The 111186-nt window shown below is 48.4% G+C and overlaps 4 protein-coding genes across 10 annotated transcripts in view; 2 read left to right on the top strand and 2 right to left on the bottom strand.

Moving 5' to 3' along the window:
• Positions 1-19783: 19783 nt before the first annotated feature.
• On the bottom strand, positions 19784-30330 carry MFAP3 (microfibril associated protein 3). 2 transcript variants are annotated; one of them, XM_027718547.2, is made up of 3 exons: positions 30263-30330; positions 25178-25637; positions 19784-23814 (listed from the first exon to the last, which is right to left on the bottom strand). In XM_027718547.2, exons 2-3 carry the CDS (start codon positions 25452-25454, stop codon positions 23069-23071), a joined length of 1023 nt encoding a protein of 340 aa, XP_027574348.2. In that variant the 5' UTR covers positions 25455-25637; positions 30263-30330; the 3' UTR covers positions 19784-23068. The 2 variants fall into 2 exon arrangements, with proteins under 2 accessions (XP_027574348.2, XP_027574349.2); XM_027718548.2 differs by lacking the exon at positions 30263-30330 and adding an exon at positions 30073-30094.
• On the top strand, positions 30311-41230 carry FAM114A2 (family with sequence similarity 114 member A2). Of its 3 annotated transcripts, none has more exons than XM_027718544.2 (14): positions 30311-30411; positions 31567-31778; positions 31987-32083; positions 32524-32619; positions 32903-33000; positions 33958-34092; positions 34251-34409; positions 35039-35162; positions 36165-36244; positions 36936-37064; positions 37284-37423; positions 38170-38242; positions 38803-38856; positions 39593-41230. In XM_027718544.2, the coding sequence occupies exons 2-14, from the start codon at positions 31569-31571 to the stop codon at positions 39689-39691; spliced, it is 1494 nt and encodes a 497-aa protein (XP_027574345.1). In that variant the 5' UTR covers positions 30311-30411; positions 31567-31568; the 3' UTR covers positions 39692-41230. The 3 variants fall into 3 exon arrangements, with proteins under 3 accessions (XP_027574345.1, XP_039241144.1, XP_027574344.1); XM_039385210.1 differs by lacking the exon at positions 30311-30411 and adding an exon at positions 30756-31372; XM_027718543.2 differs by lacking the exon at positions 30311-30411 and having other exon boundaries at positions 31405-31778.
• A 15382-nt stretch (positions 41231-56612) lies between these two features.
• LOC113986751 (LON peptidase N-terminal domain and RING finger protein 1-like) lies at positions 56613-71538 on the top strand. The gene is made up of 12 exons (XM_027718734.2): positions 56613-57169; positions 60739-60857; positions 61286-61408; positions 61636-61767; positions 62463-62583; positions 63364-63457; positions 65042-65156; positions 65889-66010; positions 66396-66554; positions 67704-67866; positions 67952-68098; positions 69187-71538. Exons 1-12 carry the CDS (start codon positions 56815-56817, stop codon positions 69382-69384), a joined length of 1848 nt encoding a protein of 615 aa, XP_027574535.1. The 5' UTR covers positions 56613-56814; the 3' UTR covers positions 69385-71538.
• Positions 71539-100726: 29188 nt separating this feature from the next.
• GRIA1 (glutamate ionotropic receptor AMPA type subunit 1) overlaps positions 100727-111186 on the bottom strand; it is a 119160-nt gene continuing 108700 nt past the window's right edge. For all 4 annotated transcript variants that reach the window (XM_027718467.2, XM_027718464.2, XM_027718466.2 and 1 more), the window contains exons 15-16: positions 106386-106520; positions 100727-104084 (exon numbers count right to left, since the gene is read on the bottom strand). In XM_027718467.2, the coding sequence (XP_027574268.1) occupies positions 103896-104084; positions 106386-106520 (324 nt within the window). In that variant the 3' untranslated portion in view covers positions 100727-103895. The remainder of the gene's footprint in view (positions 104085-106385; positions 106521-111186) is intronic.

Here is a 111186-nt window from a genome sequence, read left to right as displayed (position 1 = left end):
ACTGCTTTCTGCCTCTTTTTTTATTAGTATTTTGACCACTGGCTGCTGAGGACAGACATTGTTCCTCCTGGAGTTGTTATTAGTCTCTTGTGGGATGAAGGGCAGAGTTGCCCAGGTCAGACTGAGTCCTCCAGCAGTTTGGGAAAGATGAATACTGAGCGGTGAAAGTTTCTTTTAGCAACCTCTGCAGCTCTGCTTCTATCCCACACCCTTGCCCCTTTTTTTTTTTGGTTGCTAGTAGCAAGCACCCCTTTGAGATTTCCTCTCTCTACTAACTCCAGCACACTCTCTGCTAAAGCTGGAAGTGTCATTTTCCTGGTATCGTTTCTCCCTGCTTAATGGATTGGATTTGGGTTGCATTGCACCAGCCCAGCCTGGCTCTGGCCCTGCAGCAGCTGTGTCCTGCAGACACCTGGTCTGGGGAGGAGGTGGCCTTGGCTGCACTCCAGCAGCATCAGCTCCTGTCTCACATCGCCCGGCACCGGCAAAGGATGGCTCCCTCCTCCTCTGGCATTTATTGTGGCTCTGCCAAAAAAAGAGCCCTATCTGCTTTGTCCCTTGCTTGGAAACCATACGAGATTTCTCATCTCACTCCCAAATATAATGGGATGTCTTGCTGGCCTGGCTGGTTGCAGTTCCAGGGAGGGAGGCTTCGCAATCTGGTGATAGTGCCTTGCTGACATAGGTTTTGTGTTGCTGGTGAATCTTAGAGAAGTAGTGTTATTTTTATTTTCCACAGGCAGATTTCATAGGAAAGGATTACTAGCAGTCACCCCTCTCAGCTCTGGGGCAGGACCAGCTCTCTCAGTGCCATTGCTGATCAATATTTGTCTCTTCTGTTCTTAATCCCTTCCATTTACCCTGCAGTACCAGCATCCCTTTGTCCTTCGGTGCCCAGTCTGGGATGCTGGCTAAAGGAAATCACAAGACTCAAGTGTTAACTCCCCAAAAATCAAGGGAGTGAAGATTTTTGATGGATCTTCTTCCTCACACTCTGGCTGGGTGGGCGGGCTGGCGGGGTTTTTAATGAGTCAATCTCATTAGCCCACTTAGAGTAAAACACAGCTGAGGCTGTGCATTGAGAGTCCTGCTGCTGAGATGAGGCTGGATCTGGAATCAGCCTGAAAAAGCTGCCTGGTGGGGACTTCCCCAAATTCTCACCATGATCTCAGCTGAAGGATGCTCTTTGCTTCCCTTCATAAGAAAACTGCATGAAAGTTTACCTCCAGTGGCCTCTGGGGATCCCTCAGCCTCCATGGCTGCTGCCCCCAAAATCACAGCCCCAAATTCACATCTGAGTGGAGCCTTTGCTTCCTCAGCCATGAGGCAGCTCCTCCTGGAGCAGCTCAGGTACATATTTGAGCTGGCTCACACCTTTGTCACCTGAGTCCTGAGTTTGGCATCATTAAGAAATAATACTCTGGTCCTTTTTATCCTTTTCCCAACTTATAGCTCCTGGATTTGTGCAGTTCTTGGCTGCTTCCTCAGCCCCCAGCCAGTCATTCAGGACTGCTGTGTTAGCCCTTAGCCCTCCAGCCAAGAATGCTTTTTGCCATTGTCCCCAGTAAGCAGAGCTTTGCTCAGACTGGTGTTAGTGGATGACAGCAGAAATAGCTCAGAAGACTTTTAAAACCTTGCTGCTCTTGAAACTTTTATTTAGCTACAACAGCTCCTGTGTGATCCCTGCTTGTGTTGCTCGAACAAGAGCTGGAGACTAATGTGGGCTGTGACTCTTGGGGACAACCAAAGTCAGAGAGAAAGGCCAGCAAGGGTAGTGGCAAAAATGATGATCTTGCTAAGAAAAGCTGTAACAGAAGACCCAGAGTTGACCATAAATCCCATCATGTCGCTATGCTACTGAGCAAAAACCCAAGCCAAGATAAAAAAAAACCAAACACAAAAAGTACCCTGCTGTAAAACCTGTGTATTGTAAAACTCAGGACATAAAAATAATACTAAAGCTGCAGGAAAATCTGTAGGCACAAGCTCTGACCCATCAATAACTGACCATCCCTGGCATGTTAGGGCAGGGGAAGGCAGCCAGCGAGGTCTCAGCACCAGGCTGTGGGGTCTAACCTGCAAAACTTGGTCTTCTGTGTGTTCAGCTAATTAAAATTCCTTGTACTAAGGAATAATTATGTGCATTATGAAACGTTTCCCCCCTGCTAATATTTTAATTGCCAGCTACTCCTTGCTCAGGGTGGGGAAAGGGGAATAGGAAGTTGAGAAGTCAAAGCGAATCATCCAAAGGAACAGATGGAGTGAGGAGGGGACAGGGGACCAGGCAGGGATTAGCACTCCACAGTCACACACCCCCACACCACAGGGCTTCTCTCTCAGCACAGCAAGAGGAAACCTGTTCAAACAACAGGTCTTGCATTAATATCTCATTCTCTATAAATAAATCAATAAAGGAAGCGCTGTTTGGCTGCTCCTCCTCTGAGTCACTTGGGAGTCCCGTGATGCTTTAGGTCCTGCTTCATCCCTGCACTTTCCCTCCTCAGCTGGAGGTTAGTGGGAAGGGACATCACCATCCCCAGCTCTTGCATGGGCTGGCAGAGGCTGTGAGCACAGAGTTCACAGATGCCCCAGCTCTTTTGGGAGAGCAGCATCACAGCCCCGAGGAGCAGCCTGGCTCCAGAGGGGATCACCCCAAAGGAGGAGCCTCTGCCCAGAGGTTTGAGGCTGTTGCCATTCGTTCACAGCATTGATGCTTTAGAGTAATGGAGCCAAAAAGGAGATTTTTTAAGCCTGCTTCTAAGTTTTTTAGAAATAAATTACTTGTAAAACATACTGGGGGGCTGGGGGGATGTGCTGCTTTGCACTTCCATAAAGGTTATGGGGGGAACTGGAATGGCCCTGTGGGAATAGGGATACTGGGATTCTGCACTCAGGGTGGCCCCATCCCAACATGTAGCCTGGAAAAGTAAAGAGGGTTTGGCAAACGATGAAGTAGCTAATTAAGAGCCTCTAAAGATGAAAACGTTGTGATGAAAGCGTGGGGACGAGAGCAATTCCCGCGGCCCCGCTGCAAAACATCTGGGCTTTGGATGGCTCTGCTTCCAGTCCATTTGGGAATTTAACATTACACTCAAGAGAGCCATGGGAGGGAAACCCAAAACTTGCTTTGCCTTTTCTCCATATGTGCTTGCAGGGTCCCTGTCATTTCTGTGGTGTGTTTGCTCTTTTTTTCCAACAGCTTGTGTCTTATTGAGGAAATATGATCTAAAGCAACAAGGCTCTGAGGGACTGGGGCTTTGCAAAGAGAAATGCTGTGTAACACCTCCCAGGGCAGATGGATGCTGGCAGATATTGCACTAGAACAAGTTCAGGTGGTTTAAGACAAACTGCGTGTGCTGGGTTTTAATGCATATGAGGAGCTGCTCTGGTTTCTGACGAAGGCAAAAGACTGGCACTTCTGAGTCTGCAGCTCATAAAAATTACTTACAACAAAAATTATTAATATTACCTACCGGAAGCTGGTATGTGGCAGCCCTGCCATCAGCATGGTGTCCCACAATGGGGATTTCTGCTTTCTCGGAGGATTTGCTCAGGTGTCCAGACCTGAGGAGCTGCTCAAGGCAAGAGCAGTTTTGCCCCATGATGGAGCAGCCACTGAGCTGGGTGTGAGCTCTGCCAGGAGCAGCATTACAGGGGTGTGCTTGTCCCATAGAGAGCAGAGCCAGCCCTCCTTGTCCTCTCCTTTGTTTCAGCTTACAGCAGGTCATCTGAAGGCATGCCAGCTCTTCTAACAGAAAGAAACCCATCACCCTTCTCCAGCCAATGGGTCTGTGTAGCAAATATTGCAACTCACAATTTTATGCAAGCCCCTTATCTCACAGGGTGTCCTTGTGCTGGCTCTCTGTGTTTGGTGTCCCTTTGCTCCCTGGTGCACACAAAACTGTGTGCCGTCATCCTCAAATACAGGCTTGTGTTGCCATTAGCAGCAGGTGGCAGGGAGGTGGTGTCTTGACGCATTATTTCAAGGTGAGGGCTTTGGGAAGAGTTCCCTGCTCTATGCAGAGAGCCCTTCCATAGGAAAAGCGGCAAGAGGAAAGACAAAGCCAAATAAGAGGTAATTTAATGAGGGAAATGCTGCTGCTCATATCCTGCTTGAGCAACTAGATCTTGTCCTGAGCCTGACCTCGACTCTTTCCTTGCCTGTTCCTGAGAAGGCCACCAGCTCTCTCTCCTTCCCCCAGCACAGGGACCCCATTAGGGGCTGGGGACACCCCGGTGTGCTCTCCTCGGGATGAAGAGCTGGGACACAGGTGACAGCCCCAGGGCTTTTAGTTCATGTGGTTTCCTCCTGCTTCAGCCCCCCACTGTGAAGCTGTGAGCGTGCAGCACCACAGGCATGACCCAGACTGAGTCCTCTCCTTTTGCCTCTGCCGCTGTCATTAGTGCCATGTGTCGGCTCTGCATCCTCCTCAGGGATGCTCAGATTGTTGCCTGCAGTCACAGAGACTGTCAGCCAGGCAGAGATCAATGCTCCCTCCCTCCCAGCGTCTCCAGAGCAGCTGAAGCCACAGCTGCTCTGTCCTTTAATGCACCTAAATTGCACAAAGTGCTGCCGATGGAACACGGCTCCTGCTGCTGCTCACCTCCTGCCCTGGACAGGAGGGGAAAATCCTCTGATATTCCTCCTACCTCCAGGATCCAGAGGAGCTGCTGATGGTTTGTTCCCTGGCCATGGGCACCCACTCACAGAATGTCTGTGGCTCTTGCACCCGAGTCCTGAGTGTGAGCTGAGCCCTTGAGCATCTAATTTTTAATAAATCAAAGCACTGTTTGATTCTGAGAGACCCTCCCTCACTGAGCCTCCCCCCTGCCCTCTTGCTACCTGCATGTTCCATGAGGCAGTGAGTGTGAAGGCTGCTGAGAGTATTGAGGAGACCCTGCAGGGTACCTGTGATTCAGAATAAATCCTGGCTGCTGACCCTAAAATTTGTAAAACCACAAAAACTAATATCCCCTGCCATTCTTCTCCTCTCTGGCTCTCACATACCTTGGGAGTGCATGAATGAAGGACTGTGCTCTACCTATAGCAGAATCCACTATAGTGATTAGCTGTGTGTTAAGCACGTTATGCTTTGTTAGGAGCAAGTAAGTGCTGTCAATGGACATGTTAGGATTTGCCACCTGATGAGCCTTCTCCTCTCCTCTCCTCTCCTCTCCTCTCCTACCATAAGGGGAGGGTGGCTCCTGAGGGCACATCCTTTACCAAGGCCAGATATCGATGGGTTCATAACTCACAGCCAGTGGAGCACAGCACAGTCCCAGCGTGGTACAAGGTGATCAATAATGAGTAGGAATTAATGCACTGGAAATGATGGATTCAGAGTCAGCTCAGAGCATGGCTGTGGGCTGTCAGTGTTGCTTGGCCTCGTGGGGACAGCAGAGCAGGTCGTGGGTCACAGGCAGCTCCCAGGGCATGTCCCTGAGTCTCTCTGGGCTCTGGGATGTGAATATCATCTTGTCTGAGCTGGCTGAAGTTAAACAGCTCAGCAGACCTTCCTGGGAGCCTGGGGGTGCTGGCTCAAGAGTATTAAGGTGAAATAAATCTCAACCTCAAGGCACCTCATACCAGGCTCCCAGGCAGAAAAGCAAAGCTCCTTATGGATTGGAGATAAAATTGAGACCTTCTTAAAGCTTTTTAAAGAGTGACTGGCTGCAGCTCAGCATGGACAGAGCAGCCTTGCTCTGGAAGCAGGACCTTTCCTAACCTTTCCCTGGATCATGCACAGCCTCAGCTGTGGTGGCTGCACTCCACCAGGTCGTGTGAGCCCTCGGGCATGGCTGGATGAGTCCTGGCTCTGCGCTGCACTGGGCAGGGGGGAAAAGCAGCAGCATTTCCTCTCCTGCAGCCACAGGCACTAAATATTGCCCTACTAATCAAAAGGCTTTTCATCCCTGTAAACCATGCCCTGCTAATTCTTCCTGCAGACACAGCCCAGAACCCATCCTCTCCCACCTCTGACTCTGACTCTTTATTGCCTAATAAGTGGTGTCTGATTCAATTCGGTCATCCACTGCCTTGGTGGTGGTCCTGCTCTGGGGCAGGCACTGTCCCCAGCTTGCCCGGGCTACCGCCCCTAGTCCTGCAGGAGCAGCACTGCCAGGCAGATGGGGCCAAGTGGAGGAGCTGGAGCCCCAGCAGAAAGCTCCTGGGTGCTTCCATTGAGGTCTGGGAGAGCCCTTTGACAGCCAGGTCCTTGCTCCAGAGGAGATGTTTTGGAGTGAGCCATGAGCAGGAGATGACCTCTCTCAGTGAAGTATTACTTCATCTCTTTGGCCAAGTGCAGTGTGCATTTCACACATTTTGGCTGTTCATCCAAAAGCAGTGAGCGATGGCACTGAGGGGACAGGGGCCGTAGGAACTGTATGAAAATTCAGGATACCGCAGCACCAGGGCAGGCCAGGGGCTCTCTGGGGTGATTACTGGCTTCAGAGCTCCAGGAAGGGTTGAGGATGGCACCACATGGGCTATGGTACCAGCACACACACAGATGTGTTTCCTGCCTCCGAACTGCTGACTGCTGAGGGCACCTTCCTGGGAGGCACTGACAGAGGCAGCACTTCCAATAGACACATCTGCCCCTCTCCATGCCCAGGGTTTGCCCATGTTACTGTCATCTAAACAGCAGTTCTGGTCTTTTCCCCATCAAAGGGAGATCTCTTCAGCCACATTTGCAGCAAGCAGAGCCAGAGGGTCACATATTTTTGGCAGCTGCTGAGATGAGGGGTCTGCAGGATGCTTCCTGCATCATCTGCTGTGGTGAACCCACTGGTTCCAAAATGTCTTCTGTGAGCTGGAGACAGCAAGTGGCCCTTTGGCAGACTGAACCCATCCTCATGCCCTGAATCGTAATGATATAAACTCGAAATCTCATCAGGGCTGCCAAGGAAAAAGCTCCAAATCACAAATACCTGCCATTATAGCAAGATGGCCAAGCAAACAGCTTCTTGCATCAGCGCTGCCTTTTAAGTATTCTCAGCTGAGAGCTGATGCAGCTTCTTTGGGTTTGTTGTTTAAGAGAGAAAACAAATCCATTTTTATCTTAAACAGCGAAATCTTGGTCACTGCCCAGATTCACTGACTCAGGCCCCTTTGGCATGATGAGTGTTTTAGCCAGGGAGTGAGAAAAGTGCTTATTTTTTGTGGGGATGGTGGGCGGGTGCCTGGTTCCCACCCCTGCTCCCCGCACAGCCCTTCCCGACATGTGCTGTGCACACACCGCTCCCAGCAGCTCGCCGGCGGCACAGCGGCGAGCTCCCCCGAACGCTTTAGTGCATAATAGGAGTGGTTCAATAATCCCATTACAGCCTGTCTTCAGGATGCCAGGACTAATTGGCAGGCGCTGGGACCTTCATCCCCAGCTGGAATTTTATTGCTCATCACAATTAGCCATGATGCTGAAGTCCCTGGGCCACACATGTGCCATTAGCTCAGCCTGGAGCCGTGTCCTCGCCGGGTGCTTTGGGGGCCCCACTGCACCCTGTCCCCAGCCTCCGGCAGGGAAAGTTCACGGTTCTTGATGCAGCTGATCTGCCTTCACTTCATGCCGTTTGCAGCTTAATGGGATTTATTTTGCGCATGTCCAGTTGGAGCTGCTTCTGCACGGAACGCTGGCTGGAAGCCGCTGTGCCAGGAGCGCTGGGGGAGCCAAGGACAGCCCCAGCCTGGTGTTTGGCTGTGGTGATGGGATGGGGAAGAGTGGCCTGAGCTGGCTTTGCCAGTCCAAGGTGCCTCAGGAGGGGCTGTCATTACGGTGAGCCTTTGCTGCTCCGGCCACATCTCTCTATCGCAGCTCTTCCTCACCAAACTTCTCAGCAGTGCACTTGACATGTGCTCCACTTTGAATGTGGGCAGACACTCAGCTCACCCCAGTGCAGTGGGCACGTTTGTTAAAGTGTGGCTTTTGGGGTTTTCCACTGATCTAAAGCTGTTAAACAGCAATTGTGGCTCATCCTGGTGGCTTGTTTTCAGCTGCGCTGGGATGTGCCACTTTTTGGGAGAGAGCAGAGGGCTAAGGACTGACTCTGACAACACAGCTGGTCACAGTTTTATTTCCTTTTAAGCAATTCAGACTTCAGAGACTCTGCTCCCACTGTGTGCACTTTGTAGTGATGAGGAGTAAACTCTTTACCTCTGTGTTTGTGTTTCCCATCGTCAGAGAGGATTTAGATCCCAGCACCCAGACCAAGGCTTTGAAAGCACACAAACCTCCTCCCACAGCGTGTCCTTCAGCTGGAGGCTAATTACCAGAAGATACTGTAAATGCCAAAACTTTACAAGGATTCAGAAAGTGATTAGACAAACACTAGGAAGAAATAAAATCCATCAAGAGCTATTAAGCATCGAGACAAGCTCTGGGACGCAGACGGGTGCATGCCGGGGAAACATCCCTCGAGACTGTTCTCTCCATCGCACTCACTCTTTGCTGGAACCAGCACTGGGGATGCTGGGCTGAAGGGGTTCTTGATCTGGCCCAAATGTGCTGATTTTGGGCTCCACCTCCTCTCCTCTCTCTTCTCTCTTCTCTCCTTTCTCCTCTCCACATTCACCAGGGATTATTGCAGGGTCTCTGTGCTGTGCAGGGCTGTCTTCACCATCAGCTTCAGGAAGTTTTTTTTTTACCAAGAGCTGATATCTATTGGTGCTAGAGCAGGATGTCAGGACTATCTTGAGTGCTGCAAAGAAGCCTTTGGGATGTGGGTCTGTCATGGAGCCAAACAGGGGAAAGCGAAGGGTGGCTCTTCAGACAAAAGCTTGTTGAAAAGAGGTGAAAAGGGAGGCTGGAAGAGATTTCTCTTGGTTTTCACAGCTGAGGCTGGTGTGCAGGACTGACAAAGCCTGAAAGCCCTCTTCACTGCTTTTTAGGTTGGATAAAACCCAGTTTAGTCCATTTCTCCCAGCTGGAACTGTTAGTCTAAATAAAATCCTCAACTGAAGCCACACATTCTGGCTTCAGGTCATGCCCTCTTGGTTTCAAGCCCATCACCCTGCCCTGCCAGCACCTCGCAGCATGGAGAGATGCCATGCCCAAAACCACATCTGGGAGGCTGCCATGCCCCGGGAGAGACAGCATTCCTGAACCATTCAGTACCTGTAGGTGCCCCCTGCCTGTGCCAGGCTGGGGCTGCCCACCAGTGCACATGACTGTGTTGCTTCTTTCCAAATAACTGAGCCACTGCTGTGTCCACCACCTTTTGGAGGATGAGATCCCAGTCACACCAGTGATGTTCTGGTTCAGATGCTGCTGGGTTTGAGCTGCCTGCCCCTGCCTGCATCCCAGGAGGGGACCTGGGCATAAGGGAGAGGCGAGTGCTTGGCTCCTGCCTCCTCAGTTGGTTTTGAGCTCTGATTGCAGCACAGAGCTGTGTGTTGGGGCAGTATTTCATGCTTGCCTGTGTCGGCTGATAAACCTTTGATTTTCACTTCTGGGAATAATAGCACAGTAATGAATTATATTCACAAGAATAACTGTAATAGTCATAAAACTGCAAATAGAAGAAAATTGTAAATCAGTCACCCCCTTGTAATGTGCTTACTTCATTTGAATCACCCTCCCTGGGCAGATTATCAATTTTATTTGGCTTTTCCATCCTAAACTTTTATTAAGTGGGGTGCCTCATGCGTAAAGATACCAAGCACAGGCCATATGTTCCAGGGATTTATCTGTTTACTTTGCCTTCCTTCCCTCCCTCTCCCCTCCCACTCACGACTCTCAGGACCTGCAGGCTGCTGACCTCTGATCATAAAAGACACATCCTCAGTGTCATTTTACCTTTTTATGCAAAAGAAATAAGCTGTCAGTGATGCACAGATCTTCCTCTGTGCCGTGCAGCATTAGCCAGAGCCTGCAGCTTGTTTAGACTTCCATGTAATTAAAATAGAAATCCATTAGCATAGCTCCAGGGTAATCAAGGGGCCACATCCTGAACCCCAGTGAGTCCTGGGCTGTGGTACAAAGATTCTGCTCCTCCCAGTCGATGGGACAATGCATGTCCTGAGTCCTGTGGGTAAATGGGGCAGCCCTCAGGCACAGAGAGGCGTGAGAGGAAGTGGGGCAGCACCAGGGGAAGGATGGTGACAATTTACCACTGTGCTGTTGGGATTGAGCAGACAGAGAACGTGATCCTGAAAGCAGAGCCATGGCACCAACTGCTGTCATGTGTCTCTGCTGTGGGACTCCCCACGCTTTTCCCTGGCCATGGAGGGAGGCAGCAGCAGAGAAGAACTTCTGGGCCCAAGTGTCTTCTCTTGCTGGGTACTGCATTGGTAATTTTTAGCAAGGCCCCTGTCTTCTCTCTTTTTACTGGAAAATCATATTAAAAAAATCCCTTTTTTTTTTCTCTTAAAGCTGCCTGCCCATGCCCTTTTCCATGTTTCCTATCAGAAATCCCTCAGCGGTTCAGGGGTGTAAGGCTGGCATGAGAACAATGCTAAATCAATGGTGATGTGAAAGGGGTGACAGCAGCCCAGTGATCTGGGGGAAAGGTGCAAGTTCCAGTCAGCAAAAGGCAGCTGTTGGGTTCAGTGACCTTTTTGGAGGCAAACTGCAAGCTGGAGTGGAGTTTGCTTCAGCTGGATATGAACTTGCCAGGGCCTGCACAGTATTTCATGGCTTTTGGAAACACTGCCTGCAATTTTCCATCATAACACAGCAGGGGAAAAAGGAAAAACCACAGACCGTGTGATTTACGAGATGCTTCTCTTGGATATTTCCATCTGTGATCTGAAATTACCAAGTAATGCAGAAACCCTGAACTGTTGCTCCAACTGCTCCCATTGTGGGTGCTTTTGCCATGATTTTTCATGCAAGTCCAGCTCCTCCTTCCCTGTGCCCAGCAGCCCCCAGTGCTGGATCTGGCCCCTGCCCAGCAGCAGGGTGGTTTTGTGGCTCATGATGGTCAGTGCATTTGGGGTTGTTACTGATGGCTGCTGGAGCTGAGCCCATCTGCACCCATCAGGGCCTCTTGGCCAGGCTTTTTGCAGCTTAGCAGGACCCGGAACATCTGTTGAGTGAAGGATGTGCTGGAGATCAATGTTTTCTGCTCTGGCAAGCAGCTCCTTGCAAACTCAGGCTCATTTTCCTGAGCAACGGGGGCTTGGCAAGTGCTTGGGCTGTGAGTGTGTGTTGGTTCAGGCACCATCCACGTGGGCTTGTCTTCCTGGCACTCCACACATGGGCATTGCCCAGATTTTCATTAGTGCAAGCTCAGGGGTGACCAGAGAGGGATCTGGGGGGTCTGTCCAGCTCCCCCATTCCTCCTCACATCGCTTCTGCCGAGAGGCTGGGCCAGGGCCAGTCTTGTAATGTGGTTTGCAGGGGATTGCAGTTTGAGCCTGGAGATGTCTCAGCTCACCAGCCCTTCTCCAGCTGCTGCTGGATTCGTTTGGGCTTTTCCAGAGCTCCTGTTTGGCCTCATCTAAGGAAAACCAGAGCCTGCCAGTCGTGCGCTGTCAGGAATGCTCCAGCCCTGCTGTGAAGCTCAAACTGTTCCCAGCTTTGGCAGAGCTGGAAAACAGGCTGAGAACATCTGAAAACATCTGAGCTGCATAGTTGGTTGCATGGAGGGTGGGTGCAGGACAGGCAGAGAGCACAGGGATCGGTTCAGGACAGGCAGAGAGAGATCACTGTGACTCAGGCAGATGTTTCACTCAGTACCCCGTGTACGGCAGCGTCACCAGCATCTATGGGATCAAAGGGGCTTGTTCAGGGGGAATGAACAGTCACTGGAGTAGGGAGAAGGGAGTACTATGAGGCTGGAGTGGGAAGGGCTGGAAATACCACAGCATCTGCTGGAGGTTCAGCTCAAGACGTGATCCCCAGAGAAGGTCTTGCTTGCAGGCTCCAGGTAATGGGTTGGCATGTGCTCCCCAGACCTCTGTTTCCAGAGATTCCAGAGGCTAGAGGAGCCCAAGGTGAATATCATGGGAGAAGAAAAGGCCTTGTGAGATCCCTGCAGGGTGTGTGAACTGCCCTTGCTCCTCCAAGGAGGACTGTGGGAGGAATTTGTTGCTTGTGCTGCTTCACAGATCTGCAAGGGGAGGGGAGAAAAAACCTGCAGGAATTGGATTTTAAAGGCAAGTTCAAAGTTCAAAAGTAGCTGCAACTTGAACAGAAATCTGCTCTTTGCAGCCAATTAGCAAAGCTGTGAAAGCAGCGGGAGCATCTCATGTTTTGACAGTGCTAAAAAGGCACAGAAACTAAACAGTGTGGATTGAACATGGCACCCACATGAGCTGTCTCTCTGGCATCAGCAACCCAGTGTCAGCTTGAACTGGTGGCAGCTCCAGCAGCAGAGCAGGTCCCAGGGATGAGTGAGGCCCCAGCCTGCCCACCAGAACCAGCATCCCTGCCCTGTCCTGCCTGCTGGCGTGCTTCCTAGACAGGAGAAAATGACATATTTTTTGTTAACTCCATCCAGAGCAGTTTTGTATGCCAGGGTCTGTGTTTACACCACATTGTCCTCTTTTTATTCTTCTTGGGTTGAAGGTTTTCTTGGGTGGAAGGGACTGGTATGGATGACAGCATAAGCGGATGCTCTGGCTGTGCTCCCACGAACAGATGAGTTTGCAGCTGTTTCACTGTATCAGCAGAGTGAATCAATGGGTCTTTAATTAATTTATTAATAAAATAATATTAATTTGTGTGAATTAATTAATTTATCAGAGTTGGGGTATCACATAGGACTGGCACAGCATCCAGGGTGCTGCCTAAGGAGGGCAAGAGGGCGAGAGGAACCCTTTGTGAGAGGGCATTCCCCGTGTTTAGGGTGAGGGATACTCCATTGTCCTGAGGATGCAAGAAACAAGTCGGGATGCTTGGGGTGCTGATGCTTCCCAGGCAGCAGTAAGCGACCAAGCCAGTGGCTTTGGGAATGGCACTTCCAGGCATCTCTGGTCCCAGGCAGAGCCGACAGGGAACTCGAAGCCTCCGCACCAGCCCTTGCTCCGGCCGCTGCGATCACATCACGCTCCCGGCACCACAATCGAATTAATGAGGAGCAGCAGTGCAGGCGGATCGGGAGCGAGCGGCGAGGAGGTGGCGGGGAAAGGTGGGCGGGAGGATGCTCTTGGTGACTCACTGACCCGCTCCCTGCTCAGGATTTTCTGTTTTGGAGGTGAAGACTGGAAAGCAGCTCCCTCCTTCCCTCACTCTCTCCCTCCCTCTCCCCTCTAAGCCAAAAAAAGCTGTGACAGCTTGATTTAGGGCTGGATAATGAGGCAATTGTGAGGAGGATGGGTACAGCGGGAGCCTGTGCTTGCCAAATCATTTGGCTTAATTGATCAAATATTTTTATGCATCGTTTATTCCTTTAAGGTGACCATAAGCCTCTTCTCCTGCTGCACTGAAATGAAAAGAGCAATGCTGGAATTCACCCAGGCTGAACCCGGTGAGACAGAGAGAGGTGGGTGGCTGCCAAGGGCCTCGTGGCCACCAAGGACTCGCCTGACTGCCTGAGCCAAGTGGAGGGTGGGTGAGTGGGTCCAGCCTCTCCAGGGCTTCCCAGGGCGCACAGCAGGCAGGAGCACAGGTAGAATCCATCTGGCAGGGCTTGTGCCACCCAAACTGTGATTGCCCTTCCCAGGAGCCGGCTGTGTCCAAGAGTGCCAGGGCACTGTGCCATGACAGGCAGTCGCGGTGCGAAGGGAAACACCCGGCGAGCCAAGGTGGGCACAGAAGTAATGGCTAGGAAATGTTTTCCCCATGCAATTAAGTCGCTGTAATCACTAAATCCCTCAGTCAGAGCTGGATCTGTTAATCTACAAAGAAAGAAGGACAAACCAAATCAGTTCCTTGTTGCCTTTTATCTCCCACCCTCCTGCTGCAGGATGCCAGTGGTGGGAATTGCTCTCGGTGCAGGCAGGACATGGGCACACAGCTCTCATTCCAGCTTCCTCCCTCGGACACCGCTGCTTCCAGGTGCCAACTTCAGCCCCCCCAGCCCCTCATGTCCCCACAACCCCTTCTCCCCTGGGTTCAGACTGGCCTACACGGTGCTGGGGGTCCCTTTGCCCACCCAGGCTCTAACACACTTTATTCGCCATATGGAGCAAATAAAGTATATTTATATGGAGCAAAGCCGCTGCTGAATGGGCCGTGGGAGCCCGAGGAGTTGTGGCGAGGGTCTGTAGGTCCTCAGTGGAGGAAGGGCTGTCTCAGGGCAGGCAGGAGCAGCTCCATCCCTCCTGCCCGCAGCGCGGTCCCTGGGCACGGCGCCCGGCTGCTTCCTCCCTGCTCAAAACAAAACAAGAGCTGCCTCTAGCGGTGCCGGGGCGCTTCGCGGGGCTCCGGGCGAGGAGCTCCTTCCCGGGCCTGCCTTGGGCATTGCTGCCTGGCTGCGATGTGTCCCCACCACCCAACAACCACACGAGAGGGACCCCATGGCTTCCCTCTCCATCCAGCACCAGCATCCCCCTTTGTTGTCTGCATTTCCCTGTTCCCCGGCATGGTACTGCTCCTCCTGCCAGTGCCTCTGTCAGCCCAGATCCTGACTCTGAGCTCACCTGCGTGTTTTTGCTGTTTGGATTCAGCTTGGCACGTAAAACCCTTGACCCAGGCTCCCATTCAGCTAAACGAGCCGAAAGCCTTGGGCTGCTGAGATGAGATTGGCAGCAAAGACACACCTGGCACTTTGCTGCGATGCTCCAAGGACAGTTCTGATTGGAAGCAAAGTGCGGGTGCTCACAGGCACAGAGAGATCAGCAGGGATGGCTGGGAATGGTAAGGCACGTGGAACAACACGTGTGCTTCTTTCCAGGGGTGGCTTCACTGCTACATAGAGAAATGTCAGGGACTGAAGAGAATTGGTCTCCCTCCATTGGCCCCATACCTGCTCAGCCCTCAGCACTGTCCCCCTCACACCCTGACTGTGTCCTGTCCTGCCTCTAAGGTCACCTTTCCAGGTCAGAGGATGCTGGAACATGCTCTGGCTGAGAGCTAAGAGATGGGGCTGCTCATCAGTACAACCTATCCCAAGGTGCTATCTCAGACTCTCCCAAACACCAAATTCTGTTCTCTCTTATACAACCACCCTCCATGACAAACCTTCACCAATTGTCCTCTTACTTCACCTAGAGAACTAGCAGACAGAAAACCTCATGGTCCCTTTGGAGTTCCCCCCAGGTGGCCTCTCCCAGATGCAGCTGATCCTCTGCACTTTCCCCTCTGTTCAGAGCAAGTCAAGTGATAAAAGATTTCCTTGATCACACACCCAGAGATGCTGCTTTATACTCTTATGTTTCAGGGATGAGCAACTAGACCCTAAGGCTTCAGAAGAAGGCTGAAAATCCTGGAAACATCTGAAATGAAATGCAGGGAAGAAGACAATCAGATGGAGGTGAATTGACAGCTGGGGCTGATGCTCCAAACCCAAACTCACAGGAGAAAGATGAATGACCTGTGCTCTCTGCTGCCAGTCAAGGAGGTCACTGTGGCTGAGGCATGTCAAGAGAAATGCCATTCTCTGTGACCACTAATGGTATTTGAAGCTCTGCATTTAAAAATGATGATAAAGGTAATCAAACTGCCAGGAACAAAGACAGATGGGGAGCTTGCTGGAGCCAGTGAGGGGATTCCCTGCTTTCAGTTAACAGCTATGGAGCTGGAGCAAGGAGCAGGGCAATAGTGCTTTGCAAAACACTGTAGGAAGAAGTACACAGACATTGAATTTGTCTCTGCTTGAGCTTCTAGACCTGTTTATGCCATCTTTAGACAACACCATTAAATATTACAGGTGTTATAAAGTTTTCCCAGGAAATACTTTGATGAGCAGAAGTCCCTGATGAGATAACAACCAGTAACTTAACTTTCTCCAGCCAGATGCATCCTGACAGAAACTCCCCTTTCCCTTATTTCTTCTCCCTCACAAGGCTTTGATGAGGTCCTGACAGCGGGCATCACAACCCTTAAGACCTGAGGTATGAAGTTCAGGGTTCTTTCAGAAATACAAGGCTGCAAGAGTCGTGGTGGGGACGAAGGAAGGGGAGGAAGGTGCAAGGACTGCCCTGCTGCAGAGCCACTGACCTTCACCTGCCTGCGAGGTCCACAGCTCAGGTCTCTGATGGCCGTGGATCCCGAGCATATATTCAAAACCTCTCTTGCTGCTCTCCTAGTCCTTGCTTTGTCATGCCTCTGACACCCCTCCTTTCCTCTGTCTTCAGATGTTGTCTCTTTTCTCATCTTACCTTTGTGTAGTGTCACGTTGGCAGCAGGGACAGCCAGCAGCCTTCCTTCCTTTGTAACACAAGAGACATTGAGCACTGAGTCTGTGCTGATACCGTATCCATGCAACCTGTGTTTCAAGGATTGTGTTTGCTTTATTTCTGTGGATTAAAAAAAAAAAACAAACCACCCAAAAAACAAACCCAGTAAGAAAACAGCCTTACTAAAAAGTGTTCTAGCAGTTAATTGGTTTCAACATTGCAAGGGCCTCTGCCCAGCAGCTAAAAATCATGTTTGAATGGTGAATTAAATCAGCCAAGCAATAAATCTGAGCAATAGAACAGTCCCTTTAGCTCAGAGAAGTTCTCTTTCCCAAAAACACTGAGAAATGGCTTTTTCTGAGAGCCCACGAGGTCATCAAATTAATAAAGCATTTCAAGTAGTCTGTGGAAGTGAAGTGACACCCTGCTGCAAGAGATTTGCTGTTAAAGCCAGCTCTCTATAACGGATTGTGATGCATATAGGATTTCCAAAGCAAACCTGTCCTCTAATTTAGGACAGTTGTCCAAACTCCTTCATGTCTGTTCTGGTCTACTGTCTTCCTCCCTAGTCATTATTTAGGAGAGTTAAGCTTGAGAAAACCTCACAGAAGGTGAAAAAAAAAAAACAAAGAAAACTTGGGATTCTCCCATTGATCAGACGAGATACTCTGAGATACTCTGAATATTTCCATGCAGGGAAGTGAAGACACCAAGGAGGGAAAGTAAGTGAAATCCTGAAAATATCTTCAGATAATGGTGAAACAGGCTTGTGTGCTTTGCAGGGTCTGTTTTCTACCACATATAAATACAAAGCAATCACCCAAAATACTGGAGTTACCCATTTGACATGAAGAGGGGCAGGGACTGCTGGCTGCCAGCACTGGTATCAGGGGCATTTCCATGACCCAGCACAGTTAGACAACAAGAAGGTCCAATGCCCAAGAAGCAACATTCAGACATTCAGGCATCAAATAAACAAAATGAATTTGACTTTCAGTTAAATTCTGCAGGCTTTGCCTGAGCACAGAGTGACCTATTCAGGCACAGCAGGCACATAAGGTCAAGTATGGTCCCTGCTTTATGCCACCTTCCAGTTCCTTTCATGCATCTCTGCCAGTGGCTGTTTTTAAGACAGAACAGACATCTATGGCTGAGAGTACGTCCTGGGTGGCTTCTCATGCTTCCTTCATACCCAGAGCTGTTCTCAGTGTCCTGATCTTTAAAGGAAGAGAAAGTAGCACGGGACAAAATTTTCACTTTCAGCTCTTGCAAGATGGTCCATAACAGGCCTTGCAGCAGAGCAGGGAGAAGGGAAGGAAAGACAAGAACTCCAGCTAGCTATCTCCAACTCCTTCACTGGAAGTTTGTGTGATGGCAGCCTGTCCCTTAAACTTAAAGCTGAACACGTCCCCCCACTTTCCACTGAAATGCCTTTCTGCAAGCTTGTGTTACACTTGGAGCCATTTAATATGAAATATATATTTAATAACATGGTAGTACAAAGAGGCACCAAATAGAACAAACATAAAAAAGAGCTGGCAGTAGCCTCTGCAAAATTGTGTCCACTGGGTCCCTTCTTCACAAAATCCCAGCCCAGCTTTCATTTGCCTTTGATTTACTTAGTACAAACCTCTTGAGACAGTCTCCAGTGCATTTATACCCGCCATGATCACGGTGCTGAACCCCAAGGGGCGTGTTCATCCCTCTCCAGCGTCTGACCACGGCTGACATCCAAACCCAGCAGCACACACGACCGTGACTCCAGCCTCTGCAGGCTCATTGACATGCAACAGAGCCCCCAGATCCCATATGGAGCGTGGCTGCAGATGGATGGACATATGTGGATCCGTGTGCATCTCCGCTGATGGAAACGTCCCAGTGCAGCCGTAACGCTCGAGTGTGTGGTTTGCATTTGGGGCGAGAGAGAATTTTTCTCCCATTAAACAAATAAAACACGTTCTGAGCAACTTGGGATAAAGCCATTCTAATCCTTTTATCCTTTCCAAAGGAAAATGATTCCATATTCAGGGCACTGTGCAAACAATTAATTAGCCTAACGAAAATGAAAGGCCTAATTGCTCAGTATTATTACGCTCATTGGCATCCAGGCGTGACCAAAGAATAGGCATTGTCTTACCAGGGATAAAGCACAACTTTCCAGCTTTTGAAGCTTTTTTGATATTTGAACATCTAGCAGAACAATTTTTTTTTGAATGATGGTGTAATTCTCACTTCCACATGCAGAAAAGCTGGCAGTATTTGGAGACATCCAAATGAGCCGCTATACAATAAAAGAAGAGGAGAGGAGAGAGACCCAGCTGGTGTGAAATGACCTGGCTCAGTGAAAAGTCAATAAAGCTGTAACTTGCCTGAGCTGAATGACACCGTGGTGTCTTCACTGTGTCTCCAGCTGGAGACTTGGTGCACAAAAGTGCTGCAACATTAAGAAAAAATGTATTTTTTTTTAAGGAGCGCACCTAAAATTAAAGTACAATCATCCTTAATGCAGCTCCCTTTTCAGTGATCTGTTGTTACCAGATGGAAAAGTGCTTTAAATGGATGCAGATGAATTTGTTCACTGTGGATAGGATCATGAGGGGTCAGGTTACAGGAGCTTTAAAAAATTGAACCTTTATCATTCATGTATCTCTCATAACAAGGAGACAGAAAGCAGATGCTGACTGAATATTGACCTAGCCTGAGGAGTATGGGCCCAATAATTCTTCCTTTAAGCAGCTGATTCTCATGGGAAAATCCCCAAGATTCAGCTTTAATTACATTACCTGCCTTGTGCAGACACTGGCAACCAGAAACTATTCTTTAAAAACAATGTGGGTGAAATCTGCTCTCATTCACACTTGCACAGCCCCACTGACTGTGTTACAGAGGGTTTCTCTGTAACTCAGGGCAAGCTGGATTTTTGGTGTCTGGGGTGGGGGAATGCAGTTAAAACTTAACCAAGGGCACTTTGTGTTTCAGGCTGGCACTGAGCTGCAGGACATGCCCACACAGAAGACACAGAATGCCCACACAGAAGACATGCCCACACAGAAGACAGGCAGTATCAGATGCTCATGTTGGAAATACAGCTTCCCAGTTTAACCAGTGGTGATGGGTGACCCTCGGGATCATCCCCTGGCAGAGTTTAATACTCTGAATTGATTGGAAAGAGATCAGGAACGCAAGCCTGGCCACCAAAATGCAGTGGGATGCCCCTTCCCATGTGAAAAAAGTAAGGGCAATACAGGTTTGTAGCTGAAAGTCACTGCACTTCACAGTGTGAAATCAAGAACACACAGACCTTCCTGAAACCATTTCATGTCTGTAAACTGTTCATTTATGCAGCTGGGAACAATTATTACAGATGTTGTTGGGGACTTGAGACATAAAAAAAATGACAGACACAAAGATGTCATAGCAGGAATGGTCCATCAGATGACTGAATATCCCAGCAACCTTTGTCAGGGATGACTAACAAACATTCTGCTGAGCTCCACACAGCTGCTACTTAGCCTTGGAGAGACAGGCACTCCTTACTTGTAAAACAGAAAATTCCACCCAAACAAGGTTTTTCTTTTTAATTTATTTTGAAAATCTACCAGTTCATTTTATGAAAGTATGAAAGCCTACGTAGTTACATTAAACAGTTACATTACAATCCAGGTAATACAAATAATCACTACACAGTTAGTTTTAGGTACTCTTAGATAACAAGTAGATTTGATGTTATTTAAAATAAAAGTAAGTCACAAAGAAGAGAAAAAATAGCCTTGTGATTGTCAAAGACTTTAGTTTAAAGCAAAGAAACCACAGCAGACTTTCCTCATCCTACAAAAAGTTAAGAGAGAAACACTTTCAACGTTAATGTTAGTTAGATTCATCAAAGAAATTTAAGTGCACATATCTACTCTCAGGATAACAAGAATAGTTCACAAGTTCTTTGGAAACCAGCGTCAAATTTCATTCTCTGGCAATCACTTTTACTGTATAACATCACCATCATCCTTGCTTGAGATGCATAAAAATCCTGTAAAATACACCAGAGCTCCAAATCTGCTCTAATTGAATTCAGTGGGAGTAGGATCAGTTCCTACATGCAGTAAGTACTCCTGATATACTGAAATCCTTACAAAACCTCTTTTCCAGGAATGAAATTAATTTAATGAACAAAATACTGTAATAACTGAGGAAAACTCTTTGCTTTGCTATCCAGCAATTGACACTGCAACTGCATTTCTGAGGACCTTTATGCACCTTTATTCCTCTCCAACAGCAACAGGACACACAAAGACACCAGGCAACTGTGCTTAGTAAGAACTTGAAGGTATGTAAAGTACAAAAATCAAAGAACGGATCAAATTAATCTAGAAACTGCTCTCCTGACACCCATCTGACACACCTCCAGTGTCATTCGGCTGCCACTTCTGATGAGACATCTGTCAGTCATAACTGCTTCTTAGGAAGCAGTTAAATGGACCCCAGATTTTGTAGTGGCATCTCTCATCGTGTGTGTGTAGTTTGGGGCTAAATATGCAACGTGCCACTGCTGCGTATCATGCAACAGTTTCACAGAAGCAAGGAGAGCTGCTTATGGGAAATAAGGCAGGTGCAGGTACAATTCTGACGGCCTGTGGCACAAAGGAGACTGAAACAAGTCATTCTCTTGTAGCCTTCACGTCTTTTGAGTAGGACATCCGAGAGGGTGCAAACCCCCAAATCTCCACCCACAAACAAACCTGCAACAAACCTGCAGAACTCGTTGTAGTACAGAAGTCAAGCCAGTGGCATCTTAGCAGGGCTTCTGAGAGAACTAGGTATTTATCCACAGAGTATTTTTTAACACTGATCACCTCGAAGAACTTAAAGAAACCAGACAGGTTACACAAAACTATACAAACTTTTCACCTGGACATAAAGTGCCATCGAACTATGGAAGCAAAAAAGAAGTTACTGTTGAGGGCAGTAGCTACTCTAAGTGTCTACAGAAGGCTTTATTCCCCTGAAGCAGCTAAAGTTTGCTACAATCTGGGAAATGGCACCAAGCTGGTGGGAATGCTACTATAACCAAGGCTACCAATTTCCTTCCTTCCTGACAAACACCACTCTTACCCGACAGGCCGAAGGCAACTAGGGTGCATTTACTGGTGGCTGACTGCAGGACTTTCCCCAGAAGGTAGTTTAAAATGGTAACAGATGCTGTCATTTCCCCCTCTCTGATATGATATGATAACTATAATTCGTTCAGAGCGTGAATAACCATAGATGGCCCCACCCTGCTATTACCACTCTGCCTGCTTGTTTTCTACCTCTACTCTTGTAAATCTAATGTCAAATCCTCTCAAGAATCCTGAGCAGCCGTCCAGAATCACTTGTTCAACTGACATTTCTGTAATAATAAGGAAAGAAAAAAGAGTTGTGGGAAATTAAATGGTGCTCCTGTTGCCAAGTTGTTAAAATTATATGGCAATACGCTTCCAGTAGTTGTAAGAAATTAATTTGTGGAGTGCTTACAAGCTTTACATCTACTAAATCTCAACAGGATAGAAAATGCTATTTAAGTGATGCAACTTACAAATGTTAAGGAGGAAAAAAAAACAGCACCAAAGAGTGAAAGAAGAAACTAGATTCTTGTGTGCACTCTGATTCCTGGAGGCTGGATCTCTACAGCTGAAGAAGCCACGTGGGAGATCCTCGGTGAAGTACTTGTGTGTGTACGTATGTCAGCACCGGCACCTCTCCCTTCCGCCACCCTCTTCAGTGGATAAGGCTGGGCTACACCCTGTAAACTCCACACCTGTAAACACGGGCTGGCAAACAGCTCAGCCAGTCCCTCCACCACCCCCTCTCTCTGCCACTGTCTTCTGACGGTACTAGCCAGAGCAGAGCAAGTGTCACTACTTTTTACCTGCTTTATGATAATGCTCAGAATTTAAAATGCTCAGAAAGAAGTGCCTGAGACACCTGTCTATAGATGAACTTATTTATTAGTTATGCCACTATGTGATTACTGTCATTCATTTCTCACAACAATGTCAAATACAATATAAAACTTTGGATTTTTCTGTAGTGAGTGAAATCAGCAAAGTCAAAAGCCAGGCAGTGCTGGCAGTGCTGTTACTGCTCCATTCTGTGGGACAGAACCAGGGTAAGGCGCTTTGGCATCAGCACCAAGTTTAAGCAACAAGCTTCTAGAGTATGTACAAGTTTCCTGCAGATGCATGGAAAACTGAGACCCCCTCGTTGTTCTCTAAGCTGCTTTGAAACTACAGCAATTTGTTTAATCCAGCAGCAGACCCTGGTACTTTTCCTAAGTACAGTACATTTTGATAGCAACATAGAAGCACGGGACACAAAACAGATTTGTTCAAGCTCACCATGGTTGTGATGGGCTGCACGCACCAAGAGGCAACTCAAAAAGAGCACACAACTTGAATCACCGGGACAACACTGACTCAAAGGAATTTCGGCTCAACTTTGTGAAGAAAGAAAGAATTCACAAAGGAAAAGACCTTATTGCAAGTTGTACTGCTCAGCTTGGCCAGTTCTAACACAGATCAGAAGTATCAGAAGCTACCAAGGAGCCAAGGACAAAGAACTCCTGTTTTGCAGGAACTGTTTTAAGTATAACAAGCCTGCTTTAAAAAGAAAAGCCCCCGCACAACGTTCCAAGTGGCCTCTTCTAACAGACTGAACTCGTTAGATCAACACTGAAAGGAAATACAGATTTCTGGCATCTTGCAATTTGGAAAACTGTTGTGCACGTGGGACTGAGGCAGCTTGTTTGCAGACCCCTTTCTCACAGTATCCTTGGGTCACCCCAGCTTCCTTCACCCCCTTGGATTGCTGGACTCAGCAGGTGCCTTCCTCAGAAGGCGCAAACTGGCAGCTGTCGTGGGAAACAGTGTCGATGCTCTGCACCTCGGACTGCGGGTGGATGGACACCTGCACGGCGATCTCCTGGCCCTGCTCGCTCATGGAACCGTCGTCGGAATCCCCGGCTGGGGAATCGCTGCGCTTCATCTCCGGGTTGATGGGGAATATCGCAGCCTGGGCACCGCAGCCTTGGGACTCCTTGTCCTCCTTGCCGACTTCATCGGGATCGTCGACTCGCACAGCCTCGAAGATCTCCTCCATGAACGCCCTGCAGTTAAGGATCAGAGGTGGGAGGGGAATGCTTCTGGCAAGCTCTTCGATGTACCGAGCAAACTCCATGGTCTTAAACTGAGTGACTTTGGCCAGCTCCAGTGTTTTGGCAGATGTAATGATAGGGATACGCTTGGCTATTTCAAAAGCCTTCTGAAGCTTCTCAGCCCCTTCTGTCCTGAAGAACTCATTGATCGCCTTCTCTGTCTTGCGGAGGTGGCTGCTCATCATGCACAGACGGGTTATGTTCAAAATGAGGGTGATGGCAAAGGCAACGAGGCACACAATCATGTAGTAGATACTCATGTCTCCTGAGGTGAAGATAACCCTCAGAGTGACTGTGTAATACAAGGTCTCCTGATGGTTAATGCCTGCACACGTGTATCGGCCCCGGTCAGCAAAGCTGACCTTTGTGATGTTAAGGGAATTATCAGCAATCCTCCACCGGTCACCTGGAGATTGGAAAGAAATAAACCAAGCTGATGAAACCAAAATCACTGGGTAAACTACACATGTGCTGCTTGCTTCATCAACTGGAGTCAAAGCTTTGCAGTTAAGCAGCCCACTTCTAGCGTAACACTAACAGTACACCAAGGACTGCAATGTCCTTTTCATGCTTGTGATACAGAAAGCCATAAGCCATTTACCAATCCTACTGCTTAATGGTTAATTATACTGCATGCTCCCTACTTTCTTTTTTACTTTCTTCTCTCATCTGCACTCTCTAGTGTGCTTCTGGACTGCCAGCTCTTTCTGACACGGAATCCAATTCTTAACTTGGGCTTCTTTTAAAAGACTGTCCTCCATAAAGTCTAATTTTCCATACATTCAGAATCAAAAGTCAACCGACCCATGAAAAAGATCAGTCTGTAAATGGCTCTGCTGGCAAAAGAACCCAGGACTTTCCTGAGACATGGTTTTCTGCTGAGCATGCAGTGCTGACACACAAAACCCAAGTAAAAAGAAATCAATACGAGAAGCTTTATACAGCATTTGCTGTGCGTTCATAACTTAGGGGGGAAACTGTTTTCATAACTCATTCTTCTAATTACTCTACTTTGAACTATTTTCATAACTTATTCTTCTAATTACTCTACTTTGAACTAATCTCCAGATGGCATTATAACTACAAAAAGGTTACTGAATACTTAAGGCAGAAAGATGGCCTCCAACAAGTCCTATCAATTAGTTTGATGATCTTCATTAATACTAATAGAGAAAAACACATGCATCTCTAAAACACTTTTCTTAAATTAACAACTACAGGGACAGAACTCTAAGAGCCAATAGCTCAAAAAATATAGTCCTCCCTCAGTACAAAAGGGTTAAATAGCATGTATTGCATTGTTGGCCGTTACACGTTGAGTTACTTTCCACTGTCTCACTGGTGGTTAAACCAGAAAATAAATATACTAAGTTACCATGCTTTAAAATATCTTGTAATGAAATTAAAGCACTGGCTGCCAGCTGGAAAAGGTCACAAGTTGTGGACAACTGTGTTTAATTCATGTGTTTGGAAAAATATAATCTAAACCAGAGCAATAATAAACAAAAACATCAGTTAGCGTCTGGTAAAATGCAAACTCATTTCTTCTGTACTGAATGATTCTGTGGGGCACCAAAGCAGGATGGATGGACTGGGACAGAAGAGCTCAGGTATAATTCACAAGTAAAGAGTTTTGTCTTGCTTTCTCCTTATCGCCCAACTGTAAAAATGGGAGGATAGGAAGAAAAAATTATAATAAAGCCCCAGTGGTTTTCAGATACTGTATAAAAGGGGAATACTTCAAGACAGAAAACAGCAGGAAAACTCACCATCTTGCTGTTCAAGCAGGTGTCCCCTGGAGTTATACCAAAGGATATGTTCATACTGGCTGATGTTCAGTTTACATTCAATTAAAATACTGGTCCCCTCTTTGGCTATGATATCATGGTGTGCTGGAGAACTTATTAAAGCTTGAGACACTGCAGGAAGTGATGCATTGAAAGACCCAAAAGCAACTGTCCTGTTAAAAGCTACATTTTCCACTGTCAATCCAACTGAAAAATCAGCACTAACAGTCAAAATTAACAGGCAGTAGCTGAGCTTCATGGAAAGCTAGTGAAAATTCTTTTTTCATTTAATTTGGAGAAACGAGGTCATACGATATTAAGTTGTCTGTATTGCTCTGAGATAGGAGAGGAGGCTCTTGATTTGTTCTGTGATGGAAAAAGGTCTTGAATCCAAATGCACTTTCAAGACCATCAATATTTGAAGTGGAAACTGGAAGTCCGACTGAAAGAAAAAAAAGCAGTAAGTTTATTAATGACAGCAAGGTTACAGCACATTCAAATTTCATTTCCAGTAAACAGATTTCGATTAGCATAATACAAACTGTCAGCTGAGAGGTTCCAAATCAGAGCTTTGCTCAGAACATAGTAATGAAACGAGGGTAAGAAGGAATTAGCCCAACCTCCAGTCCACTAGATGTTCATCTTCCCAACCAAATAAATAATCTCAGGAACAATAATCATTAAGGGGAAAGAGGTTTTAAAAAAAGAACAAATTGTTCAGACTGCTTGAAATGCATAATTATCTTTAGAAGTGCTTTCTTAATAGAGGAAGAAAAGTGAGAAAGAGGATGTAATTTCTGCCTCCCTCCCCACCAATATCAAAGTGCTTTTAAGCCCTGGTTTTCTAAATCCAGTCTTTCATTTACAATCCAGAAAAAAGCCAGAGCACACACACACATCTGATTTTTAGCATTTATACATCTACTTACTTGATTTTAGAGGCACAATCAGTGTTAGATGTCTAAATACTACATAATATGCTTATAATTTCTTAGGAAAACTCTTGGCAGCTATAACACTACAGAGAGGAAGTCTCTTTCTGCCCGTCAGGATACTGATGTCTCAATATACTTCCTTTTTTGCAATCTCTCTTGCTCCTGCTGCATTTTCTAAGTCTGCTTCTTTTTATTCTTGTTTGTTTTACAATGAGCTCCTGTTGAAAATCTTTTACTTTATGATGCTATATCTCAGCAGTCTTCCTCATCTTCTCTACCCAAACTTCATAGCAAATTGAAAAATTGTTTTGTCTAGGGACAGATTATCTTCAAATTAATGCGCACATAAGATATTTTAAGACATTAGGATACAGCCTTTAATTTTATGTCTTTTGCACACAAGGATTTTCCTCTCTTACAAGACAGAATAAAACCAACTTGTAACAAAATGAGATGACACTGATAAAAGAAAATCTGTAATCAATTTTTCTGGCAGCTTGATTCAAGAAAACTTCGAATTCAATATGTGTTCCCTGAAGCTATAATTCCATCTAGACTGCTCCAGAGCCCTAAAAAAATTATGAAGTACAGAAGCCACAAGCCCAAATGTTATCCTAAAGAATATCTCACTTCATACCATTGACTGTGTGACTTCAAATTTATCAGCCTTTCTTCTACCAATAACAGATGCTGTAGAACTGAATTTCATAAATATCACAACAGAAAGGAACACATTTTCTTAATAAATAATGCAGACACTTCTCATCCTTCCAGAATCACTAGTTATCACTACCTAAACCACTTATAAAAAATAATGAAATATACATAAAGCCAGGTGATTTGTACTAATTGTCTTTTATCAGAGAAAATCCAGGCATATTCAAGAAGGGGAAATTCTGCTGATAAGATGCTATCCAGAGTAGGAATTTTTTTCAGTTAATTTGTCGAAGGTCAAACCAGATTCCAGACTTGACATCTGATGAGAAATGTGTTATCTGACCCATTTCCAATTCTGTTGCAGCTATTGCCAAAACCAGTTTAACAAAGAAGGCAAAGAAGACAGCTGTGTCCAACTCTCCTTCAAGCTTGACTAACCAACTCACCCACTGAATCCCACAAGAGAAACTGGAAAACAGGCTCCCTACTTGTTTCTCTGTAAACAGAAATCCCTTCATCTGCACTCTTATTTTTTTTTTAATCATTGGTTGCACTCTGTTTTCTATCATGCCTCTTGTCCTTTCATTTAAGATGAGACCAGTGCTGAGAACTCAATTATACCATTGTGCTGAAGAAGCTACTTTCCCACAGCTAAACAGTTAAAAACAGTACCAAGGGCTCTTTCATTCCTATTTTTCACCAACTACACTTTGGGGAAAGTGTTTACTGAGTCCTGCTGCCTCTAGAGAAGAGCATCTCATCCACAGCAATGGCACAGGTCTGAAAAGAACCCAATACTAAGGTTGCTCTTGATCAACAACTATTCTTCTGTTTGAAAGAGGGGTTTTAACCTTTCTTTTAGAGCCTTCAGAAGGCTGCTGACAACCGACCTGCATATTTTGGTAACCTTGTGCAGATTGCTTACAGGCAGGCTGTGGTCTGTGAGTGGTTTGTGGACCACTGACATTTGAATTGCTGGAGCTGCTGTTTGAGAGTCTGTCACAGCTTGTGGTGGCAAGTGAGACGCTGCAGTCACAGATCTTGAGCTGACATCATCCCATGACCCAGCTGCCTTCAGCTAAAAATGCCACTGCACTTAATGGCTTCTGCATGCATCAGACCTGACTTCACAGCACCCGATGCAGTTACAACTTTGCAGTAAAGACAAACCCTCCTCTTCAATCTCGAATCATAGGCACACAATAACTCACAGTCTTCTAAAATAATAACCTCCCAACTGATATTTTAGATTTATTAGAGAATAATTCCAGTGCCTCCTGTACTTTGCCTGTGCTATTGAAATTTTAAATTATTAAATTTAAATTGTTAGATTTCCAAGTGTCTGTGACGCTCCTCCTAAAACGACATTAGGAATCTCACTCAATTATTTAACACAAGAAATACTCAGCAACATTTCCCCTCATAAGAATAATTATCTTCAGTAATTGCATATGCTCTCCACTATACTTGCACTGAGCCTGCATAATGTATAAACCATTGGTGATGGGTCATTTAATTTTACTATTAAATTCTTCGAGGTCTGATTTATTAGAAATTGTTTGTCTTTTGGAAAAGCCATTATTGCTAAGCAGACAATGATCTCTCACTGCTGAGTGCTGGGAACAATAAAATGACTTGCAAAATCCATATTCTTCAACCACTGCACTTATGCAAAACAGCTGCTGGAGCTGATAAAGGACCCAAAAAGGATAAAGTGTGATCAGTGCCAACATCAAAATTCCTCAAGAAAGTGTTAAGCTCAAGCAAGATGAAATGTGGAGAATAGAAACTGGCTATTTTACAACTGAACCCGAAGCTGAGCTCAACATATTTAACCTTTATTAAACCATAAGTTGTGACAACAAATAGCAGTGGAAAGATAAAAATCTGTGATGCATGAGCTTGTATGAGTCATCCTTGGCTCTTACCCTGAAGAAGGGTATTAGTGTTTAACTTGGAGCACTCTAAGTAGTCCCACTGAGGTCAGTGGAAGTACTGGTAGTACTTAAAATTACACACATTTATATGGCACTGCAAAATTGGGGCCCAAGAGGTTGCGAGTTATATGGCTTTACATTCACTCCTTATAACATCATTCCATACCTGGAGTAACGTGGAGCAATAAACTGAGACACACCTGACAGAGTACAGGCTGCTCTGACTGACCGACACTTCTGGCACACGATGTGGAAACGAGTTTTGGCACTCACAGCAAGCTAATTGGTAGTAGTGCACGTAGATGGATCCAAATGGATCGCTCCAGCACGGAGCACACCTTTCTGCTTGCAGCGTGATGTCTTGCAGAAATACCATTTGCAAGGCCCCTCTGACCCTCTGTCAAACCAGGGAGATGCATTTGGCAGAGCCCTGCACATAATAACTCCTGGGAAGTTTATGAAAATAGACAGCACGGTCTTGACAAAAGCCATTCCGGGTGCTCCCAGTGCAGGAGAGAGCACAGGGAGGGGTCACCCTCTGCTGGCGCCAGCCAAGGCTCTGCAGGGGAAAAGCAGCACCCACAGCCCAAAATCCAACCTAAGGAGCGAATCCACACGAGACCAGGGCCAGCCTAGCACTTGATGGGATGTGGTGTTTCCCTGTGTGCCTCTTGGCTGCCTGACCCCTGTCACGGGGGTGACTCGCCGTGGACGTGGCACTGGCTGTGCACCCAAATAGGTGTTTTTTTTTGCTCTGTCAACTAAAAACGATCGGGCACCAAATCCTACTGAACAGAAACCCCGCCCCCGCAGCCCAGCCCTGCATGCTCCAAGTTCGCTTGTGGAAAATCCCTGCCCCTGCTGGGCCGCTGGAGGCAGCGGGACACCCACCCAGACTGCGGCCGTGGGCACCGGGACACACCGGCGTGACGTCACAGTGACATCACAGACTGACGTCACCGGGGCACGACGTCACGCCAGAAACACGGAATATCCTGAGCTGGAAGGGACCCTCAAGGACCATCGAGCCCGTCCCTTAGCCCTGCACGGGACACCCCAACAACACCCTGTGCCTGAGCGTGTTGTCCGAACGCTCCCTGAGCTCTGCCAGATGGCAGAGCGGCCGTGACCACTGCCCTGGGCAGCCAGTTCGGTGCCCGACCACCCCCTGGGGGAAGAACCTCTTTCCAGTATCCGCCTGAACCTCCCCTGACACAACTTCAGCCCATTCCCTCGGGTCTTGTCAGGGCTCACACAGCAGAGATCGGTGCTGCCCCTCCTCGTCCCCTCACAAGGAAGTTGTAACTGCCATGAGGTCTCCCCTCAGCCTCCTCCAGGCTGAACTCACCAAGTGCCCTCAGCCGCTCCTCCTGTGCCTTCTCTCAAGGCCCTTCACCACCTTCGTTACTCTCCAAACCCGCCCCTATTCCCACCCCGCCGCTCCATTTCCACGCCAAAACAGCGCGTCGGGACCCGGGCTCGCCACCTCCCCGCCCCCGCCACGGCCCGGGGAGCCCCGGCGGCCCCGCCGCTCTCACCGGGACGAGGTGCCGGGCCCGGCCCGTCCCGCAGCTCCGCCGGCCCCGCCACCGGACGCGCTTCCCCCGCGCCGGAGCCGCTTCCGGGGCAGCGCCGGGGCCGCTCCGCGCCGGCCTCGCTGGTCACGGTCCGCCCGGAGCCGCCGAGGGTGAGGGGGCGGCACGGGGCGATCGAGGGGCTCTCCGTGCGCCTCCACGGGGCGGGGGCGTTCGCGGGCCCCCTGTGGGGCCGGCGGTACCATGGGGGGCTGGAGGCATCTGGGGCAAGAATTCCACGGGGGGACTTGGGGGAACCTGGGTGGGTCAGGGTGACACGTGGGTCAGCCCCGTATGGGGGTCATGGGGCTTTGGGGGTGTCCCGGGGAAGCGGAGGCACAGGGAGACCCCCAGAGATGAGACTGGGGGCGCAGGGGCTTCCCCGGGTGGGGTGACCCTGGTGCCGTGGAACCCGGGCCCCGGGGGTCGCAGCGGGGCCCCGGTGACCGCTGTGGAGGGTCCTGGACAGGTGTGGGGGGTCCCCAGCCCGCACCCGGAGCCGCCCTTCCCGCAGGGCTGTCCCTGCCCTTCGCTTGAAGCCATCGCGCCCCCCGTGTGCCCGGACTGATTCGGGGGGTGACAGCCGGTGTGGTACCGGGGGGCTCGGCCGGGCCCTGCCTGCGGGTCTCCTCCTCCGGAGCTGGTGAGGTGCTGCCGGAGAAGCCCGGAGGAGGGACGGGTCGGCCCGGGAGCAGCGTGGCAGCCCCGCTATCGTGGGCTGCCCATCTCCGATGTGCGATGTCAGGGTGGCACCTGGAGCGCATTTCAGGTTCTGGGGGCGTTAATGCCCTGGCAAAACTCAGACCCAAATACAGAAGTGACCCAGTCACTGCCTCCCTACCTGCTCAGCTCTCTGACAGCTGTCCCCATTTATATCCTACACTCCTCAAAGCAGCCGTCCCAAGCAGTTTGTTTTCGCTTTTATTTTGGTGGAGCAAGTCATGGATTTACATTATCTGAGGACCTTTTGTACCTTCATTTGTTTTTCAGAATTAGCAACCTGTTTTTTTTCCTGCAGAGAGGGCGTGTCAGTCAGATAAAACCACGTGTTCCTGTGGGACTTTAAACTTCCAAGTATGACATTTCTTATAGCCAGATGTAATTTGGTGTACACACTTGCCTAAAAACATAATCTGTGCAAGTGGGTATGTGTAGCAACATTGTGATGTTTAATTATTTAAAACACAAATTCTATGCTGTTGAACTAGTGTCAAAGTGTACAAGGGAGTAATTTTTTAATCTGCTTTGCTTCCTGTGGATGTTCTTAGTCATGTCTGAGAAAGGCAGTGGTGAAAATCTGAAAGAAGAAACCCCTCATGAGGAAGAAAATGAACAGAAAGCAGAGGAACTTGGCTGCTCTGAGAGCAATGAAGAGAGAGAGAAAGAGCTTGAGCCTGTGCCTGTGACTCGGAAAAGACCTGAGCCCAAGCCTCCAAGCCAGCCTGATGCCACAGAAAAGCCCACAGCTGAAACCACCAAGGTATGTTCCTGTGCTTGCTCAGAATAATGTGACTTCATGTCCTTGAGCACGGGAGAATTCTGAGCATAAGCCCCACTCCTCTCTGCAAATTCATATTTGCTGTTTCTCTGAAAAGAAAAAGCTGCACAAAAGTCACACGTCATAGACTGCTTTTGCTCCTCTCCTCACCATGATACCTGCATCACTCTTCTGTTTTTCTTCATTAAAGGTCTCAGATTCTCCTGCAGTTCAGACAGGGTGGGGCTACTGGGGAAGTTGGGGGAAATCTCTCCTGTCAACTGCATCTGCTACTGTAGCTACTGTAGGTAAGGCTCTTGCTGGTGTTTGATAAATATTTTAATCATGTTTTGTGTCTCAAGCTAGTGCTTTAGAGCTTGTTTCCAGAGAAGGGGATTTCAGTTATAGCAGCCATTATTGGAAAAATGTCAAGAGAATTGTTCGAGTAATGGGGAAGGCTTGTACCAAAAGGTACAGTGAGATTAAGGAGATATTCACAGCCAAATTACTTTCAAGTTTTTAAGGCGTTTGTGTAATTTTCACCTGGTATTTTAAACTGGTATTCAGCCAGTATTTACAACCTGATTTAAAAGCTAAGATAAAACCTTGGTTCATTACATTGGTAGGCAAGCTGGATAGGAGGTGGTTTTAGTGCTGAGTAAACTGTTTTGAACAGGAGGAATCCAGAATAATAAAAAAGAATATGCAGCTCTAATCCTGTTTCTGTTCTGAATTCTGTCTTCTCTAGGTCAGGGTATTTCAAATGTCATAGAAAAAGCAGAAACAACCCTTGGGATCCCCAGTCCTAGTGAAATCTCTTCAGAGTCTGGAAATACTACAAGAGGTCAGTTTTTACTGCATAAGAACAACTCTGAAATATTTTTCATAACAGAATCAGCCCCCAAATAACACCACCTTACTTTGCACCTTGCATATTGAGATCAATAATAAGTTAAAATAATAATTTATTGCTTAGTTGTGTTACCTCTGAAAAGTAGTTAGGAAAATAATCCTAATTGTAGACCTGCTCCTGGCTGACAGTTTGTGTCTGTTGATTTTCCCCACTCTACAGCTGACAGGATCTTTTTTTGGAAGTGAGGAAGCTAATTTTCTGCCTTCTAATGCAGGAAGTGAGAATCCTGGTGCAGCTGATGATGGCAGCTCCTTTCCTATTGCTGGGGCTCTTGAAGTTTTATCAACCATCTCTACTGCTGTCCAAAGCACAGTAAGTGAGTTGGGAATGTGGGAGGAAATGGGTTTAAGAGAGCTTTGGGGTTTTGACCTTTCATCTGAACTATTGTGAGAGGAAACTAATTTTGACATTTGTGGGATGAATGGTGAGAAAGTGTTCCAACCTTCAGACAACCTTTATCCTGCACGTTGCTTCTAATTGACACCTAATGTGTAAGACATGTTGAATTTTGATAGTTCTGTATTAAATGTTGATACATAACAACAAAAGCTAATGGTGGACTGTGCAGAGATGCATTTCCATGCGTTTCACCTCTGCACCTCTGGACTCTGTCATCTCTGCTCCCTTTAGAGTATTCAGGTAAATGCAGGGTCAGACTCGTTCCTGGAATAGTTCCACTGATTTCCAGAGAACTGTCTACAGATGAAATCCATTCTCCTCTTCAAAAACCTTTGTGAAACTAGCCCAATTTGCTTGGAAATCAGCTTGCTCCTGTGACCATGAGAAATGCACTTCAAAGGAAGCCATTACCCTTAGAAACTGCTTTTGTGATCTGCTGTCTTGTCAATTTGCCCGTGAATCTGAAAGAGCTGCAGATGGAAAGCTTGTTTCTTCTTTTAAGGCTTGAACAAAAGTTAGCAACCAAAATCCACAGGTCTAGTGTTTTCTCACTGGAAGGATGAGAACTAAATAATTTAATGTGCCAAGAACCAGCTTATTCACAAACTAAAAATGTATTTCCCACCAGATTGCTGCAGCTGTCTGGGTGCTGTAATAAACTGTTGGATGATAATATGTTGTGGCTCTTTCTATGTCCTTCTGCTCTCTTTGTGATTATTAGGGTTGAATTTTAGGGTGACAAGGACCCTCTTGGCTTTCATGTGAGTGTCCGGCATCGCATCGTTGATATAAATCCCCCAGTTAAATTTCTTCCCCTGTGTAGTCTTCTGCAAGTTTTACGTGCTGTCTTTATCCAAATCTGATTCCTAGGGAAAAACTGTTATTAGTGGAGGTCTGGATGCCTTGGAATTCATTGGAAAAAAGACAATGGATGTAATAGCTGAGGGAGACCCTGGATTCAAAAAAACAAAGGGCCTAATAAACAGAACCTCTACGTTATCTCAGGTATGGCAGTTCCCCATCAGTTGGTTTCTCTCATTTCTTCTCCCTTCTTTTGCGGTCCTGTCATTAAGCAACCGTATCAACTACTGAACTAAAAGCCTTTTCCTCCTGTATTCTGTATCTTCTGACACTGTCATGAGGCCTCTGCTTTTCTTTGTCAGGTCTTACGAGAGGCAAAGGAGAAAGAAGAGCAGCAGACAGCTACCGAGGTTACCATGGCTACGGAGAAGAAAGCCCATTATGGGTTACTGTTTGATGAGTTTCAGGGTCTTTCGCATCTGGAGGCCTTAGAGATGCTTTCCAGAGAGAGTGAATCAAAGGTAATGGCCTTGAGCATTTTGCTTTCTATTTTGAGCTCAGCTGAGCAGACAAAAAAAAAAAGAAAAAAGGTTAGAAATATATGTATATATATGTAAAATCAAGTGCTCAGAACTTGCTATAAAATGGTGATTACACAGCTTCGCTTGGACCTCTGCATTAGTATCTGATGTTTACCTTGGGAGCAGTTTGTCCTGTCTTCAGCTCCTAATGCAATTCCCTTTACCCAGCCAGCCTCAGGTCCTGCATGTCTTCAATAACTTTTCACAAGTTACTCTCCTCTTACACACTTGTTTGCTGCCTTGGTCTGGAGAAGAGGAGAGTGTTGTAAGCACGGCAGAGATTGTCCTCTCTGTCTTGAGACAAGGAGGAGGGCAGATGAGCATGCAATTTCAGAAGTCATTCACTTTTTTTTTTATGAAAGAAATCTGAGTAACTCCTTAAGAATCTGTTATTACCTATCGGGGCTTCACAAATAGGTCTTTTTCCCTTTCCTCCTTTCTGTAGGAACATACCCTTTTCTCATTACCATCAATCTGTCATGCTTTTACATGCACTGTAAACTAGTGCTGCATTTTCTGTCCTACTGGATGGATTTATGATTCTCTTTGCCTGTGCTGCCCCTAATTAGGTGAAATCGGTTCTAAATGCCCTCTCTGGAGAGGAGTTGGACACACTGAAGGAGGAAATGGAACAACTCAAAGAAGCATTTTCTTTACCTGAATTCTTTGAAGAAGAAGAGGAAGAAAAGAAGGGTAAGAGAGTCCCAGGTTCTGGGAGGAGAGAAGCTGGTTCTCACTGAAATTCTAAGTGCAGAGCCAACCAGCCCTGATCACTAGCAGTGGGCATGATGCCAAAGTTAAGTTATTCTTTAGCTGGATGCTTAATCCTAAAGCCATTTGTGACCAGGGGCATGACAGGTAGCAACACCCTTCATTTCTGGAAAGCTGCTGTGCAGTCATTCTGTACCAAAAGGTACAGTAATTCTGTAGCAGGAACGATTTATTGCCAGAGCAGGATTGGAGCTGTTTGACTCCTGGACAGTTCATACTGACCCTGAGCCAAGAGGCAAATTCAAAGAGATGCTGAGTTTCCTTGACCAGGAGGGAAAGACTGTGAATAGAATTGTCCAACCTGTGGGAAAGCAAAAAGCCTTTTTATTTGTTTTTTAAATGAGAGTTAGCACACAGACCAAAAGACTCAGAGGTGCCTTCACACACAAGAGCTCTGATTCTTGAGGATTACATGGATTTAAATGTAAATTTCTTGCATTGCTTTTACCTAAATGCTCATCAGGGAAGGCTTACACACCTGCACTTGCTATCGTTCAACATTTAATGTATCCTTTATATTTGCACATAATGGATCTCACATCTGCTGTGCCATATATAATAGGAGAACCATAGGCTCTAAGTGATATTTCAGACTCTCCAAGGTGATGTGCAAGTTAGTGTGTTATAAAAGGCTGCCTGTAGAAAACTAAAAAATAAAAAAAAATGGAGTTACCTTAGCTACAAAACCAGAATTGAGAAGGCAAAAGCTAACCTTCAGGCAGTGATGTCTCCACCTTTACAGAACTTACCTTAGAAATTGTATTTGAAAAGACTAGCTTTGATGCATTTTTGCCTGAGGTGATGATTCAAAGAGAAATAAAGGAAACAGTTGACAGACTTGTGCAGAACTAGTTGTGCATTGAAGTTCTGCTTATTCCTGAATCTGTCGTTTGTGTGGATTCTTTAACCTTTCTTGTCCTTTAGGAGATGGGGAGTTCACAAAAGAAGTTACAGAGTTGTTTTCAGAATTGCACATCTCCTCTAAGCCAGACAAACTGATAATGGTGAGTTATTTCCCATCTTTTGAAAGCTGAAGAGATTCCCCACAGGAACTGCTTTGCTTATGAAAATACCAAGTGCGTGAAAACAAGACATGTTTTAGATCCTTTGACAATGGTAGGCAAAGGAGATGGGCCTTTTCCTTTATAGAACAAAGTCCTGGTCTGTCATGTCTTTGGCTCTGAGTCAGTAGACACCAGCGTGTCTTTGCCCTGTCACTGGGCACTTGTGGGTGGTGGCAATGATAACCAGGAGCAGCAGCCTTCAGCCACCACAGTGAAATAACCTGCAGTCATGAGCTGAAGCCCTCCTCTTGGTACAAAGCACCTGGTTTTACCATGTTCAGGAGAGGAAGAATCACCTTTCTTGTCTTCATTTCACTACCCTTCAGATCCACCAAGTGGCAGCAGCATTCTGCAGACATGTTTTTAAAGCACCTCTGATAGTCTGGTCTTGCTGGTAAACTCCAGCACCTGGTGCTAGAGAAATAACTGCCCTCAACTACATCAGCCAACTCTCTACAAAGTCCTGAAGGCACTTTGTAGATCGTTTGGGGGATCATTCGTCCTGGTTCTTCTCACAAGCTCAGGAGTTGTAGATTCTTCTTTCCTGTAGAGAGATCTAATATTCTATGTCTTTCGATGTGCAGGGAGGCTTCATTCTAGTCATTAAATACTGTGGCACATCTTCATACAGGTGAGGACATCTGCTCATGAATGGATAGCACAATTCAACAGTAGTCTTCCTAAAGAAGAAAAAGAGAATGAAGAAAACCAAGAAACAGAACCCAGAGATGATGACCGGGATGCTAAAAAATCAGTAGAGGTAACTGAGTAATGAAGGAAGAGAATATCTGACTGCAGAGTGTTTATCTGGCTGCTGAGTTACAGTTGTGATTCCCAGAGTTTATGGGTTTCTATTTCTGTGCACGTTCTGAGGTCTGAAAGGGCAGTGTAGTGATAGTATGTTGTGTGAATGACTTGTTTTAAATAATAAAAGCTGATAGTTTTTGTATGGTATAGGGAATCTTTTTCCCTCTTGCAGGATATTCATGCATTTGCCATAAGAAGCCTGGCAGAACTGACAGCCTGCTCCATTGAAATGTTTCACAAAACTGCAGCTTTGTTTCTGTATGGTCAGAAACAGGAGGTGACAGCCACAGACAGAGCCAAGTCCCTCTCACAGTGAGTGCACCTCTTAGTAAATGTATAGCATATAATTACCTACTTACTGATTAAACTGTCTAATAACTCTTTGCAAATCCATGTAATGCAGGGCTCTTGAATTCTGCACAGGTGTTCAGATTTGTGAATTTGGCAGATTTGTGATGGGTGGCATCACTGCCTTCCAGCAGAACTCGGCTGTCCCTTTCCAGTTTAAAGACATTTCTTGATAAGAAGCAGGAAACCCTGCTTGAAAGCTTTATGTAGTCAAGAAGAATGTTTGCCCTAAGCTTGTGCTAGTCAGTAGACAGACATTTAAAACATGACAAAACAGTTGTATAAAAGTGATTCTTGATTCTCTCTTTGTTAATCATTTAGTATGCCAGATACATGAGCCTGTACAATTACTGCCCAGGAGATACTTGGCGTGTGTATGAAATATGCATCACTTTCTAATTCAGAAAATGACACTTGCCAGTAAAAAAAAAAAAAAAAAGGCAAGTTAGTACTGTTCCTTCCAGGATGGATGTGTCTGTCCTCTAAATGCTGTTCTTCAGTTCTTCAGCTTTAATTATTTATTTCTCCTCTGTAATTTATTTGGGGAGTTTCTGAATCTTCATACACCGTTTATATGCTCTATGTCAGTTTTGGTTTAATTTTAATTTTATAAGCATAGAAACAAGGCATTTATGTTTTAGAGGAACACTAAAAGAAAGTTCATCCTGAGGACTGTATTTACTTACAGTTTTCCCTCCCTTCTTCCACAGAATGACAATCATGCTGTGTAAAGAACTGTCAGCTTTCTCTAAAGAGTTTACAACATGCTTAACAACGGCAGGGGTAAGAGTTGCACCACAGTTCCTAGGAATGAGAAGTGGTGGGTTGATTACAGCCTTGGGATCTTTGCCATGAAGTGCATTTTGTCTTTGCATGTTTACATGTGCAGTGTTTTTCCTGTGAACTGATTTTCTAGGCTGGTGTTCCCCAGATTGTGTGCTGAGCTTTTGAGTGTCTCCTGCTGCATCCAGGCTGGCACAGAGTGGGGGTGGGAGTCAGGGCTGGCAGTACTAAGGAGACAGAAGCAAATAAGTTTTGTGATCCTGTTGTGGATTTTCCAGAGCACTCAGGTGTTACTGAAGAGTATCATTATCTCTGAATTCTCCACTTGTCCCCAGTGCATTTGAAGATGTGATGTGTGTATTCATACACGATCTGTGTTGGGCACATGCAGGTTACTGTGTCCTTATTTGCATGCTACAGGGCAGCTTAGCTTGTGGCTTAGCTTTGCTCTAGTCAAGGGAGCAGTGGTGATTTTAAACTTACTGAGGATTTAGCTTTATCTTGCTTGAAGAAATGTGATCAAATTTTCAATCAGGATAATATATGTCTGATCTCTGCAGGTCAAAGAGAAAGCAGATGTGCTTAATCCCTTAATCACTGGAGTGTTTTTGGAGGTCAGTTGTGCTAACGTTAAAACTTTAGGCTAATGGTTTAAAAATAGATATGCTGGTTCTTTCCACTTCAGTATCCTTATGCATGCCAAGTTCTCTAACCCAGGATCTAAAATTGTGCTTACCTGTCTAATAACTTGAAAGTTTTAATAAATGTCTTGATTTGCACAGGAGATGAGTTACTCAGTGAAGAGTGAGCCTTATGTGGTGTCAGCTGACAGTTACCATGGATCAGAAGACACATATTGAATTCAGCAGTCTGGAGTTTTAGAATTTAAATGTCCAAAGTCAAACCTTAGACAAGTTCAGAAATTGCCATGCAAGAGTCCCAACACTTCATTGCCATTAAGTTGGTTCTCAATGTTTGCACAGCTCTGCAGTGTGGTAGGAAAGGAGTGTTTCGTGTTGGTGTGTCCTTCCTTCCTGCCACAGTGTGGTTATGCTTCACTTAGAAATAAACTCTATTCATCTGTTACTGAAAACAGTATCCTACATTTGGATTGCACCTGATCTTGTTTGGGAGTTTTTAAGCCAGTTGCTTTTTTTGCCTAATGGCATAAATCCCCTGCAAAACTTAATATTAAATTGGTTTCTGGAATAAAGCCTTTAAAATCCAGCAAGCACTAGGCTTCTGTTTCTTCTGTGCATTAATCAATGCTGTTTGAAATGAGTATGTGGTTAGTAAAGCTGATTGGCAGTGTAATTATTCATGTGTGTATTTTGATTTTTGTTTTCACAGGCTTCAAACAGTGCTTCCTATATCCAAGATGCCTTCCAGCTCTTGCTGCCTGTACTGCAGATCTCTCTTATCGAGGCTAGAACGGAACTATCACAGTAATAAAAATCCTTCTAATTAAGAACTTTTTGACCTTCCCACTTCGTAGTTTCCATGCTGGAGAATGATGTAATGGCTCTTATTAAAGGGAAAAAGATGAACTCTGTTCGCTGCTGCAAGAATGGTGATTAAGTGCAGTCTGGCAGTGACAGCTCTTACAGCACACTGGGAGATGTGATTAGCATAGTCCAGGCTGGTGGACAACGTGACAGACTTAAAGTGCAGATTGCTTCTCTGTTTTCATGGACCGTCTGTATCTTTGCACTGAAACCTCTCTGCTGTATGTGTTAACAAGCTCTTTGTCTTCACAGTCCAGAGAGCTTCTCCAGTGCTGGAGAAAAGAGTAGCAGCTGGCTAGTTAGAGTTAGCTAAAATCATGGTGTGATTTTTAAGTCAGACATAATTAGGTTCCTGATAGCTCTGCGCTGGTGTTAAAGTGAATATTGGTTAGGAGGTGCAAGAAAAGGCAAATATATATGATTATGAACCTTGCAGCTCCTATGCTGGAAAGAATAGAGCAGAGAGGATTCCTAATCAAGCTGTTGTTGCTGAAGAGAAGCCCCGGCTTCCTGAAGATGTCTGTACTGACTCAGGGATGTGGCACAGAGACTCTCACCAGGGTGCTGTTTCTCATTCTCTCACAGACTGCTTGCTTCAGCAAGAGCTGGGAAAATGCTGATCTGGCCCTCAGAATGCAGGTACTTGGCTTTATAGCAATAAATGAGAACTGGCTAAGAGGGTTTGATTTGTGTTTGGGCAATTTAATGAGAGAATTTAGCAGGAGGATTCCCCTTCTTCAGTGCAGCTTGACATGTCAGCCACAAACTGTTCACAAACTCACATACTGCTTTTCTTCTGTTTCTGTATAAAAACACTATAATGCAATGATCCTTCTTGGAAGGTATATTAAAGTAGGGAGAGAGGAAGCAATTTGGTTCTGTTGGTGGGAGTCCTAATTTGTCTCAGAAGCTGCTCCACATACGGTATCTGTTTCTTTGTGCTGTGCAAGTTCCCTGCTTTGTTCCTTTTTCCAATTTCTGTCTTTTGAGCCTACCAATGGGGAGGGAGCAGCCTCTGTTGGATTCACAGGAGCAGAAATGCACAGCTAAAATGGAATTTCAAGAAGTCCATAATAGCTAACCAGAGGTGACTGAGTGTCACACCTGCCTCTGCACTTGCTCATTGGGAACAATGATGCTCAAATCCCCTTTTGAAAATCCTGTGGGTTTTAGCAGGTCTTGCACATCTCTGCTATACTGGAGGCTTAGCATTCCTCTGCTCTATTTGTGCAGTAGAGAAATGGTTTTTATTATTAGAATACCTTTTGGCTGATCCTCTGATTTTATATATATGGAAAAAGCCTTGCCTTAGTCATGGTTAGACCTATCAGATCTCTAAAGAGAGAGGGGGTATTCGCATCTTAAGGAAAACTGGACTTGAAAGGAGTGTGTCTGGGGTAAAAAAATCTGCACTACAATAAACTCTGTATTTTTTTCTTCTTTTGGTTGATAGCATTATTAAATAAAGGATTTGTTTTGACAACTGTTTCAGTTTAAAGCTATCAAGGTAGCAGTGGGCATGAATGAAATGAAAGAACAGTGGGTTTTTTCTCAGCTCTGACTGTTTGTGGGGCAGGGCTGGGTGCAGCTGTGGGGTCAGGACAGCTGGGGCTTTTCTCATGGCAGGGTATTGCCTCCTGGGAAAGAGGGCTCCCACAGATGAACTCCCAGTTCCTGCATCAGTGCAAAATGGCAGCTTTGCTCCTGCCACAAAGCCAAAATTTACAGAAATGTCAGAAGAGAAGAAATAAAGGTAATGGGGTTTTTATGAAGCAGCAGCTGTTTTTCTTGCAGATAAAGTCTACTCACCTGCAGTGCGTTAGTGCAGAGTAGTTTAATAATTAAAGGAAATGAAGTGATTGTTCTTTTAAGATGCAGACAGTAATTCTTTCAGTCATGTACCCACCTGGATTTTGTTATAGCAGCCAATAATCAAGCATGCACCAGCTTCATTTGTGTGCCAGTGCAAAGGCTGCAATAGACAGCCAACAAAAACAGTTCCACAGTTGCTGAAACCTTCCTACCCAAAGGATTCATCAGAATTCAGCATCCAACTGTCTGGAGGTCTTACTGCTTGGCCTTGCCTTGCTCGTGAACCTAATGAGAGCTGACAGTAATTTGAGCACTTCTGGTAGTGTTTGGGGAGGTGAGAGGTGGCTGAGAATAGATAAGAGTCAGCTAAGATGCTGGCAGTGACTTGGAGGAGAAAAAAAAAAAAGCCTCCCACAATTATTTTTTTTCCTTGGGAGAGATTCTGTCATTGCAGCTGTAAAAGCTGCTTCCTGGCAGCTGCTGTGGAAAGGTTGAAAACATAAAAAAGGCTTGGTCTTGCCCATGGGCTTCGAGACGTGCTCCCAGTCCTTGCCCAACCACCTTCCCAGCGACTCATTTTCCATTATTAAAACATGAATGTTCAGTAGCAGCAGAACCTGTGACAGGATGAGCAGTTTGTCCTTGTTTGGAAGAAGCAGCACCTATGTTGCCACTGGTGGCTGTGACCAAGGGGACAACTGTCCCAGGTCACCCACAGCACAAACTACATGGCCTGACTCAGAGGCAGGAAGGGGAGAGCTCTGGCATTTCCTTCTCAGGTGTGTACACTGGATCCTAAATAAACAGTGGTCTGTGATCATGTGATTTAAGCAGAGATTGGTGTTCCGTAGCCAAAGGCTCCTTGGCACAGAAATAGAGGACATAAGTGGCCTGTACGGTGCTAATTCATGTTTTCTGGGAGTTTCCTTGTCCCTTGCAGCTCAGCACTGTGACAGCAGTTTGGAGGTGGCCACACACTGGTGTTTTGGGTGCTGGCTGGCAGGTTGCTTTCCCTCCTTCAAGGGCAGCTTTGTGCCTGCTGCAGGGTGAGAGCAGAGCCTGTGTGGTCTGTGGGCCTGTGGATGTCTGTGGCTGCCACTCTGCTGGGGGGTGACAGCCACTCCTGTGCTGGGACATGCTGGTGGCTCCAGCCTGGCTGGATGGTCAGGGGGGTCCCTGGGTGATGCTTTGTGTCCCCATGGCCAGGAAGTGATGGCAGGGCTGTCCCTTGGGCTCCTCTGACTGGGGGATGCTGGGGACATCAGAGTACTGAGAGCCCAGCTGGGCCTGGCAGGGAATGAGCAATGAGGTCACCAGTTAAAAATAAGCTTGAGTTTGGTATTAGTGGGGGAGGATCTTCCTGAGGAGCAGGAGCTGCTCAGAGGTGTGGGTTGGATGCCAGTGCCAGTCCCAATACCAAGCATCCTCCCTGGATCTATTCCATGGTCCTGCACTGTGCTCCATGTGCACATCTCCACCGAGCCCCCACATTCCCTGGCTGCACTGACCTGGTGGCTGTGTCCTGCCAGGACAGGTGGGATTGCTGCCATTGTTTATCCCAAGACTGAGTGCTGCCGGCAGGAGTGCCCTGAATGATTTGTGTGTGAGCTGGAGCATCTCTGTAAGAGCACCACATCTATTGATTGTAAAATGGGCAGCAACAGGGACTCTGCTACCGGCTTGCTGAGCTGCTCCAGGATTTATCCACCTTTGATGTTAAAACCCATCCCTCACTTCTGATCTAAAGCTGCTAAGGGGACTCTTGCTCTGAGGTTGGGGCTGGTACAGGCTGTGGGGGAGGCCTTGGGCAGACATAGCCAGGTTTTTGGAACAAGTGACTTCTGTACAGCTGCTTGCTCCCTGCATGGGTTACCCAGGGTTAGTCTCATTGCTGGGAGGGGGCTCCACACTGCAATTACTGTAAATGAAAGTCAAATGACTGCAGGAGCAACTTTGTTGTAGAGTTGAAGGTGTTAAATGGGGCAAATCTTACGGGAGAGGTAATACTTCTGATTAGGTGGAGAAAACAAATTAGCTGGGTACACAAGGCCTTTCTGACATTATTGTTACTGTTATTATCCCGTACTGGCGCTGTTAGAAATGAGGGCATTGCATTAGAGGGAGAGCACATTATGCAAGTGTTTAGACCTGCTGGTAACTGCTCTCTGCTGACAGGTATTTACTTAATGATATGTTGGAGTGAAAGCCAGCAGCAAGGACAAGCACTGGAGGGAGCTGGGAGTGCTGAGCTCTGCCTGGTCTGGCCTTGCCTTAATCTGCTTGAGTCACCTGACACCTCCCACCCAGAGGGAGCAAGGACCTGCTGGAGGTCCCTCTCACCGTGGTTTTAAGGACAACCTCAAAGTCCCTTTTCTGTACTTTCAGCAGGGCCCTGGCCATAGCACATCCCCAGACAGAGTCCCCAGTGCCCTCCCTGGTCCCAGGGCTGGTCCCCGTGGTTGTCTGCAGCCTCCAGAGCTGCCGTGACTTGCTTGCTGCAAGGTCTTTCAGCTCCTGCCTGTGCTGGAGGCAATGCTTCCCGTGGGTACCAATGGGACTGCTCATGTTTCCGCTGTCATGTGCTGTCCGTGGCAGGTGGCAGAGCCAGTTTTTCTGCTCCAAAAGTGGGACTGGGGAGGAGACCACAACACTCAAATACCTAGAGCCCTGGTAGCTGCCAGCCAGGCATCGAGGAGGCCACTTGTCTTTTTCAGCTCCAGGTAAGGTGCTTTCCTTTATCCCTCATGTCATCCTGGGAATTTACAGACTTGCATACGTATTTTACAGGCGGGAGAAGCAGAGCAGGAGGGCAGGGTGAAACAGAGGGTGCAGCAGGAGTATCCCTGGGACAGCTTGTGCTCCATGTGGTCTTGGGGATGGTAATGGGGCATCATGCCTGAGCCTTGTGGGACGGACTTCAGTTCCTTGGGTGAGATGGGAGTGGGCTCACTGTGCCCTGTGAGCCTGTCGTGCCTGGGGGGTAAGGCCATCCAGGCTGTTGCATCTGGAGAGGTATGAATATGCAAGTTTGCTCCATTAGCCAGAGGTCTGATCCAGCTGCACCTCACGCTTTGCTCAGCTAAGGAGGACAATTGCAGCTGGTCAGTGGGACCATCACTGGGTTTTGCTGGTTTGCCTGCCCAGGCTTTAGGGAACCAGCTCATCTGGGTCAGGTGAACCTGCCTGCTTGAAACCCATGGCAGCCAAGGCTCTGAAGGAACAGGCAAAACTGGATCTGCTGGGATGGGATGGGATGGGATGGGATGGGATGGGATGGGATGGGATGGGATGGGATGGGATGGGATGGGATGGGATGGGATGGGGAAAAGCTGAGCATTGGCAGCCATCATGACCCACGGCTGCAGAGGGGGCTGGGTGGCAGCCCCAGACGGGAGCTTGTCAGAGCCCTGGAGTGTGGGAGCCTCCCCCATCTCTTGGAAATCAGCAGGGCTGGTCCCCCACGTGTGGAAGGGAATTAAGGGGTTGTAACCCCCCCCCAGAGATCTGGTTGCTCATATCCTAGTGCAAAGCTTGATTTCCACCTCTCTGTACCATGTGCCTTTCCTATCTGCTCCCTTCTGGCAGTGAAGGCACAAGGCAGGGACATCCTCATGGATTTGGGGCTAGGCACACACCACAGGAGCTGTGAAGCAGCTTTGGTGAGGAGACCCTGGGATCAGGGCATCAGCTACACCTCCTGCACCTTCCCAGGGGCTGCCTTTTCTTTTGTTAACGTTTGATTATTTTAATGATTTTAGATTAAAATGTAATTATTTTCAATTAGTAGTTGCACTTCTTAATTACGGAGATGAATTAGATTACTGTTCATTATTAATTAGATTTTAACTTTGCACTGATTACATCTTTTATCAGCCATTTCCCACACTCCTTCTCTCCCTGTCTAACCTGTCTCTCCTCTGATTCCACCCCAAACCCCATTGCTTCCCACTCCCCTGCAGCATCCTGGGGGTTTAAAAACCTGTCTAGAAAATACAAATCAATGTTATCAGCTCAGAGGCTGCAACTGGCTCTTTTAAAAGAGCCACTAATACCAACCAGATGATGTCATTTTGAGGCCAAAAACCATTAAAAAAAAAGCACTAATATTCTGCCTCCCTCCATCACTGGCTGGAAGAGAAGCTGTTTCCTAATTACCTGCTGGGGCAGGGTAGGACCCTGCTCTTCCCTGCAAGCAGAAGGGATGTGATCTCTTGCCCCTGCTGCCCTGTTGTGCTCTTTGTGTATGAGAGGGAGGGCTTGACCTGCCCAGGCTATTTCATGGGATTTGTTTGGGCCTGCTATTTTTAAAGCAAGCTATTATCTTTCCTTTCTTCTCATCTGCCACCTTTCAGGCACCTAATCAATGCTTGGATTTTTCTTACCCTTGCTCTCAGCTTCTCTTCTGCTTGCTGCTGTCTCCATCTCCCTCCCTGAAATCACCCTGTCTCCAGAGGTCTCCTTTCTGCTGGGGCTTCCTAGGAGTCCCCACACCTGCTCTTTATTCCTTCATCGTCATATAATTTGAAATATTTCCTTAATTTGCAGCTGCTCATGGGAGGTTTAAGGCATCTCCCTGCACATTTGCCCTGAGATTTCTCTGCTTCCATCACTTGGCGCTTGCTGCTTCCCTGGGGGAAGTGGGGGCTGCCTGGGTGGGCACAAGGTCTGGCTTTTGTGGAGGCCACAGATTGTTTGATCCCCTTCCCTGCTGTTTTTGGGGGTAGTAAGTGCACAGGACCTCTGCAAAAACTGAACAGTCCAGGGAGGTCTTTTCACCCCTGAAAAGCTCACCTTCTTCCTTTCTCCACTCTCCAGCTGCTCCTTTAGGTCCTCTCTCTGCCGTAGGTGTGATCATCTTGTGCCCCAGAGCTCTTTGGCTTCGGTGAAATGTCAACAATCCTGAAATGTGAGTGTTTGGTGCAGACTCAGGGGGACCTGCTGGGTTTGTGTGTGCTAGATGCTGGCAGTGAACCTTCCTCTGTGCCCTCTTATAGGGTTTGGACGGGAAGATAAGGAGAGAGAGGAGAAGGAAAAGGACAAGAAAGAGGAGAAAGAAGAAAAGGAGAAGGAAAAGACTGAGGGAGAAAAAGAGAAAGACAAGCAGAAGAGAAAGGAGAAGGAAGAAGAGGAAAAGGTAGGGGAATGATGGAGTTTTCTGCAGAACCATTTTCATCCTGGCTGTGAAGGGAAGCCATGTCTGACCCATGCCAACCCCACACCTGTGGTGGATGGAGCTATGCCATCCACAGCCTAGAAATCACACTGCGTGTGTGGCTTTTCCACCGAGGGACAGCTGCCTCTTTTCTCCCAATATTCCCAGCTAGTTCTCCCTCCTTTTCCTTTCCAAATGAAATACTGCCATGGACAGTGATGCTGCCTGCACTGCACACACCATCCAATCCCTGCTCCTGGCTCCGGAGTTCCCGGCAGGGCCGTGGGCACACATGGTTCCACAGCAGCACCAGTGGTGCAAAGCCTGGCTCTAGATACCCACAGGGCCAGGAGTCTCTCCGACTCAAGGCTCTAGCTCAAACAGCAAATGGGGTGCCAAGGTCCCTCTCTCTTCTCCCTGGCAGGGAGATGGGGAAGAGAACAGGAGCAGCAGCAGCAGCTCCGACAGTGACCTGGAGGAGGTAACCCCACCCCCAGCTCCGTGCTGGGGCCTGGCTGTCCCCCCGCACACCGGCCCTGTGGGGTTTGCACCTGCACCCCCTGTGGGGATGCTGCCAAATACCTAGAGGTACCAGGGGCCGGGACAGCCAGCGCTCCCCTCACATGCTGTCCCTTTTCCTTGTGTCCCTGCCCCAGGACCGCGGCAGTGACAGGGATGATGAGCAGGAAGACAAGGATTAGCCTTTCCGTGCCGGAGTGGCAGCGCACGCCCTGGGCTCGCCGAGGAGGTGGAGAGGCAAATAACAGCGCGTGCTGGAGGGCTCCTGGGCCACTCTTAGCCAAATAAAGATTTTGTGGGCTCCAAAGAGAAATGCTGTTTATTCATCCAGTCACACTGCCTCCCCTCTGGAGAAGGAAACAGCCAAGGAAAAGCAATAGGTGGGAAACTGGGATCTGGGTGAGTGGATGTTGTTCAAGACCATGTTGAGAAAAATCCAGGCACTCTGGCTGCCTGGCTCTGCATAGTCGCCCCAGATTAAGAAAACCCAATAACCTCCCTGTGCCCTCCACGCCGCTTGCTGCGGGATGGAGCAGCCTGAGCAGGGACAGACGGGCTGCATAAAAGCGGCTCCAGACGCCTGAGGCTGTGCTGGAGCTGTTATAACTGATTTCAAATTTATCAAAGACAGACGAAGAGCAGTTATAGGGGGGGAAAAAACCCCGACAAACCCCTCTCTTTCTGCAGTGCTGACCTCAGCGCAGGGGCCGCGCGTAAGCGCAGCCCCGGCCCCGCGGCAGCCGCCGGGGGTTGGTACCGGGTGCGGCGCCAGGGGAAAAAAAGAAGGGGAAAAAATTAGGAAAAATGAGCTGGCACCGCCATCTACCGGGGATGGAACGTCTGGCAGACGGGGCCACGGGTTTCATAACCGCTCGGCTGTTTTATAAGGCTCCCGCAGCGCTCCGGGGGCTGGGAGCGCACCGGGGGCAGGAGTGCTCCGGGGACAGGGAGAGCACCGGCCGGGGGCCTGGGCTGCTGGCAGGGTCCAACCGGCGGCGAAAGGGACCTCGGAGTGGGGGACAGGACCGGCATCTGGCCCACCACTGCTGCCGGCGGTATTAGGTCAAACCCAGAAGTCTCAGCACCAATAAAAACTTCAATGCAAGCTTGAGCACAAGCTGCGTCGCTGCCTTGCTTTGCTTTCCTTAAGAAGTCTATTTTTATGGGTATTTTCCTGAGTAATGCAGATTTCAGACAAACTCGAGATTAAAAGTCAACACCACAGAGGATTTTACTTGAAACCACAGAATGTGGCTTTGGATGTTGTTTTCATGGAACAAATGCAGCCGGCTCTTGTATAATCACAACAAACAGCAGGGAAGATGCTGAGTAATGTTGTCTTAATTATCCAACACAAAGATTAAAGGGAAAACGAAGATGGGAAAAACAAACAGCCCCAAAAGCTAAACTGGGTTTCAATGGGTTGGTTTGGCTAGTGCAGGGAAAGATTGATTTTAACTTCCTTATTGCTTCATGAACCCTTGGGTACATTAATGTAAAATAATCCTATGTGGGGTTATTTTACATATTTTACTTTCCCCTTCGTGCAAGTACACAGGACTCTTGCACAAGACACAACTTACTTTCAAATAGCATATGGAGCTGCAGCATTTTACAGTCCCCTCAGGCCACTCAACCATGGGATGGGAATATCTTGCAATAAATTCTCTGTGTTTTGACATGAAAAGGGGAACCCTTGCCTTTGCTGTTTAAGTTAAAGGTTAGAAACTTTTCAAGCATGCTGTGCCAGACTGAGGTCAAGCATGCCTGTAAGATGCTCAGTTGGAGCTGAGACTCTGCTTTCCAGCTGACAGATATCTCACCTAACAAGCTAAAAGTCCTACAATTGCCCTCTGTGCCTTCTGTCCCAGCTCCCAAGGTGGGTGGAGCTTGCATATGGCTGTCTGCAGCTGACCCCATTGCCATGTCCTCACACTGCTCCAAATCTCAGGATCTTCATGTGTTCAGGGACAGAATTGGGTACACCCTGCACTGCTGGGCGATGGCGACCGCCGAGCCAGGCAGAGCCTTCCTGTTTGCTGTTTGTGTTTTACAGTCCCTGCTTCAGGCCACTGTGCTACGTTCTGTGCAAATATAACACATGCAGCTGGATCCCTGTGGCACAAGAGCAAAGAGCCAAACACTCCCAGGGATCAGCAGGGCCAACATTCAGGTGTCTCCTACGGCAGCTGAGGTTCTCTGTCCTGCCTTTGGCACCTTGCCTGGCACGTAGCCTGCTCCCCTCTGTGCCCGTGTGCTGCCTTCATTTGGACTAAATTTGGCCAAGTTTCCCCAGAGAGCTGTGGTGGTGAAAACCATTTCAAGTTATCTGGTCTCCCTAAGTCCTCATTGCATCTCAGCCCTGGCTTGAAGCCAGGTGACAGGAATGGGCGTATAGCATTGACATTCGTGCCAGCCACGGGGATTAGGGCTCTGAAAACACTAAGTGCAGGAGAAAAAAGGCAGGTGGAGCATCAGGCTTTTGGGGATGCTGAGGACCTTCAGTCACAGCAGTGCAGTAGCTGTCCTGAGGGACACATCCCCCACCATGACCTCGGTGTGTTGAGATGGGTGTTTGCCCACAGATGTGACAGCCGGCAGCTTCCCAAGCACTGCTGGGCATGAGCTCTGACTCCATCAGGCTGTTTAACCACCTCATTTGCTTGAAGTATCTGCAAGGTTCAACTGGGGCTCCTTGGAGCTGATGTGCCTTCAGCTGGGTGGGAGAGGAGTGTGGACAGAGCCGTGCCCAACACCCATCACATCAGGCTCTGCAAGGGTGGAATAGGAAAAGAAGACCAGCAAGAGGAACTGGCAGTCGTGGAGTTACTTAAGCAGGTCTTGTTTACACAAATTAATTCCTCTTTATCTAATAACTTTGGCTGATCCTTGGGGAGCAGGAGGGGTTGTGCTGCCCCTGTTGATAGCACCTGGGGGTACCTGCAGGGATCCTGCATGGCATGTGGCTGTCTGGAGCCTCTTAGCAGCAGAAATGCCAAGAGAGCTTAGGTGTGAGATGCCCCCAAATGAAGGTATTTTTCTATAAATGCCAGTGATTTCAGAGCAGAAGAGTTGGACTTTTATTTTGTGATGAAACTTTTCTGGGGGCTTTATTATATGAAGTGTCCTATTAGAGAAACAAGGATCTTTAAGGTAGACATCAAAAAGAAATCTTTGCTCTGTTCCCAAGTGACCTTCTTTATGGAAAATTTCAAGCTGCTTTTTCATTCCACTAAAAAATGGAAACAGTTAGAAATCCTGACTTTCCCAGAAAAGCTGATTCCTGCAGCCCTGCTTATGATCTGCTAATCTCTGCAGAGTGCTGGGCAGAGGTTTCCTATGAAACCACTCTTCTATTTTTGCACTGAGTAAGAAGAAAAGCAAAACCCAAATGGAACTGGAGTCGTGCAAGTGAGAGGTGTTTTGGAAGGTGAAATTCCTACTTCTGCTCCTGCTCCCTGCACAGCACTTGCACTTGCTCCTCTCTCTGCTGCATTCTTCTGCAACTTGTCCTTTCTTTCTGAAAATTTGTTAGTTAAAAGTTTTTGTCATGTAAATTAGCAGATAAAAGTTATAGCAGAGCTTTATTCACTACACTGCTTGGGATTAATTTTCACAAAAATGAGTCTAAGGATGCATACCTTTCACAACATCCTTCTCTTTCCTGTAAACCCCTCCAGGACTCTGTTTTTGCTCTTTACTCTCTTTACTCCCTAAACCTCACTGCAGTACGTTCCTAAAATACACAAAGAAATGGTGGCAGGCTTCCTGCAAAGGAAAACCTGCAATTTGCTCTGGCAGATCCACCAGGACAGGTTTCTGGGTGACAAATCTGCCAAGTACTAACAACTTGACCTCTTTAAAAGCCGTGACGTCCGTGCGTTATGAAAGGACGAGCTGGCGGCGGGGCAGTGACTGACTTACCCAAACATGATTCACCTGCTGTTCAAAGTGCAGCGAGAGGTGGAGGCAAGCCAGCCTGTGAGACAAAAAGGCACAGACAAAATACTTGTCTGCTTCCTGAGCAGAGAGCTCTGCCCAGCCCACCACCTCTGTGGACCTCTCGGGAGCCCACAGGCAGCTCTTTATAACTATGGTAGAGACACAGCCCTGCTCACCCTGCCTGAAATCCAGCCCAGTGCCTGCGGGGCAGCCAAACTGCAGGAAGACCCTGAGCAGCCCTCTGCATTGCTCCCCGAGACTTCAAGGGGCTTCATTCTCCCCATGGTCAGCCATAGCTCTTAGATGGAATCTGAGCTTTGCAAGAGCTCTTTTGTCCTCACCAAGAAGAACAGTAAGTTATCACCACCACCACTGGTTGTGGTGGAGATGCTGGGGTTGAAGGAATAAAGACCTTCAGGAGGAAGGAGAGGATGAGGAAGCAACACAAGAAAGCTCATCTGGCAAAATGTCTGTACAGGAACCAACACCAAGAGCAGAGAGAAGGGGAAAGATCTGCAGCCCCCCAGGCAGTGCAGCCTGGGAAAGCACTCATCCAGCAGCTCTTGGCCACTGGGGAAGGGACTATTCATATAAGACCTGCTCAGCTGCAGGACTTCAGTGCTTGTCCATGTTTGCCCTGCACCCAGACAACCTCTCTGGCACCAGCCAACTTCCTTCCAGTTGGTGCCCTGTAAAGGTGAGCTGGGCTCCTCTGCCAGTAGCACCTCCTGTGACCTATTAAGTTGAGGGATGAGTAGGACAAGCTGGACCCTGGACTTGGCCTGAGCATGGCAGGACAGAGGCATTCCTGCAGAGCAGGCTCTGCCACCTGCAGAGCCCACCCGCTGCCACTTGCAGCCTCCTCTGGCAAAGTGCAAAGGCGGTGCTGGGTCCCTGCCAGGCCTGCTGGCATCTCTGTCAGGTGGGTGGGAGCTAAACAGGAAAAGTGAAAAAAGGAAGAAATTAGGGAGGCGGCATGTACTCGCTTCTGGCTGGGGCGAGGAGCCAAGGCCGTATGGGATGGGGAATGAGTGGGGCAGGGCAGCCTGGTGAGTCCCCAGCTCCAGTGATGGGCCATCACGGTGTCACCCCCTGCCACACATCCCAGGTCAGGCATATGGACACACAGCAGCTTGGGAAGTTGGCAACTTTTGTCTGACCCTGCAGTAACACCTGACACAAATCAGTTCTCCCCATCCAGGAGATGAAGTGGGTGATGTCACCTCCAGGTCTGGCCCACTAGGATGCAGCTCCCTGTGGACACAACCTCCTTGGAAGTGGTGGACCTTGCTGCAATGTAAAGGTGGAATTATGTCCTCAAGGAGTGGGTTCCTTATGACTTTTCCTCCTTTAATCACTTGGTTATGTTATCCGTGTCCTTCTGCACCCTGGGATTAGGTGATGCAGAACAAGCCATGCTGACTTTGGGCTGCTCCGTGGGATCTCTCCTACAGCTGCCCTTGAAACATCAATGAAACAACTGCAAAGCATCAAGGCAAGCTTATAGCACCCTGCACCACAGATCATGGTCTTGTCACCCATCCTAGGGCTTCCCCCTGGATAATGTGGACAGTTCTGATCTTGCTTTTACCTGTACTCTCTTCTTAGGGTTATGTGGTTTGTACATGACTGCCCATGCTGTGGAAAAAGACATCTCCATCCATTTTATGTGGGACATGCTTTCAAGACTGAGCAATAATGTTCTGCCAACCTCTTTGCCAAGATGTTTGGCTCAAGAGACCAAAATGAGTCAGATACTGCTCTGGGCTCTCACACTGTGACTTTCCAGTTTCCAGGAGTTCAGATATAAGCCTGGTTACATGAACGGTGAGATAACATTACATTGCAGCTCTGTGTCCCATCAATCCATGTGAAAGTCAACTCATTTCTCTAGGAATGATGCTGCCTCAGGCAAAGCCTGTATGAGTCAGAAGGAAAAAAATACTAAAGTTTTCCTAATTCTCTGACCCTGTTTACATCTGATCCTTCTTACTGAGAGAGTCAGGACCTCTCTGACCTCTCAAGCAGCAGTTTCAGGACTTGGGAACAGTACTATGTAATTTATATGACTGCTCCCTGCCCAGTGCCTGGTCAGCACATTGCAGGCCTCAAATCCCAAACCTCATGCAGCAGTGTGGCAATCTGCTTGCCTCTGCCAAGAGAAAACCAGGCATGGAGCAGGTCCCCTTAGAGACCTGAGAGAAAAGGTGATTGTTATAAAAGATGTGCTGCGACTGTGGACAAAGAGTCTCCCACACCACCTGCTTCCACTTCCTTTTGCATCACTTCCCAGGACCGGCTTTGAACCACATGTGGCAAACCTGGTGCTTGAATAACATCCTGGATCTAGAAATACCATGATGTAAAGAAAACAAAAATTCCAGGAAGCTGATGTGTTTGTTGACAGGCTGGGAGGGGGATGATGCACATAACTCCCTGCATGTTATTTGCACGTACTGAGGTGTAAAAATAATTCCTTAGGCCAACTCTCAAGGCTTGCAGACAGCCAGGATCCAGGTGCAGCACTGCTGAAAGGGTCCTGTAAGCCATGAGTAAACCATGAGTGGGTTTGCACAGGTGCTGAGACTGGATTTGGCCCTGGCTCTTTTCCTGATGACCCAGCAGGCTGCCTGGCACTTAGAAATGCGACTGTCAACCCCACATGGCCCTTGCTTATAGCAACACTCCTCCTCCCTGGCTGGGATGCCAATGCTTTCCTCCTTCCCTGGCTTTGGAAATGGAGAAGCTTGTTTTACCTCTGTGCAACAGGACTTTCAGGTCTGATGGTGCAGGAGGAGGCTGGTGGGCAGAGTGAGGATAGCAGTGTGGAAAAGGAGTCATGACATTCAGGGTTCTTATTCCTGTTTACAAGTGTTTGTGGTGCCTTTGAAGAGACTCTAAGGAGCACACAGACCTCCTCTCTCCGAACAAAAAAAAAGGGCAGCACTGGGAAGGTGCTGTCACCTCAGAGCCACTCCTTAATCCCTAGTGTGTCAAAAACAAGTGTCAGTGCTTGCAGTAAATATTTATGCACTAAAAATGAGCAAACACAGCTGGAGTGAAATCCCTGACCCCCATGCTGGGCTGTCAACAGTCAGGACCACATTAATGAGGCTGTACTGGAGCCGAAGCACAAGTGGATGTGTGGCTGGGAGCCAGAGGAGGAGTTGGTTTCCCCTGCAGCAACACCTGGAACTCCTCACCCTGCACTGACCTGAGCTGTTTCCCACCTTTAAACTGAAAAAAAAAAAAATCCTATTGTGCTTTGCAAATACTTCCTAAACACAGCGTGGTCTGTCCTCTGTTATGCAACACGTGAAGTTCTCATCTGGCCAGCAGAATGGTTAGCATTAAGCATTTAAAGCTTTTTTTTTCTGTGGCAGCTATGTACTGAGTCAGCACGAACACGGCAGTGAGAAGAGAAGGCATTCAGAGTTCAGAACCAGCTCAGCTCTGGGTGGAATGAAGAAAACAAATTGTTCTTGCCCCGATGCTAATGAAGCCTGGTTTCCAGTGGACTCGCATGTCGTGGTTGATTGATTTTAAACTGTATTATGCAAAGGCAGCAGCACGTCCTCGCCGCTTACGAGGCGCTGGAGAGCCCACACACGTGAGAATGGTTGTGGAGTGAATCAGGAGGTGAGGAAAAGAATGAGGCAGGTCCCAGGCGAACAGCCCGGTGTCTCCCAGAGGAACTGGCTGGGGTTATGAAAGATGCTATGCTCCTCACCTGATTCCAGCTGCCCCTGGCAAAGGGCTGCTGCACCCAGGCTGAGCCACACAAACAGGTTATGGGAGCACTCTTCAAGTACATCACTGCAATGTTGGTCACCGTAGCTGAAGTCACCCTCATTTCATGGCTCAGGAGCCACGAACGTGCCCTTCTTGAGGTGTAACCTGGAGGTAAGAATGATGAGGACTCCCTGGTGGCAATCTTCTGTTTTATTCAATAGCCAAGGTTTGGTGGAAAAACAAGCCATGGAGAAAACTAAACCATGAGAGGAGAGTATCTGGTATAAATGAGCCTTGCCTACCTGAGAAATGCCCATGGTAGAACTGCTGGGGGAAATGAAGGGGAAGGTCCGTATCGGAGGGGAACCAAAGACTGATTCCGTGGATGGGAAATATGGAAAATGTCCCCCCCCAGGGCAGAGTCCCAGACAACCCCCCAACGGTCCTAGTGTGATCACTGTCCCTAATGCCATACTCAGGTTTTCGGGGCTGTGCTGCCAAACATCATCTGAGATTTCTCCAGTGTGGAGGGATCACTTGAAAAGATAACGGAGAAAGCAGCGAAGCCTTCCGAGCGCACATAAAATGCTTAGTTGTTGAGTTTTTAAAGCCACCCATGAGCTGTTTAATGCAATTGCAGTAGATTTTGAAACAAAACCTGCTCCACAGCCCAAACCTCCGCCAGCCACTCCCTCAGTGGGGCATGGGTTTCACTAGTACTCATGTCCTGCTGGTGATCCCCCTCCCTGAGCATCCCTTCCAGTGCGTGCATGGGTTTGGCTTGTTTGTGGGGACACACAAATGAGCCCTTGGGGAATTTGCATCATCCTTATATAAAGTCTGATCTACTAAGCTCCACAGTTGCCAGATTTCAGCTGTTTTTCTCTGCACCTGCTATGCAAAAGCTGCTGACCTTTTTGATGTATGGCTGTGTGGTGGGATACATCTCCCTTGGGACACTGAGCCCATCCTGGGGGTCCGTGAGTGGGACTGGGATTGTCCCCATACAGGGTCTGAATTCATTCAATTCTGGATAAGTAGAACAGCTGAGGGAGACACCTCAGATGTTGGAGGGACATCTTTCTCTCCCCAAACATCCTGAGATGATGGGTTTCCATGGAGGGGTCTGCAAAGAGACACCTGATGCACTGCAGCCTCACCAGCCCCTCCCTTCTCTGGAGCACCACAAGAGCCTGCACCCTAATCCCACTCTGGAGAGTCTCAGCCAGCTGAGGGACCCCAGGTACCCTGTGCCCAGCTGCTCTGGAGCATCCCACTTTCCTGTCCCCATTGCAGAGCACCCTGTATCCCCCAGGACTCTTGCCCCAGCCTTGCTCCACAGCACCCCATTTACCCAGGCAGCCCGCACCACGGGTGGCTCTAAAGTGCCCTGGCCACACTCTAGGACACCCCAAAACACCTCGCAGCACTCTGCACCTTGCTCCTGCTCCAGATTGCCCCAGACCCCCCGGGACCCCGTGCCCAGCTGGTGCAGAGCTCTCCACCGCCCCCCACAAAGCTTCATTCAGGTCCAGCTCCCGGCTTGTACCCCGCACCGCGGCTGCTCCGGAGCCCCCCAACGCCGCCGTAACCCGGCCCGGGGGTGGGCACGGGCACACGAGCACACGGCCCCGCCCGGGGCCGCCCCTCGCCCCCGGTACCGCGGGCTCCGTTACGAAACGCGGCCGGGGCGGGGCGGCGGCGGCCAATGGCGCCCGGGCAGCTCCCCCGCCGGGCCGCCCGGGGGTCCCTCCGGCCGCACGGTCCGCTCCGGGAGCCCCGCGGAGGATGGGCTGAGCTGGGCGGGGCGGGGCGGAGCGGGGCAATGCGCGGGGCCCCGGCGGCGGCCGGAGCGTGCGGGCACCGCCGGCCCTAAGGGCAGCTCGCCCTGCTCGGCTGCGGCCGCTGCCATGAGCGGCCCCCCCAGCCCGCAGCCCCTCGGCGCCGGGGGCGCGGGGCTGGACCTGCTGCGCTGCCCCTCCTGCCTCCTGCTCCTCTGGGAGCCGGTGACCGTGTCCTGCGGTCACTCCTTCTGCAAGCCGTGCCTCGGCGGGGCCGGGCTGTCCCACTGCCCGCTGTGCCAGGAGCGGCTGGAGCTGCGGGGCGTCGGGGCGGCGAGGAGCAGCGTGGTGCTGTGCGGGCTCCTGGAGCGGTGCGTGGAGCGGGAGCGGCTCCTGGCCGGGCTGGCGGAGCGCGCCCGGGACCGCCTGACCCGCGGGGACGCGCGGGAGGCGCTGAGGATGGCGCAGAGAGGGGTCGAGCTGGGTAAGGACCATCCGGGCTCAGGGGCTGGGAGTGCGGATGGTGGGGTGCGGGTGTGGGGTGCGAGGGGCCAACCCAGCAGCAGAGACGGGGATGCACGGGCTGGGCTGTTCGAGCAGGTGGATACCAATGTAGGCCACTGTGTCCCAGCACCTCATGGCACTCCGAGCCTGCACAGTCCAGAGCTGGAAGACGTGGGAAGGTGGAAATGTTGTAAGGCAGGGCTGGTGGGGATGGGGATGGGAGTGCAGCTGCTGGGCATTTCTTCCTTTTCCGTGCATGTCCCGAGGTGATGGGAGCGGTGGGCTGCCAGGCAAGCCCCGCTGCTCATCCCGCTGCCAGGGCTGTGGTCGGGGCTCACTGCCTGTGTCCCATCGGCCACGTGCTTCTGGAGGGGAAAGAGCAGCAGATACTCACATCTTGCCTCCTGGCAATATTTCAGGGTCAGAGGAAGAGCTCTGCCTGGGAGTGGAGGGCATTATGTAAAGTGGTTGGGACTTTTCCAGTCCGAGATGGACACGTCCTTGCCCCAGAGCCTGGCGAGGACACAGCCTTGGCCGAGCTCCTGTGCCAGCCCCATGGTGCAGGTCAGCCCCCCATCCTGGCCCCCTTTGGCAACCGGCTCTGGCGAGACATTTGCCTGCAGGGCCAGGATCGGGCCCAGGGTGAGGGGGTTGATCTGTGGCTGTAAGTGGATTTCTTGGAAAGTAATACTTAAATAAAAGGGGTTATACAATGCTTCTGGAGCAGGGGGTTGGAGCAACGGAGGCAGAACTTCTTTTCTCCGCGGCGTTTCTATGACAGCAGTCAGCTCTCCTCCCGCAGCTCAGGCTCTTATTCATCGCCTGCTGCGAGACAAGTGCCAGAGGTTCAGGGTTGGAGACGAAGGGCTGAGCCGACCGGTCGATCCTGGTGTTGGCAGCAGAAAGCAGGTCCTTTTATGCAACCTCCAGAGGCATCCGTCTCTCCCTGCACACCCGTCCTTCGGCGCAAAGGCACGCGCACAGCTCTCTGGTACTGCTTGCCTTATTGCCAGGCTTTTGCCTGGCCGGGGTGTACCAACCTCTTTTTAAAAAGCCTTTGTGGGTATAAAGAGGAAATATTGCAACCTCTGTCCTGGCTTTCCCGCGCACGTTCTGTTCCCCGAAGGACAGGAAAGTCTGGCTTAGGGCAATAAGGAAATTGCAGTCACAGCCTCAGCTCCAGTGAACCTGTGCTTGCTGGTGCTGCCAGGCTCAGCCACGTGGGTGGTGCTTTCGGGATGTGTTTTCCAGCTCCTGCAGACAGCGTTCAGCTGCACAACTTCTTATGGGCTCCCTTTCCCTTTCAAACAGAACCCCTGATTAATGTTTGACCCACGGGAATGGTTTTTTTGTGGTTCAGTGTTGCATGATGGGCCAGTTTGCAGTGCCCTGCTCAGCCCAGCCTGCAGACCAGCTCTCTTTGCTTGGGTGAAAATAAGCTGTCAACTTTTAATCTTCATGCTTTCTAAGTGAACAACAGAAAAATGCACTTTAACACGTAACACAGGAGGCCCTCTGACATGCCTGGAGCATGGAGGCTGGTGAGTCTGTCCAGCTGCCAGCTGGCTTATGGCCCTGGTGTCTAATGATATCATAGATCAAAAATAGCTGCAGCAGAAGAGAAATGCAGAATTCCTTGCCCCGTTTTACACATCTGGGGATTTTTTTCCAAATCAGTTACTTTGTTGCTGTGCAAGTGTTCGACTGGGTTTGCCCACATGGAAAATAAGCCTCTAGACTTTGTACCCATTTCTTCATCCCTGTCTGTTGTTAGTGGCTGGGATATTTCGTCTCTGGATGCGTGCTTGTGGGACGGGGTACTGAGCAGCAAGTTCCCACTGACTTGAGCCCTAAGGTCTCAGCTAATATCTTAAATGAAAACAAGCTCTGAGGGATCAGGTTTTGTTCTGCTGCACAGCTCAGTGTGGCCAGGGCAGCCTTGGTGCAGGAGTGGCTGTGCCTGGGCTCTCTGCTGCTCTCTGGGTTAGGGTGGAACCAGGAGCAAAGTCTGGCTGTGCTCCATGCTGGGCACGGGGGACAAGGAGGAAATAGCCATGGCAGAGCTTCCTCTGCTCTGTGATAAGAAGTGGTGGGTGCCTGGGCAGGTCAGTGGGTGCCTGGGCACAGAGCAGCAGAGGTGAGCAGGGAAGTGGGCAGATATTTCCTGTGCCTGGCTGTCACAGAGCTGCTAGTCCCGACCTGCAGTTTGCTGGCAGAGCTGTGTCAGCACTGTGTTTGAACCAGGCCAGGAGGAAATGCTGCCAGGTTTGGAAGCACAGGAGGCGGCATCATCAGCGGTGTCTCCTGATGATCCCTGATCGGCTGCCAGCCAGGCCCATGTACCCAGCTTGAACCTGAGAGATGCAAGGCAGAGTTGCCCACACCACTTTGCCACAGTAAATGCAGCAGCAGTGCCTGCAAATGGTGCCTAATTTGTGATACAAGGTTGTCTTCAGTGCCAGCATCCTGCAGGGCCGCCACAAATGCTACCCGTGCTGGACCTACCATCATCTCACGGGGAACTGGGAGCCAATGAGGGGACCTGCATGACACTGGTGGCCTCCCCAGAAGGGCTGCTCCCAGCAGGTCCCCAGCCCCAACCCTCAGCAACTGCAGCCTGATGCTCAGAGATGGGGGAATGCAGGGCTGGATGCACAGACCCATTCCCTGAGCTGGAAAGCCAGCAGAGCAATGGATGTAGGTCACCTCCATGAGCTAGGATATAATGGGGTGGGTCTGGAAATCTCTGCAGTTTAAACCCACAAACATTACCACACCTGGTTACTCCATACTCCATGACTGTGGGCTTTTGGGGTGCTGCTTGCTCATTCTCCCTGACATCCACCAACCCATTTCTCCTGCTGGCACTGCTGATAGGAAGGAAGGTCTTTATGGGGTTTTCCAAGGCAGGAAAGAAGAGGATTTCACTGTCAGTTACTTGGGAGCAGGCTGGAGCATGTGGGGCACCCAGCACTGTGATACTTGGAAACCCCAGGTCATGTAGTGGAGGCAGATTCTTGCACCCCCCCAGCTTCTCCTCTGCCCTGGGAGAGCAGTGGCAGCCAGGTAGGCCCAGGAGGCTCCCTGGTGGTTTGGGAATTCAGGTATCCATAGCTGCAGTCTTGTTTGGTAACATGTTATTGTGGCTCTGCTGGGTGAATCACATTGCAGAGCCTCCCATGGCTGCAGCCCCATAGGGAAGACATGTATGGTAGAACCTTTCTGCTGCATCCCAAAAAGATGGATAAAAGCCCAAATCCCAGCATGGTGGGGATGGGGCTTCTTCGCTGAGGCTGTTTGGGGAAGATGGGGGAAAAAACAAAGGGAAGAGCCTCAAACAGTTTAAAATTAGATATTTAGAGGAAATAACTTCCTTGCAGAGATGTATGAGGCCAGCGACTCCTGATGAAGAGCATTGCAGGACCTGGCTGTGCTCAGCGTGAGGCAGCGGCGCAGGGACTGTCCCACTTTGGGGGTGTCTCCCCAGCCTTATCCATCCCTGCTGCCTCACCACGGACTCATCACAAGTGACAACATTTCTCTTTCCAGCCCCAGACTCCAGCTCCCTGCGGCTGTGCCGGGCAGAGGCATGTGTGGCACTGGGGCAATATCCACAGGCGCTGGAGGACCTGGACACTGTGTGCAGGGCAGAGCCTGGAGAGCATGAGGTGAGTGGAGGAGAGACCCATCAGCTGACTAAACTTGGAGTCAAATCTTACTGTATGGGACCAATTTCCGTCTTTCCTGAGTTCTCCTAGCCACTGGATTCATTCTGCTCAGAAATATACTTGACAGACCCATTAGGTTGCCAATCCAGGCAGCAAGTGCTGAGTTGCTCTCATGGGAGAGGTCTGTCACCATGTCTGTCCTTGATTCCAGCTCTCTGTCAGCCTGGCTTTTGCAACTGCTGCATTTTGGAGAGTCTTGCGTTTTTTTAGGCAAGTCTGAGCATGGGAGCAGGGTCGTGTCCAGATGTTTTGTCTTGGGATGGGAGGAGGCTGGAGGGAGATTCCCTTGGGCCTCACATGGGAACTGAAAGGGCACATACTCAGCTGGTCACTGTCTCATAGTCACTGCAGGTTTTTCTGCTCTGCAGGCCTTCTTCAGGAAAGGGAAGGTGCTTCTGGAGATGGGACAGAGAGCTGAAGCCCTACTGGTGTGGGAACATTGCCTGACACTCAGTCCCCATTTCCACCCTGCTCGGAGAGAGATGGAGAAGGTGTGTGGGATGTACCATGGTGGGTTCCAGTGCCCTCACATCACACAGGGAGATGTCCTTGTGCTCTGAAGGGCTCAGCTGAGTCCTTGACCAGCAGTGAAACAAGTAACCCAAACATACTCTCTGGCAAGCAGGAAGCTGCTTTGGGGAAAGAGGGAGCCTGGCTGTCCTCCTACCTCCCTGCCTCCTTCTCCTAGCATCCCCTGACCCCTGCTTTCTCCTTGCAGATCCTCGTGCAAGACAATGCTCCTCAGCCTCTCACAGCTGCTGCACACCAGGGTGATGCTCTCCTGAGCTCAGCTGGTTCCCAGGTCAATGGAGGGAGCCCTGTGCTCCTATCGTCTTTCACACAAGCTCAGGTAAGAGTCTGCAGTGATCTGAGTCTGTGGTGAAACTTAATGTCCTTCTGGGACATCCGAATTTTGGGTTTTCCAGTGATGGGAAAGGGAAGGCTGTGCATATGGTTGTGCACTGGGGCGAGAATCTGCAGGTAGTGGAGGGTGGGAGAGCAGATACCATCAGAGCTGATGCTGTGGGGACTGAGGAAACAGAGCAAGCTCTCTCTCAATTCCTCTCCCAGTTTTGTTCTACAAATATTTTAGACTCTCGTTGTATTTAAAACACCCAAGTCACACTACATTGAGAAAAAAAATAAAAAGAAAAAAAGCGAGTTTTAATTTTTTTTTCATCTAAAGACTGCATCTGAGAATAGTTCAGGTTATTAGCAACTGTTAAGGAAATCTCATATTTTACTCTTTGCCTTTTATAGACAAATTTAGCAGGTTTGGAGAGAGGAGGAAAATCAAAGAAACTGGGCTCAGACACACCAAATAGCAGGTAGTAGGTCTGGACATAGTGAACCCAGGTTTTAACCATGAGATGAGCAGGAATGTGTGAAGGCCACACTCTCCTGCTGTTCTACAGATGCAAGATATTAATGTACAGCAACACACTGAAAAGCCTCCCAGTGCCATTGGGCTTGGTGGGACAGATGGGGCTGTGCATTCAAAGGTACAAGAGGGTTTGGGCTACATTTCATCTTTGCTATGCCTAGGATCAGGAAGGAGAGCTGGCAGATGGCAGAGAGGACGCTGTGTCTGAGCACAGCCTTTCCCAGCTGGGACGACGGCAAGAACTGGAGATTTCAGCAGAGAGTCAGAGCCAGGAGTTGGTAGGTGAGTGTTATCAAAGGTACCAGAATGTTGTCACATGCAAAACGCTTGTTTAAAATCCATTTTGGCACCGAAAACTTGGTGTTTTCACTGTGCTCCAGCTCAGTGAGCAGACGTCCCATGGGGCAGCTCTGGCCAGCACTTTCACTGCTTCTCATGCCTGTAAGGAGGATCCATCCAATCTTCTTGTGTTGAACTGGTGAACTTATACCAAACTTTAGGCTCAAGCTTGGCTCTAGATGGTGGCTAAAGTGAGACATCCCTTGTTCCATATCAGGGAGAGGCTTTCTTTGGTTCTCATGGGTTTAGGTGGGTTTTGGTGGAAATTTAGATTAAATTCCATGTGAGGGACATGGCATGTCATGGGTTGGGGAAGCAGCACCTCTATTGGCATTAACTTGCCATCAGCACCCAGCCAGGTGGCTGCCACGTACCTGGGTTCACATAAAGCAGTGATGGTGACTCGTGGCAGGTCTCCAGAGGCTTCCATCCTGGAGCTTCTTAGGCCGCTTCACCTCCCAGTGCCTCAGTTTCCCTGCCTGCAAAAGGAGGAGATACCACCTTCCTCTAACAAATACCATGAGACCCACTGATGTACCAGCTATGGGTGAACATGGGTGGGTTAATAAATGCAATATTGCATTTCCTAATGGTTTTGTTTTCTTTGACACTTTCAGAACACTCTGTGAGGCAGTTATGCCTCAGAACAAGATTAGAAAACAGAGATTGATTTTCTGTATTGAAATGGGGGTTGTCTTCTCTTTCCTTCCCTTTTGCCACTAGATAATGGAGAGGAAACAGCAGTAGCAAAGTGTCCCCAGCTGTGCCTTGGGGAGCTGCTGAGCATATCTGACTTGGAGTGCTCCCTCTGCATACGGTGAGTTCTCTGTCAGGAGAGCTTTTAGGATGAAGAATTAACACCTGCTGGGTTTTCAATGCTGATGTGCATCTTTCTTCACATCTTAATAGGAAACTCAGTCCCAAGTACTGCTGAGATATACGTTTCAGTGGAAATAAAAGATAAGAGGGGAGGGCAGGGCATGCCATGCTCTGCCAGGCTGGAGGAGCTCAGATTACCCTGTCTCGGGGTGCAGCATCATTAGGTCTGTATCCCTTGGGAGGCAGGTGTGGAGGTGGGAATGTTCAGCAGGGTCAAAGACCAAAAGCAGTGGTGGCCCTTTGTGCCTGCAGGCTGGGACAGGAAGGTGTTTTCCCAGGGAAATATCCATGATGGGGATATTGCAAACCCAGAGGGGAAGCATGTCCAAGCTCTGTGCCTGCTGGAGGTGGAAAAGGGGACAGGGTAGAGCCTGTGTCTGTGTGCTGGCTAGGGCTGGGAAAGGGCTGGGTGTTGCACTGCCACAGGGCATGCTGAAACCAGGCTGTTATTCCTGGTGTGTCCCAGCAGCAGTTGTGCAAGTGGCTACTGGCAGAGGGCTTGGTGTTCCACTGCCAGACATACAAGTAGGTCAAGGTCTTGTGCATGACAGCTTTTTCCAGGTCTGGACATGGCATGAGGGAATTACATGGGAGGGGTGTGAGAGATCTGATCTGAATTAGGTGAATTTAGGTCTCTTCTGAGAGCAGGAACAGTGTTGAGGAGAAGTCAGGGCTCTGTGCTGAACAGAGCTTTCCTGATGCCTTCATTTCATTTCTGATTGTGGAGCTGCCTGTGAGCAACCCAAGTGCTTGTTGCTGGCTCTGCTCCTGGAGCAGAGGAGAAGGAGGCACTTTCCTGTCGCTGTTGTTTGGATTAGAGACCACTGTGGGTGTCTGGGGAACCATAGCCCTACCAGAACCAAGGGGTGCCATGTGTGTACTGATGGGGTCTGCTGGGACTCCATGGAGAGATGAGGAACAGTGCTCAGGCCTGAGCAAGTCCGACAGTCTGAGCCCAGACTTCTAATTAAAGGACTAAGCCAATAAGAAACCTTTACGTTTAATTAAGAGAAGTTATGAGCAAAGCTCAACCAGTGCAGCTTTACCGAAAGTGAATTGCAGAGCCATGGGCTGCCAGGAGTTGGAAGGCACAGTGTGAGATCACTTTCCATGGTGTTGCATCCCCACAGCATCACTGTCTTCAGTGCAAAAGTCTGGTACAGGGAGCAAATCTACCTTGAAATGGTAGGAGGAGACATGGGAAATGTGTTATTCCTACTGGAAGCAAAATCTCTTGCTCACAGTAAGATGATTCAAGGAAGAAGCAGATACAGGGCTGGGGATAGCCAAAAGCTGTGCCCACGGGTCTGCCCACCCTGATCTGCTCTACCTGAGCCTCTGCAATCGCTGAGTGCTTTGTGGGACCCCTTCACCATGGGGCTGAGCTGGGCCAGTGTGTCCAAAGCAGGGTACTGAGCCAGGCCTGGGGAACGACAGCTTTGAGTGCACCCAGCTGGATTGACCTGTACTCCTTTCCCTTTGTTGCTCTCTGCAATCCTTTGACTTTGATTATCCTTTGCAGGATGTTCTTCGAGCCAGTGACAACACCATGTGGTCACACCTTCTGCAAGGAGTGCCTCGAACGCTGCCTGGACCACCGGCCCAGCTGCCCCCTCTGCAAACAGAGCCTGAGAGAGGTGAGGGAATGTGTCCCACGGGATGGAGCCCACAGGAGAGCAGGGAACCAGCTCTGGCTGCTGGCAGCATGCCCAGGACTGGGGTGGGAAGGTGCAATGCTCCTACTTTAGCAGCTCCCTGGCACAGCAGTGTCAGCTCCACTCACAGGGGAATGACCAGACAGCTGATAATTAAGACCAAGAGATTCATTTCCACAAGATGCCACAGTGATTTAGTGAGATTGTAAACAGGGCTGAGAGAGAGAGAGGGGGAGAGAGAGAGAGAGAGAGAGAGAGAGGGGGAGAGAGAGAGAGGGAGAGAGAGAGAGAGAGAGAGGGGGGAGAGAGAGAGAGAGGGGGAGAGAGAGAGAGGCAAATGCTAATTACTTTTAAAAAATGGAAATGGATGGAAAACCTTCTAGCCTGGAGATTTGATTTAATCTTTAATGAAAAGGGATTCGGATGAGACCATCAGGGAAATTAGGTTGTCATACAAGGACTGCATCACTGTCAGAGACAGGACGCTGTGTGGGACGGGCCCTGGCTCTGTGCTGTGTCCAGAGGTCTCGGTGGAGCTGACATCCCATCCTGTTAGATGGCTCAACATCCCCTGATAGGTTTTTATCCCTGACTTTCTCCGATCTAAAATTACGCTCAGCTACAATAAACGTGAGTATGTTTCAGAGCCCAGCAGGGCCTCAGGGCTTCCTCCCTGCTCTTCTCCAACCTATTTCTGGACCTAATTTCTTTTAGTACCTGAAGGCTGGAAGGTATAGCCCCACTGTGCTGCTGCAGGACATCATGCTGGCCACCTTCCCTGCACAGCTGGCCGAGCGCCAGGAGCTGCACCGGGCTGAGATGGCAGAGCTCTCCAAGTAAGCAGGGACCTGCTCCAATGTGTGTGTATGTGGAGGCTGGGAGGGGCTCTGAAGGGGCTGTCCACACCCCATACCATTGCTCTGGCTTGGTTCTGCTCAGGCAATGTCTGTCTCGCATCCAGGACCACATCACAGCAGTGCTGCTTGAGTGGACGTGCCCCGTGGGGCACCTGGGGGTGAGGACCATCTTTGCAAAGAGCTGTTTTGTGGCCAGAATCTGTCTTTGGGCTCTTGGGGAACCAAGTGGAAGCTTTAGTGTTGCTCTGTGCCAGACCATCACTTCTTGGGGTAAAGGACACATCTAGTTCGGGAAAGCAACTGATGCATTGGGATGGGAATTGCTTGGGAAGGTGTCACAGTGGTTTCTCCTCCTGTCCCTCAGCCTGACCAAGAACATCCCCATCTTCGTATGCACCATGTCCTTCCCAGGCATCACCTGCCCTCTGCACGTCTTCGAGCCTCGCTACCGCCTCATGATCCGGCGGTGCCAGGAGACCGGCACGAGGAGGTTTGGCATGTGCATATATGAGAATGGGAAAAGGTGAGCTCCCGGGCAAGGCAGCTTCCCTCTGCCCCAGCTGACTTGCACCTCTCTGCCCCAGCCCCAAATATCTAAAATTCCGAGTAGTTTGATGATATTTCCTATCTTGTGGCACTTCATGGATAAAAGCAGCAGGAAGGTGCTGTGTTCCCCACACAGCAGAGTGAAATGGGATCTCGCTGCCTCCCAGCATCACCACGAGCCAGGCAAGGAATGAGGCCAGCACTGGAGCTGTGCAGAGCCAGTGATGGCCGTTAAATACAACGTTCTTGGAACAGCTTCTGGCTCAGGACATCTCTGAGCTGTCTGCTGGCTGTGACCTCCAGATCCTCTTAGCGAGCACTTGAAAATTGCCATATCTCTCATACTTTGCTCTTAACAAACCTCTGAGAGGGCACTGGTTTAAATGGGCCTTTGTTTGGTGTGACCTGACCATCCGTATGTTCCTCCAGAGCTCAGATGAGCTCGGTCTCCAGGCATCTAACCCAAGTATTCTGTAAAATACCTGTATTTACATGACACATCCTCCCCGTGTTCCACTCCTGTTCAAGTGAAATGAGATAGATAACATTTTCTGGGCTTTGGGAAGATGTCACTGAAAGGGGTAGTGTCCTCAGAACCACTGGACATCAGGGCAATGTGAGGAGCTGAGTAATTTTGGTATATGGCAAATCCAAGGGAGTACAGGCAGTGTGCTCACTGTTCCCTGCCAGTGGTAACTCAACAGTTCAGTAGTGCCAAGCAATAGGACAGGGGGCAACAGGCAGAAACTGATGCAGAGGAAGTTCTGCCTGAACATGAGGAAGAATTTCTGTGCTGTACAGGTGACCTCGCACTGGCACAGAGTGCTCAGAGAGGGTGTGGAGTCTCCCTCCCTGGGGATATTTCAGAACTGTCTGGATGCAATTCTGTGCCATGTGCTCTGGGATGACCCTGTTTGAGCAGGGAGATTGGACCAGATGACCCACTGTGGTCCCTTCCAACCTTACCCCTTCTGTGACTTTGTGAACAGATTTGAGTGAATCTCTGAATTTGCCCCCTCCAAGACTTGGGCCTTTTCCTCCTTTGGAGGTGGTACCTTCAGGACAAGCAGGTCTTGTCACTGGTGTCCCAGCTCAGGCCCTTTTTTCTCTCCCTGTCTCCCCCCAGTTTTGCTGACTATGGCTGCATGCTGGAGATCCGGCAGATCGAGCTGCTGGCGGACGGGAGGTCCCTGGTGGACACCATTGGCCGGCGGCGGTTCCGGGTGCTGAGCCGCGGGCACAGGGACGGCTACCACACCGCCGACATCGAGTACCTGGAGGACAGGAAGGTGAGGGCAGGGCCGAGCAAAATCCCGGGCTGCAGTGGGACAGAACCTCCCTGTGGACTCCTGTGTCCCTTGTCCCTCCATGCAGGTGGCCGGGGAGGAGCTGCAGGAGCTGCAGTGCCTGCACGAGAGCACCTACCGCCTGGCTCAGCGGTTCTGTGAGCACGGAGACCTTACCTCCAGGCACATTTTGATGCAGCATGGGCCACTGCCAGAGAAGGAAGAGGACATCCAGGTAATGCCCAGAGGGAGGGGATTCTCTAAACAGAGAGGGTACCAAGAGAGCCTCTGAAGCAGTGCTGTTCCTGCACTAACCACTCTGCTTCCTTACTTGGCTTCCCCTCAAGATGGACAAAGGAAATTCAGTTTTTCTGCCCTGTTACCTGTTACAGCATCTCATTCAGAGGGGTGGCAGGGCTTGTCTCGTAAAACTGTTCAATGCTACTTTATGGAAACTGAGCACCGAGTTTTAAAATCTTTCCCAGAGTCTTTTGCTAAATGAGAACTAAGAAACTGAACTTTCTGGCTGTGAAAACACTTTGGAAAAAATAGAAATGGGCAAAGAAGTGAACCCCTCAGCTCAGCGAGTCTGCAGTCTCCTTTCTCATTGTGATGCTTTAAGACAGCTGTAGCTGGCCAGAGGCAAGGAGCTAAGAGGACAGGATCCTGTTTGCTTATTACATTACTGTGACAAATTCAGGGTCTGTAGGAAAAAAAAATCCCAAAACTTAGTTTTCAGTCCTTCAAGAAAATGTTTCCATGTAGATTGTTACAAATACACTCTTGCTGGCTTGTCCCAGGCTAGGGCTGTCCTGGCCACCAGTCACGTTAATGATGAGCTCAGGAATTACAAAAGACTCACCCCCCCCTTCAGCTGAATTGAGCTTTTCCCTCTTACTTCGACTTGGATTTTAAAAGAGCCAGTTTACAAAAGCAGTGCCCAGTGACTGCACTTGCCTGGCCTGCACCTCACCTCTGGGAGGCCAATGCCCCATAAACATTGGTTATGCAGGATCTGACCCATGTTAACAAAAAGCATTACCCTAGACAAGGAAATACACAAGATATTTCACTGTCTCTATAATATAGACTTTTTAGCGGTTACATCTGTGTCTGGAGACTCCCTGGGGAATGCTTGTCTGGAAATTAAATCAGTTTATCCAGCAGTCTCGAGCTTGGACAGGCAAAAGGGCCGTTCAGAGGAGTACCTTAGCCAAAGCTGTCCTGACAAGAGCAACCATTTCCCATCAGCGATGGGATCCCATCCATGCCTTTACCTTGCAGCTCCTGACGTGGAGGTCTTTCCCTCTCTCTCCCCACCAGGCTTCGGCGGATGGCCCGACGTGGTGCTGGTGGCTCATCTCCATCCTGCCCCTCGACCCGTCCTACCAGCTGAACCTCTTCTCCTGCACGTCCCTGCGCGCCCGCCTCACGCAGCTGCAGCGCATCCTGGCCGCCCTCCTGCAGCAGCCACCCGCCCGGCCCCTGCTGCCCGAGCACGGCCCCCGCGGCCGTGTCTGACCCCACGCCCGACCCCCGCCCCGAGGGGTTCTCTGTGTCACTTCGTGGGTTTGTGTGTGGTTTGACAGCTCCCCCCTCCTCCTGAAGTGACCTCAGCTCGGCAGGGCTGGGGCTGCGCCGGCAGTGACGCTACACCGTCCATGCCACCTCTCTGAGGTGTTTGGTGCCACTGCCAATGGAGATACCGGGATGGAGAGCTGGGTCGTGACTCCAGAGCCAAAATCACTTGCTGAGCAGCTTCTTCACTAAGGAGGATTCTCCTTAGGGCAGAGGACTGAGTACCAGGATGGCTTCAGTTTTTGGCTCTTTCACTTCGAAGGACAACATAAGGGTTTTGGTAGATGGTCCTGCTTCGTGCAGCAGGTTTAGATGCTTGGAAGAGGTGGCACTAGGGAGGCAGGGAAGTACCAACAGTTTCCCGCAGCCTTGGGAGCTGACGGATCTGCCTCTGCTTCCAACTTTGGCCTGATTTCTATTTGAAAAGAAAGGTTAAATTAAAGAATCTGAAACTCATGGTCCTGCTCCTAACCACCTCCATGGCCACATGATGAGTTGATGCCTCTCTTTGAATGTGCCCAGGTCCAGGCATCCCCTTCCCACCACTCTTCCTGGTGCTGTGCTGTGTTTGCTGTGCTGAGCTCCCCAACCCCTTTCCCTGGGAGACTGCCAGCCATTTCCCTGACTGCTGGCTCCAGTGTTGTGAAGTGCCATGGGAGGGGGGAATAGGACAGCACTGGTGCTTTTCCTCTATCTAAAGGCTGCTGTTCCAAGCCTGGCTGGGTTCAGGCTACAGGGTCGGACCTGGGGGCTGGAAGGAGCTGAGGGAGTTTGAGAGTGTCTTTTTGAGACTTTCTGCTCCTTGACTAGTGCAATTTTCCCCTATTCAATGTTTCTTGTGAACTTTCTGCTCCCTCAGGAGAGAATTGGGATCTAAGCTGAGGCTGGACCCTTGCACTTGGGACCCAGAATAGTTTGGGATCCCCCAAAAAGCACAGAGTGAAGTCAAAGGGAGCCAAATCTCTGGAGGGGCAGGGAGGGGATAGGATTGGTGATTGAGGCTATGAGCCCCTTGTCAAGGGATCAAGTGCTTGGCTGCTGCTTGTCTCTAAACACAGGGAAAAGACTATCCATCTGGACAGACCCGACTTTCATCCATGGACATTCTGGAGGTTTGGGATTTTTGTCTACCATCCATAATTTTCAGTGGCTTTGGGTTTGATTTAGGAGTAACATCTACTTAGTCATTGGATTATCATTGCTTTTAGAATTTTATCCCTGCTTTTCTCAAAGGCTCCACAACCCCCTCAGAGGAGTGTTGGACGTGTGTATGGGAAAGAAAATCAGGCTGGAGCTGCTGTGATTCTTACTGTGTGTGTTGCTGTGCTGAGCCTGGGGTGGGAGACTTTGGGCATAACTGGGCCCAGCTATGGACATAGCCTCGGAGAAGTCCCTGCCCAGGGCCACCTCCTTTCCCTCTCCTGCTCTCTCCAGGAGTGAGAAGTCTCTGTCCCTCCTCTCCATCAAAGTGCCTCCCTGGAGCAACAGTCAGGGGGAGCTGAGGGCTTGCTCCCCATGAACCATAGTGAGCACAGGACAGCTGAGGACAACTCAGAGCTGCATTTGTTCCTCTGCCTTTGAGATGTATTCTGCCCCTCTTTGCTGCTGTGTGTGGAGCACCATGACTACCCCAAAGGGCCATATCCCTGGGATGTCAGATTAGGATGGGCAGGGGTAGGTGATGAAGGGATTCCTCACAGTCCCAGGGCAGATGTGTGCAGGTAGCAGGATGACACTGAAGTTTGAGAAGTGCCTTTCTTTTCTGCAGGGTCAATGGGAGCTCACCCAGTGACACCCCCACTCTGAGCCCCTCACCTACCCCTTGAGTTGCCTGTTCCCCAGGTGTGAGTGCTCCCTGAGGGTCCCTCCAGCAAGGGGGTGGCATGGGGGGATGCAGGGAGAAGTGTGGCTCTGCACCATGTCCACACTGGGGAAGAGCCAGGGACCAGAGACACGTCCGCCTGGCTGCTCCGGGAAGGGATTCCTGCAAATCGCTCCAGTTTGCTTGGAGTGCTTTGTGGTTTGTATTAGTATCTTTGCTCTTGGGATTAAATTTTCTTTCTGGTCATTGAAATAAAGACCTTTTTTTGTCGTTGTTGTTTTGTTGCTGGTGTTTAACATTTAGCTGCTCGTTGATAAAGATACTTGGGCATTACCAGGAGATTTGGGGACACGGAAAGGTGACCTCCTGGCGTGCAGACGGCAAGGTGGACACTGAACACGGTGAAGCCAAGGGTAGGTGGCAACAAGGGGAAAAAATAATGTGGTTTTGTGCGCAGAAAATATGTGAAACAAAACAGGATGGACAAACTCCTGCCTGTCTGTGCAGCTGAAGGCTTTGGGGAAGGATGGGAACTGGGAGAGCAGTCTGGTAGAGATGCTGACCAGTGTGGGATGACTCTGGAGGCTGGCCCCCAAATGCTATGGAGAGCATCTGCCCCTGTCCTGCCTCTACAACTGTGGGCAGAGGGCTTGGAGCTGGGAGCAGGCTTGCTTTTGGCAGCTGGCATTAGGGATGAGAGACGATCCAGGGAGATATGCACAGGCTCTAAAATGAGAGGGTGGTCCTGGATGGAGAGGGAACGTCCTGCTGGGACAGCTCTCATCTGTCTCTTGCTCCCCACTTGCCTCTTCCCTCTGCTTCCCAAAGGTGCCATTGAAAACCAAGGGTAAGAAGGGAACTCCCTCTGCCCAGCTCTGCTGTGCACCCTGGGAACCTGGAACAGCAGCAGCAGAGAGGGAGAGGGCTCAAGTGGTCTGAGATGGCGGATAACCCTAAAAAGCTCCCATTCCTCAGAGTAGGGTCCCTGGCAGCCCATTAATAACTGCCTCCATGAGGAATTTTACCTTGAATTCCTCCCCAGCAATGCTCTACAGAAGCAGCTGTGCCCTGGTGAAGCCCAGCTGTGATCTGTGGTGGCTCTGGCAGCCATCGGCTGGTGTGTGCCTGTGTGTCTGGGAGCCTGGAGCTGGCTCCGGGTCCCTTTGCCGTGTTGCCCTGCTCCCACTAGATGTCAGGAGGAGGCTGAGTGCAGGCGAGGAGGAAGGCACAGTGGAGGGGCTGTGCAGCATCAGCTGCTGCCAGAGCCTTGGCTATGCTTCTCTCACCCCAGCCCCAAAATCAGCCCTGCTCTCAGCCCTGGCCTCGGCTGGGCTGCCCTGAACTCTCCATCAGCACAGAAGTGAAGCTGGGCACCGGTGCAGGATGTCACTGTGACTCCACCCTCAGTTCTCCAGGCATGCAAGGTCTGTGCTGGGGGATCCTCCCCCCACTCCAGCCAGTCTGCCATCCTGGGACTGGGGCAGGGGACTGGGGCAGTTGTGGGGTGTCCTGCTCCCCATCCTCTTCCAGCCATCCTGCTGGGCATGGCCTCAGCTCAGAGGTGGGAGGTGAAGCAACCCCTTGTCCCAGCACACAGTTGGGACAGAACTGTCCCACAGTGCCTTTTGAAGCCTGCAGAGAGGCTGGATCTGGTCCTGCTCAGCATGGCTTGGGCTGGCAGTGACAGACACCTCCAGCCTCTCTGCCCCAGGCTTGGTGGCAGTGCAGGTGACAGCTTCAGCCCCAAATCAGCAGCCAGAGCCACGAGGAGATGGGTCTGTCTCTCTGTAGGCTCCTCAGTGGCACTGCCCAAGGGGAGATGAGCCACCCAGACCTGCAGCACAGGAGGTGCCTCCATGCTTTGCATTCCTCCCCTGTGCATCCCCACAACAACTAGCAATGATTTCTGGCTTTTACAGGCAGGGACTGGGGTGGGAAGAGGCAATGTGCTGCCCAGGGTCACCCAACAAGGTCCATGGTAGTCAGGAGTCCACTCTCCAAATGAATTCTCTTCCCATCCCATCCAGCCTCCACTCTGTGGATGCCAGGATGTCTCCTGCACCTGTTTTTTACATCCCTGGGGAGGTGTAAATCAGAAATCAGCGCTAGCACTGGCCCCAATTCCACCATCCCCAAACCTGACCTCTTCCCCAACAGCACCGTTTCCTCCCTTCCTATTTGGCACCTTCCAAAGGAGACGTGGATGACAACTTCCCTCACCTAATAGTGTGGGCAAACAATTAGCTAAAAGAGGCAAGTAATTAATACAGCAGGTGTCAGGTTGTGTCTCATCTTTCTTTAACAAATGGTGCATTTCCAAACTAATTAGACCAGCCGGTACTTGAGAGAGCGGAAAATCAACACTAGATTGTTTGAGCTAAGATCTTCTTCTCTAGCAAGGTACGCTCGTGCTGGAAGAGAAGCACAGTACATGTTAAAGCTAATAAAGGTGGGAAGAAAAAGCAGAAAACCAGCACCTAATTTTTTCCACCCTTTAGCAATACCAGTTGGTGCAACGAAGGAGGGGTTGTATTTTTCCTGCTTTTCCAAAAAAAAAAAAAAAGGAAAGAAAAGGAAAGCAATGAAGACAGATGTGCCGTCTCTTTCAAGAAACTAGCCCACGAGATGTATTCAAAGCTGGAAAAATAGCTAGTGATGAAAAAAGTGACTCAAAGTCACTGCTGTAGCAGTTGGATTGGGACCTGCCTATTCACCTGGGTAAACCACAGAATTGTTGAAATGTAGAATATCCTGAGCTGGAAGGGACCCACAAGGTACATCGAGTCCAGCTCCTGCCCCTGCACAGGACAATCCCAAGAATCACACCATGGTGGTGTTTGGGATCACACGATGGTGCTGCCACTTCCTCTGGCCAGGCTGCCTGTGCCCTGTCCTGCACGAAGCAGAGCGGGGTGATCACGGGCATGTGCTGAAGGTGACCCAGAGCAGAGAGCAAATGGCAGCTGGACAAGTGCCTGGGCCTCCTGTGCAGTGGCATTTTGGAGCTGCTGCTGCACTGACGTGTCACTGGCTGCGCTGCACATGGGAACTGTGCAAAGCCAAGCCCAGATCCAAGCAGAATATCTGGGATGATGCATCAGGTGGAGCTGCCTTAGCGTGACTGTGGGTAATTCACACCATTAGCAAACAGATGTACATTGACAGGCTTATTCAAAAAGCTTTTCCAAACCCATTTAGCCACATCACACCAGCAGTGTGACACCTGCAACTAGGGAGCCCTGGATTTGGGCCAGCAGCAAGGGGCTGCTCTCCAGCCCTCCCATACCACCTGATTCAGGGCCACCTTTCAGCTCCCCAGGGAGCACCTGGAGGAGGAATTAACCCCCTCGGTGTCCCCAGTCCCACAACAGCGACACACCTGAGGCTGAGCACGTGGTGGGGGTGCAGGATTTCCCCCAGCACTCTTTCATCCAACCCCTTCCACGGCAGGGTCCAGGTGGCACCGTGTCCGTGGGTGGCAGAGCGTCACAGAGCCAGTGCTGGTGCTAACAGGTCTCTTGGAGACTGTCAAACTCTGAGTGAACAGCAATCAGCTGCTGTCCAGTGTGTAGGATTGTAAAGGACAAGTGTTTATTGCAGATAATGGGAGAGATGAGCTCTGCCTGCTTGGTGAGTTCTTCACCACCTAACCAAAGCAAACCTCAGCAAAGCAACCTGTCATCAATGCTCCCTGAGAGCATCTCGGTGTGTGGAGAGAGGGATGTTACATAGGACCATATATACATGTATATATACTGGCCCCTTGCCCGAATCTCTGCCCACTGCCACATTCATCCTGAGTGCCCAGTGGTGATTTGGTCTCTCCCTGCCTCCTGCTCTCCCTGCTGATTTCTGATTTCACAAAACCCTTTGAGCCCAGGCAAAATATTTACCGGACTGATTAAACATTGAGGAAATGGGAAACTTGTTAAAAGCATGGAACTTATCTAAATACAGCATTATTAAAATAAAATGTGACTTTTAGCAAGGACAGCTCTCTCAGCTGGGCTGTGTTTACCTTAATTGTTTCCCTCCATTAATTACAGTCTGAGAGGGAGACTTGTGCAAATTGAAATAAATTAATCGAATTTGTTTAGAGTTTTGTGTGTCTGGCTTATGGGGATTGCAATTAAGCCAGTATGTTTGGTGTATAAAATTACATTGCCTAGATCTATTCTTCCCTTTTCAAGCACCAGGAACGTGAAAAGGCAGGAGTCAGTGACAATTAGAAGGTAAACAGGCGCTGTGAGTGATGGTTATTTTATCTCCTGCGCCTCAAGAATTTCACTCCTTGCAAGTATTGAGGCTCATCCCTTAATAAATGCAGCCCAGCTCTATGCAATGAGAGATAAAGGGAAGATGATGGAGCAGAGACCAGGGCTCAGCTCTGCCCCGGCAGTGGAAACAGTGACGTGGGTGGGAGTTTAGTCCAATTCTCCAGGAAAATTAGGCTACGTGACTCAGCAGCCTTGCGTGTGTTCCTGCTCGTTCCCACTGGCAGCTGCCCAGTACCACCCACGTTTGACACAGGGGAAGAGACTTCCAGATATATCGAGGTCCTGGCAAGGTCTGTGAATATGGGCAGAGAAAGAGAGAAAAGAAAGGCATCTGCCAATGGGGAGGGGAAGGGGATGCTCAACACTTATTAGACATCAGAGAGTCTACACCACAGTCTTTTTCAGGATAGGTATTTAATAGGAAACCTTGCTTCACTGGTGTTGTCCGTGGGCCAGTCCTCTCTGATCTTGTCCCAAACCAGCCACATAAGTGGACTGAGTGGGAGTTGCTCAGAGACCCTTTAACCCCACGGAGAAGAGCAGCCAAACTTCAGGAGGGATTCCAGCACAGACTAAGGAGAATGGTACAGTGTCCTCCCTAGAGTAAAAGGAATTTTGAGAAGAGAAAAAAGAAAATCTATATGGGCTGCCCACCCATGGTGACTCCTCAGGGATGATGCTTGCAGCACTGACCCAGGCAACAGGAAGTCAGGAGGTGAGGAGGGTGCCCCAGAGCTGTGGGGATACACAGAGACCCAGGGAACTGCTCTTCAGAGACCTGGCCAGGGGGTAAGATGCTTCACTCCCCTCTCCTGTCTTGTGGCTCATTTATGAAACCACAGGGGATTCAAAACTTACCTCCTGTCACTTCCCTGTAACCCCTCTCCCTCCACTGCTGCCCTGAGCCATCCTCAGTCCAGCAGACTTGTTGCTGTTTGTGTTACTAATAAAAACCATCTCTCATGCCTCAACAGGAGCAGATTCCCGTGGGAAGGCCCTGTTGGCGTTGTTGTGCAGAGCAGCCCTACACTGTCCTCACCTGCTCCCACTGTGCTGGGCACTTTGGGAGGGCAGAAGGACACGTCCTCCTCCCTGGCGATAAATAGAGGGTGAGCAGGGATGCCAAGGACCGGCAGTGTCTGGCAGATATGTTCTCTGCAAGAGAACCTCTTCACCTGGCCATTGCCTGCGCCCAGATGATGTATGGAGTGGCTGAGCTGCAATAGGATTTCTACCCAGAATATTGGCTGGATGATAAAGGAGTCTGTCTGCGGTGATAATTGCACCATAAATAGCTCTGGGTTCGGCAGTGAAGAGTGAGGCATTAGAAAACTTCACCCTCTGGATTCCTTCCACTTCCTTCCATCTTCCTGACTGCTAACAAGCGGGAAGAATAGCTCATAGGTTCTTACCAGCCACAAGAGGTTTATTGCACTCAGATGCAGCTGGGTACCTTCCTTCCCATAAATCTTAATAGTGAAAAAGGAGAGAGGGGGGAAAACCAGCTCAATTGGGTGATTACTGAAGAGCAGCAGTAGGGCTGTATTGTGGTGCAGCTGTCCCTCTTCATTCTCCCCTCTGCAAAGATGCCGCTGTCTCACTCCCTCCTCCAGACTTCCCCTGGCTCTTCTGGGCGCTCTCAGGGATATCCATCCTCTTTTCTCCACTGATGGAAACTGAAAACCTGCCAGCTAGCCCCAAACTCTGAAAAACGAGGAGCTCAAACTGGGGAGTGCCGTAAAAGTCAAGACTGGAAAGACAATAAGTGTGACTAGTTTGGAAGCTCTGTCTGGCTCCTTGTCTTTTGAGCCTGTGGAAAGCACATGGATCCTTGTATTTTTTCCCAAAGAAAAGCTGGGAAATGGATCTGACATCACTGGTACATTTACTGTTCTTGAACTCCAGAAGATACCTTAAAAACCAGGATTTTCTTATTCACATCAAACTCAAGTTCACCTGATCTCTGTCCCCTGTGCAGATTTACTCACTGTTCACAACCAACCACCATGGACTTTGGGGAGTGTGGTGTAAATGGAAAAAGTGGCCAGGACTGAATGGAGCCACCTCCTCATCAAATTTTATTCCTGGGTCAGTGAATTGCTGCTGGGGCTCTTTTTCTTACTTGCAGTGCCCTGCTTTGCTGCAAACAGCTAAAAGATGGACTGTGTGGCACAAATCCTTTTTACAACCCCAAACAGCTTGCAAGATCCTAGTCAAAAGTTAAAGACTGAGGAGTCAGGCACGACATATCCCAAATGCTGGTAAAATCCCTTTCTCGGTTCCTAGATCCCAGCTCAGAAAGAGGGGTTACAACATCCTGTGGTGGACAGTCCCAGGCAGTGGTAAGTCGTTCTGTTGTGCTCCCAATGGGTTGGAAAACTTATTTATATCAGAGAGATGGGGTTTGGGCTGTCCCCCTTTGTGTCTGCCTCCGAGAAATGGCTTAAGTTGTCCTCAGCCCTCTGGCCAGGCAGTGCCTCAAAGTCACAACCCCTTTGCCCGTGCCCCCCGCTGCACGTTCTGCAGAGCAGAAATGCCACGGGCGGTGCTGCTGGAGCAAAATTCCACAGCGAGGGATGCGGGCAGCGTGTTAGGTTAGTGCGAACACGCGGCTTCAGCTGGTGTGTGCTGTCAGAGCACTTTAGTGGCGGGATGGAAATCCGCGCTGGCGGAGCATCCTCCGCTGACAGTCACCTCCGGCGCCGCTGGCAGGGCACAGCTCCCCGTCTTGCCCCTTGCAGGCGCCTTTGGAGCAGAGTCCCGCGGGGATCCTTCAGGGCTTAGTTACCCGGCTGTCTCCGTGACCACTGCTGGCATCACTCAGACACGCTGACATCACTATTGTTTTTCTAGGAAGATGATTCAATCATTTTTTGAGAATTTTGAAGGGTCCAGGACTGAAGGGGGGGAGTGATTCTCCTTCCTGGGCACTTTATAAAGCTCCCACAAATAACTGCAGTGGGAGGAAGGCAAGTTTTATTCTGAGATGCAAAAAGAGATGCCTAAAAGGCAACTTTTAAAGGCATTGAGTAGAACTGGGGGAAATCCATACCCAGTGTCCACATGCAGCAGGACTGCTCAGAAAGGACAGACAGGCTGTGCAGCTCTCTCCTTTCTGTATGTGATGCAATGAAGGCTGCTAAGCAGGCAGAAGCTTTTCACTCCTGTACAAATCCATAAACTTCCCAAACCTTCCTCTCCTGCACACCCAACAAATCCAAAGACCAAATATAGAGCACGATTTTTCTTCCTTTTTTTTTTTTTTTTTTTTTTTGTATTACCATTTTCTGGAGTGTTTGAAGCAAAACTATTTACCCTGTTTAAGCTTTGGATTTGCAAGTTTAAAGCTTTCACAGTTCCAGGTGCTCCCAAAAAGATAAGGGAGCCCAGAGGTGCACTGCTGTACCAAGAAATAAATAAATAAAGATGTGATTATTTAATACTCAATATTTCTCCATTATCTACTGCTATTATTATAGTGAGCTTACCTAAGCTGATATGGGATGGGATAAACTCCTTAAAACAAAAAAAAAATGACCAGTTGGTCATTGGCTGGAGAGAGTGGGAGTGAGGCAGTTTGGGGAGATGTAATGTGTTTGAAAATGCCAGAGTCCCCAAAAGCTTGGAGTCAGGGAGGGAACGACTGGGCAGATGAGAGAGATGTGTTCCTCCCATTGACTGCTGCAATGGGGTTCCTCTTCTGCCAATGCCCAAAGCTGTGGCATGGCCAGCATGGCATGGGATGTGTGGAACACCAGATCCCCTTTGGAGGCTGTTACTGGGATTCCTGGCAGCCAGTGTAAAATCTGGCTTTGTAAAGCAGATCCCAACATAAACTTGGCTGGACAGAGGGGAAGGAAAAGAACCAGCCCAGGTTTTAAAAATATAATGAACCCGAAGAAACAGCCTGAGAGTGGAGGGATCTGTGCTGTGGATGACTCAGTGAATGAGGCGAGTCAGGGCTTTGTAGAAGCTTTGGGAGAAGGAAGCCAGAGCTGAGATTAATCAAATAGCAAGAGCTGCCCAGACATGGCTATTCTTGGCTATTTTATTAGAAGGGAGATTACTGCCTATGGTTCCTCAAAACAAGCTTCAAGGCAATTAAGCTGTAACGACAGGTCCCCTCCTTACTCAGCAGCTCTGCTTCATTCAGGACATTTGGCACAGGGATGGATTTCTGTGAGAAGAGATGGTCTGGGTCTGGAGAATCAGGAAATCCTTGCGAGGTCTCAGTGAATACTGGCCTGCCACAAGCTCTGTGCCCTGCTTCTGCTGGCCTGCCTTTTCCCTGACAGCAGCTCTGTGTGTGCCAACTGAACAGGCAGCTCTTCCTCTTTCTGTCTGCTCCAGGGCAGACTTGGAAGTCCTGTTGACAGGAGAGGGGTGAGGTGGGGAGCTGGCACAAAGCATCCTGCCACTGGCATCCCAGATGATTGGAGAGGACACATGGCTGCTGCACCCACAAGCCTCCTCTTGGGTGGGCACAGCAAATACAGCCAGTTCTTGGCAGAAAAAATGAAAACCATGCCCACATGACATTTCTGTAGCTGCAACCAATGAGATCCATGGTTTGGAGCCGAAATAAACCGTCAATGTTTGACTGTCTCCGTGAGTTAAAGCTTTATGCAAACGGTACTGAGATTTTAGTCCAGGTCAGGAAAAAACATCAATTCTGAAAGATATTCGTTTTCTTGTCCTTATTTTTGAAAGTAATTTGCTGCATTTTGTTTTGTCAGCTCTCTCTCTCTCTCAAGCTCAATACCACCCACAGCACTGGGTACTGCCGAACTCTGGCTCTAAGTCAAATCCACTTGCCTCCAGGGAGACAGAAACTAATCAATGAGGAATATTAAACAATGTGAAAGCTGCAATGATTTTACATTTCCCACAAACATCAGAGTCCCCCGGCAGCTCCACACTAACACTGAGCTGAAGGTGGAGAAGGGAGATGACATATCTTGGAGAAAAGCTCTCATTCCTCTGTTTTCTGCAGATGTTTTCTTATGTGATGGAAAAGATCCCGCTGCTGAGCAGGCTCAGGCTGGCCGGGCTGCTGGGCTTGTGCTAGACTGAGCTTCCATTTCACAGGTGCTCATGGGGAGCCTGGGCTGTCTCAGGTCTGGGCTTGCACGTGTGGGTTTGCAGGGGCATGGGGTCCTGCTGTGGTGTGTTCCTGCCCCTGTGCCTTTTCCCAGTCTGAGAGTCTCCAGGGTTTTGCTGGGAGCAGGATGATGCATTCAGATTGTCCCAGGGATGCTCAAGCAGAGCTTTCCACTGAGATTTGGGGATCCTTCAATTGACTGAATAGAGCTCGTCTGCCCAGCAGCTGCTGCCTGGGCTGGGGGTTTCACTGGATCCCTGACAGGAGTTTTTGACTCAGATTCAACCCTGGGTTCAGCTCCTGATTTGGCACCTTACCTCCCTTTCCAAAGGTGAGTGGTGTTGGGATGCAAGGAGAGCTCTCATGACCCACTGCTCAAGGGAGGGTGCAGGATGCAGCCCAGACCATGGGAGCAGGTACATATTGACAATAGAAAAGCCATAGAAATATACACCTTGAAGTATACCCATGTTTCTGCTGTTTTTCTCTGTGCAGGTCCTTCTATTCCTGTGGCAGCAATAAGAATTTTAAGTAATTCCAAAGTGGAGTTTAATTTCTGGGTTTGCATTTATTTTTCTAAACAGTCTTAACAAGTCACTTCTCCCTGGGTCCAGGACTTCTATCTCTGCATAAGGATGATGACACTTTACTTTCATTTCTACAGCTAATAATATAAAGTGGCTGATTATGCTTAAGCACCCGTGTGAGCTGAGAGACTTCCCAAAGTGAGACCAGCAATCGGTTGATCCTTCTTTTCCATTCTAACTGTAAATCTGGTTAAAATATAACTCTTTTATTTTGAGCATCACTGGCAGGATTGAAAAGCTGCTAACACAATAATTCAATCCAGCCAGAACTGCTCAAGACCCTTTTGTATTTAAGGTTTTTAAAAAGCCACAGCAATTAACAAGAGCAAGTGCAAGAGAGGAGCAGGAGGGACCTTGTATGATGCCAAGCTGCAGCAAGGCAGAGCCCACTGAATGGAAATGCAAGGAGCTAGGAGATTTTGGAAACTGCTGTGAGCCATTGAATTTTCCATTCTAATTATTTCTCTCAAGTGCATAGTTAACTGAGAGTAGTTGGTCCCCTTCAAGTTTCTTGTCAAGCAATTTTTTATTAGAAAGGATGAAAATCAGCAGGTGCTAATTCCATGGCAATGCCCCTCCTTTCCCATCCCAGATCCTCCCGTCTTCTTCATTTGTTCCTCTTAATAAGATTTTGTATATTGCTACTGCACCTGGTTGCACACCACGGTTATGAATTTAATGTGCAAAGTTAAATGTAAACAGGATTAAAAAAAAATCTTAGCAATTATAAAGCACTTGAAAGCATTCTCCCTCCCCCACTTTGCTGGTAGGTTCTTCATTCCACCTGTCTTGCACATCCATCACTGCAGTAATTTCTTGGGGTTAGCTTAACTCGTTCCAGACATTTCAGCCAAAAAGGAGCATTAATTTCTGTGGTAGAAGTGGCACAAGAAAATGGCAAATGTTTTCCTTTATTCAATGGGAATGGGGGAAGGAATGAAAGCAAACTTCAGCAATCTAAATCTAAAAATGTCAGGTGAAGTTTTGTCTCCTTGGAATCAAGGACAAACATTTCCTAAAAATTCTATGACTTCAAAGAAAGACAAAATCACAGAGTAATTGCCTTTACCTGAACAGAACTTGGCTGTCAATCTGTACTCCTCGGTGATGTGCTTCTATGCTGTTGTAAACTGGGATTTTTCTATTCTGAGGGCTTTAAGGATCAGCAGAGATGTTTAATTATCCATCTCATTTGGAACAATATCAGTTTTGGTGGACGAAAGCATTGGGAGCATCATTCCCATGAGATCAGAGTTTAAAGTATGCGTAGGTGAGCATTTAGGGATAAAGACAGAGTTTCTGTGGGGTGCTCAGATCCTCCTTAGTGCAGCTAAATAACAGTTACTGAAATACTGTGCATTGGTGGAAACAGCTGTCATCAGACTCTGACAGTCTGTAAAGGCAACTTGAGTTGTTTGACCCCTTGACTTCCCGTGGGAATGATTGACTCTGATCACAATTCACTATTCTTCAGTTGCCCAGCAAGGAGTATCGTGCTGTCAGGAGAAGAGAGAGATTTACAACCAGCACAGTGAGGTAGAACTGGGGGACATTAAAGACAATCCAGATCTAGGGACTGCAGGCTGTAGCAGAAGGGTGATTCACTGCTTGTGCTCCCACTGGCCAAAGCTCCCTGCCCAGCGCTCCTGCTGCACTGGGTGCTGGTATTTTGGGGTTTGTAACTGTAGCTATATTTCAAAGCCTTCTAAGAGAAACAGGAAGAGCTCAAGCTTGCTTTAGGAATATAACTAATTGACATAAAGTTTTGGCTGGTTGGAGGAATGGCTCAGCGGGAAGGTCCTGGTGGCTGCTGCCAGCCCAGCACTGCAGGGAGTGGGTGCAGCATCCATGGGGGGCTCCAGTGGCAGCTTCCACCTGACCCTCAGCTCCCTCACCTTAGCACATGGCCACTGGCCACCACAGCAGAGTAAGAGGCTGGCTTGCAGGGATGCAAGGAGCTGGTTTAGCCCAACCAGCCTCTTCTGAGACACAGCGTAGCAAAATCGACGTTCTAATTTGCCTGAAATCTCAGCAGGCTGACACCTTCTAATTTGCTGTTTGTTGCTGCTCTCCTAGAAGTCCAGCTGATTGCTCTGTTGGTGCCAGCAGATCAATCTCACAAAAATAGAATTATTTTTCTTCTCATCTTGAAGAGGTTAGTTTTCCAAACATCTGCTCTTACCTGCTGAGCTGAGTGAGATTGCTCTTGCTCGTCTGTGCCGCTCTCGTGTGCTGCCAGGCACATCCTCAGCTCATGACAGAGCTGAAAGAGAGACCTGAGGCTGCCAACAGCTGGATTTTTATGTGTGTAGTGGGAGAGTGGCAAGGGAGAAACACACAGAAGAAAAGACCATAAAACTATTTTCAATGTCATTAATTTTATAGTTGTATTAAATTGAGTTTGTCTAGACAAGATAGGGTGGGAGAACTGCAGCAGAGCAGCCATGGAAGGACATGTTGCAGCCCAGCACTGCAGAGGTGGGGCTAACCCACCTCTCACCTCAGGAGAGGGCCTCTAATTTTAAAGATCTGCAATATCCACCTCCCTGGGAGCATTTGCATATTGCAACCTGTGCATCTCTTGTGAAAGGAACTCATCTGCCGTATTCCAGCTCCATCCCTGTCCCTCTCGCTGAATGCAAACAAGCATTGTCCTTCTCTGTTCCACTGCTCAAGCTACTGGACAGCTGGAGTACCTGCATGACCCCACTCTGCCCCTGGGAGCAGGAGCTGCTCCAGCTGTGTGCATTTCTGATGTTTGTTGGCACTTCCTTAGGGCACAGGATGAATTTTGCATGTCAAGTGTCATCTGGCCTTCCCGGGACCATCCTTCAAGGGGAAGCAAGTGACACACTGCAGACTGGCCCCTGTCAGAGAGGGGCTCATCTGCTTCCCCAGGTGGTGGGAATTGGGCAGGGAGCAGTCCCTGCTCAGCCCCTTCTTTTCCTCAGTATCCACACGACTCCAGAAAACTGCTAATGTAGCAAAGTTTTGCTTCTTATATCTTAAGAATGGTTAGGGCAGAAAGATCCTAGAAACCCAAGAAATAACTCTCATAAAGGAAGAGCATGTAATTTAGTACATTTTTAAAAAAACAAGCAATTATTTCCTCAACACCAGAATTTGCTGAAAGCACTCCAAGTTCTGTTTTGCAAGTGCCACAGAACAAAATAATTGTGCAATTAGTAATGCATCTTACATTTTGTGAAATGAAAGATTTTTTATTTTCAACAAGTACAAAATGTAACATTTTGCTTTTCCATGGTGGTAAAATACTGGCCATCCCTTCCCCCTCCTCCCTATTTAAAGTGCACTGCAGTATATAATTAATAAAGATAATAATAAATATGCTTCACAAAGCAGGAGAGATGTGAATGGCACGGGTACGATGTGGATAGTTTGGGATTGCCAGAGCAGCCAGCAGCTTCCAAATATTAATTATAGCTCTCTGGAGAGGAGCTGTGCCCTCTCCAGCCCTGTCCAACGCCGCTCCCAGGCACTGTGAAAGCAGGGCCATTTGCCCAGGGTTGAACAGAAGCTGTGTGGCCAAGCCAGGATGGCAGCCCAGCTGCTGCCAGTGCAGGGCTTGTGTGTGCAGCCACCAGGTCCTGGTTACATGAGAGGGTTGCTGTTAATGCAGAGACCAGAGTGATGTTTCTGTAACTCCAGCATCCCCGTGCTCAGCGCTCACAAGAGACTCGTCCGTGCTTGTTAACAAATGTCCCCTTGGTGTTGGCTTGGCCCATGGGAAAGGCTCTGCCATAACTTGCCTGGCTTGTATTTGGAGACAAACAAAACTGTTGCCTGGGCAATAGAACCCTCCTCCTTGCTAGGTACTGCTGGATAAACAGCTTTCCCTGCTCCTCAGCTCACGGCACAATGAGCCTGCTGCTGTGATGGGAAGCACTACCAAATCCCTTTCAGAAACTATCCTCTACAGCAGTCTCTCTCTCTCTCTCTTATGGTTGCTCAACTGCAATGGGCTGTTGAGAAGGAAAGGGACAGCTGGGGGTATTGCATTGTGGAGTAACTGGAGATGTGGGATGCAGGAGCATCACCTGGCAGAGTTCTGCCTAGGTGGACACATCACAGCATAGAGTAATCAGGAATGTGGGATGCAGGAGCATTGCCTGGCAGAGCTCTGCCCAGACAAGTGCACACCACTGCTGATTCCCAGACCCTGCAGGCTCTAGTGGGGACTGGAGCCATGGAGGGACCAGGGGCACTGCAAGGTGCAGTGGGCAGGAGGGTGTGGCAGGGCAGGAGCTGGGCACACCTGAGGATGAGCTGCACCCACATGGAGAGGTGCAAGCCCCCTGCAGAGCCCCATGCAGAGCCCACCTGTGATGTAGGGGAAGGAGGTCCAAGCACGGGGCCTGTTGGGCTCAGTCCTCAGTCACCCTGGTGCAGCCTCAGACGTGTATCACTGACCTTCAGCTGCAAACCATGCAAGCAAGTCGATTTAATTACACATATTTAAATTGCTTTGTACACCACACCATACCCAGCCCAGCTGTGAGAAAGGAAGTGGGGAATTTAATTCTGAAGCTGCATCTCTGTCTTGTGGGTACCCAGGGCATCTCTGAGCCATCCCTCTTCCCTTTCCCTTGCACACTCTGCTGAGCCCAGCAGCTCGGTCGGCTGTTTCCATGGCACACCGGCAGTGTTTTGGAGGCAGGGCAGGGAGGGCAGCATGGCAGGGATGTGAGTGGGGGCTTTTTTGGTGCATGTTAACGAGATGGAGCCTGGCAGAAAATGGAGCCAGCAGGGGTGGGCAAGCAGGAGCCAGGAGCAGCTTATCGCTCCTCGGCAGAAAGGGATGCTCGTGGAAATGGTGGCTGCTACATAAATAAATAAGGCAAACATCAAACACTTCGGCTTCCTGCAGTTCCTGGCCCGTGTGCCTCCCCCAGGAGTCCCAGCTGCATTTCCCCCCCAGCAGCTGATGTGGGATGCTGCAGGCAGGTGGCAGTGGGCAGGGGTGCTGAGATTGCTTTTTGCCCACAACTAAATTGCCTTGGAAATTAAAGGCTGCTGTAGTCACAGAAGAACCAGAGTCCTGGGGGCTGGAGCAGGGCCTGTTGGTGTGATAAAAAGAACTATTTTTCCCTGAAAAGTTAAGTCTTTTGCCAAGAGAGATCTGGAGGACAGGAGAGCTGAGGTGCTTGGACTGCTCCTCTGGGTCTGAAGCCAAAGGCAATGGCAGTGCAAGACATGGTGTAACTGGTACTGAGCATCCCCTTGTGCCTGCTAATGTGGACTGACAAGTAACTGCTGAAATAGCAATTCCAGAACAAAAGCTTTCCCTAAAATGCTCCTTTTTAACACAGGAGAGGCCCAAGCCACACTGCAGGAAGAGGCTCTCTTGGCTCAGTCCTCTTGTGTGAGCCGCTGTTGCAGGGCAGCATTTGTTGCAAGGTGCTGGGAATGGGGAGCACAATCACAGATGTAGCACTTGGGGCTGGGGTTAGACAGAGAGGGCAGAGGGCATCGTGGTGCCCTGCCTGGGCTCTTCCCCTGGGCTTTGTCCCCAGTGAAGAGCTGGTGGCTGAAGGGTAGCCATGTTCCCCCGTGTTTTTGTAAGGGCTCAAAGAAATGTGCCATTTCACCCACTTCACAAACACACAGCACTTTGCTTCTGCGAGCACATGGAGCAGGGCCAGTGTCACCAAAAATGGTCTGTCCTCTGACCTCAGTATCAGCAAAGGCCAAATGAATAAAAGCGATACCTTCCCTAAAGACCCGAAGAGGCACAAATACCACTTGAATCTTAAGGTTAAACCAGAATCCTGAACATGAGTGGACACTAGATGCCAAGGAGAGAACTAGAGATCTGGCAGGGAACACCATGGGGAGGCAGGGTGAGCTGCCAGCTGTCTGTGTGCCATTGCACCAGGAACTGGCCAGGAGACACCTCCTTTTCACAGAGAAGCACAGCCAACCACAGTAAGACCAGGCTTCCACATAGGAAAATGTGTAAAAGGAAAGACAGGGATGGAAGAAATGGTCACAGGAACTATATAAAGACAGGAGGAGAAGTCTGGGTACTCTAAGAAGGCTGGATCAACAGCCCTCAATATAAGAGTCTTCCTGTGGCATTTCTGTGCTCGTGGAGGCAAACAAAGGCCCTCCTCACAACCTTTGTTCATGGAGGCTGATGAGCTTTCCTTCCCCCTGGAGGGGAAGAGGCAATGCTGTCCCAGTTACCTATCCAGGACCCACTTTCAGCTCTCCTTTTTCACACAGAGTGTTCGAATTTGTTAAAGTCAGTTTCTGCATCATTTTTGGTTCCTCAACCTGCTCAGAGCAAGTTCTTCATGACCTTCCAGCTGCTGCACTGTCCATTTTCAGCTTGTGGCTCACCTCACCTGCCTCTCACGCTGGGCAAAAGCCAAGCTGCATCACACTCTCCTGTCTTGGTCTCCTCTTTTAGCAAACTTTTGTTGGCTCCACAGATTCTCTTTCAGGCATGATGTGAAGCTTCACTGCAATCCAATCAAGCCATCAGTCCCTGGTTGGCTATTCCTTTTCTGAAAAACCCCTTCCAGTGATGTTATCACTTCAGCAGACTCAGAGGAAAAACCTTATGAGGCACCTGAGGATTTTCATGCTAAAGTGTTCCAGTCCATCATCAGTTCCTCACTGCTTGGGTTTTACCTGCCTGCGCAAAAAATCAGTGATTCCTCTTGTAAGATCTCCTTTATTCACCATCTCTTGCCATCCTGGAAGGACTAGATAATAAGAAAGTGCAAAAAAATTAACAAAGCTTTTAGCCCCAGATTAAGAGATGTCAAAGTCATAAAAACTGTCACCATTTATACTTTGTGCCTTTCTTCCAAGATGCTTCTGCTACTTTATGCACTTCAGGGATGAATCATGAGGGAATGGGAATGAAGATAATAATTTCCATTTGTAAAAATACCAGGTGATTGAGAGCTCAGAAAACTTGCTCAAGGCTTCAGAAGGAGCTAGAAGGACCAAGAAATCTTGGGAGTTTCCCATCTGATTACAGGGAAGTTGCACACCTGGTTAGTACATCTCCTTCCCACTGGCCAGGCTTCAGCAGTGATAAGAAACACCTGTTTCTCCCCATCCATAAAATAAAAAACCCAAAGCCTTTCTCCAGAAAAGTAGTATTAGCAGTGATTGTCCCTGGAGTGATTGTCATCAATAGGTAGCAAGGAGGGTGAATTTATCCTGATGATAAATGTATCTCTAGGATTCTTTCCCAGAAGGGCTACAGAGAAGCAGCCAACCTGGTCTATGGCCTTGCTTCATATCCACCTGCTTGCTGTTCTTCAGCACCTTTTGAGATCAGCATCAGCAGCAAAAATCACGTCAGAACTGTACTTGGGGGGTCTCTGTTTAGTGCTGCATGCCTGGTGCTGCCTGGTTGGACTCACCTCCATCCTGCCTCCCTCACTGCCAGAGCAAGCTGGGCTTATCAACCCTCTCTAATAATGCTTGTTCTCTCCTCAGTTTCTGGCAGGAGGGTCAGCTTTTGTCTTTCAGCCTCTCAGTTTTGACGCTCCTGTTTCTTCCCTTCCCCTACCTCCTCTCCTACCCCTGTGTGCACCATCCTTTGATGAGCTGTGCTTATTAAAGACTGACAGGGATTTGCCTCGTGTCGCTTTCAAAGGTCCAGGGGCAGGAAGCTTTAATTGCCAGATTTTTCACACAGGGTGTTAAAATTTATTAAAGTCAGTTTCTCTGATTTCCTTTTAATGAGATGACGACTGTGTGTATGAGATAACATTAGGTTCAAATGGTGGGAAATTCAGAGAGGGTTTAAGTAATCAGACCAAGAAAGAGAAAAAATAAAAGCCAAACCTGTGCTAGATCCCATGTCTTAAGGACTTACTTTGCTACTTAATTCAAAGGTAAGGAACTGGGATCATTCTTCAAACAGTACAGCAAGGCTGGCGGTCTTTTGAAAGGGCTTTCCTTAGGAAATGGAGCAGGAGGTGGGCTTTGGGTATCATTTGATTTTCAAAACACTTGTGACATTTCAGTCACTGTTTCTGCAGGAGTGGGGCTGTTCCTGTGGAAACAAAGATGGGATGAACAACTACTCAAAGTTTAGCTGTCACCCAAGGAAATGCATTAAACTACTCCTTATGCTCTGTGTTACCCAGATGTGGGCTACTCCTCCTGTGCTCCAGCAGCCCCAGCCAGCACCATGACATTGGAGGAAGCAGGGAGGCTAAACCCTGTGTTCATGAGCCCCTTCAGCAGGAGCCAGTGCCTCTTGAGCACACACATAACCCCAATGAAAGTCACAACCAGCAGGAAGCAAGACCACATGAGTCCTGTCAAAAAGAAACCCCTTCCAAACTGAGACATCCTGAAAACACTGAAACCATCAAGAAAAAAGAAAAAAAGCTGAAAACTGAACTTTTTGCCTTGGCCACCCTGGCTGCTCTTCTCCCTTGCTTCATTTCTCCCTTCCTCCTTTCACTTGGTGCCACCTTCACACAGGATTCTGTTGCCCTACTTTTGCCCAGCCTTCTCCTAGAGATAAGATAAACGCTATTTTCAATTAACAAGCCTTGATTGCTGAAAGCAATAGGAGGCAGTTCATTTAGAGCCAGCAAATTAATTGAAATCTAAATGTACATAGTCAGTGTATTGCAGGGAGAGCAATTATCCTGTTGTTTGGCCCCTGCCATGCAGGCAAGGTCTGCGCCCGCAGCTGGGCTGGGCTGAGCCGTGCAACCAGGAGGAGCTCACAGTGCCCTCATCTTTCCTGAAGTTCCTCCCTCAGCTGCTCTTAGCCCACTTTTATCTTGCAAGAGAAAGCTCTCTGTGGCTGTAACTGTAAATTAGAGCAAGAGGATGTGTCCTGGGATTTCAGTGCTGGTGGGACCCAAAGTTGGTTTTAAGCATCAGTCAGATATGATGAGATCTTCCTCCTCATTCCTCTCCTCCTTTGGGAGGGCTTGTGCTGGATGTGAAAACAGAATCTATGTAATCTTCACCAGCCATATGGATTCCCTGTCCTTTGCAGCACTTACCAGGACAATTGGTTATAAACACATGCTGGGATCTGGGACCTTGGGAATTCATTTTTCCTTACATTATGCTTACACATGACAAACAGCAGAGGAAAGGAGGGTAAAGCAATCAGCCAGTGAAAGAAATATCCCATCATAAGAAAGATCTTCCATGACTTTTAATGCCCAAATGCTTTTGGCCCTGCTGATTGCTGAGGGAGCCATTGCAGCTTCTGTACCTTTTGTGAGCTGGGCTTGCTCCCTCTTATCACCCAGGGGGACACCTCTCCCCAGCCCTACAGCACCTAAGGACTGGGGAAAACCCTTGGAATGTTTACTTTCTTAAAACAGACAAAAATGGGAAAATCTCAGAAATTGTCCAAGAACTGATTTGAGCCATGGGAGAGTACCCAGGTCTCCAAATACTTCCAAGGTAACTTGCATTTTGGGCATCTCCTCTACTTCAAAGGCCTTCCCAGAGCTTCATGACTGTAGTCAGGTGTGTACTGGGGATGTGCAGCACGTGGCCCCTGGATGAGCTGGATTTGAACAACAAGGAGACACCACCTCACTCCAAGATAGCCTCATGAAGATATCCCACAGCTCTTCAGGAACACCTCACTAAAAACCTACTGTTCCACAATTTATATATCAGGGCACTGTAGAAAACAACCCACTCTAACACACAATCCACCAGAAGTGGTTAAAAGCAGTCTCTATCGGAGAGATTACAAACCCGTATCATGTTTTCCTTGCTGCACCTCACTGCCTCCAAGCCAATTGGCACAAAGATGCTGCTTTTTTATTCCTGCACAAATTACGCTTTTAAGCTTTCCCTCCCTGCCAAGCGTGGGAGGAGCCCCACGTGTCAGCCCCGATAGTATTTCCGAGGCTGTTCTCGTCCCGGCGCCTCTCAAAGCCAGCAAACCTGGTGCTCGTATGAATTTTCTCTCACCTTCAAGAAGTGCTGACAACGGGGGCCGGAGCGATGCCCCAGTTACAAAGCTGGCACCTCCGAGTGGAGCCGGGAGCCGGCACGTTCGCAGGGAGCAGCTGAAGTTTATTAAATCAGAAAAGTAACACCTACAGAGCACCTTCCGCTCCTCCCGGCTCGCTCGGCGCCTTGTACCGGCTGTTTGGGGACGTGCTCCATCACAGCTCCTTGTGAGGCACTTGTTATGCACCAGCATCTGTCTTGTCATCCTCCCCTTTCTCATTTGTCTCCTGTCTATCAACTCAAAGTGTCCTTGGCCCCCCCTTCTCCATCTTGCTTTCCTCCCTGCTTAAATTTCAGGGCAGATTTCCCCGGGTGCGTTGAAAAACTTTTTGGAGAGATGATTTTGGCCCAGCTATCCCAGGGAGGGGAAAACCGTCTTGCCCTTGGTAAGTCCACAGCCTAGTAACTCTCCAAGTAGGATTACAAACTCCTGGGACAGCTCAGAGAAGGCATTTCATAGATAGGTCCTGTTTAGGTGGCAGTGGCCACCGCACTGCTGGCAGGCACACACATAAGCAATGCTGTAATGTATTTCCTGCACCATTGAACTCCCAGTTATTCCAGTTTCAGGTCAGCTTTCCTGTTGATGTCTGGCCAGGATAGTGCATAGCATTTTTGGTGTCATCGAAAGTTTTTCCCAGCTGGAATTCTTGCTGTGACCCTTCAATGTGCCTATTTTTTTTAACTTTCCATTTTTTTTTTAATGACTGTAGCATATTGTCCCATTTGGTGGCAAACATCCACGCTGTGATCAGCAAGTGTACCCAGATTTTCATCTGCTCTTTCTAGCTGTAGTCTTGCAGTCAGTCAAACCACAGTCTTTCATTCTGTCTATTCCCCAAATGTAAAGTCTTTCAATTCTTTATGTGATTTAATCGTGGTTGCAAGATAAATCTTTCAGAGAAGCTCTATGTGTACTTTCCTTCCACCCAGTTATGCTTTGCAGTACAACTCATTATCTTCTCTTTAGATGTCTCACTTTGACAACTCTTCTTTTATAGTCTTCATTTTAGCTAATGAGCTCCTCGTCAAAATCAAATGTTTTTGTGAAGCTCATTTACATTAAACCTACCACACCTCCCTCCCTTAGAAACACAGGCAGCTTCAGGAGAAAAACAGACAAACAAAGCAAAGCACATCAGTCTGTCAGGATCTATCTTTGGGAAAGCACACAATGCTTTTTCTCTTGTTTGCAGACTGCTTGCATGAGTTTGGTTGTTTTTTCCTGGCCTGGAGATAGGCTGTATTTGCTCTTCCTGGCACACAGTGCTACCTGGTGCACTACAGTTACCAAAAAGTACTTCCTGGCCTGCAAAGTAGTCAGTTTTCTTATTTTAGGCCATGCATTTTGAGTTTTGCCTCTGCTCAGTGAAAGTCTCCCTTGCCATGCCCTAATTCCTGTTAAGGTTAATGTCGTACCTCTCCCCTTTGCACCAGCCTTCTATGAAGCCCCAGGCACACAATTCAGCAGTTTTTAATCTCCTTCCCATTATTCCTGCACAGCAACCTCCTGTCTTTCTCAGCAGCTGAAGAACTCCTTGCTATCAAAGGGATTAAGCACAAGTCCCACAGCCTGGGATAAGGAAGCTTTCCTTCCTGCACTCCTGCTTGGAGAACAGCTCAGAAACCAGAAGGAGGAAGGCACTGACAGAGTTTCCCCTCCTACCTGTGGTATTAAAAGCAAGCGAGTGCCTTTTCTCCCATCTCCTCCACAGTTCCAGGAGAGGATGCTGGCAGTAAGGGATTGCAGGAGCCTCCCTGCATCAGGGCAGCAAAGCAGCAGGCTGCTGCCTCAGCCCTTCTGGAATCCCTCCTGTCCCAGCCCTCCCAGCAAAGACCTCCCAGCACACCTTTATAGCTCCTGGTAATCTCCTATTCCATCCCAGTCCTGCCAGGCTCTGGAGGTTATAGCTGGGGGTGGGGTGCTGTTAACCCTTTCTCCACCAGCTGCTAAACACAGACCTTTACACCATACCGTGTAGCACACCTGTGGCATCAGGCAATGACTGGGAACAACAGGGATGAGAATTTTGTCCCTGTGCCCCATGGAGGGAGGCAGTGTTGCTGTCCTGAAGTCCCAGTTACAGGGCCTAGCAGGCTGGAGTCAGAGAATTTACTGCAAAGCCACACGCCTGGGCTTTGGCTTTCCTTAAGCCTGAAAATATCTTCCTGAATTATCATTTTGGTCCCCTCAAGAAACACAACAGTAAAGAGGAAGCATGAATTGGCGTTTCTCTTACCTTACTGCATCAAACCACAGGCTGTTCCCTTCCTCTCTGTCCTGCCACAAACTCATGGCATAGCAAAATCCTTTTAAAAAGGATGAGGGTTTGCAGTGTGGGCATGTCCCTGTGTTTCTGGCAATACTGAGCTCTGGGCTCCATGGAAGGGTCAGGGGTGTCTCAGTGAAGCACCTACTGACTGTAGCAGAGGGAAGGCCTCTGAGAGCCAGGGTACTGGGAAGTATCTGACCTTCTGCCTGGGCTTCTTGTAAAGCCCCGATCCCATGGGAATCTTTCTGTGTTTTTTTGTTGGTTTTTTTTTTCTTTTTTTTTTTTCCTTTTTTTTTTCCTTTTTTTTTTCCTGAAAGGATCAGGGGCTGCATCGCTTTCTGTGCCAATTGCTGTAAAAGAGGATCCATGAGCCACTGGGGCGGTGCTCAGTCTCTCTGAGTGCTTTCTGGATAATCAGCAACTGTACTAAAAATGACATATGGTCTGTGAGGGGTGGGGAGATTTCTCTTACAGCAGGGTGAAAACACTTCTTCAAATGAAACCTAAGAGCCGATCACACTATGGTCATGTGGCTGTGTCAGGATCCTGTCAAAATACATTGCAGCGTAGATGGAGGTATCTGACATCTTGTGGAATCCTGCCAGCTGTCTGGTGAGATCTCAGAGAGCGTTGTTAGAGCCCAAAATTTGCTTATGAGTCTCTGAAAGTGTATGGCTTGTGGCTGCCAGGGTTGCAGCTATAACCCATCTCCCATCAGGGATGGCAGTGGTCGGCCTGGGGCAAACTGGCCACAGAGGGGTTAACTTAGATTTCCCTTTCATTGCTCAGTGAATGCAATAATTTATTGCTTTCCTTTGGAAAGAACAATTAAGAGCACCAGGGGTTACCCTTTCATCCTGCCCGATGGATTATCACACTGAAGGTCTTTCATGGTGGGGACATAAAGGTCCTCACATTTCCTTCTCCAAAGAGCTGCTCTTTGTGCTCATATTTGATTTTTTTGGTGGTTGCTGCTTTATTTTTAAATGGCATGCAGATGCAAACATGCATGCACACAGTGCTCACTTTGAACATATCAATTGCTGCCCATTTAGGGAGATCAATGCTTTCTCTAAAAGACCTTGTGAGGTTATATTGCTTCCAATATTTCCCCACTCAAAAAGTCCATCAGGAGCTAAGAGTATATAGAATTCACTGTAATTCAAATGCTTCCTTAGAGTAAGAAAGTTTTCCCAAGTCTTTTCCACATCTCTTCATACTTCTCAGCTGAGCCAGAACTCCGTCTTGTGATGACTATTGGCAAACAGATCCACTTCAGCACACAAATGGGAAAGAAAATCACAGCAGCCTTTAGCCAGTCTTTCCCCATGTTTATTAGATTGGAATTTGAGATTCTGATAACTGTTGTCAGACAAAATCCCTGAAAAACAGAGAACATGGAAGTCACCTCTGTGGCAAGGGACTCCTGTGCTACTGGCCTCCATCCTGTTCTGTCCTGGACTTCTTGGTATAGACTAACCTCCCTGTGTCCCACTTTCCTGCATGAGCAGGGTGGAGATGGGATGAAGGTGGCAAGGATGAAAATGAGATAAAAAGGGCTGGAAGAGATTTTCTATCTTTCAAAAAAAAAAAAAAAATAAAATAAAAAGCCCTCTCAAAACATATGTTAGCAGATGCTTTATTCAGAACACTTCATGGAAATCTCGGGATTGTTGTCTAACCAGTAATTGTTGTCTCTTTGGAGATGGCCCTTGGCTGCAAAAGGTATCTTCAGAAAGCTTTTAATCCTGCCCCTCTGCCCTGCCTGGGAGGTTGTGCCTCTGTGCCATGGCTTCCAATCATAGCCTCTATCCAGATCCACAGAGGAGAGGCAGCAAGAGGCCATTATATTTTAATAGCAATAATATTCAGCACTTAGGCAGGTGTTAGAGGGCTCAGCTGAGCTGTTAAGTGTCTCCTGCCTGTGGTGAGTGCCAGCGAGCGCGGGGCTCTCGGGTTCCCTCCTGAACCACAATTGCTCCTGTGTTCACTCACAGCTCCAGACATGTGCTGCGTGGTGGCCTTCACCTCTTCCCTTTCCAGCCTGCTCTGTCTGCAGGCTGGAGGGGACAGCAGCTGAAATCATTCACCTGCTGGGATTGGGACCTCAGCTTTCACAGACCCTCCCCAGTGCTGAGCTGAGTTAGCCTGTGGGGCGATGAGTGTGGATAACCTGTGGCAGGTAAAGACTCATAGTAACTTCCCCCCTCCCTGCAGCAAAGCAGGCTGGCAGTGTGCATGGGCCCTCAAGGGCATTGTTGGTTTTGCAGCTTGCAGGTCAAATGCATCACTTCTGAGACTGCCCTCAGGAGCTGGGAAATGCCCTGCCCAGGTAGTGGGCACTGCTGTGGGATCTGGGCTGGGAGGTGCTGCTGAAATCCCTCCATGGCTACAGGATTCATTGTACCCCAGCTGAGAATCACCAAGCCACAGCAACCTGGCTGCCTGGGGGCTCAGGCATTGGCAGATTTGTCATCCCTACTGTGGTGATGCTGCTTGGGTGTGTGTGAGGTTGCTGGTACCAGTTATCCCTGTGACCCTGCTGTGGGGTGAAGATGGGGGTGACAACCCACAGCTGCCCACTGGTGATGGTGGTTTCCCGTGAATGTTGTGGTTTTGCAGAACAGTGCAGTGGATGGTTTTTAATGCTAAGCTGCTGGGAAAAGGGACATGTCACCTTCCCTGCTCCCACAGCTGCAGGCCCCTGCAGGCCTCCTGGTGTTAGTGGAGAGAGCTGGATCATCCCTAGGAGGAACTGAAACACTTTTGTTATTTTGGCTTATTTTTGTCTTTTATTTTTGTTCTGTTTGGAAAGTTGTCCCAAGCCACTCTGCAGCCAACATGCCTGGAGTGTGTGTAAAGGTATCAGCCATTTCCACCCCTGAGCACAGCTGCACTGGTCCAGCTGGGTTGTGAGGCCACGTACCCACCTGGAACTGGGTGAATTCCTACATCTACCAATTGCTCTGATGGGACCAGGTCCTTGCAAAGGAGATCTGGGTGCACAATGCCTTAAACCACCACAGCATCTCCCCAGGGCCTGGCTGCCAGGGCAGGGGATCTTCTTGCTCAGTTTTTGTGTGCTTTCGTTAAAGTGGATGTTCAATGAATTGAGTGAGGGCTCAGCAGAGTGTGCAGGTATGATAGACAGGGAGGAAGAGAGAGGGGGTGGGAGGACAGCAGCCCCCAGAAAATGGTGCTGTTCCTCCAAACCCTATGGATCACTTTGTAGGGACACTTGTAGACGAGGAGCATTTTCTTTAACAAATATGAATCTAATGGATTAGATCTGATCTAATTATGCATTCTGCATTAAACCAATGCTTCCAGTGTCTGTGGCTGCTAGCATAATTAAACTTAATGTACTTTTAATGATGTCTTCTTAGCTCATGCGTTCATATATGATTAGAATCAAACAGGACGAGCTGTCACGAGTCCAGGAGAGCTCTTGCGGCAGCTCCTGATGGGACTCATGTTGAAATATTAATAATGCAGATTTCAAGGTTAACAACATTGATTTTGAAGTGCGGAAAGCTCGTCACGCAGTTTGAGCTAATCTGAGCCAACAAAACAGCTCCCCTTTTCAAGTTTCAGCCTCTTGCCATCTTACACATGTGCTCCTGGGAACAGGGGAATTTTACTTGGTAAAGATGTCGTTAAGTAAGTGAACTGCACTGTGGGCAGCAGCTACCAGAGAAGCTGGGAGAGTAACTTTGTGGGCACCTTTCAGGGGGTTGCTGGATGCTCTGTCCTGGCTTCGTTCCTCTTCCCTTTTCCTACTTCTTTTCTGGAAATTTGGAGCACTTTGTTCTAGAGCATGGCAATTTGAAGGCAAACTCTACTTCTGTCTCTGCTCCTATTTGATCAAGTGAGATCAGGCTCTGATACCCCCCCCAGCCTCTGTTAGTTTTGTCCACATCCTCCTCAGCACAGGGAATGTGCTCCCTTTTGCTGTGAACCACCTTGTGTGATGAGGCCAGAGGGAACTTTGGTGTTGCTGCCCTGGTCCCAGTGTCCTACAAGAAGCAGGCAATAACACTGCAATGAAATGCTGGGGTTTCCCCCCTCTTGTTCCTGTTTTTATGGAAAAATATTTTTTATGGGCCAAGGGCCTGGTAGACAGGTTGTCTTTTTAGTTCCTGAGAGCAAGCTTCAAAATCGTCTGAAATCCTTCCAACAGGAAAGCATTGATTTATTACACTGTAATACTGATGTGAACAACACCATGTACCTTTCATCTAAAAAGTCAGGACTTATAGAACACGACATGCCATTAATTTTGATGCCAGCTTGAGCAGGGAAGGAATTACTGCTGAAGGGATCCAGAGAGCATGTTAAACCAGCCCTGCAGAGCAATGAACATACTTTGTGGCTGTTACATTATACCCTATTGGTCCTTAGCTACTTTGACAGCTAATTTGGATAGTCAAAGGCATCTCAATATCTGTGAGTGCATATTTGTGTATGTGTACTATACAAATAGTGCATGAGAAAGGGATGTGCAAACATTAGTTGATTACACTCCCCAATATCCCTTCTGGGGTAAGGATTACAGTTCCACTGCTCTAGAGACAGATGTCCCTTTGCACAGGTTCAGCAGGTGAATTCACTCGGGTATCAGCTCGATGGAGGTGATTCCCAGCACCCTGCCCCTCTCCATCCCCGAGCAGCTGTACCTCCCGGCAGCCAGACAGCGACGCCTCCTCAGGAGAACTGCATCCCAGCAAAAGGGGGATTAGTCTTTGTGCTCTGGGAACAGCCAGGTAACTCAGCACTTTGCAGGATTGTGGCTCCATAGAACATTCCATTTGCAGAAGGGCTTGCTGCCCAAGTACAGTGTGATGGGTTACGGGATCACTTCTGCCCAGTGTGGAGCTGGATTCACATCTCTGCCCCATCCCAAAGTTATTTGCTTTCTAAAGCAAATAGAGACTTATAGGGTGATAGAGACTTATCTCCAATGAGACAACACCATGTACAAACCCAGAGCCTATTGCAGGTACTGGAGAGGAGAAACTGGCAGTGCTGATGGTGGAATTGATGTACAGATGGAGGAGAGATGGGGATGGACAGAGAGAAATGGAAAGTGATGCTGAGTGGAGAATACCAGAGTGGGAATAGTCAGGATTTTATTAGAGAGATCAGTCTCAAGCTACTCCTCCATGCCTAGGAGAACCTTTTCCTGGTCCTTGCACACTAAATTTATCCCTCTTTTATGCTCAAACCATCAGGACCAAGTGCCTGGAAAAAAACAGAGCAGCTCTGTGTAAGAAGAAAGCTGGAATGAGTGTCATCTTTGTAATGAAGCTGGAGCAACATGGAGCTGAAGCAGTTTTGTCTTGCATCCTTTGAGCTGGGGTTTGCATGTGGATTTTACCACTAAAGCCCTGCCCTGCTATGGGCTGGTGGACAGCTCTGCATGTCACAGTGATATCTGTATATTTCTGTTAATTAAGTAATTAATTGGGTAACAGAGGTGAGAGCATGGGGGCTTCAGCCAGCAGTGGGCTGGCAAGACACAAAACCAGCACTAGTGGATGACAAACTGATTTGTACTCATAGGTAACATGAAGGTAACTGGGGGATCTCTGTTTAAGAGAGGCCAGCAGCTACAAAAGGCATCAGAGAACAGGACACACAGGTCTCCAAAAGGTAGTCTCCAAAAGCAGCTGGTACCTTGGCTGGTGGGAACAGTCCCTGAAATGGTGCTTCAGAACAACCTCTCCTCTCTAATCCCCCCGTCTGTGCTGTTATTTCTCATGTCATGGCAGCGAAGGGTACAAGCAGTGTCCTAAGGGAACCACACACCATTGTGATGGGTCAGCTAAGCTCTGACATGTGTCTCCATGGTGGGTATGTTAGAAATGTGCACAGAAATGTTCTCTTGGGGACCCAGAGCTGTGTGTGAGGCCTGGGTGACCAATCACTGAAAACTGAGCAGGAGCCTGTGTTCACAGTGAAAACTTCCCCATGTCTCCCCAGACTTTTGATGGAGATATGGGCTGAGTTGCTGGAGCTGAACAGGTCAGTGGTGCCCACTGGGTTACAGCAAATTTTGGTGCATCCCTGGTCTGTCCCTTCACTGAACTTTGATGATTAAGTTCTCCTTTCATTTGGTGGCAGGTAGGTGCATGGCCAAACAAGCCCAGCTGAATATTGTTGGAGAATCCCAGCTTTGGGTCCTGATTCCATAGTGAAGGAATGGACTGAGCGACGGATCTGTTCCTCACCTGCTGCACTTCAAGATTTAGTGGGTTTTTTTTTGCTTCAACAACTCCTGAACATGGATTCTTGATGGAAACTTTATTACAAGGAATATTTGTTTTTACCACTAGGAGGGAATTTTGTCCTGTTTATGCCAAGATATAAAGGAAAATTCCTTGTGCACTTCTGCAACCTCACTGTGAACCACATGAGCAAGAGCAAGAGCAAATCACTGAGCAAGAAGGGCATTTTGAGATAGAATTCAAGCCCACAACACAGTACTGGATGCCTAGGGAGTTGTGGAAGACCAAAATGGGCTGATACAGCATAGCCTGCCCATGGGAAACCTCTCCTTCAGGGCCCAGTCCTTGGGAATCTCTTGTTGTTTGAAGCCTGAGGTTTCACTGCTCCTTTCAAAACGTATTAATTCTGTCCCTTACTGATTCTATATTTAAAACTTACCAGTGGGTAAAAAAATGCTTGTGAATGCTGGAGATGTTGAATCTATAACCATGACCCAGAGGGGTGAGCTAGGATGCCTGGTCAAAAGGCACTTCTGTGCCTCAGCTTTCCCAGCCGGTAAATGGGAATGAGGATATGGGAAGGGAAGTCCTTCCAGATCCATGACACCAAGTGCTACATAAAGGCATGACATTAATGAGTGTATTTTACCTCAGTAGCTGTCAGTATTTGCATAAATGTCCAAGGCCCTTTAAATCCTCCTCTCTTTCTCCCTTCAGATTTTGGATGAGGAATTTAGCAGGTCAATTGTGTGAAAACTGAGTGAGAAACATTTAAACGTCCAAGCCTCTGAAACATCATGGAAGCTCCTAGGAAAGCTGATCCTGGTAAGGATTGTTGGACCAGTGCTGGTTCTGAGTTATCTCTGACCTGGCCATGTCTTCTCTCTCTGTAAAAACAAGCTAAAATCCTCTAATAGCCCTCCTCAAAAACATAACCCCACAAGACTCTAAAGGAAGAAAAATCATTAATTTTGAACCCAATGAATATTTACTTTCCTGACTCTTGGGTAAATATTAGATAGATTCCCAATTTCAACCTGAAGCAGTTTATTTGGCTGCTGTTCACAAGTCAGACACAGCAAAAATCAAAGAAATCTCTTTTGATTCAGGTTGGGTAATATTGCCTGAGGGGTAACATCATTTTCATTTCCACACATCCAGCACTGGCACAAAATGGCATGGACAGGTATGAAAAATAGATCATGGATCCTTGGTGCTAAAATTCCAGCTGATAGTTTCATCTTTGTGTAAATAATAATTACCAATAAAAATGTTGCTTGAAAAAAAGAGAACGTGAAAAGAAAAACACTGTTGCATTTGATAAAGCAAAATTCTTTGCAGTATTGCCAAAAGAAAAAAATAAAAGAAAGAAAGAAAAAACAAAAGAGAGTTAAAACAAATATAGCTCTTAAATAAAAGATCCAGGTACCAAAGAGCAAAATTTAATGAAAGCCAAAACTGTTAAATATGGAATCCTGTTGAGAAAAAATGTCAATGTCTTTCAGAGTTTTACCATTACTCTATTTTTAAGAAAAGTGTAGTAAAAATACATATTACAAGTTTACATTTTCCACGCTTTTGTCCTACTCATCTTTTTTTTTTTTTTTTTTAAACCCCTCCACTCATCAAAAGCCTTTGACAGCTGCATCTCACATCTTCACGTCACAGGTGGCCAGTCCTTGCACTGCTGCTGCTCATGAGACCGTCAAACTGCCGTGACCTGCTGCCACATGGTCCTGGTTTTGGAGGAGGATGGGGCACTGATGGGTCTCAACAGCCTGCTCTCAACACAGCAGCCAGTGGTGCACTGTCATGGCAAGGTCCAGAACATGGCTGGGTCAGGAGATTCATCCGAGGGCTCTGGGCATGGAAACGGGCCAGCTTGTGGGATGCCTCCACTGTGCTAGCACTCACACAGAACTGAAGGCAAAATTAAGAAAAGCAGGTTAAAAATAATGATAAACAACAGAAACATCCTGAAGTGGAGTTCGGAGTGGCTGATAACAGGGTTCATGTTCAGTGATGAGAGATGAAGGCCACAACGGTTCTCAGTGGTGGCAGTGAGGAAAACAAACTGGCACAAGGCATGCTGTGCCCGGGCTTAGGACCTTGACTTTGACTTGCTGGTCTCCAAAGTGTTGCATGACAAGTGGGTAAGTGGAACAGGTGCTGCAGACCAGGCTGGTGTTAATGGTGGTAAATGTATTGCTCTGCACATTTATACACCAATGGAAACTGGTATTCATACAGCTTCCAGTTGTACTTCCAGATTCTCCACGTAGACCTGTGACAGTCATTTGCCTGCATCATTTTTTCTTCACCTGCCTCCCTTCTTTTACTGCTCTACTCTTGAAACGTTGCAGAAAAATGAAGAGGGGAAAAAAAAAGGAAAAGTGAAGAGAAAAAAAATGAGAAAAAGCGGCTCAGAATGCTCCAGTAGCAGCTCAGTCCCCAGACAGATATTTGTTGGGCCCTGTGAGAACCTTTGAACTTAATTTGCCATCAGTGGTGGGCATGTGAGATGGGACAAGGCTAAGTGGGGTCACTGTGGTCCCTGCCCCATATATTTTCTCCCTCTCCAGATGCTCTCCTGGTAATCCTTCACTTCTGGGGAGGTGTCTCAGGCCCACCAGGGTAGGAAGTGTTTGTCTGTCCATGCCAGAGATTCACAGAATGAACCTTTTGTGCAGTTCTAGAAAACCATCCTTGCCCCCTTGATCTCCATGCCCATGGTTGGAGTCCCAGCTGCCTGTCTGGCACTGTGTGTTTCTGCAACACCGAGTCTGGGGTCAGCAACCTGCTCTCCTGGCTTATGGATGCTGCCCACTCCCTAAGGACACAGGAGTGGGAATCTGCTACTGTTGGCTTTGTACCCAGACAGGCCACAACTTGACAGGGAGGTTGAGTTTGACCAGCCCTGATGCTGTCGAATGTCACAGTTAGCTCGAATTAAGCTCTTGTAGGATCTCATCCTTGGTTTGCTTCAGCAGCTCCTTCCAGGAATCCATTCTGGCCAACTATCTACAAAATGTCCCTCTTGGTTAGAAAAAATGGCCATAAAGGGATTTCAGAGCAGAAATATTCCCATTGCAGCCCCATGACTTCTAGCATGTTGTACTGGTTAATAGGCAGCCACCTAAAACTGGATGTTTTGAGATGGTCTATTCCCGGCTCAAGGTGGTTCCCTTAAGTGACCACTGAAAAGGGAGCACACACAGAAGCTAAGCAATGAAAAAACGGTTCACAATTGCTTATTAGCCCCCAATAACCTTGGCAGGAGAGTCTCACATGAGGGGAAACCACTTTTACTTTCCCTCTTGCTTAAACAGCAGCCGCAACCATGATCTTAGACCAGCCATCTCCTCCAGTCTGCCACGCATGGTGCTCTCCACTCCAGGCACACGATTCTTCTCTTGAACCGCCACTCATCATCTCTGGAAGAAGTACTGCTTTGTCCTCAGCTTGCCTGGGGTTTCCAAACTCACCCATGACTTTTTCCCCTGTAAAACAGCCTCATGTTTTTGTTCGGGTTCCGTCTTGCATCAATTCCTTCCCGTTTCAGGGAGAGCCGGTCACAGCTCTGTCTGCCTCGTTGCAATAACTCCGCAGCCTGAGTTCACAACAGAACAACAAAGGCAGAATCACGATGGACAAAAGGGGTCAATGATGATGCCCTGCAGGGAGTTCAACTTGCCATGTATCATTTTGTCTTTTTTGCTGTTAGTAGCTCAGACATTGTGGTTTGCATCCCAAACTAAACCAGACTGAAGGACTGAGCGGGGAAGGGGAAAAAGGCTGATGTTACCCTGACACCACAGGAATTAGTAAGAAAAAATATATATATTGCACACACTAAGACTTATTAACAACCAAGTTAAAACAAAATGGCATAGTCCTCATTAGTGTTCCAGTGGTTCTTTGATCAGGGACAGTTCACGAGTCTGTTAAATCCCATTACGCTCTCCTTATTGCAGTACAGACCTGTTTCTGTTCTCCTGCCGGTGGATCTGTTTGCAAATAAAAAGGGAAATAGATTTGATTTCCTTGAGAAGATCCATCCAATTGTCCCTTCTGTCATCATCGTTTGTCTTGTTGTTGTTGGGTATGTTTTTTGGCTCTTGGAGGGGTGGAGTTGGGCTGTCCCTGCTCTCACCCAGGCAATGGGTCAAAAGGCCAATTATAATCCCGTAGCTCCCAGGGACATGCCAGTGCTGTGGCTCATGCATGGAATCGTCTGCATGGATTTTGGGAAATCGTGGCTGACCACACGTCCATTTTCTCCACTGCCTCCTGCTGCAGCCGGCCTGGGAAGGGTTGATGTCCGTATGGCTTCGTTGATTGATTGCTGTGGGATTAAACAAAAACCCTTTTTAGGAAAGACGGGGGGGTCTCCCCCTGTCCTTAGCAATGTTGGAAAAATTACAATATTAACCAGTGTTGTCCTTCTGTCCCTGTTCTCTCCCTCTTTGTCTCCATTCAAACTCTCACTTTCTGCATGTCCCCCCTGCATCTGCTCTGTTAATTCGCACCTATTTCTACATGCAAAATTAAATGTTTCAGCAGTATTTTGGGGCATAAGGTATCTGTGCCATATGCAAAAACTATTCAAACTCTACAACATAAGAACAGTCATGCTGGATTTGAGCAGAGGTATTATAAACACTTCCCCCATAGAGATGCTATTACTACTCCAGGCCTGTTCTGCAGGGTGGACTCTGACTCATTGCAAGCATATGTTAAACTTTCCTCATGTGAGAAGTTGAGCATGTGCCTATGTTTTTGTCTACAGTGATGACTGAGGCAACTAGGAAATGCAAACTTAATTCAGGAAACCAAATCTTATCTTCCTGTTCCAGATAAAATGCTTGCTTTCAGAGACCTAAGGAAACCACCTGTGTAGAACAATTAAGCTAAAAGATGAAGTCGCTTTGGTTTCTTTGGACTCAAGCTACCTCCAAGAGCACCATCATTCTTTCTGGTCTGGGATATTCAGGTGAAGAATGATTCATAACAGATAAATCTGAAACAGCTCCTCAAAACCAGTCAGCTTAATGCTTTGCTGGGCCTGGACCAGCCTCATGGTCTGGTGGGATCTGCAAGTCATCCAGGGAATCTGTAAGGACTTGCTGAGCAGAGGTGGGGTTCAGAGGGGTGTCTGGACCAAAACCCAGAGAGCCTAGACTCTGCTGACTGGCTTTGTGGGGCAACCAGTGATGGGAGTCAGCCAAAGGGACAAGCTTAGAGAAGGTGTTAACACTGGGAACATTGACTCCTTCCCTTGGTGGCTGGTTTTAACATGGCAAAAGCATCACAGGCTAACACTGACATGAGTTAGTGAGTCATTTCAAGAACACAGAGAAGCCAGCAGCAGGACAGAATCTCCTTAAGACTAAAATTATGGAGCTATTGCATTCTGACACACTTTCACTGTCTATTTGGGCTATGCCTAGCTTTATAGTGCAGGCAGAAATTATAATTTAATTTTTGTATTCCCAGGGACATTAATTGCTCACATTATCTTACCCCTGTGCTCAAGGAACCTCTCATTGCCTGTAGAATTTTCTGAACCTCAATGGGAAAAGAGCTGCAGTACATTTTCAGTGCATTAGAAATGTTATTATTGCTGACAAACCATTATGCATGTTGTGAAATGGTGACATAAAACCCAAACAAGCTGTTGCTTATTCTACTTTTGATTCTGGGTGAACTAAAAATCTGTCTGGATTTTTTGAAACTCACTTCATACTTCATATACTCATACCAAATTCCATGCTCGTGGGAGAGGTCAAGATGAGGAAGAAAAGGGATGTGTTACGTATCCCACTGCCTCCTTGTACACCGTGGTATCTGTATAAGGGACTGTCTGCTAGTCATCTGAGCCAAGATATACTTGTTCCACAGATGCTGCATTAAATGTGTACCCCCAAAGCTCTCAAATCTAATCCACTCTTGACACGACACTCTGAAATTTAGGCACACCAAAATTTAGGGCTCAAGCAGATCTGGGCTGCAGGAAGTATGCTTCTGCAAGACCACAACAGGGTGGAGTTAAAAAAAAAACACTACACGAGACATTGGAGGGCAATTTATCTTTAAGAGGGCAAATAATTCTGAATTTGGAGGCCCACATCATCCATTCCAGGGCAAAATTGCTATGAGCAGATATTGCTGTTGTCAGCCTGGAAATGGTGCCAGCAAGGTGCCAGCAAAGGGAACAACAGGATGTGATTCATTACTGTGCTCCCCCAGTTTTGTCTTGCTGTTAACTGCCTGGGTTTGGAGATTTTTTCATATTGCAGTAGCACTATCACACCAACCCCAGCACACTTCATCCATGCTGCACAAGATTGCCATACTCTGCTTTTGTTAATTTTGAGGAATTTCAACTTGTTCCTGTTCCCATTTGTGCTATGATTTCGCTCTATATCTGGATTTTAAATTAGCATTATGCCACATGTCTGATCTTTCATCAGCTCCCCACTACAGCGTTTTGACCCTCTCTCTGGTGTTCCTGTTCCTTTCTAGCAGTTGAGTGACATGGTCACTCCATTGTCCCTATGTCTTGGCTTTCCACCCATGGTCTGGGCTGCATCCGTCTCTGAAGGCAGCTTTGGAGCCGGGGTAGGACCAGAGAGAAGGTGAGAAAGGCCGTGGAATGGGTTGCCACCTTCATCCGCTTTGATTCACTTCTGGACTTGTAACAAAACTCGATTAAGGCAACCAGCATGGCCAGTCCGAGCCCTCCGATGAGGATATAGAAAACCCCCGCCACATTGCTGAGACTCAGCGCGCTCGTCTTGTCCTGGAAGAGAAAGGAGAAGGAGGAGGGGGAGGGCACGTGGGAAGGAGAACAACAAAATTAATATGAAATTGCTCTGGGAGGGATGCTGCACAATATAGCAACGTTGGCATTACATCATCTTTCTCTTCAAATGAACAAGTGGCATTTCTAAGAGCATTTTTAAATTTTTAATTCAGTGTCTAGTAAATTTAACGTTTCCCTCACACAAACAAATAAACATTTCTTCAGCAATGAGACTCTTTGTAAAGGTTTGGGATCTCTGTTTTTCCATCAGCTAGCTTAAACGCTTATTTTACCCAAAATGTCTAGTTTGAATTATTGATTAAAGGAGGAAAAAAATTAAAGTTTTCCTCCTCTGTGACATTTGCTTGTCCCTGATGTCTCGCCTGAAATAACCTGTTCTCTTGGAAATGCTCATTCCTTCGTTCCTAGATTGTTTCCCCCGCAAATTCTGTTGCTGGGCAACACATCGAAATGGCTGGGCTTTTTCCTTTTTTTTTTTTCTTTTCCCTTTCAATGTTAGGGTTGAGGTGACACCTGAGCTGTCCTCAGAAACTCATTTGATTTCTATGTAATAGGGCAGTTATTTCATATGCAATCAAGACCCGCTGATGCATGTCTAAGCTAATTATTTGGTTGGCAATAAATAGGGCTATTAATGGGCCGCAACTCACATTCAGCATCTACATTCTGATTTTACAATTGCCTAATGAATTGTCATGGCTCTCTGGGGAAGAGGCAAGCATCAGAAATACTCATTTCACTGCGAGAGAAACCAAGTGATGTCACCCAGTGCAGCTTTCAAAATCTTCTCCTCCATGTTGACCAGGTTGAGTTGGGAATAATCTGGGCAGCAACAGGACCCCAAACTTGGCTGAGCTCCGTGTACAAGGCTCCTGTTTCTAGGACAGGCTTTCTCTGTAGTACAACCAGACAGAGGTTCCCTACTCCACAGTTGCTGCTGCTCTGCAATATTGACTCAACACCTATTTGCTGGTAGAGATTCTGCAGGGCCAGCACAACAGGTCAGTGCAAATCTGTTGGAGTGACCAGAGTCTGACCAGCATTGACAGCCCTGCTCCCTGGATGTGGGAGGACAATTGCATACAGCTCATTTGAGATGTAGCCACACACTTATATTGACATCTGTAGAAGTGTCTGCAGTTGGTAAAGAAGCCTCTGTGCAGCTCTTGGTGTTCTTCTGTGCTGCTCCATGGATACACGGACCAGTGGGTGGCACAGCCTGTTCCTTGCCCTTGTAGGACAGTTGATTCACTTCCTTTGCTTGGCAGGTTTTACAATAAGCAACCCACACTTTTTGGGAAGGGTGAGGATTCAGGAAGCAGAAAAGTATATTGGAGCCATGTTGAAAGGGTCCAAAATGGAACACCAACATGAGCATGGAAGGTTTTTATACAAAATAAGTCTGCCTGCCACCAGCACTGTCTTTCAGGCAAGTATGGTTTGCAAAAGGATCCTGTCCTTTTCTGCACCAGGGTTTGATGGCAAAAAAACTAACCCTCAGAGCATGAAAATACCTCAATTCTCAAAATGTGAAAAACCCGCTCCTGTGACAGAACAGAACATATAGGTGGTTTTTTTTTTTCGGTTAGAAGAAAAGAGGGCTGAAGTCAAGAACACTAAAAAGAGATTTTTTTTTTCTATTTCTCCTTCATCTGACCCACTGCACATGTGAGCTGCCAAGCTTCTGCCCAGCCAGAGCTCTCGCTGTGGGGTCTGGTATCATGGGGAGCAACTTTCCATCCTGAACCCTCTGCTGAAAGATGCTGAAGTTGGTGCGGGGCCACTCCTGCGGACTTTCGGTTGCTGAAAAAAACTCCACAAGTGATCTCATTTTCCATGCTTTGCTGATTGACATCACTTTGACAGGAGATTTGCCGCTGTCACCATGTGCTTTGCACCGCTGCAGATGTGACAGTTGCCGCTGGCAGGAAGGTTGGGTTTCTCCCCTCATATGCTGGTCAATTTGTAATCTTGCCAATGAAGCATTGGGTGCTCTCTGTAATGAGACATTTCTACATTTTTCCTCTTAATTTCTGCAGTTTCAATATTTGCAGGATTATTTTATCTGATGTTTTCTAATCTGCCTTCGTGCATTTTTTCCTCCAGGCTTGACTTTACATTTTTTCAGTCATCTCTTCTCTGCAGATTATTGGGCATACTTTTAAGCACCAGCTGGGAAATGCAGGCAGTTTTTTAGAGAAGATATAGAAGAGCAGAGCAATTACTCTCAGGAAACTGAGTTGCAACACATCAGGTACTTTGCCTTTTAAAATTCAGTCTGAAGGGGCTACATCAGCTTCAGGGAGGGATAAAGACACTAGAGGTGGGCTGCCCTCCTTGACATCCTAATCTTTTAGCCTGGCTCCTTAATGAAATGTGGCTGATTAGCACATGCTCTCTGCTCAGAGGAAAGAATGGGGACAAGGGCGCAGGTGGAGCAGTCTGTTTGTCTGTGTATTACTAATAATTTTCAGCCTATACTTTCACCTTGATTTAGCAGAAGTGTGGAAATCTCCAAGATATCAGAAACCCCCCAGCTTTGTGAAAAAGAATGACACTGTAGAGAAGAGAAAATCTATTGATACTCTTACTCAACTAAATATATCAGTGCAATCCACACAAGGGATCAGAGACTCCACAGGGGCCTTTGGCTTGCAGACACAAATCCTTAGGAAATCTGTCTTCCTTGGCTCTGTTGGGCATGGGAATACAAAAGTTTCAGGTTTTATTGGCTACAATATTTATTTCCACCCCCACTTTGGGGGTCATGGTCTAACAGGGCACTTTCTCAGCTGGCTGCAGTGGCAGAGAAGTCTGTCAGCCAGGAAAGGCTGCTGGTTCTTAATTCCCACTTTCCTCCTGACACCACCTGCAAAATGACCAGTAAGAGAGAAGAGATGACCCAAAGCAGTTTCCTGCACCACTACAATTCATTTCGGGGCTGTTGTATTTTTCTTGCATTTACTTTGCGGTAGAATTATTGTTATTGTTATTACTCTTACTACTACTATTACTATTATTACTGGGACAATCTGGGTGAACTGAAAGTTGTCTTATCCAAAAGGCAAAGAAAAGTATCTTGAGGTACAGCAGTGGGCAAACCTGCTGGGAGGGAGAGAGCAGCTTGAGGTTCACCTCTTCTACCCTAATAAGGCTTCTCCCAAGGAGCCAAAGGCATGGGCAGCTTCAGGGGACACTAAGGAACACTGAACCAAGGGAGCGTGGCTGATGACACAGCCTGCTACCACAAGCCAGGCTGAAGACTGAAACTGCTCCTGTGGTGATGTTTGACTTCTTGCTCATCCTCCTTTTTCTTTCCTTTTTATTTCCTTCCCCCTCACAGCAGGACAGGCAGAGATGTTCTTTAGGCAGCAGTGACATCTCGTTGCTCCAATCAGCTGCAGGATCAGACCCACACGATGGGTCGGAAGCTCTGCATGCCCCACTGAGGTTTTGCCTGCTGTTTCCATGCACGATCCTGCCCTAATAATGCTTACAACAATAAAAAGTCCCAGATTATGCTATCTGCTTGAGAGGACCCTCCCCTCCTCTCTGCTTGGGCTCTGTGACACCAGATGCTCTCCTGTAGAGCTGCCCATCACGGAACCAGCTTGTTAGTGGGAGTGTAAATGTCACTGCTCGTCTCCCGCAGCGGCAGAGCGCCGACGTGGGGGGAAGATTGGCAGGCGAAAAGAGAAAGAAAAACCCATCTTCCCAAAAGCCCGGCCTTGTTGCTGCAGCAACCAGGCACCTTCCCGTCTGTTACTCTCAAACATGGCACCGTGTCCATCATCCCCTTTGTCATTATTTAATCCTCATTGGCTGAAAGGCATTAGGGCCAAATTTGCCCAGCAGGGCTGGTCCCTTCTGTCACCCCGCATGATCAGAGCCTATTGGCAGCACAGGGTGATATCACCTCGAGTTGTTGCCATCTCCATAGAAGATGAACTGTCCTTAGAGCAGTTGGCAGCTCAAGACCCTGAAATTAGCTCAGTTGGTTAGAGCATGGTCATCATCAGAAGTTGAGTTTTTACCCCAAACGCTGGACAGACTTTATGGGAGCAAAACCTGAAGCTCAGCAATGAAGGACACAGCACTGGTCATCGTCTTGGAGCTCTGCTGTGGGTCTGCCAGGGGATGGGCAGGAGCACATGGATGGTGGCTGCAGGGGGGAGACTTCCCAGCGTGAGAAAACACCTTCAGTTTGGGAGCCTGCCAAAGGCAGGGCAAGGCAGTAGCAGGATTTGTCCCTTTTTCGTTTGTTTTGTTTTGTTTGTTTGGGGGTGTGTGTTGGTTTTTGTTTGTTTGTTTGTTTTTTGTTGTTGTTGGTTTTTTTTTTAAATAAAAACACAATTCTCGCAACTGGCGAAGAGGATTCAGAGATCCCTGTGGCTTTGATAGAAGTCTTTTAATTGCATGAAGTGACCTGGATGTCCCTGAAAGCAGGTTGTTCCTTGCTATCCTGGTCTAGAAAAAAACCTTCCTTATTCCCATTGCCTTACAAAAGCCACAGGAAAATGGAGAATCCCATCCATCTGCCTCGACGTTTATTGTCCACCTCATCATTACCTTCCAACAACCCAAGGCATCACTTTCAAGCCCACAGGACATTTCAGCCTGCAAAGAAAGCAGTCCATCTTGT

Source organism: Pipra filicauda, unplaced genomic scaffold (assembly GCF_003945595.2).
Source record: "Pipra filicauda isolate LSUMZ 115617 unplaced genomic scaffold, ASM394559v2 scaffold3_size10097308_pilon, whole genome shotgun sequence".
NCBI lineage: Eukaryota > Metazoa > Chordata > Aves > Passeriformes > Pipridae > Pipra > Pipra filicauda.
Note: the sequence above shows the minus strand (reverse complement) of the source record. Positions and strands in the feature narration are given on the sequence as shown.

Bases quoted from the DNA above. Each gene is read 5' to 3' on its own strand.
- MFAP3 (XM_027718547.2), bottom strand. From the start codon at position 25,454: ATGAAGCTCAGCTACTGCCTGTTAATTTTGACTGTTAGTGCTGATTTT. The intron at 23,815-25,177 runs GTGAGTTTTCCT...TCCAATCTCCAG, and splicing joins CCTGCTTGAACAGCAAGATG to GTGACCGGTGGAGGATTGCT.
- FAM114A2 (XM_027718543.2), top strand. From the start codon at position 31,557: ATGTTCTTAGTCATGTCTGAGAAAGGCAGTGGTGAAAATCTGAAAGAA. The intron at 33,001-33,957 runs GTAAGTGAGTTG...TCTGATTCCTAG, and splicing joins CTACTGCTGTCCAAAGCACA to GGAAAAACTGTTATTAGTGG. The intron at 35,163-36,164 runs GTAAGAGAGTCC...CTTGTCCTTTAG, and splicing joins AGAAGAGGAAGAAAAGAAGG to GAGATGGGGAGTTCACAAAA.
- LOC113986751 (XM_027718734.2), top strand. From the start codon at position 56,815: ATGAGCGGCCCCCCCAGCCCGCAGCCCCTCGGCGCCGGGGGCGCGGGG. The intron at 57,170-60,738 runs GTAAGGACCATC...TTCTCTTTCCAG, and splicing joins GCAGAGAGGGGTCGAGCTGG to CCCCAGACTCCAGCTCCCTG. The intron at 60,858-61,285 runs GTGAGTGGAGGA...TCTGCTCTGCAG, and splicing joins CAGAGCCTGGAGAGCATGAG to GCCTTCTTCAGGAAAGGGAA.